The sequence below is a fragment of the Arachis hypogaea genome, chromosome 4 (genome assembly GCF_003086295.3).
Source record: "Arachis hypogaea cultivar Tifrunner chromosome 4, arahy.Tifrunner.gnm2.J5K5, whole genome shotgun sequence".
NCBI lineage: Eukaryota > Viridiplantae > Streptophyta > Magnoliopsida > Fabales > Fabaceae > Arachis > Arachis hypogaea.
In genome coordinates, this window is record NC_092039.1 from 35081487 (window position 1) to 35225665 (window position 144179).

The 144179-nt window shown below is 36.6% G+C and overlaps 2 protein-coding genes, 3 non-coding genes and 1 pseudogene across 5 annotated transcripts; 2 read left to right on the top strand and 4 right to left on the bottom strand.

Moving 5' to 3' along the window:
• Positions 1 to 1912: 1912 nt before the first annotated feature.
• Positions 1913 to 5777, bottom strand: LOC112796660 (uncharacterized). The gene is made up of 4 exons (XM_025839223.2): positions 5290 to 5777; positions 3277 to 3625; positions 2990 to 3178; positions 1913 to 2317 (listed from the first exon to the last, which is right to left on the bottom strand). The coding sequence occupies exons 2-4, from the start codon at positions 3505 to 3507 to the stop codon at positions 2234 to 2236; spliced, it is 504 nt and encodes a 167-aa protein (XP_025695008.1). The 5' UTR covers positions 3508 to 3625; positions 5290 to 5777; the 3' UTR covers positions 1913 to 2233.
• Positions 5778 to 57665: 51888 nt separating this feature from the next.
• On the bottom strand, positions 57666 to 58661 carry LOC112796662 (small ribosomal subunit protein eS17z). The gene has a single exon (XM_025839224.3). The coding sequence runs from the start codon at positions 58560 to 58562 to the stop codon at positions 57939 to 57941; it is 624 nt and encodes a 207-aa protein (XP_025695009.2). The 5' UTR covers positions 58563 to 58661; the 3' UTR covers positions 57666 to 57938.
• Positions 58662 to 60511: 1850 nt separating this feature from the next.
• On the bottom strand, positions 60512 to 103168 carry LOC140184103 (uncharacterized; annotated as a pseudogene).
• Positions 103169 to 114857: 11689 nt separating this feature from the next.
• Positions 114858 to 114961, bottom strand: LOC112798502 (small nucleolar RNA R71). The gene has a single exon (XR_003200112.1). It is a non-coding gene; the product is annotated as a small nucleolar RNA R71 (small nucleolar RNA).
• Positions 114962 to 126346: 11385 nt separating this feature from the next.
• On the top strand, positions 126347 to 126454 carry LOC112799524 (small nucleolar RNA R71). The gene has a single exon (XR_003201099.1). It is a non-coding gene; the product is annotated as a small nucleolar RNA R71 (small nucleolar RNA).
• A 3850-nt stretch (positions 126455 to 130304) lies between these two features.
• On the top strand, positions 130305 to 130412 carry LOC112798753 (small nucleolar RNA R71). Its single transcript, XR_003200350.1, has one exon. It is a non-coding gene; the product is annotated as a small nucleolar RNA R71 (small nucleolar RNA).
• Positions 130413 to 144179: the final 13767 nt, after the last annotated feature.

Sequence of the window (144179 nt, forward strand, 5' to 3'; positions counted from 1 at the left end):
CTTCTGCTTCTTGCTGATTACATTGTTTCATTGTTGTTATTATTGTTGTTGTTCAGCTCGTGCTCCTGCTTCAGCTTGATTACATTGTTTCATTATACAGATTTATTGATCCATTATCCATTTTTTTTAATGTTTATTACATTGTATGATTATTGTTGCTTCTAGTTCTGCTTCTGGTTCTGATTCTGTTTCTGCTTGATTTTGGGGAAGAAGGGGAAGGGCTATTTTGGTCTAAATGACGGTTTTAAAACTAAGTTAAACCTTCAGGATGATTTTGAAGGCAAAAAAAGGCCGGGGACGAAAAAAGTTTTCGGCCTCTAGTTAGGGACCAAAATCGTACTCAACCCTATTTTTTATTTTGTTTTAAAATTTTACTGCTTATCTTTCTAATCTATATTTTCAATTTTTTTCTTCAAATATTTATTACATATAATTTAAAGAGAATACTAATGTTGTGATTAAAAGTTAGTATCAAGATTTAATTTTTTTTAAAATTAATTTTGAGTTAATTTTATAACTATAAGTATATATTTTTTTATGCTAATATCTAATTTTATTTTTATATATATAGAGAAAAAAATATTTTTAAATAGTAAACATAAAAATTAATTATTTTTCTTTGTGTAACAGACTTAACACCTAATCAAATGTAAGAATATACACGTTAAATTCTTTTGAATTTTAGATAACGAATGTTAAAATTAATTATTATTAAAAAATTAAACTTTTTCACATGAAAATAATAGCTAAAAATCTTATTATTTGATTTTTTTTATTTATGGAGACCCTGTCTTCTTAGCTGGTGGGACTTTTGTCCCCTACGACCTTTTTGTAAATATAGTTTAATTCTATAAATCTTTTGTAGGATAATCTATAATGCCAAAACAAAATAGAAGTAATTTTAAAAAATTATATTCCTGTACTGTTATAACAAATAAAAATACTAGTATTTACTAAACATGGGACTGCATATTTCTCAAACTAAGAACATGATTGATTTACTCTTGAAACTGGAATGGATAAATCTTAGTGTAACTACACCAATGTTCTCTTCTTAGAAAATTATTGCACAAAGGTTTAAGTTTTTGGATAAACTTACCTTACCTATATCTATTGCTGGTGGCTTGCAATATGCTAACCTTACACGTCCTGAAATTGCTTATTCAATGAATCGTGTATGTCAATTCATGCAATAGCCGCTACAGCAACATTGGACAACTATAAAGAGCAACTTGTGCTATTTATGTGGGCTGTTCATTTGTCTGATGGTTTACTTTTATCTTCTGTTATTGACTTTAGAATTCTTGCCTTTTCTGACATTGACTAAGCTAATTATTTGGATAATGGAAAATCTACTAGTGGCTTTTGTGTTTTTGTTGGCTCAAATTTGATTTCAGGGTCCAACAAGAAGCAGGATAAAGTAAGCAAATCCTCCATAGAAGCGAAATATGACTGCTTAGCAGATACCAATTCAGAAATCATGAGATCCAGAAGTTGTTTTGTGAATTGCACTTCACACCTTTGGTTGTCCCCATCAATTTTGTGATAATCCGAGTGTTGTCCTGCTGTCTAAAAATCTAGCACTGTATTGCATAGTAGATCCAAACACTTCGAAATTGACTTGACATCTTCTCAAATTGCATATGTGCTTACAAATCCTATTACACAAATAACTTTTGAACGTTTTCAAGAAAAGATTCAGTTAATGCAGTTATGTTAGTTATAGTAGTTACTTGAGTAGGAAAGTCTCCTCTCTATGAGCCCATATATATAAGCATGGTCTCTCTGTAAACAATACAATAATAATAAACTTTCCCTATTAATCATCAATTGGAAAACTCTCTTTCTCAGTTATGTTTACAGTTATAGCAACTTCAGGTTAGTTTCATATTCCATAGTATGAGAACATATGTAGAAGTAGAATAATTATATCTTATTTATATGAAAACATATATAATTACATAGAAACATAAAATCCCCTCAATAATTCATATTTACCAAACAATTCTATGCAATTTTCCTGGGTAAAAAGGAAGATAACTAAAGTAGTTATTATGAATTGCGACAATTTTATGCCATCACAACAGAGCATAAACCACTCTTTATATCAAATGTGTTTGGCATAGGGGGCTGAAATACAGTATAAAATTTAAAGGATCAACTCGGTGTCAGGCTAATGGAGATTGAACAAAAGAAAGGGCAATTAGAAGACAAGCTTAAAACCCAGGAGAAGTTATAAAGAACCGTGTTTCCCACACTCTTCAGCTCTAGTAACACCATCCATGAGAACATCAATTGTCCAATCCTTCAAGTCCTCCTGCACACACCATGTGAGAAAAAATCAGCCATAAACACCGCTGAACACAGAAATAAACAATCCAATGCAGAGTCATAACATTGAGTTAAAATTCAAAACAGTGACTAAATGCTCCCATGTAAAAAGGCAAAATTCCTTTAACACATTATCTAAACCTAAGCTAGGGCAGTAAGTGTTAAATCCCAAATGGGCAGCCTTGCTTTATCATGGGAACTAATGACTAGCAATCTCTCATTGCACATACTTGTTCTTATAATAGGTTCCCTTGTATCATTTGCAAGCATATACTTTACAGGTCAAATATATAGGATATAATGGATCTTGGCACACCAGTAAACATGCATATAACATGTTTGGAGATCCATTGGGAGGCTTAGAATTTATTTTGAGAAGTTTGCAAGTCTCAAAATCAATTCTTGCATGCACTGCCAATAGAATTAATTTGGGGAGAAGTGAGTTTTTTTTTTAACCTCAATCATTTTACATCGAAATCAATTCTAACTAAATCAATTCTACAAAAGCATACACTGGTTTCTCACAGCCACTACTTCAAAGAATATGATTGGCATACTTAGCAAAATGCATTATCCTTCCATCAAATTAAACTCATATGTACTTGTAAGATAGCAGAATCAGAAGTAAAAGGTTTATATAAAAATGTAAGTTGCATACAAGACGCAAGGGTTCTCCAGTTCTGATTCTCGCATTAGGGCGGGCAAGCTTGGACTCAAACGGGGTCCTAGGCCGGAGTTCTCGAACCTTGTCCCACTCCTTGCGGCTCAGCATTCTCACACTTCCCTGACCAGCTGGAGCATGCTTGATCTTCCGCTCCAGCAACTCCTGGGCCCTTGATTCATCATACTACCAAGCGATAATTCACTCAGTAATTTTATCAAACAGGTAATGTGCAAAACCATCTTCAGGCATGATTAGTGCAACGGGGTCATATATATGGTTACCATCATGAGGAGCTTGGCAAAGACTACGATGCCAACGGCGGCGACAACCATGGGCATGGTGGCGGTGTCGAGGTACGACAAGTTTTCGGGAACTTGGACGATGAACTGTTCCTTGCTCTTGGGCTTCCTCGTCTTCCTCTTCTTCTCCAATTCCAATGCCTTCTTCTTCAGTGTTTCTGTTGGGCCATCGTGCCAAAGCGTGTGCATCAATCTCTGCCTAATTATGTTCATTCTTCATCTATTCAATCACAACCACGTACAGCCAATTTTGTGTTTTTGGATGACCAACGACAAAGTCTGACCGAAAGGCAGAGGCTGCAGTGACGATGTGACTGTTGTGATCAAGGCTCTGAAAACCAGATCGGTCATCAAACCGTTTTAGTCACTGGTTCATTGTTTTATTGGTCTAACCGGTCTAATCGTGATTCAACCGGAAAAACCGTTCCATAATAAAATAATAAATAAATTATAAACAAACATCCTAAATATCTTTCAAATTTAAAACCCTACGTAAAATATCACCAACTAAATATAATTAATCATCAAAATATGCAATAACTTGCTGCAAATTTGTTGACAATTAACATAATTATACTTCCATTCAAAAATAGCTGGATTGAATTACAATGCACAAGTTAAAGATAGAGAATATTGTCTTAATGTAGCTAAGTCAAAAAAGTGAAACAAAAAATGATAGTGTTGCACAATAAAGACACAACAGAGCCCGAAACAAACACACAACACAACAGAGGCTGAAACAAAAACACAACAAAGCCTGACACAAAAAGAATCCAACACAGAGGAGGGGTAGCAAGTCGGCGGAGATCAAGAACAGAGACAGTGCAACCAAACAATGAAAACAGAATTTTGTTTATATAACAAAACAATCAAAACATGAATCATACAATCACTAATTGCAAATTTTTTCTTCATAAGAACAGAACAATGAAAACATGAAGCATATAATAAATCAAAAGATCACCAATTGCAAATCTTTTAATAAGAACAGAAGTTAGAACAGTGAAAAGTGAAGAAAGATTAGTAGTTTTCAACCCAATTTTAACAAAGCTCATCACAATGACTAACAACAAAAAAAAGCAATGAAGGAACAGTGAATCAATAACATAGGCAGTGCAAATTCAAGAAACTTTAATAAAATTTAACTACAGAAACAGACAGTAAAGAAGTAATAGAGTTATCAATTTAAAATTTATCATCAAATACATTCAGTGAGCAAAACCAATCAACCAAGTACTGACTGGGCATTCGGAAAAAAAAAAGAATCAAAAGAACATTTAAATCACAGCAAAAACACAACAATAACAGGAACATTTAAAACAAAGCAACCCAAAAAAATCTAAAAATCACCATTGCTGAAAACAATGATTTGATCCGTGTATGCTCAAAGAATTAAAAGCTAAGCTTACAGGAAAGTGAAGAATACCAAAACCAAGGAACCTTCAATCACAGCTTAAATCAAGAACAGAAAATCACAACAAAAACAAAAAAATTAAAAGTAACAGAAGAACAACAGAACAACAACACAAGAACAATTAGCAAATTAACAAATTCACAATAACGGTTAAAATTTAACAGAAGAACACTAATGCAAGTGGAATCATCATGCTAATATGTTTTCTGCAAAGATGCTATTTGTGCAGCTAAAATTTCCTAATTACTAAGATCCAATTATTCTAATTTCACATGCAATCAACTTACTAAGTTTCTAAAAGTTAGAAATTATAAAACCAACCAGAAACATGGTTAAAGCATTTCATAAAAAATGTTGAGTGCGGTGAAATTAAAACAAAATAAGAGAATTCAAAGCTTAATATCAATGTGATAGAGAAGAGAACATAACTATTGTAACTTTAATTCAGTCTATGAAATAACCCAAACCACTACCAAATCAAATAGTTACTTATTGTAATAGAAATCAGAAGTTGCAGAGTTTGAAGCAGAGTATTGGTGTTGTGTGAGTGTATTGTCTGGTGGCGGGTTTAGGGAACTCACGGCGGCGACAAAAGAGAGCAGTTCTACGGCTAGGTGGAGCGCGCGGGTTGGTCGCAGTGTTTGAAGCAGAGCAACGTGGCTTCCAGACGAACACGAATGCGAACTCGAACGGTGAACGGCGAGCGAAAGCGAACAGTGAACGCCGAGCGAACGTGAACGGCCAAGAACGCGAACGAAGACGACAGCTGAACGAAAACGCAAACGTGAACGGCAAACAAACGGCGACGGAAGCGCGGCTGAGCAGACAAAGACGACGGACGCCGAGCTGGAGGAAGCAGCCGCGATTGGTGACAGCGAACAGGGGTTGAAGACTTGGATCACGAGGGAAGCTAGATAGACGGATGGATGGCGAACTTTAACTTTGAGTGCGACGGACGCGGCAGTATGCCACTCCTTGCGGCGGTGGTGTAGGCTTACAGTGCTAGCGATTTTCGGCTGAGGTTGTGATTTTATTTCTTTCTGAATGAAAGAAAGAAAGGGGGAAAGGGAGAAAGAAACGAAGGAGCTTCCATTTTTGTGTAAACCGGGCGGGTTCCGGTTCGATCCAACCGGTGTCCAATTCAACGGTTTTTCACAGATTTTCTAAACGACGGTTTTACGTATCTGACCCAATCGCTAATTGAACCGGTCCGGTCGACCGGTTCGATCTGATTTTTAGAACATTACTTGTGATTAGCAGAACTTATGTTAATGATGATGATTTTTCTAGCCTTTTTAATTTGAAAAAATTTCACTCTTCTCCTCTAAAAGATATTAAAATGACATTTTTTTTCTTTTTTTTGTAAAATATACCTTCTTATTACTTATGATTTTTTTTAAAAAAATAATCTATTTAAATTTTTTGTATTAACTAACACTAATTTAACCCATTTTAAAAAAAAAATAAATTATTTTTTACAAAAATACCTTTTAACAAAAATTTTATTTATCAAAATATCCTTTAATAAATTATTTGTTACCGATTAAGTTGTATTTTTATCAAAATATTATTTTAAAAACTTTTTTAATGATTAAATTATTTCTTTTCTAAGATATCATTCAATAATTTTTTAATTATTAAATTATAATTTTGGCAAAATTTTTGTTAACAATTATTTTTATATTTTACTATTAATTTTTTATTTCAATATTATTATTTTAACGTTAAATAAAAAAATCTTAACACTGTTAATATGTATAACAATTAATATTAATAAATAATTTGTTTTCATAGAACTATTGAAAATTATTAACAACTTTATTAAAACTTAAAAATAAGTCAAGATAGATAAATCTAAAATTTAAAAAATTAATATTTCATTCTTTCACATCTTTACAAAGCAAGTTCTTCAATAATTAAAAAAATTACTAAAGGGTATCTTAGAAAAAAATAATTTAATCATTAAAAAAAATTTTTAAAAAGTATTTTGAAAAAAAATGCAATTTAATCAATAGAAAGATAATTTGTTAAAGCACATTTTCGTAAACAAAATTTTATCACAAAAAAATCAAATTTCTGTTAAAAGATATTTTTGCAAAAATAATTTAATTTTTTTTGAAAAATGGGTAAAGTTAATGGTAGTTAACACAAAAAAATTTTAAATAGATTAAAGAGGGAATTTTTAAAAGTTATAAGGAAGAAGAGTATTACTTTTACAAATAGAGAGGAGGAGAGTGTTATTTTAGCATCTCGATAGTAAAATTTTCTCTTTTAATTTTGATATTGGGATAGGAGTTGTGTATAGTGTGTTTCTTGGAGTGCAGGGTGAATGACGAGGATGTGATGGCTGCATGGAACAAATTGGACAATCCGATTGCACAAATAGAAAGTACACAAATTGAATCATCCTATTTGCGTATTGCAAACCACCCATCATCCATGCAGCGCTTCCCAAGCCCCTGCTTGTATTTCCGTGAACAACCCCAACCATCCCTTTTTACTCTCACTCATGCCTCACTCAACATTCTTCTCCCTCCCGCAACTCCACCTTCTTTTCTCTTCTCTCATTGTTGCGGTAGAAATCCGTATATGAGGAAAAAATTGCCACCATTAAAAACCGTCCTTCAACAATGCCAATGAGACGAAAAATAAAAGATGTTAATCGTCCAGAGCTTTACATTGTTAATTATCTTGATCATCTTAATTATGTAAATTTTTATTATTAAATATTTTGATTTGATAAAAATAATAATGATAATGTTAGGGATTAATATAAATATTGTAGTAATAATTATTAAGATTATAAGTATGATAAAATAATTATTATTAATGATTAAAAATAGTTAGTAAAATAAAATAAATTTAGAAGATATTTAAAAAATTATTGAATTAATTATTATTATTATGAGTATATTATTTATATATTTAATTAAGAATTAATGACTTGTTATTGTGTGTTGTTAGTTAAATAGTTATTTGATATGTTTGTTTAATTTATTGTGTTGTACTAGAAGTGAAAATTTTAAAATTGCTTAAATATAATAATTAATCATTCTTGATTTTTAGTTAGTGAATTAATTAAGATATATTATTATTATTGTTATAGTATCATGAAAAATAAAAACCGAATAAATTTAGTGTAATTTATGTAACACCCTACCATACAGAGTCTTATGCTTAAGTCATAATTCAGAGATGGCAAGGTATTACGACCTCTAAAATAAAAAATTTAGTACGTATAGTAGTATGAATGATTGATTATAAATAGGAGCCTTTGTAGAAAAAGGGGTAAACAAAAAACAAACAAAAAAAAAAACGCAACTCAAAAGCGCAACACTCCGATCGATAACGTAACGAACAAGGATAAACCAACGTGAGATTATATATATACAAAGGAGTGTCAAAAACAGGAATATCAAGACTCAAGATCCGGCTGCGAAGATAACCGGTCCGAGCATAACAATATATACATATGATAAAATAAGGAAAACCCCAAAGGAAACCCAAAGGGACACAAATACATAAAACCTATTCTCCAAAATCTCCCATAGGAGGAGTCATCACAGTCTGTATTATTAAATGGAGATAAAAGTATCTAAACAAAACATATAAACCAAAACATAGCCCCAAGAACAAAGGATCTTCGCAATAACAGAAGTCTCCAGCATGCATCAGCGGGACACCTCACGTCCTGCATCTGAAAACCACAAAATCCGCATGGGTGAGAACCAGAGGTTCCCAGCAGGTAACAGTTTCCACATATATAATACATAATAATAGAGGAAAGCCAAAGGCAATCCTAGAGCTTCCTCCAGATAATATCAAAGCTTATAAACAAGCTAAACCATATAAGGGCATCTGGCTAGAGATTCTTCAGTCTAACTAATACTTCCCTTTCCAATTCCTTCAGACCTCCCAACCACCAGCAGGAGTATAATATAGCAAACACAGTTATATCAAACAAGGAATATACAAATAGGAGCAAGTAAGACATTTAGACAATTAGCAAGTTATATGCAGTCAAATAGGCAATCTCAAACAATTCACATAGTATGCATATGATGAATGCCTGTCCCTAGTGGCTGATGATATCATCTGTCGGTTATAGAGCCAACCCGACAAGTCCTGGTAGCTAACCATCAGACTGTCCCTCTGTCATGCATCCCCAACTCGAGTTATACTCGTCATAAACTTGATCATAATCATGATCTATATCCATCACCCTCACTGGTGAATATATACGGGGGCGAGCTCATCCGGGTCTTTCACAGTGCCCGGCCACACTTATGACATAGGGTCAGAAGAGTACCAAGTCTCAACCTGGAGCACGTGGTGGCTAGTCACTGCTACTACCCAGGGAAACTCGTAACTCCGAGAGTGGAAGTGCAAATCACAAATATCAATAATTCAGCATAAACATGCATGAATTCTCATCCATGGATCAACATCCATATCAGCCATCCGGCTCACGGTTAAATCCATAACCAGCCAATATCCATAGCATACACAGCTATTCCGGCTCACGGTTCAATCCAGAACCAGCCCATTCATAAACAATTACGGCCCTTCGGCCAATGGCATAACAAGCACTTCCACCACCATCCTCCACATCTCACATATTCATCAATGATCCTCAATGATAATTCATTTTACCTTGCTTCACTCGCAAGTTACCACATCCACTAGCTCCTTCTCTCATAGCTAGGCATATCATACTGATTTAAGATATAAGTGGTGAGTTCGGAGGCTTAGAAGTATGAAATTTGGCTTTTAAAACTCAAAAATCAACTTTGAGATGAAAACAGGGCCACGCGTACGTGCACTCCACGCGCATGCGTGGATGGCCTTAAAAACTCATCGACGCGTAAGCGTCATGCACGCTAACGCGTGGATACCAAACTTGCCCATCGGCGCGCACGCGTCAACCACGCGTACGCGCGGGTGTTCTCGTGCCCCAGGCACAACACCGGCACAGTTCTGGCATAACTCTCTGGAAAATGGCTGGGCATTGGGTGCAGCACAATCGGCGCGCCCGCGCACATCACGCGTACGCGTGGATGGCACTTCTCGGAAGATCGGCGCGTACGCGCCAGGTGCGCCCACGCGCAAGGGGTCGTTCTGCTAAAAATTTTCTAAGTTAAAAGCTGCAGAATTTCACAGATTTACACCCCAATCTTCCAACGGACATAACTTCATCATTTCAAATCGTTTTTCACCCGTTCTTCGAACGGCATGGACATCCCGGATCCAATTTCATTTCTAAACAGATTTGGTACAAAACGGAGATCCGTAGTCCAAGTTATGTCCCGTCAAAGTATGCCCAAAAACCATATTTTCATACAAAACCACAATATGCCATTTTCAAAACAAACCATTTTCAACTCTTTCCAAAATCAACCAAAACATGCCAATTTCATCCCTTTTCTTTGAAATCAATTCAAACGTATCAAATTCAACATCAAGCCTCCTCAACTCACACATTGACACATAACCCACAATATACAAAATCACTATATCATCATTTTATCCCACTTCACCCAAGTGGCTCAAACTCAAGCATATTGACATATCATATACTATTCCTCATGCCAATTTTCAACAACACCAATTCCAACAAATCATTATTGTACACAATCAACATCATACTCACCATCAACATGGTTCAACCCACAATTCAACCATAACCAATCATCAAGCATATATCACAACATGCATATTTCTCATACATCATACCACCAAGGCATCAATAATCATCATCACATATATGACTACATCATATATCTCAATCATTTAACAACATCAACCATTCAATGCCTATCTTAGGGCCTCTAGCCTAAGTATTTCCTACCACATTACATATTAGATACGGGAAACCGAAACCATACCTTAGCCGAATTTCCCAAGCTCCACCGGAGCACTTCCAAACCTCTTATCCACAAGCTCTCAAGGCCTCAAAACCTCCAAGAACAGATTTTTCACCACCAAACCCTTTCCAAGCTTTTCAATATCACCAATCAAGCTCCAATATACACATATACACAACCTAAGCCACAACCATCATACCCATACACAACATCTCAAAACCCAAACATCATAAAATCACAAAATACACTAGGGTTGAGAATCTTACCACACCCAAGATCCAAGGAGACAAGATTAACCTTCTCCTTCAAGAGAGTTGGGTCCTATAACATCAAAGAACCCAAAATCTCAACATTTCACCCATAAAACTCGAAAATAGGGGCTGAGATTTCGAACAGCAAGGTGTGGCTTACCTCAAGATTGATTATATGGGTTTTGTAGAGCTCTCCGCGGTGAACGCGTGGCCGCAAACGGGGCGGCAATCGGAGCTCTAGATCAAAAGTTATGGTGGTTTGAAGATCAACCAAGGGAGAGAACTTGAGAGAGTGTTCTTCCTCCCTTTCTTTCTAATTTCAGCTTGTGTGTGTAACAAATGAGGAGAGAGAGTGCTGAAAACTAGGGTTTTGGTTAAGTTATGTTGGGCCAAGGGCCCACTTTGGGTCCAATTGGCCCGGTTTGGCCCGTTCGGTCCAATCTTGGTCCGAATTCTATAAAATTGGTACCAAAATTCTCGTCTCAATCTTCTCTATCATATTTAGCCACAAAAATAACATTTTGGGCTTTCTAGAATAAATTCTCATTTATGGGTTAATTAGCCGTTAATTAACCGGGTTTTACAATTTAGGTAATAAACTATGTTAGTAATACTAAATTTTAAATATGAACTTAATAAATTATTTATGATTATTGATAAATTTGGTGATATATATATATATATAATAATAATAATAATAATAATAATAATAATAATTTAATTGAGGTGTTTAATACTTTTTAAAATTATTCTGGTTATATAAATAGATAATAAAAAATAAGAATTATTATTACAAAATAAATAGATTTTTGACATTAGAAAATATAGTTTTAATGTATCTAATAATAATTAGATTTATATTTTAGTTTCATTTAAGGTTTATTGATTATTATTAGAAGCTAATAAATATAAATGTGAATTTTTTGTAAAATAGATTTAGTATATTTTGAGTAGTTAATAATATAATTGTTAATATGATTATGTTTTATTGGTTAGTGATAATAAAAATTTGATTTTGTTAAACTTAATTTGTTAATTGAATATGGTTATCTATGTTTAATGTGATATATGGCTACGTTTTATAAGGTTTACGGATGTTGCAATGTAACTACTTAAAACTGTTGAATTTGTACAATCAAATCGTGGAGGGGCATTTACGAGAGACTGGTTTTTATCAGGTTTTCTAGATTGGCATAATCCAATTTCAATCGGCATTGGTTAATGTTCTAATCGAGAGATGGTGTCCTGAGACTCACACATTCTATTTTTTGGTTGGTGAGTGTGCTGTGACGTTGGAGGACGTGGCGATAATTCTTGATCTTTCAATGAATGGTCTGCTAACCTTCAGTAGTTATGAGGCCTTAGAGGCCGAATGCTTGCACCAGTTTGGTGTTGCACCTAGGAAGACAGACTATAGAGAAAGCTTTATAAAGTTGACGTAGTTTCAAGGACTGAAAGATTATTTAGTGTTGGTTGATGATATTCACATTCAGAGGTACGTTTAGTGCCACATAATGTTATTATTTAGGACCATTATCTTTGGAGACAAGTCTGGGGCAGCGGTGCACTAGAAGTTTTTGCCGTTGCTTCGTAATTTCGCTGAGATCATACAATTTAGTTGGGGATTGGTATGTCTGGCACACCTGTATAGAGCATCATATAGGGCATCTCGTATTGACTGTAAGGAGATTGATGGTCTATTGACACTTTTTCTTACCTAGGCTTGGATCTGTCTACCATTTCTTGCGTTAATTCTTGGTAATTCTCGACTCTTTCTGATTGCAAACAGGTAAAGTTAATTACTATCTGCTTTGAAAAAGTGTAACACGTTGTATTTTAAATTTGATCAATAAAAGTTAATTAATGGATTCAGGTGGCGTAACTGGGAGCGTGCTGATCAACCTTACAAATTTTATTCTCTTGCTCACTTTAGAAGGTCGTTGGATGATCTGCAAGAAGGACAGATTGTTGTAATAAATAAATATCTGTTTTTGTTTAGCCGTATTATTATTTAGTGTGTAATTCTCTTTTATTTTCAACGTGTATAGTTTGTTTGGGAGGCTTATGCAATTGGTCGCATTGAGACAGACGTGATTCCTGTTGACATCCGTCAACATTCGGTTATATGGAGTGTCACGGTGCCTCTGATATCTTTTGAATGCAATGAGTGGCATGTGGTGGGCGAAATCGTGATTCATTCTTTTCACTTCAACAATCCAAGGTAATGGCTCCAAAGACTTGGTGCACAGAACCATGGTCCAAAATTAACTTCACAGTCTCGCTCAACTAACCAGCAAGTGCACTGGGTCGTCCAAGTAATACCTTACGTGAGTAAGGGTCGATCCCATAGAGATTGTTGGTATGAAGCAAGCTATGGTCACCTTGTAAATCCCAGTCAGGTTAAATAACTAAATTAAGAGATTATAGGATTAAATTAAATAAACTGAAAATAAAGGTAAAGTTACTCATGTAATTCAATGGTGGGAATTTCAGATAGGCGTATGGAGATGCTGTGTTCCTTCTGAATCTCTGCTTTCCTGCTGCTTTCATCCAATTCTTCTTACTCCTTTCCATGGCAAGCTGTATGTAGGGCATCACCGTTGTCAATGGCTACATCCCATCCTCTCAGTGAAAACGTTCCTATGCTCTGTCACAGCACGGCTAATCATCTGTCGGTTCTCAATCAGGTTGGAATAGAATCCCTTGATTCTTTTGCGTTTGTCATCACGCCCAGCCTTCAGGAGTTTGAAGCTCGTCACAGTCATTCAATCCCAGAATCCTACTCGAAATACCACAAACAAGGTTTAGACTTTCTGGATCCTCATGAATACCGCCATCTATCTAGCTTATACCACGAAGATTCTGTTGGGAAATCTAAGAGATATACGCCCGGCCAAGAGTAGAACGGAAGTGGTTGTCAGTCACGCGCGTTCATAGGTGAGAATGATGATGAGTGTCACGGATCATCACATTCATCAAAGTTAAGTGCAACGTATATCTTGGAATAAGAATAAAAGAGAATTGAATAGAAAGTAATAGTAATTGTATTGAAACTTGAGGTACAGCAGAGCTCCACACCCTTAATCTATGGTGTGCAGAAACTCCACCGTTGAAAATACATAAGTGAGAGAGGTTCAGGCATGGCCGAATGGCCAGCCCCCAAATCGTGGTCACTGGATCAAAATACAATCCAGGGAAAAAAAAACCAAGATGATAATATGATAGTAAAGAGTTCTATTTATAATAAACTAGCTACTAGGGTTTACATAAGTAAGTAATTGATGCATAAATCCACTTCCGGGGCCCACTTGGTGTATGTTTGGGCTGAGCTTGATCTATCTACGAGCTGAGGCTTTTCTTGGAGTTGAACTCCAAGTTATAACGTGTTTTGGGCGTTCAACTCCGGATCATGACGTGTTTCTGGCGTTTAACTCTAGATAGCAGCATGTACTTGGCGTTCAACGCCAAGTTACGTCATCAATTTCCGAATAAAGTATGAACTATTATATATTGCTGGAAAGCTCTGGATGTCTACTTTCCAACGCCGTTGAGAGCGCGCCATTTCGAGTTCTGTAGCTCCAGAAAATCCATTTTGAGTGCAGGGAGGTCAGATTCCAACAGCATCAGCAGTCCTTTTGTCAGCCATTTTCAGAGTTTTGCTCAAGTCCCTCAATTTCAGCCAGAAATTACCTGAAATCACAGAAAAACACACAAACTCATAGTAAAGTCCAGAAATGTGAATTTAACATAAAAACTAATGAAAACATCCCTAAAAGTAACTAGATCATACTAAAAACTACCTAAACACAATGCCAAAAAGCGTATAAATTATCCGCTCATCACAACACCAAACTTAAATTGTTGCTTGTCCCCAAGCAACTGAAAATCAAATAGGATAAAAGAAGAGAATATACTATAAATTTTAAAATATCAATGAATATTAATTATAATTAGATGAGCGGGACTTGTAGCTTTTTGCTTCTGAACAGTTTTGGCATCTCACTTTTTCCTTTGAAGTTCTGAATGATTGGCTTTTTTAGGAACTTAGAATTTTGGATAGTGTTATTGACTTTCCTAGTTAAGCATGTTGATTCTTGAACACAGCTACTTATGAGTCTTGGCCGTGGCCCTAAGCACCTTGTTTTCCAGTATTACCACCGGATACACAAATGCCACAGACACATGACTGGGTGAACCTTTTCAGATTGTGACTCAGCTTTGCTAGAGTCCCCAGTTAGAGGTGTCCAGAGCTCTGAAGCACACTCTTTTTGCTTTGGATCACGACTTTAACCACTCAGTCTCAAGCTTTTCGCTTGGACCTTCATGACACAAGCACATGGTTAGGGACAGCTTGATTTAGCCGCTTAGGCCTGGATTTTATTTCCTTGGGCCCTCCTATCCATTGATGCTCAAAGCCTTGGATCCTTTTTTACCCTTGCCTTTTGGTTTTAAGGGCTATTGGCTTTTTCTGCTTGCTTTTTCTCTTTTTTTTTTCAATTATTTTTTATTATTATTATTTTTCGCCATTCACTGCTTTTTCTTGCTTCAAGAATCAAATTCATGATTTTTCAGATTATCAATAACATTTCTCCTTGTTCATCATTCTTTTAAGAGCCAACAATTTTAACATTCATAAACAACAAGATAAAAAATATGCACTGTTCAAGCATTCATTCAGAAAACAAAAAGTATTGTCACCACATCAATATAATTAAATTAAATTCAAGGATAAATTCGAAATTCATGTACTTCTTGTTCTTTTGAATTAAAACATTTTTCTTTTAAGAGAGGTGAAGGATTCATGGAACTATTCATAATCTTTAAGGCATAGTTACTACATACTAATGATCATGAAGTAGAGACACAAAATATAGATAAACATGAAGGATAAAAACTGAAAAAAACAGAGAAAATAAGAACAAGGAATGAGTCCACCTGAGTGAGGGTGGCGCCTTCTTGAAGATCCAATGGTGCTTTTTGAGCTTCTTTATGTCTTTTCCTTGCTTCTGTTGCATGATCCCTAGTGATTTTGGTGTTCTTATCCTTATTTGCTCCCAATAGTTGTGTGGAGGATAATTTATCCCCTGAGGTATCTCAGGGATCTCTTGATTTGCAGTCAAATATTCTACCACTGAGCTATAGACCCTTTAGATGAGTCTTTCTATCTCCCATGACTCGGAGGTGGAAGCTTTTTGTCTTTCCTTTTTCTCTTCTTTTTTTTTCTTCTTTTTTTTTGAGGTTTCTCTGAATTGTTGATTTTTTAGTTTCTCTTGACTTCTTCTTCAGAGTCCTTTCAGATTCATGATCTGTTTTAATAAGAATGTTCTTGTTCTTGCTCCTGCTCATATAGAGAAGAAGAGAACAAGAAAAGAAAGAGGAATCCTCTATGTCACAGTAAAGAGGTTCCTTATTGTTAGTAGAAGAAGAAAGGAATAAAAGTGGAGAATCCAATCACAATGGTGAGGATAGAGGCAGTGATTGGAGATGAAGAGAGATGAAGAGAAGTGTTAGTAAATAAATAAAATAAATAGAAAGAGATGAGGGGGAGAGAAATTCGAAAATAATTTTGAAAAATGGGTTAGTAATTTTCAAAAATTAAAACTAAAATTTGAAACAATTAATTAATTAAAAAGAATTTTTGAAAAAGAGGGAGGTATTTTCGAAAATTAGAGAGGGAAAAGTAGTTAGGTGATTTTGAAAAAGATAAGAAACAAACAAAAAGTTAATTAGTTAGTTGAAAAAAGATATTAAAATCAATTTTGAAAAGATAAGAAGATAAGAAGTTAGAAAAGATATTTTAAAATTTTTTGAAAAAGATAAAATTTTGAAAAAAAATATGATATAAAAGATATGATTTAAAAAGATATGGTTTTGAAAAGATAAGATTGAAATTAGTTTTGAAAAAGATTTAAATTTTAAAATCACAATTAATGACTTGACTCACAAGAAATCACAAGATATGTTTCTAGAACTTAAAATTTGAATCTTTCTTAACAAAAAAGTAACAAACTTGAAATTTTTGAATCAAAACATTAATTTTTGATGCAATTTTCGAAAATATGATGTAAAGATAAGAAAAAGATTTTGAAAAAGATTTTTGAAATTTTCGAAAATGATGAAAAGATGGAAAAGATATGATTTTTGAAAAAGATTTTAAAAAGATAAGATTTAAAAAGATAAGATATTTTTTTGATTTTTGAAATTTTTTTTTTGATGAGAGAGAAAAACACTAAAAATACTCAATGCATGAAAATTTTGGATCAAAACACATGATGCATGCAAGAACACTATGAATGTCAAGATGAACACCAAGAACACTTTGAAGATCATGATGAACATCAAGAACATATTTTTGAAAAATTTTCAATGTAAAGAAAACATGCAAGACACCAAACTTAGAAATTTTTTACGTTTAGACTCTATGAATGCAAGAATGCATATGAAAAACACCATACAACACAAAACAAGAAAATATGAAGATCAAACAAGAAAGTTCATCAAGAACAACTTGAAGATCATGATGAACACTATGAATGCATGAATTTTTTCAAAAATTTTATGCAAGAAAAAGATGAACATGCAATTGACACCAAACTTATGACTTGACACAAGACTCAAACAAGAAACACAAAATATTTTTTATTTTTATGATTTTCTAATTTTTTTGTATTTTATTTGATTTTTTTCGTAAAATATATAGGAAAAATAAAATAAGAAATTCAAAAATTTTTAATATGAATTCCAGGAATCTTCGCAATGTTAGTTTAAAGCTCCAGTCCAGGAATTAGACATGGCTTAATAGCCAGCCAAGCTTTTGTGAAAGCCCCGGTCCAAAACACTACACATGGCCAATGGCCAGCCAAGCTTTAGCATACAGCTAATAATCAAATTAGCTTGCCTCTATGAAGATGGTTTTGAAGCCTCAGTCCAAAAGAATTTAGACATGGCTTTACAGCCAGCCAGGCTTCAACATGCTTCATGAAACTCTAGAATGCATATTAAAAAATTTTTTGAATAATTTTCGAAAATAGGGAGAAGATTTTGAAAAGATTTTCCAAATTTTTTTTAATAAAATAAAAATTACCTAATCTGAGCAACAAGATGAACCGTCAGTTGTCCATACTCGAACAATCCCCGGCAACAGCGCCAAAAACTTGGTGGGCGAAATCGTGATTCATTCTTTTCACTTCAACAATCCAAGGTAATGGCTCCAAAGACTTGGTGCACAGAACCATGGTCCAAAATTAACTTCACAGTCTCGCTCAACTAACCAGCAAGTGCACTGGGTCGTCCAAGTAATACCTTACGTGAGTAAGGGTCGATCCCACAGAGATTGTTGGTATGAAGCAAGCTATGGTCACCTTGTAAATCCCAGTCAGGTTAAATAACTAAATTAAGAGATTATAGGATTAAATTAAATAAACTGAAAATAAAGATAAAGTTACTCATGTAATTCAATGGTGGGAATTTCAAATAGGCGTATGGAGATGCTGTGTTCCTTCTGAATCTCTGCTTTCCTGCTGCTTTCATCCAATTCTTCTTACTCCTTTCCATGGCAAGCTGTATGTAGGGCATCACCGTTGTCAATGGCTACATCCCATCCTCTCAGTGAAAACGTTCCTATGCTCTGTCACAGCACGGCTAATCATCTGTCGGTTCTCAATCAGGTTGGAATAGAATCCCTTGATTCTTTTGCGTTTGTCATCACGCCAAGCCTTCAGGAGTTTGAAGCTCGTCACAGTCATTCAATCCCAGAATCCTACTCGAAATACCACAAACAAGGTTTAGACTTTCTGGATCCTCATGAATACCGCCATCTATCTAGCTTATACCACGAAGATTCTGTTGGGGAATCTAAGAGATATACGCCCGGCCAAGAGTAGAATGGAAGTGGTTGTCAGTCACGCGCGTTCATAGGTGAGAATGATGATAAGTGTCACGGATCATCACATTCATCAAAGTTAAGTGCAACGTATATCTTGGAATAAGAATAAAAGAGAATTGAATAGAAAGTAATAGTAATTGTATTGAAACTTGAGGTACAGCAGAGCTCCACACCCTTAATCTATGGTGTGCAGAAACTCCACCGTTGAAAATACATAAGTGAGAGAGGTTCAGGCATGGCCGAATGGCCAGCCCCCAAATCGTGGTCACTGGATCAAAATACAATCCAGGGAAAAAAAACCAAGATGATAATATGATAGTAAAGAGTTCTATTTATAATAAACTAGCTACTAGGGTTTACATAAGTAAGTAATTGATGCATAAATCCACTTCCGGGGCCCACTTGGTGTATGTTTGGGCTGAGCTTGATCTATCTATGAGCTGAGGCTTTTCTTGGAGTTGAACTCCAAGTTATAACGTGTTTTGGGCGTTCAACTCCGGATCATGACGTGTTTCTGGCGTTTAACTCCAGACAGCAGCATGTACTTGGCGTTCAACGCCAAGTTACGTCGTCAATTTCCGAATAAAGTATGAACTATTATATATTGCTGGAAAGCTCTGGATGTCTACTTTCCAACGCCATTGAGAGCGCGCCATTTGGAGTTCTGTAGCTCCAGAAAATCCATTTTGAGTGCAGGGAGGTCAGATTCCAACAGCATCAGCAGTCCTTTTGTCAGCCATTTTCAGAGTTTTGCTCAAGTCCCTCAATTTCAGCCAGAAATTACCTGAAATCACAGAAAAACACACAAACTCATAGTAAAGTCCAGAAATGTGAATTTAACATAAAAACTAATGAAAACATCCCTAAAAGTAACTAGATCATACTAAACTACCTAAACACAATGCCAAAAAGCGTATAAATTATCCGCTCATCAGCATGCATTCGATAGATTAAGGAGATAATTTGGTTTGACCCAGGGCATTCCTCATCAAGAGTGGGATCTATGTGAAGCACACGACGAAGTACTGATAGGACCCAAGAATCAAGATTGGTCTGGAACCCACTCTTTTTGGATGATGCATTGGACGAATCGGTATAGTAATGTTCTTTCTGAGCCCCTGGTGCCTTCACAACATCCTTTGAAAATTTATATGCATTGGTATCGAGGTACATATGATGTCCACTTGCATTAGTCAGACCTCGTATTGTAAGAGAATCATTAAGCATGTAAAATGTTGTGTTAACAAGTGCAGTGATTGGGAGATTGTGCGTGTAACACCCCACCACACAGAGCTTTACGCTTAAGTCATAAAATAGAAGTGGTGTGGTATTACGACCTCTAAAATAATATATATATACACGTAAAATAATTAAAAGAAAGTGATATACAAAGAGCCTTGAAGCATAAGTAAAGCAAAATCGTAAAATTAAAAATGCAACGCTCAGGAATAAAGTTATTTGTGTACGAAGAAAGCTTAAACTCACATACATACATACATACATGTATACATACATACATACATATATATATATATATATATAGAAAGTGAGAATAAAAGGTCAAGGGTACAAAATAAACAAGCTCATAACTCAGCCTGCGAAGTTAAGGTTGGCCGGAGGGTATTTACGTACATACATATAATCCCAAATCTAAAGTTCTCAAAATAAACCTTAGTTCTCCAACCAAAATCCTCTATGAAACACCAAAGTAGAATACATAAAAGAAGAAATTTAAGCATATATATATATACAAAACATAATAGCCCAAACTCCTATCTTCGCTGCAATAGAACTTTAGACGCCTAGCGAGGTGTATCTCGACCTGCATATGAAAAACAACAATATTGTATGAGATGAGAACTGGGGGTTCTAGCATGGTAAAGGTTCTGCATACATAAGATATAAGGTCCCGAAAAAGCCAGAGGCAATCCTAGAAATCTAACACTCAAATTATAAAACTTAAAGACTTAAAACGAAAACCATAAATAGGGATAGTTCTCTAAGGTTCTTAAACTTAACCAAATTCTAACTAAAACTCTCAATACTCCCCTTCCTCCACAATCCTCCAAAACACCATAGTTAGACATGAAGTATTTATCTATTGAAGATTCACATATTTTTCAGTGCCTGCTGCATTTTTATCTGCTTTAGTAGTACAATATATTATATATCTGCCTTATTGTTTGCGATAATTTTATAAAGTTTGATGTGATTTTGGGAAGCGAGAAAATCAAGGCAATTGCATTTTAATCTTAAATGTTAGCTCCATTATGCAAACATTGTTCAAGGCATTAACAATTTAACATATTGTTGTATGTTGTTAATTTCTGATCTTTTTGTTCCATGCAACAGGCTCCACCTGTAAGGCCCAAGACTTTTGAAAAGTCCTATTTTAAACTAATCTCAAATTATATATTTATTTATAGTTTTAATTTTAAAAATTATTTTTATTAAAAATAATTAAAGACAATTAATTAGATTTGAAATAAATTGAGGTTTTTATCCAAACTTCATATTTATGGATTATTTTCCTATTCATGATTAAAGTTCTATAAATTCGAGAAAATAACGAGGTTTGGCTATTTAAATTAGAATTTTGTCTAATCTCTTTATCTCCAAGTCAAGAAAACCCAATTTTCATAATAACCAAGTAAATAACTTTTCAAACTCATTTCTTATCAACAACCATACACCATTCACGCAATCAAGCACCCCATATTCCAATCCAACAAACCATCACATCCACAAGACAAATATAATCACAGAAGTATATCTTTCTGCGTCAATATATATTTATCACAACTTTGTAATGTAAAATAGATTTTAAGAAAAATTCTACCTAAATAAGTCAAAACTATAGACCAAACACATCACCGGAACTCTTTTCCTCTCGACCCGACATTGGTAACAGCCGCAATCACAGCTCCACGGTGTCCGCACCCACAGCAGTAACTTAAATTCGCCAACGTGCAGCAACCGGATCTCGATCCTAAAGCATTAATGTCACAGAGTCTTAACAACATATAATAGAACAGCGACTAACAGAGTTCGAAATTGAAATAAGGGATAGCTTATCGTACTAAAGAGGAGCGACTAACTGAGCAGCTGCAATGACAACAATACTCGCTACAATCAACGGCTCAAAGCAAAAGCGGCAGTAGTGGAATGGTAGCTCCGATAGCAGCGTACGACAAAGCAACTCGCAATAAATAATCCCTGGCACAAACAACCTCAGCAACAACTCTTATAGTAACCAGGATTTTAACCGATAATAAGAGAGAACCAGAACAGGGCTAGGGTTTACGAAGAAGGTGGGGGCTCCAGCGGCGGTTTCCGGCGACCAGAGGTACGGCGGTTGAAGCTTCATCGACGGTGACTTGGCAGTGGCTTGAACGGCTTCTCCTCTATGTGCGCTCTTCTTGACGGCGACGGAGTCAGAGGCGGCGGCGACGTCACACGCAGCAGCAATTCGTGATGACGACGATGGCGGCGCTGGCTTCATGGCGAGGAGGACGGCGGCGACAGGGACCCGCGGATACAACGACAGACGTGAGGGCAGGGCTTTTCCTTCCTCGCGCTCGTTCTCTGCTCTCAGACGACAGCACGGCGACCCAACAGCGGCGGTGCTACAGTGGCGCGATAACTCCTCTCCCTGCACCGGCGATGATGGTGATTCGGGATAAGGGCGACGACGGCGGCGACAGCAAGACACGAGGCAGTTCTCTCTCTCCTTACACTCGCGGCCTCTCTCTCTCTCTCTCTCTCTCTCTCTCTCTCTCAATGACTCGATGTTGACAGCACCGGCGCCGTCCCCTTCCTTTCCCCCTCATCCTCTCAGCTCTTCCTTCCTCCCGTACCCCCCTTCTTTCTTTCCCTTTCTTTTGTTTCTTCCTTTTGCAGGTTAGATTAGGAAAATTAAAATGAATGTGGTGGCTAGGGTTAGTTTAGGGGAATTAGGGTTAATTTGGTTAAAATTAGGGTTTCATTTGGGAATTAAGGTTTTGTGATAAAATTTGGGGATTTTGGATTAATCTGAAATCTAATTAAATCTCTAAAATTATTCTAAAATATTATTTATTGTATCAAAATACCAAGTGATTTGAAATCAAATACTCTAATTGAGATTATAAGGCAATATAATTAATTTTCTTTATTTATAAAAATATTAATATTAAATGATATAAATTAAATTATCTAAAATCAAATCATATAAAATTCTTATTATTTCATAACTACCAATTTTATAATTTAAATATAAAAAATAATTCAATAATTATAAAATTAGACAAAATTCTAATTTAAATAGCCAAACCTGGTTATTTTCTCGAATTTTTAGAACTTTAATCATGAATAGAAAAATAATCTATAAATATAAAGTTTGGATAAAAACCTCAATTTATTTTAAATCCAATTAATTGTCTTTAATTATTTTTACTAAAAATAATTTTAAAATTAAAACTATAAATAAATATATAATTTGAGATTAGTTCAAAATAGGACTTTTTAAAAGTCTTGGGCCTTACATCCTACCCACTTTATAAAAATTTTCGTCCTCGAAAATTGATACAAATAAAAGAGATTTCATATTACTTCACTCTTGAACTTATTTAAAGAAAAGGTAAAAAGTTCTCAGTGTATATATATATATATATATATATATATATATATATATATATAATTTCAAATACCAAAATTTTCATATGGCATAAAGGTATAAAGGGTATAAGTGTTATCCAAAACAGAAGTTACAAGATAGGCTTGATGTACAAGGCGATATGTTTCAAGCATGTGATATGTTAAAGCAAGGCGGCAAAAGGTTATAAAGCAAGACGGAAATAAAATGATGTGCTTAACATCCGTATACTAATCTCATACCAACTTCAAAGACTCAACTATTCAAACTTCAACGTAACTTATCTCTACCATTCTTAACCGTACTTCATTGAGCAACTTATCTGAAGGTTTTCAACCTCATCAACACTTCATAAATCTTAATGGTCACAAACCCAACATCAACAAAATTCTTTCACATGAAATAAGGTTCCACAACTTCCTGTAACATCATATATTTACAAATTTTCACATTTTTCATTCACCAAACGTGTCCTAAAGAGCTATTGTGTCGTTTACTCAATCCAATAGGCACACAAGATACCAAAACTAATCTCGAGTATACTCAGAAGGATAACAGACCTTAGAGAAGAAAAGCGGCAAAGACCGTATTCGTGAGAATTTGAAAGAATTGTTGAAATTACAAGTAGACAAGGATAAACAAGTAATGAAGAATGTTGGAAAGAGGATCAACTGATAACTCTAAGGGTAACTCTTGAGTCGAAGAGATTCGATAGGATCAATAAGATGAAAAACAACACAGTATTTTGAAACAAATTTAAGCTGAATTAAGGAATATGAGGTATACAGAAGAGGAATATCCAAACCAAAGACAAAGTTTATAGAACTCAAGAGTATGGTTTAAAAATATTTTCGAATGCATTATTCGTAAAGAATGGAAAACTTAAGGGGAAATCATTTCATGTTTTGAAAGAGAAAATGGGTAACAAACATCCTTCAAAATATTAACAAAATCATAGATGTGGCATTATTTCAATATAAATTCAAGTGGAAATAGATTACACAAACTTTGTAAATGGAAAGATTAATTTGGCTAAGAGCTAAATTGTATTTTCTCTTCTTTTTCAAGCATGTATAAAAACTACAATCTTGTTGGAAGAAAACCTGACATAAAGTTTTACTCATAAAAGAAAAGATGATGCATTACAATTGAACAGGTTTAAATCACATACAGAAATTTTTAGAGTATAAGGTAAAGGAGTGTAGGCTGAATTGAAAGCGATTTTATTAAAACTTTAATAGACAGTTATATCACCCCGGAACGAGTTCAAATCACATCAAAAAGAGACACTGCTCAAGTAAAGCAATTCAAAATTAGGGACAACTTTGCATAAGAAGAAATCAAAACTTGTTTAAAAAAGGTTTAAAACAAAACTCTAATAATATACTTGAAGTCACAATTTTATAAGGATGTTCAATAATATTAAGATGCGCTAAAAAGAAAACTAATTCATTTTAAGAAGGGAACTTAAATCAAAGGATTTCGATTAGGATTCATAAAGCATGTCACTCATAGAAACAAAAAGCTTAAAAAAAACATCAGCAACTTATAAGAAATTGATTCAAAACTTAAATTTCTGCAAAAGAACTCAAAACTTCATCGAAATGGTTTTAAAAAAAATTTGAAAGTATACTTGGAATAATCACCTTGCAAAAATCATTTAAGAAAATTGCGATGCGCTTAAAAGGAAATCAGCCCATGGAAGAAAGAATCTTTAAATCAAGGGAATTCGAACAAGAACCCACTAGGCATGGATTATCAAATGAGTTTTCAATTTTGTCGGGTTGGTTGGATAACCGACAGATGAGCCTCATCAGCCATAGGACAGGCATGCATCATATGCATATGTATGCTTTGCTTGGGTTTGAACTTGTTTTGGTTTGCCTAATTGCTAAACTGTTCTTAACTGCTACTTGAACTATTTTCTATAACTGCTACCTACTTGTAGTTTTCTTGTCTGCCTTGCATGTGTTTGTCCTGGAGTGCTACATTTGAGAATGAACTTTGGTGTTGAATTAATGATTATGTTGTTTGATTGCGTGGTTGGATTTCTGAAAGATTAAATATTGTTTCTTTGAAAAGGTTTGAATGATTTCCTATTGTTTTTTTTAAAAGATTCATAAGGCAATGATAATCACTGAGCTTGAAAATAGTTTGCTTATTCAATATCTTTTTATGACAACTTTGAAACTCCATGGTGAGACCGCGTGGTTAGGTTCTCACCCCCCTACAGCTTTACCTTTTCAGGAACTGGATGAAGAAGCATTAAGAAGAATTATACTGCGTTTGGTTTATATGTTGTTATATTAATTAGTTTATTTTCTTTCCTCGTCTTTGTTATTACAAATTTGTAAGAGGGATAGGAATTGTATGTTTTATATGTATATATTATTATGAGTTAGTATGTAAAGAGTCTTGTATATGTATCTATGCCTGCTTATATTTTTCTTAAGATAAGGTATTAATTTCCGGTTTTCAAAGAAATCAGCGATACAGTGTCAAGTCACAGGCTCCTATTTTAGTATTTAGTATGTAAAGTAGTCGTAATACTTCTTGCTATCAAAGTAGCGCAGCCGGAAGCGTGACTTTTGATAGTGAGGGTGTTACACCACCGCTCCAGTACTTTTCCAGGAGATTGGCCATTCATTAAACCCTTCTAATGGCTTAGTATTTTCTTTTCTTTTCCCCTTATAATCTTTTAGTGTGATTGTTTTCATTAGTCTTGAACTAGGTATAATATGAAGTTGATTCCTTCATGAAAATGTGTTTAGTTCTCTTTTTGTCTCTTTTAAATATGTCTTTAATTTTATGTGTTGAAATTTCTCTCGGCGTTAGCTTGTTCTGCCAACTCAAATTCAAAGTTAGCTACTCCTCCATCACTTATTGGAACTTCAATGTCATTAGTTTCGGTTATTTAGCTATCCTAACACTTCTTCCTCATTTTTCCCTCATGTTATTGCATATATGCATGTGTTTTGTATTGTTTACTGTCCCCATTTTGTATTATTTAAAAATATTTATTTGGTGGCTAATATTATTTTTTTGGTGGCTAATATATATATACCCTTACTATTTTTTGGTTTTTCTTGGCATTTCTTCCTATTGTTTTTTACTTCTTGATTTATTCTGTTCTTGCATTTTATGTTCTTGCTATGGTTTGTTCTTCACTGCTATTTATTTTTTGTTCGTGGCTTTTTGCTATTGTTTGTTGTTCTTAATTTTCTGTTCTTAATTTGTTATTCTTCACACTATTGCTAATTTTTTGTTGTTGATTTTTAATTTGTTGTTCTTCACTATTGGTTGCTGCTATTATTATTTTATTTTAAATTTGTTAATTATTATTGATTTTAATTTAATTGTTCTATTATTTTTGTTCTTGATTTAAATTTTTTTTATTTTCACTGCTGTTCTGATGGCTGTTATTTTTTTGCGTTTAATTTGTTGTTAATTAAGTAATATATTGATGTTCTGTTTTTTGGTTTTTAATCACAGTATAAGTGACAACATTGGTAAAACTGAAGGTGAAACTAGTGGACATGTTCTTTGTGTAATTGATATGCCAAGTCTTAGGTGTTGTTTGTAACAGGGTCTTTTTTGTTAGCTAGTTTACTAATTTAGTCATGTTTTTTAGAGCTATTGAATAGATACAATAACATTTGATCAAACCTAAAGGCTTAGTTATTATTAGGTTAAGCTTCAATACCTAATATCTTTAAATATGGTTTGAACTTTTTAAACGTATAATTTTGATAAAATAATTTTAACTGTATGCATTATAATCTTTTAGTTCAATTACTAAAATAAAAAAAATATACTATTTATTTTAGTATAGCGACATACTCATTGTTGATGATGGTGATAAATTAAAGATTCTATTGCGACTGAAATATTTATGAGATACCTATTGATTTGTTACTAGCTTAAAAGGAATTTGCGATGATATTTGCGATAGTATTGCAACTAATTGACTACATATTATTTTTTAGCAAATTAGCGATTACTTCATAACTCTACTTCTCATTTAGAATAGCTTTGGTTTTTAGCGACAAAATTTTTACAAATTCGATTAAGGATTTTCAAAGATTAGCTATAGATTTGCTACAAAATGTGACAGATTTGAGATCATATTAGCGGACAACTTGCAACGAATTAGGTTCGAAAAAATTCCTTGCTAATTAGCGTCAACTAAGCATTCCATTTTGTCTATGAAGTTAGCTTGGATTTAGCGATGATTCTGCTGCAGTAGAGTTTGTCGCTAATTAGCGACTTACTTTATACTCTATTTCTTCTATGGAATTAGCTTTTACTGTAGTGATTGCTTTGCGACTATTTATTCGGTAGCTAAAAAATTTTTCGATGAATTAGCGACTATTGTGTTTGCCTCACTGATTTGCAACTTGTAATTAGTGAGGAAAGAATTAGTTGCTAGGTAGTAGCTAATCCGTCACAAATTATATTTTGTGTCAGATTAGCGATGGTTTTATGACTATTTTTGTGTAGCTAATCGGCCATATTCTTGTAGTGATATGGGTTGGATTTATTGTGTTTTAGAATTTTGAAGGTATTCTTCGATTGTATTCTTATACTTGCCCTTAAAATATTAAATGCTTTAGAACATCAGTTGATTTATTCAAAAAAGTTGTAGAGACGAATTTATTCTTCATGTATTTTGTTTTAGTTCAAGATTGAATTTCTAATCTAAATATATAGAGCATCATATCACATTTTTTGTGATAGTGTAATCCTATTGGTATTTTAATTTTCTTCGTCCTATATTAACAAAATCAAAAATTATCTTCTAAGATATCGTTATGGAGGCAATACATTCACATTTCATGTTTATTTTATGTTTGCTTGATTATTCCATTTCAATTTACGCCAAACTAATGATGATAAAGCTGTAAAATCAGTTGTTGATCACGACTATATTTTTCACTTTTGACGTTTGTTTAAGATTTTGTAGTTTTTTAAATTGAAGTAATTAATTTTTGAAACACATGATTAGGTATATATATGAAATATTAGGTTGGCATAATTATACAAATAGAAAAAGATAATTCAAATCTTGAATTGGTATGGCTATAAAGAGAAATAATCTTAATTAACTTAGTAAAAATTTCAATAGTTAATTTTATTTTTATATTACAATAAATTTATCTATTTTTTAGTTAAAATTTGCCCTAAAAGTAGTCAATTGAAAAAGATAGTAAAAAGAAACAAATTAATGTTAATTAAAATATTATAATTTTATTACTTAAAGACAGGCATTTTTTTTATTACAATCTTACAGGAGAACATATGACATATGAAAATAATCTAAATGCATAATTAATATTTTAGTTTCTTTCTACAACAAAAGTATGCTTCAAGCTAACCATACCTTCGACTTCAAGCCATGCTTCTTTTTAAGAAAATTATTCAAACTATGATATTTTGTAAGTGTCAAATTTTACCGTGTTTTTAGTTGAAAATGATATAATTGAGATATTTTATTTAGTCAATATGTATTATACGTATTTTTTAATAAAATAATAATAGAATTTTTTTTTATGAGTTGAATCAAATAGAGGAATATAACAAACAGAAATCTTCTACTCATGTATGGTACGGATCTTCTACTAGTACATTCTAAAGGATATTGTATCAAAATTTCAATATCTGAAAATTTTAACTCTATAATGCTTTGTTGAATAAATTTAAAGGTACTAAAATCTTAAAATATATTGTTGTATATTTATTTTTATGTAATATACTTATTAACGTATATATATATATATTATAATTTTTTTGTTAATTTTTATTATATTACTTATTTGTATCTAATTTAACCCCATTTTATAAAATTTTTGGTTTCGTCATTGATCCAATTCCCGCAATCCACACAACAAAGACGACTCCAATGCAAGATAATATATGTATTTTAGGGTTAATTTATGTCATGCAATATGTAAAATTCGAAAGATTAGTAAATAATTAATAAATGAATTAGTTTTTGTTTTAACAAATTAAAAAATAAAATTTTATAGTTTAATGTGAAAGAGCTAATCAAAACAAGAATTTTATCACTAATTTTAAATAAATTGACCCAAAATTGGGTCGAACGGACTAAAGCGGACGAACTGGGCCGTATTGGGCCCAAGACCCAAATATAAAAGTAATGAAACTCAACCCTTCCCATTAAAAACACAAAACACACACCAGTAGGGAAGGGGAGCTCATCAAACCCTTTTCCCAATTTGATAAAAGTTTCATTTGATCATAATTTCAAATTTTGAGCTCCGATTGCTGCACTATTTGCTGCCATGTAACCGCAGCGTTGAGCTCTATAAAGCCCAGTACTTAATTAGGTAAAAAAGTCATTTTTTAGTTTCGATTTCTTTCTTCCCTAATTTCGAAAATCCTATGATTTGGGGTGTTGAGATTTTGTTGATTTTGATATTTAGGATCAAGTTAACTTAGTGGATGTGCTGTGTTTTGGCTCAATTCTTCCATTGGCAAGGTGAGGAATATTTAATCCTTGTCAAGTTATCTAATTAGTGAACCCTATGGTGATTTTAGTGTTATTTTATGAAATTGGTTTGGATTGTGTATTTTGGAAATAAATTGGCGGTGTTGGAGACTTGGTATTGGACTCTGGGGAGCTGGAGATCCGTTTGGTTAGACTTTGGAAACTTGGGTATCATGGAACGGTGACAAATTGTGATGTTCTTGGTTTTACGAGGAATCAGTCAAAGTATGATTTTGATTTATCGTATATAATATGTAATGTCTTGTAAAAACTTAGGCTAGATGACCAAGGATAAGTTGGATTGAGAATGTTGATTTTGATTGGTAGTTTAGTTGACAATGTATGTTTGATTTGTTGAGGCATGATAAATTCATTGGTTTTGTGACATGAACATAGTTGATGTGGTAAGGAGGTTGTTAAATGATGACTTTGATGGTAGTAAGTGTAAATGTTAATTATGTATTCTTGGGGTTAAAATTCATGAATTGTGTATTGACGGATCATGGAGTAAATGAGAATTCTTTAGGTATGAGCATGAATAGGTTGGATGAGTATGAGTTAGTATATATAGATATATTGTTGTATAATTATTGATGAGTATTGACCTGAAGTATATTAAATTGAGAATCTTAAATGAGTTGATGAATTGAGAATTGAATAATTTAAATGGTTGAATGATTGATTAAAGGTTGATAAGCATTTGGCATTGAATATGAGTGTTTTGTAAGAGTTTTGGTTGATAGTGGTTTGGTATGAAAATGAAAATTTGGTAAAAATAGAGGTTGGTGTTTTGAGGAAAAATTTGGCTTTTATCCAAACTTCAGCGGGCCATAACTTGGCTTCTGGATTCCCAAATTATTTTAAATTTATTTTATATGAAAAATGGGTCCGTGAAATTTACGACGTTCGAAGAACGGATGAAAAATATTTTAAAACGAGAAAGTTATGCGCATCAAAAATTCGATATGTAAGGCTGAAATTCTGCAGACTTAGTCATTTTTTACTGTTCTGCACTGTATGCGTATGCGAACCTCTCCATACCTGAAGGGTCGCCTCTGTCTGGCATGTATGCGTACGCGGGCATGTGTATGTGTACACATGATGGGCCAAACGCACTCCCACGCGTATGTGTGGCCCCTATTTCAGCAAACATGAATTTTGTGATTTAAAGCTTAATTTCGAACTTCTAAACCTCTATTTTTATTCCCTAATATCCTAAACTTAAATTTAGTTATAGAAAGGGAGTTGAACATTGAGAGGATAATAACTTGTAAGTGAAGAAAGATTGTAAAGGGGTGATGTAAGTTGAAAAGTTTAACGGGGATGTTATTTTGTAAATAAATGTGGTTGTGGCCCCCGGGTAGTAGGCAGTGACAATGTCCACTTGCTCCGGATATGAGATAGGGAAGAAAGGTATGAAGAAATGAATTTAATTATGGAGTAATAAATGAATGTATGTTTGTGATACGTGGGTAATAGCAAGGATGGTGGTTCGTCCCGCTTGCTCCAGGTTAATGTTTGAGATTTGATAACAATGATGCTTGATTTTAAACTGAATGAATGTATGTTTGAGACCATGGGCAATAGCAAGGATGGTGGTTCGTCCCGCTTACTCCAGGTCAGTGATTGTGACGCCTGGGTAGTAGCAGCAGTTATGGTTATTCCACTTGCTCCAGGTTGAGCTTTTAAATACTCACCTGGGTAGTAGCCGCAGTAGTGGTTATTCCACTGGCTCTGGATTAAGCGGATAGTAGTAAGGGGGTTGTAGCTCAGACTCACTTGGTCTGCAATGGGTGTTTCGGTCCATGGTTAGCTACTAGGACGTATCGGGTTGGCTATATAATCGACAGATGATATCATCAGTCGTAGGACAGGCATGCATCATGTGCACATGTTTGATTTGCTTATTTGTGCATTAGTTGGGAGTGCCTATGTAAATTAGTATGCCTACTTGTGATACTTGCTACTTGTATTACTTGTACTCTAATTGTGTTTACCTTTGTTTGTATTGTTTGTCTGTGCACTGGTGAATTTGGAGGGGTGGAGGAGGTAGAAGGTGAATTGTAGAGTTAGAGTTTAATGAGACAGCAAGTAGATTGTGTAAATTGAGGGATTAAGTTAGGATTGAGTTAGAACCTTAAAAATCTTAGATATCTACCCTTACTTATGGTTTCTGTTTTAGTTCCTTAAGTTTTATAATCTAAGTGTCAGCATTCTAGGATTGCCTCTGGCTTTCTTGGGACCTTATTTATTATATATGTGGGCACCGTAACCATACTGAGAAGCTCCGGTTCTCATCCCATACGATAGTGTTATTTTTCAAATGCAGGTCGAGATGCACCTCGATGAGCGTCTGGAGTTCCCTCTGCAAGCGAAGTCGGTTATCTTGGAATTACTGTATTTAGTTTTATGCTTTGTATATATATGTATATAGATTCTCCACCCTTGTATTTTGTATCTTATCCCTCCTAAAGGTTAACTTGGAGAAACAGGTGTTTTGTCGTATATTTGAGGTTACTCTTTTGGGTTATATATATGTATATGTATATATTTGCTTTGGCCCGTTCTAGCTTTGTGAGTCAAGTCAGAAGCCTTGCTATATGTATCTTTAGAATTCTTCTCTCATAGTTATCACTTACGCGAGTGATTCGATTTTCTGTTTAACGCTTTGCTTAACTCTTCTTCACAGGCTTCTAATTAAAATTCCTTTCAACTATTATTATATATATATTTTTATTTTTAGAGGTTGTAATATCTTGTTACCTCAATTTTATGACTTAAGTATAAAACTCTGTGTAGTAAAATATTACATAATATATGACTATAGTAATTATATAAGTATTGTTAAAATCAAAGTTATATTTTTTTATATTTTAATATATTTTTTAAATTAAAAAACGTGTTAAATAATAAAAAAAATATTGCATTCTTTTTAATACATGGTAGCCATCATAACATAGGTTTCTTAGCTTATATTATAATTTCAACCATATTAGGTATACACTAAAATGAGCTATTAAAATTAGTCATAAATATAAAATATATATAAAAATATAAAAAATACACATTAAAAATGAATTAAATTATACATATATTTATATATAAATATATAATTATTAATTTTAATAATTTATTTTAATGTATAAATAATAGTTTTGCTACCATATATATGAATAAATAATATCTATATAATTAAAAAGGGAAGTAGACGAATATAGAGATTGTATACTTGAATTTTCAGATTATTAGTTTAGGGGTGGATTAGAAGAATCCACATAATTCTTTCTTTATTTTTGAATATGACAACAAGAAAAAAAAATTCTTTTGGAACTAATTACTAATTGTTTCAGTCAATTAAAATGCGCATATGGAGGGATTTTTAATGTTTAAAATTAATTATATCAGTTAAAATCAATTTTTTTTATTAAAAATAGAGAGATTTAAATTTGTAACTTCTTAGACGAGAGTATAAAAATATTATATTATTTGAGTTATAATTCATTAGTAGTTAAAACCAAAATTTATACTTTAGTTAATTAAAATTACGGAAAAGAATGGCTTGTATGCTTTACAAGTTCATTAAACAATAAAATCAAAATACGCGCTGCTCCACGTACATTGATTACACGCGCTATATAACATCCCGCGTATATCTAACTACCAAATTTAAAATATTTGTTTCCTTCTTCGTTTTCGATATTTTGAGATTTGGTTGTTCTTCTTCTCGCGCATCTTCCCTCCTTCTTCTCCATCGTTCTTTTCCTCTCCTTTTCTCACTGGTATGTTCTTCGTTTACGTTACCTTTTTCTCTCTCTGCAACTCGAGCTTTGTTTTCTATTTTGATTTGTTGTTTTCTGAAATCAAAGTTTGAACTCGTTTTGAAGATAATAGATCATTCAAATGAAGATTGTCAACTGAATCCAGGCGAAGTGGATTATGAATTTGAATCTAACGAAGTTCTTGAGGTTTGATTTACATAGGATTAGTATGAATTTTCTTTCAGTAATTTGTATAGCATTGTGTAGTTGAAAAATTGCTGAACATTGATTGTGAAAGTAACACGTTAACATGAATCTGTCGATTCAATGTATTAGTTGTGATTAATTACCTGGAATTTATAGCAGAAGCTCGGGTGTAGATCAATTCTTCTTTGGGTGTATTTTAGCTAGAAGTGTGGGTGTATCTACATTTTACTGGTTTTTTGTTATTTTAATTGAGTTGTTGTTGTTCAGGTGTATTATATCAGACAAGATTTGGTGTGTTTTTAGTTTTTGACATGGTGTATTCTGCAGCCTGTGTATTTACAGTTTATGGCTTTAAAGGTCATTCTGTAGTTGAGTTGTTGCGGTTCGGGTGTATCATATTAGACATGATTGGGTGTATTTGAATCATATCTATGGGTGTATTCATAGTTCTGACACGGTGTATTGTGCAGCCTCTCTCGGTTGTTGATGACGAGCTTGTTCCGAAGGTCGAAATAACCTTTATCACCCTTGAAGATGCTGGAAAATTTTACAGGAACTACGCCAAGGCTGCAGGTTTCTCTACAAGAGTTCGGTGCATAAATAGGAAGGGAAACGAGATTAAGAATCAACTGATTACATGTAGCAGAGAGGAAAAATAGAAATCTAAAATATTTCCGATCGAGAAGACCAATCTGACAGCCGGTTTAAACTGTCCTGCAAGAATTTATATACACACATTGAAGGATGTCGGTGCTTGGATCATTTCAAAGGTTGTGCTGGATCATTCACACCCCTGCTGTCCAAGCAAAGCAGAGATGCTCAAACAGCACAGGGAACTAAGTATGTCCATTCGTCGTATGATAGAGAATAATGATGAGGCCGGTATCAGACCAAGCAAAACCTACCAATCATTTGTTGCAGCTGCCGAGGGTCACCACGAGTTAAATTTTATCGAAAAGGACGTGAGGAATTACATTACCAGGGAAGTGCGGAATGTTTCCGAACAAGAAGATGCAAAGGAATTCAGAAAATATTTCTTAAGAATGAAAGAGAAGAATTCGAATTTCTTTTTTGAGCTCGAACTCGAGGAGGATCAATCGATTAAGCTGGCTTTTTGGGCCGATGCAAGAAGCAGAGCCGCCTTTGAGTATTTCGGAGACGTCATTTCATTCGACACCACCTACAATACAAACAGGTAACAAACTGTCCCTGTTTATGATGCTAAATTAATTTATTTTTACGAACCGCAATAGAGGTGTATATTGGCTGTTTCATTGGGTGTATTCTAAGCATTTGTTGCGGTGTACCTAATGATTTTGCATTCTGGACCATGGTAATTTGTTTCAGGTATAATTTGGTCTGTAGTTCTTTTGTCGGGGTGAATCACCACGGTTAGTCAACACTTCTCGGATGCTCTTTGATGAAGAACGAAGAAATTGAATCATTCAAATGGTTATTTCAATGCTGGCTTCGTTGCATGGGAGGAAACGCTCCGAAAGGGTTTCTCACCGATCAGTGCGCATCAATGAAAAGGGCTTTAGAGGCCTGTATGCTAACAACAGTTCACCGCTGGTGTATTTGGCACATCATGAAGAAGATTCCAAGCAAATTAAACGGGTACAAGGGACATGCCGATATTGAACAAGAAATGAGCCATGTTGTTTGGAACTCTCATAGCAAAGACTCATTCGATAGGAATTGGAACGATTTTCTGCTGAATTTTGGTCTTGCGGACAACAAGTGGCTTTCAGGTAATGTGTTTTTAAAATCTGCAGCAGAGGTGTATATTGTATGTTCTCTTGGGTGTATTTTACAGTCTGTGTTTGGGTGTATTATGCAGATCTGTACAAAGACCATCACATATGGGTTCCTATCTATCTAGATCACCACTTCTGGGCAGGGATGAGAAGCACACAAAGGAGCGAGAGCATGCATTCATTTTTTAACAAGTACATCACCCAGAACAGCTCGCTTATTCAGTTCGTCAAACAATACGATAATTGCCTCGAAAGTAGGGAGCAAGCAGAGAGAGAATCAGATGCTGCAGATTTTCATACGGTCATACCGTGTGCAACCAAATCCTCCATTGAAGCTCAGTTTCAAGATGCGTACACTCACGGAAAGTTTAGGGAAGTCCAAGCGCAATTCAGAGGAAAGGCAAATTGCATCACCAGATTAAAGAATTCCGCTCTAGGCTATTCAATATACGAAGTCGGAGAACAAGTTTCCAGCTCAATATTCAACAAGTTCGCGGTTACCTACGACTCAGTTGCAGCCGAGGTAAAATGCCAATGTTTATTATTCGAGTCGAGAGGGATACTGTGCCGTCACGCACTAAGCGTGTTAAGCTTTGAACAAGTAAGCCAAGTGTCCCCTAGATATATACTGGAACAATGGAGCAAGAAGGTAAAGAGGCGACACACACACATCAAGAGCAGCCACGACGAGCCACTAATTGAGCCAAGAAGCAAGAGGTTCGACCAATTGGTTTTTCATTCGCAAAATATTTGCGAATTTGCCTCCGAATCGAAGGAGCTGACTGCAATTCTGCACCGTGCGTACGATAACGTCATGGCTGAGATGGAAGCATTAAAAGCCAAAAGGAAGGAGACATCTTCTTTATCCCACGAAGACGCCAACTTGGAATCCGTTAACGAGCTTCAAATCCCGCCAAGGATTTGAACAAGAGGACGTCCAAAAAATAGGCTAGGTTCAAAGCTGGAGAAACAGATTGCAAATGCCACAAAGAAGAAGAAGACGAAAGTTTTAAGCGAGGTAAAAGTAATGTTCTTTAAATTTGTGGTGATTGAGTTTATTTTTCTCATTAATAGTTTAGCTAATGTGTGAGTGTTATATTCAGATAAACCTGTTTGATGCTGCATCAGCGGCGCATTCAAATTCCAGCCAATATCAAGGACACGTTATGAATTATCAGTTCAGGGTACCAGCAGCAAGAGATAACTCTTTGGGTGTATAGTTTTATAGAATATGGGTGTAAAAGCACTGTTCTTTTGGGTGTATTTTTGTTAATTCACAATTTACATATAGACACATATATAGATACATATAGAACAAAAGCTATAAAAATTCGCAGGTTATGGGTGTATATTTCATTTGATGTTTTTCTTCATATTTTAGTACATGTAATTCATACATTTTGAATACAGCACAGACAGTTGGGTGTATATTTTATGCAATCTTGGGTGTATTATTAGACTTGCGTTAGGTGTAACAGTTTATGATTTGCGTTTATATATGCCTTGATTTTTTGCTTCATATTTTACCACCTGTAATACAGCTTTTGAATACATCACAGACAGTTTACCAGCACAGATAGTTTAACTATGGAAAAAAATATACATGGAATAGAAGTTGTTGATAAATGGCAAATATTTACATCATTTGTTCAATTTACAAACTACCCAGCAGTTGGATTACCCAGTTTCTATATCAGCAGAATTAATCTGACAAAACGGACTCAATAATACAGAGGATGGTTTCGACAGCCTTATAGCACTACTCTCTCTAATTGCCCGATCTCTCTGTTTATTCATCTCACTGAATAGTATCCGGGAAGCATACTCCACTCTATAGTGGTCCACCTCCTCCTACAATTAAAAAGTATATTCTGTTTAAACAGCAATATTAATTCAGTAAAGTAATACAGAGTTATATAGTTCTAAAGACAGTTACCTGTGGCCAATTATCCCATTCATGCTTTCCCTTTTTGATGTTTTCCGGCTCAATTAACTCAAGCCACTTCATAACGTAGATAGCGCAGTCATAGCTGAAAACGAAGAAAATAAATTACAAATCTCATTTAGGAAAGTTTAATGTTCAGAGTCACAAATTTATACCTTGTTTTTTGGCCTGATATTTTAACATATGATGCTTTAATTTTCTTCTTGTTCTCCCCTTTCTCCAGAGGTTCCCCGCCGTCATATGTTATCAATCTTGAAAATACAAATCCCTTAAATACCAAAACAAATTAGTAATATACCCGAATGAATGGACAAGATACACCCAACTGAATGGACAATATACACCCAACACAACTAACGAAATAGACCTATCTATTAAAGTAAAAAAGACAGAGACAAATTACAGTGAATTTATTAATGTCCTTTCTCTCATCGCTTGGAGCTTTTTTGTGTAGCGGGTCAAGTATTTGACATTTCCGCTTTGTTGTATTTATCAGTCATAACCACCAATGCCCCGAGTGGCAAACAGGAGCAAAAATCTGAAGGATTGCCACATTTCAACAGTGTGTTATTTTATTTGGCATATAAGTAAATAAGCGTACTAACAAATTTAGCAAACGAAAACTTACATATGGATGCGAAGTTAATTTTTTTCTATCTATGAAGGGAATGAAACTCGGGTAGGCTTCCACCGTGAATTCCTTTTTCGTTTTCGGTGATATGAATTCCCCCTTTGGGTGATCCGAAAGTGCCATGCTCTGCAAGAATTACGAAACAAATGAAATACTGAAAATACACAACTTACACCCAATCAAACCTAAAAAATACACCCAAATCAATACAGAAAATACACCAAAGTTCGTAGAAGTAACACTTACCACAATATCGGGGGGGAGACAGTATATTTGTTCCTGAAACCTCTTTTCATTTTTCTGGTTGAGGATGAGGCAGATGGCAGATACAATCTAGAAATATATGCCGAAATCAATTTTACATTAATAAACATTGCAGTTGACTTTGGTGTAAAAACATTAATGTTATTCTAATATTACCTGAGATTCTATATCACTTTTTGCCTGGAGGGATGCAAGGTGCATTCTGATCAAAATGTATTCTCCTTGGCCAATCAGAGTGCATATCTCCTCATACTCGTTAGTATTGCCATCTGCGTCTTCCTTCAGTCTCGTCCCCCAGATGTAGCACTTTTGTTTCATAACATCTGGAATTTGATTTATTCCCCCAGGAGTTTCAAACTTTGCAGAACTTTCTCCCCCAGTCTCCCTCTGAATTTGTGGACTTTCGTTTTTCCCCTTCGCCACACTGCTTGCTAATTTTTGGACCAAATTGTCTAATTGTTCTAGCAAATTTGCAATTTCTGGAGATTTTTTCCTTTCTGTCTCCTGCGTTGACGCCCCCTCCTGGCTTGAATCAGTCAATCCAAGGCTGAATGATGGCATCCCTAGATCTGTTTTTAGGAACATAGGTTGCTGTCCATGCCATCATCAACAGGGCAGCAGCGTCTTCTACGGCTGGATGACTGCGTCATGATGTATAAGAATAAGAGTAAGAATAAGAATATTCGGCTGATAAGCAAAGATTGATTTTAGTCTGATGAACTTACATTTTAGTTGGAGCTGGGGGAAGCGTGGGTGTGGTTTCTTGAAGTTGTTTGGGGGGTTCAGGAGTGCTGCACAGTTACACAAAATTAATCATGGCGTAAAAAAAATTGATCAGGAACAATATACACCCAAACTGTTAGCAAATATACACCCAAACTCTAAACAAATATACACCCAATACTATTTCTTACGTTTCTGTAGTCCCTTCAATCCGTAGCATAGGGGTTGGTTCAAAATCTGTCTCAGTGGTTGTTTGGGATGCCGGCACAAAAACCTGGATCGGGACTCTAAACAAGAAGAAAAATGAAAGGTTAACAACGTATTTGAAAATAATAAGGTTATAAAGTTGAAATATTCTTGGAAAACTCACACTGCAAGCGCTTCCAACGGTGTTTGTTCCCTCACAACCATCATATTCGAATAAGTCAAAATCAACCTAAAATACACCCAAAGAAGGTCAAAAAATACACCCGAATAATTCAAAAAGAAGACAGGCTTTGTTTTTTGAGAACTTACATACTTGCAGTTTTTGCTTTTTTTTGCTGCCTTTTTTTTCTTGAATAAAATAATAAAGAGCTTTTTTTTCTAAAAAAAATATATACAGAATTAGAAGTAGAAGGTAATAGAAGAACAAAAGTAACGGTTATTTGAAAGAGAAATTACATGCTCTGTGACGGCTGGTTTACACTACTCTGTTCTGTGCGTCCTTGAGAGGAAGGATCATCACTTCCCAAGTTCACAGCCGGTAGTTGATGAGCGGATAATTTATACGCTTTTTGGCATTGTTTTTATATAGTTTTTAGTAAGTTTGAGCTACTTTTAGGGATGTTTTCATTAGTTTTTATGTTAAATTCACATTTCTGGACTTTACTATGAGTTTGTGTGTTTTTCTGTGATTTCAGGTAAATTCTGGCTGAAATTGAGGGATTTGAGCAAAACTCTGAAGAAGGCTGACAAAAGGACTGCTGATGCTGTTGGAATCTGACCTCCCTGCACTCGAAATGGATTTTCTGGAGCTACAGAACTCCAAATGGCGCGCTCTCAACGGCGTTGGAAAGTAGACATCCAGAGCTTTCCAGCAATATATAATAGTCCATACTTTATTCTGAGATTGACGACGTAACTTGGCGTTGAACGCCAAGTACATGCTGCTGTCTGGAGTTAAACGCCAGAAAAACGTCATGATCCGGAGTTGAACGCCCAAAACACGTCATAACTCGGAGTTCAACTCCAAGAGAAGCCTCAACTCGTGGATTAATCAAGCTCAGCCCAAGCATACACCAAGTGGGCCCCGGAAGTGGATTTATGCATCAATTACTTACTCATGTAAACCCTAGGAGCTAGTTTATTATAAATAGAACATTTATCTATTGTATTAAATATCTTTTTTGACCACTTTAAGTCCTTTATCATTCGGTCACTTGATCAGGGAGAGGGCTGGCCATTCGGCCATTCCTGAACCCTTTGCTTATGTATTTTCAACGGTGGAGTTTCTGCACACCATAGATTAAGGGTGTGGAGCTCTGCTGTACCTCAAGTATTAATGAAATTCTATTATCTTTTATTCAAATCTCTCTTATTCTTATTCCAAGATATTCATTCGTACCCAAGAACATGATGAATGTAATGAGTTAGATTACCCTCATTATCATTCTCACTTATGAACGCGTGTGATTGACAACCACTTCCGTTCTACATGAAACAAAGCTTGAACGTGTATCTCTTAGATTCCCCAACAGAATCTTCGTGGTATAAGCTAGATAGATGGCGGCATTTATGAGGATCCGGAAAGTCTCACCTTGTCTGTGGTATTCCGAGTAGGATCCTGGGAATCCGAAAAGTCTCACCTTGTCTGTGGTATTCCGAGTAGGATTCCGGTAATGGATGACTGTGATGTGCTTCAAACTTGCAAGTGTTGGGCGTTAGTGACAGACGCAAAAGAATCAATGGATTCTATTCCAGTAGGAGCGGGAACCAACCGGTGATTAGCCGTACTGTGACAGAGTGCGTGAGCATTAGTTTTCACTGCGAGGATGGGATGTAGCCATCAACCATGGGTGATGCCTCCAGACGATTAGCCGTGCGACTGACAACCGCATAGGATCATTTTCCCGAGAGGATTGAAAGTAGCCACAGCTGATGGTGAACCCCTATACAAAGCTTGCCATGGAAAGGAGTAAGAAGGATTGAGTAGAAGCAGTAGGAGGGCAGGCGTCCTTGAGCCATACAGCATCTCCATTCGCTTATCTGAAATTCTCACCAATGAATCTGCATAAGTCTTCTATCCCTTTTTTACATATAATCTATTTTCTTTTTATTATTAATTATTCAAAAAACCCATAAACCATTTTAATCTACCTGACTGAGATTTGCAAGGTGACCATAGCTTGCTTCATACCAACAATCTCTGTGGGATCGACCCTTACTCACGTAAGGTTTATTACTTGGACGACCCAGTACACTTGCTGGTTAGTTGAACGGAGTTGTGAAATCAACCAGTGCCATAATAATGATTTCATACAAAGACAAACAACTTAAAGAGAATTGATCACAATTTCGTCCACCAAGTTTTTGGCGCCGTTGCCGGGGATTGTTCGAGTATGGACAACTGACGGTTCATCTTGTTGCTCAGATTAGGTAATTTTCTTTTCAAAAATCTTTTTCAAAATTTTTCTTTTATTTTTCGTTTTCCTAAAATATTTTCGAAAAAAAATAATAAAAATACAAAAAAAATTAGAAAATCATAAAAATCAAAAATATTTTGTGTTCTTGTTTGAGTCTTGTGTTAATTTTTAAGTTTGGTGTCAATTGCATGCTTTTAAAAATTTTCTTGCTATTTTCGAAAATCTCATGCATTCATAGTGTTCTTCATGATCTTCAAGTTGTTCTTGACAAGTCTTCTTGTTTGATCTTGATGATTTCTTGTTTTGTGTCTTTAGTTGTTTTTCATGTGCATCTTTGCATTCATATTTTCCATGCATTAAAAATTTCTTAAGTTTGGTGTCTTGCATGTTTTCTTTGCATTAAAAATTTTTTCAAAAATATGTTCTTGATGTTCATCATGATCTTCAAAGTGTTCTTGGTGTTCATCTTGACATTCATAGCATTCTTGCATGCATCTTGTGTCTTGATCCAAAATTTTCATGTTTTGGGTCATTTTTGTGTTTTTCATTAAAATTTCAAAAAATCAAAAAAATATCTTTTCCTTATTTTCCTCCAAACTTTTGAAATTTTGGGTTGACTTGGTCAAAAATTTTCAAAATTAGTTGTTTCTTACAAGTCAAGTCAAAATTTCAATTTTAAAAATCTTATCTTTTCAAAATCTTTTTCAAAAATCATATCTTTTTCATTTTTTTATCATTTTCGAAAATTTCAAAATTATTTTTCAAAATATTTTCAAAAATCTTTTTCTTATCTTTATATCAAATTTTCGAAAATTAACTAACAAGTAATGTGATTGGTTCAAAATTTTGAAGTTTGTTACTTTCTTGTTAAGAAAGGTTCAATCTTTAAGTTCTAGAATCTTATCTTGTAGTTTCTTGTTAGTTAAGTAATTTTAAAAATTAAATCTTTTTCAAAATATCTTTTTCTTAAAAATCTTTTTATCTTTTTATCTTATCTTTTTCAAAAACTTTATCTTTTTCAAAATTTGATTTCAAAATATCTTATCTAACTTCTTATCTTCTTATCCTTTTTCAAATTTGATTTCAAATCTTTTTCAATCAACTAACTAACTTTTTGTTTGTTTCTTATCTTTTTCAAAACCACCTAACTACTTTTCCCTCTCTAATTTTTGAAAATACCTCTCTCTTTTTCAAAAATTCTTTTTAATTAACTAATTGTTTCAATTTTTAATTTTAATTTTAATTCATCTTTAATTTTCGAAATTACTAACCTCTTTTTCAAAATTTATTTTCGAAATTTCTCTTCTCTTCTCTTATTCTATTTAATTAATTATTTACTAACACTTCTCTTCACCTCTCTTCATCCAAAAATTCGAATCCATCCCTTTTCTTTCTTATACCCCTATCTTTTTCTACTAACATAAGGGAATCTCTATACTGTGACATAGAGGATTCCTCTTTTTTTCTTGTTTTCTTCTCTTTCATATGAGCAGGAACAGGGAAAAAGGCACTCTTGTTGAAGTTGATCTAGAACCTGAAAGGACTCTGAAGAGAAAATTAAGAGAAGCTAAATTACAACAATCCAGAAACAACCTTTCAGAAATTTTCGAACAAGAGAAGGAGATGGCAGCCGAAAATAATAATAATAATAATGCAAGGAGAATGCTGGGTGACTTCACAAAGCCAACATCCAAGTTTGATGGAAGAAGCATCTCCATTCCTGCCATTGGAGCCAATAACTTTGAGCTTAAGCCTCAACTAGTTGCATTAATGCAACAAAACTGCAAGTTTTATGGACTTCCATCTGAAGATCCTTATCAGTTCTTAACTGAGTTCTTGCATATCTGTGAGACTGTAAAGACGAATGGAGTTGATCCTGAAGTCTACAGACTCATGCTTTTCCCTTTTGCTGTAAGAGACAGAGCTAGAATATGGTTGGATTCACAACCTAAGGATAGCCTGGACTCCTGGGATAAGCTGGTCACTGCCTTCTTGGATAAATTCTTTCCTCCTCAAAAGCTGAGCAAGCTGAGAGTGGATGTTCAAACCTTCAAACAAAAAGATGGTGAATCCCTCTATGAAGCTTGGGAAAGATACAAGCAGCTGACCAAAAGATGTCCATCTGACATGTTTTCAGAATGGACCCTATTAGATATATTCTATTATGGTCTCTCTGAATTTTCGAAAATGTCATTGGACCATTCTGCAGGTGGATCTATTCACCTGAAGAAAACGCCTGAAGAGGCTCAAGAACTCATTGATATGGTTGCAAACAACCAGTTCATGTATACCTCTGAGAGGAATTCCGTGAATAATGGGATACCTCAGAAGAAAGGAGTTCTTGAAATTGATGCCCTGAATGCCATATTGGCTCAGAACAAAATGTTGACTCAACAGGTCAACATAATCTCTCAAAATCTGAATGGATTGCAACATGCATCCAACAGTACTAGAGAGGTAGCTTCTAAAGAAGCTTATGATCCTGAGAACCCTGCCATGGCAGAGGTTAATTATATGGGTGAACCTTATGGAAACACCTATAACCCATCATGGAGAAATCACCCAAATTTCTCCTGGAAGGATCAACAAAAGCCTCAACAAGGCTTTAACAATGGTGGACGCAATAGGCTGAACAATAGTAAGCCATATCCATCATCTTCTCAGCAACAGACAGAGAATTCAGAACAAACCACTTCTAATTTAGCCAATATTGTCTCTGATCTGTCAAATGCCACTTTCAATTTTATGAATGAAACAAGATCCTCCATTAGAAATTTGGAGGCACAAGTGGGCCAGCTGAGTAAGAAAGTTATTGAAACTCCTCCCAGTATTCTCCCAAGCAACACAGAAGAGAATCCAAAAGGAGAGTGCAAGGCTATTGATTTAATCAAAGTGGCCGAATGCACTAGGGAGGAGGAGGACGAAAATCCTAGTGAGGAAGGCCTCCTGGGACGTCCTTCAAGCAAGAAGGAGTTTCCTATTAAGGATCCAGAGGAATCTGAGGCTCATCTAGAGACCATAGAGATTCCATTAAATCTCCTTCTGCCATTCATGAGCTCTGAAGACTATTCTTCCTCTGAAGAGGATGAAGATGTGACTGGAGAGCAAGTTGCTCAATATTTAGGAGCTATCATGAAGCTGAATGCCAAGCTGTTTGGTAATGAGACTTGGGAAAGTAAACCTCCCTTGCTCATTAGTGAACTAGATACTTGGATTCAGAAAACTCTACCTCAAAAGAAACAAGATCCTGGCAAGTTCTTAATACCTTGTACCATTGGCACCATGAGCTTTGAAAAAGCTCTATGTGATCTGGGGTCAGGGATAAATCTTATGCCACTCTCTGTAATGGAGAAGCTGGGGATCATTGAGGTACAACCTGCCTTGTTCTCATTGCAATTGGCAGATAAGTCATTGAGACAAGCTTATGGAATAGTAGAGGACGTGCTAGTAAAGGTTGAAGGCCTTTACATCCCTGCTGATTTCATAATCCTAGACACTAGGAAGGAAGATGATGAATGCATCATCCTAGGAAGACCTTTCCTAGCCACAGCAGGAGCTGTGATAGATGTCAACAGAGGAGAATTAGTCCTTCAATTGAATGGGGACTACCTTGTGTTTAAGGCACATGGCCATCCCTCTGCGACAAAAGAGAGTAAGCATGAAGAGCTTCTCTCAGTTCAGAGTCAAGAAGAGCCCACACAGTCAAACTCTAAGTTTGGTGTTGTGAGGCCACAACCAAACTCTAAGTTTGGTGTTAAGACCCCATATCCAAACTCTAAGTTTGGTGTTGGGACTACACACTAAAATTGACCTGATCATCTTGTGGCTCCATGAGAGCCACTGTCAAGCTATTGACATTAAAGAAGCGCTTGTTGGGAGGCAACCCAATTTTATTTATCTAATTTTATTTTATTTTGTTTCTTTGTTATTTTTGTGTTTAATTAGGTACATGATCATAAGGAGTCACGAAAAAATCAAAAAAATTAAAAACAGAGTCAAAAACAGAAGAAAAAAATTTTTCACCCTGGAGGACGCACGGGCTGGCGTTCAACGCCAGTAAGGTGCATCTGGCCGGCGTTCAACGCCAGAACAGAGCACCATTCTGGCGCTGAACGCCCAAAACAAGCAACAACCTGGCGTTAAACGCCAGGATGGTGCACAGAGAGGACAAACTGGCGCTGAACGCCAGGAACAAGCATGAAACTGGCGTTCAACGCCAGAAACATGCATTACATGGGCGTTGAACGCCCAGAACGTGCATCAATGGGCGTTTGAACGCCAGAATGATGCACGAAGGCATTTTACATGCCTATATGGTGAAGGAATGGTATTTCTTTTCACCTCAGGATCTGTGGACCCCACAGGATCCCCACCTACCTCGCCCTCTCTCTTTCCATTCATGGTCATCCCTTCTATTTTTCATTCACCACCTACATCTATCCACTCTTCCCCATACACCCCACCTACCTTTACAATTCAACTTCTCTTTCCCACCCAATCCCACCCATATAGCCGAATCCATCTCCCCTTACTCACCTCCATTCTCTTCTTCTTCTTCTTCTTCTCTTCTTTTCTTTCTTGCTCGAGGGCGAGCAATATTTTAAGTTTGGTGTGGTAAAAGCATAGCTTTTTTTTGCTTTTCCATTACCATTAATGGCACCTAAGGCCAGAGAAACCTCAAAGGGAAGACAAAAGCTTCCACCTCTGAGTCTTGGGAGATGAAAAAAAAATATATAAGCCGTCATAGCTCAGTGGTAGAACATGTGGCTGCAAATCAAGAGATCCCTGAGATACCTCAGGGAATAAGTTATCCTCCACACAAATATTGGAAGCAACTAAGGGTAGAAACACCAAAATTACTAGGAATCATTCAACAGAAGCAAGGAAGAGACATAGAGGAGCTCAAAAAGCACCATTGGACCTTCAAGAAGGCGCCACCCTCACTCAGGTGGATTCATTCCTTGTTCTTTATTTCTTTCTGTTTTCGGTTTTTAATGTTGTGTTTATCTATGTTTTGTGTCTCTACTTCATGATCATTAGTATGTAACCATGCCTTAAAGCTATGAATAAAATCCATTAATCCTTCACCTCTCTTAAATGAAAAATGTTTTAATTCAAAAGAACAAGAAGTACATGAATTTCGAATTTATCCTTGAATTTAATTTAATTATATTGATGTGGTGGCAATACTTTTTGTTTTCTGGATGAATGCTTGAACAGTGCATATTTTTGATCTTGTTGTTTATAAGTGTTAAAATTGTTGGCTCTTGAAAGAATGATGAACAAAGAGAAATGTTATTGATGATCTGAAAAATCATGAAATTGATTCTTGAAGCAAGAAAAAGCAGTGAAAAAGGAAGCTTGCGAAAAAAAAAAGTGGCGAAAAAAAATAGAAAGAAAAAGAAGGAGCAGTAGAAAAAGCCAATAGCCCTTAAAACCAAAAGGCAAGGGTAAAAAGGATCCAAGGCTTTGAGCATCAATGGATAGGAGGGCCCAAGGAAATTAAATCCAGGCCTAAGCGGCTAAATCAAGCTGTCCCTATTCATGTGCTTGTGTCATGAAGGTCCAAGTGAAAAGCTTGAGACTGAGTGGTTAAAGTCGTGATCCAAAGCAAAAGAGTGTGCTTAAGAGCTCTGGACACCACTAACTGGGGACTCTAGCAAAGCTGAGTCACAATCTGAAAAGGTTCACCCAGTCATGTGTCTGTGGCATTTGTGTATCCGGTGGTAATACTGGAAGACAAAGTGCTTAGGGCCACGGCCAAGACTCATAAGTAGCTGTGTTCAAGAATCAACATGCTTAACTAGGAAAGTCAATAACACTATCCGAAATTCTAAGTTCCTAGAGACGCCAATCACTCTGAACTTCAAAGGAAAAAGTGAGATGCCAAAACTATTCAGAAGCAAAAAGCTACAAGTCCCGCTCATCTAATTAAATTAATATTCATTGATATTCTGGGATTTATAGTATATTCTCTTCTTTTATCCTATTTGATTTTCAGTTGCTTGGGGACAAGCAACAATTTAAGTTTGGTGTTGTGATGAGCGGATAATTTATACGCTTTTTGGCATTGTTTTTATATAGTTTTTAGTAAGTTTGAGCTACTTTTAGGGATGTTTTCATTAGTTTTTATGTTAAATTCACATTTCTGGACTTTACTATGAGTTTGTGTGTTTTTCTGTGATTTCAGGTAAATTCTGGCTGAAATTGAGGGATTTGAGCAAAACTCTGAAGAAGGCTGACAAAAGGACTGCTGATGCTGTTGGAATCTGACCTCTCTGCACTCGAAATGGATTTTCTGGAGCTACAGAACTCCAAATGGCGCGCTCTCAACGGCGTTGGAAATTAGACATCCAGAGCTTTCCAGAAATATATAATAGTCCATACTTTATTCTGAGATTGACGACGTAACTTGGCGTTGAACGCCAAGTACATGCTGCTATCTGGAGTTAAACGCCAGAAAAACGTCATGATCCGGAGTTGAACGCCCAAAACACGTCATAACTCGGAGTTCAACTCCAAGAGAAGCCTCAACTCGTGGATTAATCAAGCTCAGCCCAAGCATACACCAAGTGGGCCCCGGAAGTGGATTTATGCATCAATTACTTACTCATGTAAACCCTAGGAGCTAGTTTATTATAAATAGAACATTTATCTATTGTATTAGATATCTTTTTTGACCACTTTAAGTCCTTTATCATTCGGTCACTTGATCAGGGAGAGGGCTGGCCATTCGGCCATGCCTGAACCCTTTGCTTATGTATTTTCAACGGTGGAGTTTCTGCACACCATAGATTAAGGGTGTGGAGCTCTGCTGTACCTCAAGTATTAATGAAATTCTATTATCTTTTATTCAAATCTCTCTTATTCTTATTCCAAGATATTCATTCGTACCCAAGAACATGATGAATGTAATGAGTTAGATTACCCTCATTATCATTCTCACTTATGAACGCGTGTGATTGACAACCACTTCCGTTCTACATGAAACAAAGCTTGAACGTGTATCTCTTAGATTCCCCAACAGAATCTTCGTGGTATAAGCTAGATAGATGGCGGCATTTATGAGGATCCGGAAAGTCTCACCTTGTCTGTGGTATTCCGAGTAGGATCCTGGGAATCCGGAAAGTCTCACCTTGTCTGTGGTATTCCGAGTAGGATTCCGGTAATGGATGACTGTGACGTGCTTCAAACTTGCAAGTGCTGGGCGTTAGTGACAGACGCAAAAGAATCAATGGATTCTATTCCAGTAGGAGCGGGAACCAACCGGTGATTAGCCGTACTGTGACAGAGTGCGTGAGCATTAGTTTTCACTGCGAGGATGGGATGTAGCCATCAACCATGGGTGATGCCTCCAGACGATTAGCCGTGCGACTGACAACCGCATAGGATCATTTTCCCGAGAGGATTGAAAGTAGCCACAGCTGATGGTGAACCCCTATACAAAGCTTGCCATGGAAAGGAGTAAGAAGGATTGAGTAGAAGCAGTAGGAGGGCAGGCGTCCTTGAGCCATACAGTATCTCCATTCGCTTATCTGAAATTCTCACCAATGAATCTGCATAAGTCTTCTATCCCTTTTTTACATATAATCTATTTTCTTTTTATTATTAATTATTCGAAAAACCCATAAACCATTTTAATCTGCCTGACTGAGATTTGCAAGGTGACCATAGCTTGCTTCATACCAACAATCTCTGTGGGATCGACCCTTACTCACGTAAGGTTTATTACTTGGACAACCCAGTACACTTGCTGGTTAGTTGAACGGAGTTGTGAAATCAACCAGTGCCATAATAATGATTTCATACAAAGACAAACAACTTAAAGAGAATTGATCACAATTTCGTCCACCAGTAGTCTAAACAGATTCAATGTTATTCAGACAAAATAAGATACATGTATAAAATATACCCAAATAAATGCACAAGATACAACCAACCGAATGGACAATATACACCCAACAAAACAAAACGAAATATCCAAACTTAGTAAACAACATACACCCAACTTGATCCACAAAATACATCCAAATCATGATAACAAGATTTTATTAAATAATAAAGCTTCTTACGTTTTAGAGGACACATAGCGACCTTCTGTCGATCGTAGGTCAGCTTGGTTCTCCCTACGAAACAAGATACAATTATTACCAAACAAAACACACCAAAATCTCAAATACACAGCCCAGCAAGACATATCCCTCTGCAGCAGATTTATCAACGTTTTCCCTTAGCCATTCATCGAGTTCGTCACTTAATATTTCATATCTCTCACTACATTCATAAAATAAGATGTTAACAAAAAAATTACGATGATAGACCGTAATATAGCTTATGAGGTACTGTACCCGTCAAAGTATTGATCTTCTTCAGGAGGTGAATCCTCCACAACAACTTTTTTCTTTTTTTGTTGTGTTTTGGGTGGAAAAAAAGAGTACCAATCAGAAATAAAAAATTAATTTTATCACAGAATATTATCCAAAGAAGTGCTTACTTTTTTGGTGTTGTTTTTGTTTTTTTCTTTTTCTTCTCCTTCTCCGCAGGTGATGATTCTTCGCTCCTATAAGTTAATAATAGACACTTCAGTTAATACAGAAATCTTTATAATGAAGCCAAAAGAAAGGAGTAATAATTTCAGGACATTACTCATCACTTGGTTCAGATTCAGATTCTGAATCAGAATCTGACTCCTCTTGCCTCTGCTTTCTTTTTCTGGAGTCCAATCTGGAAGACAAACAATCATCATTTAGAACATACTAAAAATACACCCAAATGAATTCACGAGATACACCCAACTGGATATACAATATACACCCAACGCAGCAAACGAAACACACCCTGCTTAATAAACTACATACACCCAACGTTATCAAACAAAATACACCCAACTTGAAAAAGAAATTACACCCAAGTATGGTACTTACTTTTTCCCCTTTTTGCTGGGGTGTTTTCTTCCTGAATCCTCTGAGTCTTCTTGAGCCTCAGACTCAGAGGTAGAAGTGTCACTGTCAGTAGTTTCTGTCTCCGAAGACGATGTTGGACTCGCCTTCCTTTTTTTGTTTTTTTTATTTCTTGTTTTTTTTCTTTTTTTTTTTCATTTTTTCTCTTGTCTCTGCCATCTTCACAATCCCCTGAAACATGAGATATTTTAGTTAGCAGCATTCAGGTAAATAAAATACACCCAACTTATTATGTTTACTTACCAAAATTTCCTCTTTTTCTGCAGTTATTCTTTCCACCAACTGCTCCTTAGTCCAGTTGACAATCCAGAGCTTTGGTGGTCTTTCAGCCCTGTTCTTGCCTTTATTTTTTGAAAGATGAAAGTAGATTATCATCAGCGCGAAGAGGCAGCCATTAATTGCCTTCTTCTTCTTCTCCTGGTAGTCTGTGATGCCCTTGACCATGAAGGTCAAAACATGCCCCCCAGTTTCTCTCCGATATGCCGTCCATCTTAAAAATTGGGGCCAGGTGCACGGGTGATATTTTATTTATCGTCGTTGGCAAAAGGAACGCCATCTGTATGTAGAGGATGAATATCCTCTTGAACATCAGGCATTCCTCTTCGTTGCCAACGCCGATTTCCATCATTTCATCGGTAAGACTTTTGAGGGTCTTACCCTGGAATCTTCTATAAATTATTTTGTCATCATCAGAAAGTTTCTTATACTCAACTTTCTCAGGAAATAGATCTCCTACAAAAAGGAAGACAACAAAGTATCCAAGTCGGTTCAAATACACCCAAGCATCAACTTAAATACACCCAAGCAACAACTTAATATACACCTATAATTTTAAGCTAGTTACCTGTTGCATTGATGCCAAGCGCATGACCTATTTTTTTTGGTGTTATTTGGAAAGAACCATATCCTGTCTTCAGTCTGTTCTCCCCAAGTTTGAAGTTGTTTGCCAGCTCCCTTAAGAGTTGGTGATCCACCCTTAGTGGTGGGATGTGCATCAACCCACCGAATCCGAGATCCCTCACAATCGCCTTCTTCTCCTCAGTCATGTTTCTGAACTTATCACTTAGGAGATGTGTGGCACACTTAAGGTCTTTTGTTTGGTTTCTTGCTGCCATTTTCTCTGAAACGAAAAATACACCCAAATATATCAGTAAGATATACCTATATATATGAGTCAGATACACCCATTAATAACAATAAGATACACCCATTGATAACAGTAAGATACACCCATATATATGAGTCAGATACACCCAAAGATATCAGCAAGATACACCCATTGATAACAGTGAGATACACCCATAGATATTATTCAGATACATCCATATAGATATTAGTCAGATATCACTCAACCATGCTTCAATATCAAGCCACATTACAAGGTTAAGCAGTATACACCCCCAATCTACGGAATAAACCCCCAAAAATCAACAACAATAGCAGGAGAACTTAGAACAACAATGTAGAACGACGTAGAACTTAGAAGAACGATGTAGAACTTAGAACAGTGTAACAAAAAAGCAAGAATAATAGTAAACCCTAGAAGAACGACGTAGAAGAAAAGTAAAATATACAGGAATCTTAATGAACTTACGTTGAGTATTGTTGCTTTGTTTTCTCTTCAGATTCTTCACGGAGAGTTTGATGGTGTTTTGATGGAGGTTTCGAACAACGATTTGTATATTTTGAACTTTGATTTTCGCTCGAAAATGGGAGGGCTTCCTTGTTTTCAAAGCGCTTTAAGAAGTGGAAGAAGTGGAAGAGTCTGCCATACGTAACCGTTTGAGTGTTGAGCGCGTGATTTTGACGCGCCATGTTATCTCTCTTCATGCGCGTGAGTTCTATTTGGGCTGGGTCTTGTATGTATAGCAGGCCCGTTAAAATTATTATAAAATTTTATGCTATAGACATGTTTTAAGAACATGATGTTTTTATTTTATTTTATTTTATTTTGTCAAAATTATACTTTTTTATTCTTAAAAAAAAGGTTACACGTGGAACACTTTACATAAAAAGAAAGAAAATTTTTCAAATAAGATGTTAAAAAAAGAAAATATTATCAGATGGATAAAAAAAAGAAAAAGACATCTAAAAAGAGAAGTTTGCATAAGACTAGTTGCTGCCGTTTATCAAAGAATAATAACATACATCTAAATTTTTTTGTTAATAAAAAATAATTAAATTAATTTAACATAACAAAAATTAATTATAATTATTATTATTTTAAATTTTATTATTTAATTTGATTAAATTTAATTCATAACGAAATTTAGATATGTAACTCAAAAAAGAAGACTAAAAAGATGGTGTTGCCGTACTCCTCCAGTTGCATAGCCCGGAACAGAATTTCCCCAGCTTCCCGCGTTGAAGAACATGATGTTTAGGTAATAAATAGAAGAAATTTAGTATATAAGCAAAAAACCATAAGAGAAACATGTTAATTACGTTTTTGGCAATTAAAATTAATTTTAAAAGCGGTATTATTTTGTTTTTATTATAGGTAAATTGAAAAACGAGCTATACTTTTTCGGATCACATAATCTTTGGATTCTTTTATAAATAAATATTTTAAATATTTTATTTATTGATATATAAGTAATTTAAACACAATTTACGTATTTATTCTATTATTTATTTCGTTTACAATAAATATATAAATTGTGTTCAAATTACCTATATTAATAAATAAAATATTTAAATATTTATTTTAAAAAATTTCATAATCTTTACATAGTAAATAAGGGTATTTAAAACTAATCTGGATCGATCTAAACCCATCGACCAAACTAAAAAACTGAAAATTAAACAAATCGAAAATCGAAAAATTCGAAAAAAATATTTTATTGTTTTTATTGCGATTCGATTCGATTCGATTTTTAGTTCTGACAACGAAAACTCCAACAAAACTGAATCCGTACATTAAAAAATCCTAAAAGCCAACCCCCTCTCCCCACCCCACCCCCTTGTAGCGTTGTGGAAGCCTTCTTCCCAGCCAGCACCACCCTCGCAGAGTCGTGGTCATCGATGCACACGGGCGCCACCCCAGCACCAAGCAACCCAACACAGCATCACCTACACTCAGCGGTATTTCTGGCCACCCACAACATAGCATAGCACAGCATCGGCCACCGAACCACCAATTTAAGTCAGACATGAAGCCCGAACTTCCTAGTCAAGTATCTAATTAAGTAATTTGACTAATTTCTGTTCAATAATCACTGATTTATTGTTGCTTGTTGTTGTTAACTTGTTATTGTTTTATTTGTTTTTCATTGTTTAGAGAAATTTATTGTTTTATTTGTTTTATTGTTTTACTTGTTATGGATTTATTGATTTCATTGTTGCTAGTTGTTATTTTATTACTAGTTCAGTGTTTATTGTTTTATTTGTTGTTCATTCTTTAAGAAAATTGCTTCTCAGTGCTGGTTCATTAATCATTGTTTAATTTATTTGTTATTGTATTTCTGCTCTTAATTTTTTAAATTATTTGTAAATTTATTTTGTTATCCAATGTATTTTTCTTCTTTTATTTTATGATACTTTATTCTCTTTCAATAAAATATCTTTTGTCTACATATTTGTTTATAGTTGTGGTTTTTTTTTCTTGCCATGACAAATAACAAAGGAATGAGACTATTCTAAAATTTTTCTTGTGCTGAAATGAAAGAATTTTTTCCAATAATTAATATAAAATATATAATCAAGTTTTTCCCATGAAAGCTAAGCACCAAGCTTTTATGTTGTAGTGATTTCTTTGAGCTCCTCCTTGAATGAATTGTTACATCATTACACTCAAATGATCATTCTAGTGAGTTTTAATGTTGATGTGCGGGATTTATTTTCCCCTTGAAAAAGTTATTAACACAAAATGTGTCTTTAAATTTGTTATTCCATTTAGTTAAAGTATTAACTATACTAAGTCATGATGTCTATAGATAAAGTCTGTCTGCTATTTTGAGGATGGTTAACTTGTGCTCAACCCAGAGAACATAACCTACATTTGTTTGAAAAAATCGAACAAATCATTTGATTTGGTTTGATTCAAATGGTTTGGATAAAAAAAAATCAAATAGAACCGTAATTTAATATTCATTTTATTTTTATTATTTATTTTATTTACCGTAAATACATAAATTGTGTCCAAATTATTTATATCAATAAATAAAATATTTAAATATTTATTTAAAAAAAATCTATAATCTTTACATAGCAAGATTAAAGACTAGAATAATAAATTATTTATTTTTAAAAAATATAGCAAACCAAAGGAGGAGGATGTATTGCTGGGGGATTTTTTTTAAATAAATAATTTAATTATTTTAATTTCCAAAACAAATAATTTGTAGAGTATTTACCAATTTACAATATATTTATTTATCTCGTTTATCGTGTAAATGAGATATGTGTATTCTTTCAATTTTCATACATCTCGTTTACATTGTAAACAAAATATATGTATTTATAAATAATTAAATATAATTTTTAAAAATAATAAAAATATTAATAATTTAAATTAGACCAAACTCTTAAAAATAGAATGTTTTAAATAATAGAAAAGATGGACGATTTGAAATAATAGAAAAGATAAGCCGTCAATTTTAAACAATAAAAAAGATGGAGTACCTATTTAAAATAAGCACATCAATACGTTTACTTTTTTTTAACCATGAAAATAAGTGAAACTGCTTTTTTAGTAGGATTTATATAAAAATATGAAATTTCTTTTGTTGTATGGAAGTACATCAAAATTTGATTTGTTACATGTGAGTACATCAAAATTTGATTGATTGATTTTTATTAATGAATAAGACTCAATGGAAATGGATTAATTGGTTAGATGATTTCCATTAATGAATAAGAGTCAATTCCTAATCGATCGAATCAATTCTGGCTATCTCGCGGAGTACACTTATATACCCGATTTCATATTCTATAACAATAGAGTCGTAACATCTATTAAGTGAGTCATCAAATAAATCACGTATATTTAAATTATATTTTAAATTTTTATGTACTCTTATGCAACAAACAAAATTTAAAATTTATATAATTTAAATTTAAAATTTAATACTCAACAGAATACATAAAAATTTAAAAATTTTGTCCATTAAAATTTATAGATAAAAGTGACCAAGTGAAAGAAGCAATAGTATTAATAATAGATAGTTAGAAAAAAATAACCGAGTTAATAGTGGACGATTTAACGGTACAAAATTATCTCATTTACGGTATAAACGAAATAAATAGATATAGTGTAAATTAGTAAATATGTTACAAATTATTTAATTTTGTAATTAAAATAATTAAATTATTTATTTTGATAATTAAAATAATTAAATTATTTATTTTAAAAAATCCTATTGGTAGGTGGCATGTACAATGAAATGAGTCAAACTAATGTATACTTGTAAACAGAAGCTTTTTTTTTGTAGCTGTATAAAGATTGATGGAAAAAAATATCCCTTATAGTAAGGTCCATTATCATCTTACTAGATTGAATCCTAATCAGCACAGAAAAACAAGGCCCCCTGTGCCTCACTTGTCAAACTGTCTCTCTACTCATCCAACAATATAGGTGTAGAAGCTCTCCCCCTTCTAAACCAAAGAACTCACCTTGTTCATAATGATGAATTATTGGGTGTAAGTCATCTCGTTTGATTGACAAAACATTATTACTTTTTCTTCGAAATCGAAATCGTGTTAGACTTTTTTAAGTAACGCAACAATGGAGGATTAGTTCGAATTTCGAACCATGCAGCTGCTTGACCAGTCATTTACGAACGAATTAAATACTAAACCACAATAAATGGTATAACTCACCCTACTACGATCTAAGGGTGTTCGCGGTGCAGTTTAATCATCCAATCTGAACGCTTAATTTATGTGCGATGTGATTTGAATTGGATAAAATTTTTTTGGAAATCCAATCCGACGATTACAAGCAATTTGGATCGGTTTAAATTTGTGGTTTTTTAAATAAAAAAAATAAAAAAAATTAAAGAAAAGTCTAGGAAGCCAACAGTTTTATTGAATTTTAGCCAGCATATAACCAACAGAAGAAGGTGAACCATTAAATGAAATTTTACACTAATCTTACACCATCAAATCATTATTGATGGCTAGTTGATGACTAACAATCACCAAAATTGCTGGCCCCTAACATCGCTCAAAAATTAAATACTTATAACAAATCTCAACATCAAATTTTAAATAATCAGACATAACAAATCTTAACAATATCTTAAAAAGCCAACGATACCATAACAATAAAAATAAAATTATAAATTAGTTAAAATAAATAAATAAATAACATTTTGAACATAAAATATTTATTAAAAAATATTAATACATAAATAATAAAAAAATATATAACAAATTGGATATATTATAAATATAATTATAAATATAATAATAAAATAATAATATTATTGCATATTGTACGGATTGGATTGATTATGAAAAGTAAATTCTAAATCCGATCCGATCCAATCCAACAGAATGAAAAAAATAGAATCCAATCAAATCCGAATTAGTGCGGTTTTAGTTTGGATCGGACTGGATGAGTGATTTAATCCGGATCGGATTGGATTTAAATACCCTACTACGATCCCACTCTTTAAGTTTCCAGCAAAACATCACAAAGAATAACGCTCTCTCGGTTTGAACAAAATTATACTTTGAAGAAAACACCTTTAAGATCTCAACGTCATTCAATTAAAAGTTTTAAGCATAACACACCCCACATTCCCCTTTCACCAATTTCATAGTTTCAAGGTAATAATCAAGAGTTCAACTAAACTCGTAGAGCTTACACAAACTTAGGTAATTCTCAAGAGTTTAGTTGCAAAATCTAATCGTACATATTTCAGTTTCTTCACCAATTCATCAACATATATGGACTCAATTAAAGTTCATAACAAATCTTAATTAAAACCAAGGCGCACAAGTTTATCCTCAAAAACCTAATTAGGCAGAGATTCATCGCCACGCGTAAATATATTCGGCCTCTCGAATCAAAGACCACATAACAAAATCATAATAATCCAATATAAAAATACATCGCAGAATTTAACTAACAAGTCACCAGAGTATCAATTTCAAAAGACAATAATTAGAAACAAGAAAAACAAAACTGTTCAAGCAAAACATAATCCTTTTTCCCCAAATTAAAAACCCTAATATCGATAACAAGATTCCAACACATTGAAAATTTCTTTTTCTCAGTACCTCCTCTGAGCACCGCCGAATCCAGCGCCAGGGCGGCCAAACGGGATCTGCTGAACAGGAACAGGATCGACCTGAGTGATTCCAGGGACGTCAGACATACCTAGAGACTGAAGCATGTCGATTGTCTCCTTATCGACCTCGATGTGTTGAATGTCAATGGCGGACACATCAGGAACGAAGTCCATGCGACGCTCCCTCTCCTCTTCTTGAAGCTTGAGGGAGATGCCTCTGACCGGTCCCTTCTGAATCCGCTTCATGAGGTGAGTGGAGAAGCCTGCGATCTTGTTGCGGAGCCTCTTGGAAGGAATGAGTGCGACTTCTTCTAGAACCTTCTTGTTGGTATGGAAGTCAAGGGTCATGCGAGAGTAGTACCTCTCGATAACCTGGCGAGAAGATTTTTTCACCGTCTTGGTTCTCACGCGCCCCATTCTTTCTCTGTTTTTTCTTTCTTCTTCGGAGAGGTAGACTCTGAGAACAACACGAGAAGGAAGAGTGGGGGTGGCAGGGTATACATGAGCTATTAGGGTTTTGTGCTCTGTGATGCTGGGCCGGGTTTGCTTTCTTTTTTGACACGGCCCTAATGGAAAACTGGATCGACCAATAGAAATAAAATTCATGACAAAGAAATGATGTCATATTAAATGAATACATATTATAAAATATTAATTATCAAAATTAAAAACATAAATTATAAAATGTGAAAACAAATAATTAACTAAAATTTTAATATAAAAAATAAACATGATGTAATATGTAATAAGAATGAGGAAACTGAAAAAAAAAATTATGGAGAAAACTAGAAATGTTAGTAATAATATACAAGCAAACTGTAATTAGTATGCAGTTAGAAAATTAGTTACAATTAGAACTTTCTAGAAGACTCTAGAAATAGTTAGTTAGCTTTCAGTTAACTAAATCGGTTACATTATCAACTATATATACAGTTGTAGCACCTGTAAAATCAATTGAGGCAAATTCATTTTCTCATATAATTCAAATCCGATTCTTCTTTTCTCTGTATTTTTTTACTCTTCACTTCTAGTTTGATGCCTCATATGGTATCAAAGCTCTAGATCCATGGAGCACATACCTCAGTTCACCACCAGTGCGCCTGTGAGTGCACCGAATCAAAATGCGTTCGCTGCCTTAGCTGCAATCAAACTCAGCAAAAACAATTACAAGGCGTGGAAAAAGCAAGCTCTTGCGTGCATCAAGATCAACAAACTGTAAAGTCATCTCAATCCTTCGAAGATTCCAATAAGATTCAGCTCAGAATCAGATCGAGAAATCAAAACTGAAAGTCATGAATATGAAGAATGGAAAGTTCAAGATCAATGGCTAGTAGCTTGGCTAATTGCATCCATGGAACCGAGCTTTATAAACTGAGTAATCGAATGCGAGTATGCATACCAGATTTGGATCACACTGGAAGAGTACTTTGCGGCAAGAGTGAAAACAAGAATCAAACAGCTGAAAACTCAGCTAAGAACACTCAAGAAGCATGGCTCGACGGTAACAGAGTATATGTCAAAGATTAATCAGGTGGCAGATTGCTGAAAGCGCTCGGAGCACCACTCTTAAGGGAAGAATACATTGAAGTAGTCTTGGCAGGACTTGGTGAAGAATACAACACATTTGTCACTGTTGCAACAGCAAGAATAGATCACACCACTGAAAGTAAACTGGAAACACAACTCTTAACCTAAGAAGAGCTAATTGAAAGGTTCAGAAAGACACAACTAGGATCAATGCAAGTAAATATCACTCAAAGCAATGAAGAAATTCAAGAAAATTCTCGAAGAAGAAGCTACAACAACTACAACAGCAGAGGCGGCTTTCGAGACTCCAGAGGCAGAGGACAGTACAGAGGTGGAGGCGGCCGTTCCTCTTGGTGGCAAGGTAGTAGACTGCAATGCCAACTCTGTGGCAAGATTGGTCACATGGTTGTCCAATGCTATCATTGCTTCGACCAAGACTTTATGAATCCCCATCTTTAACCTCTAAACACAGCTCAACCTCCATCTTTTGCCTTCTACAACGATTCCAACCCAAGAACCATTCAGCAGCACCAACAATCACAAAATGCACCACAACCTACTTCCCCAAATCCCCAAGCACTCCTCACCCTCCCCTCATCAATACCAGACACAGCATGGTACCCTATTTCGGGAGCTTCTCACCACATCACTCATGATTCACGAAACCTAGCCACAGGAACCAATTATGATGGCACATAATAGGTCTTTGGAGGTAATGGTCAAGGTATGAAAATTAGGCATATTGGAAGTACATTAATGCATGCATCATTATCAAACAAACCCTTTCAGTTACAAAATCTACTCCATGCCCCTACCATCTCTAAAAACCTAATAAGTGTAGCTAAATTTGCATTAGACAACTGTGTCTACTTTGAATTCTGGCCTTACTTGTGTAATGTGAAATGCCAGATAACCAAGAAAGTCCTTCTTCAAGGACTGCTTAAGGATGGACTATACAAATTTGAGGGAGTTCAAATTGTTCCAAGAACTCCTAGTTTCAGTAATCACAGTATAACCAATTCAACCTGCTACAACACAAGCACTAACCTTAATTCACCCTCATACCTCACCCCACAACCCATACCAGCACAGCCCATATCAGCACATATCAAACCACATAAAGTCCCCATTGCAATTACAAATAAAGCCAAAGCCCTCCCTGCCACCAACCTTTCCATAACACAGCCCCCCATTTCCACCCTTAACACACCTTCACTACTCACTTCAAAAACCACGTCAGCACCTAACACTGCAGAAAACCAAAATACAGCCCCATCAGCACACACCAAACCACACAAAGTCCCTACTGCCATTACAAATAAAGCCAAAGCCTTCCCTGCCACCAACCTTTCCATAACACAGCCCCGTGCTTTCACCCTTAGCTTACCCTCATAACTCACCTCAAAAACTACATCAGCACCTAATACTGCAGAAAATCAAGATCCAGCCCTCACTACCAACACAATACCTCAGCCAAAATCACAACAGCAGCACTCACACAACAAGCAATCAAGTACTTACAATACATTCCAGCAGTCACAAAAGCAAGTCAAGTATGCTAGTGTCTTACTATCCAATAGTGCAGTGACAAATAAGCCAGATAGAGATGTAAATGTGTCAAGTGCAAATACACTAATAGCCTGTAAAAATATAAGTCTTACTGCACAAATGTGGCATAGAAAATTGGTTCACCCATCTAAAAAAGTCACTTCTATTGTAATGAAATAGTGCAATGTAATTGACAATGATTCAATCAATAAAAAGAGTCTTGAACCCTCATTGTCTCATGCTTGTTGTATCAGCAAAATACATCAACTACCTCACCTTGACTCACACACCAGCTATGCACCCTTAGATATGATTTTCTCTGACCTCTAGGGACCTGTTCCTGTGTACAGTAGAAATGGTTGCAGGTACTACATATGCTTCATTAATGCTAGTACAAGATACTCCAACATCTACCTGCAGCAAACAAAAGGACAAGCCTTTATTGCCTTTCAAAAGTTCAAAGCAGCAATTGAACTCAAAACTGGGTTGAAAATAAAAGTATTACAAACCGACAATGGAAAAGAATATCTATCTGCAGCATTTACCCAATTTCTTGAAACCAGTGGCATACAACACAAACTTACCCGCCCCTACTCTCACCAACAAAATAGAAAAGTAGAAAGAAAGCACAGACACATAACAGAAGCCACCTTAACCCTCTTAGCCCAAGCAACCCTTCCCTTAACCTTTTGGGGAGAAGCAGCCCTCTCAGCAACCTACCTAATTAATCTACTCCTAAATTCCAAACTAAATAATATCTCACCTCATGACGCCCTTACCAACACCAAGCCTGATTACTCCTTCCTCAAACTTGTTGGCTGTACCTGTTATCTCTTCCTCAGACCATACAACCAAACCAAGTTCAGCCACCACTCACAGAAATGCATTTTCATTGGCTTTGTTGCAAATCACAAGGGATATATTTGTCTTTCTTCAAATGGAAAAGAATTCACATCCAGAGATGTCATTTTCAATGAATTTGAGTTTCCCTACAATGAACTATTCCCTCCCCAAGCTACTACCACCCCCTATCCCAAACCTCCCCTCTCCTCTACCTACCCTTAGCCAATACCTCAGCTATTATCCCTCCCATAACTCATCCCCCACCACAACCATCCCCACCCATTCTGCCCCCCACAACCCACCCAATCCCCACTTCCCAGCCCCCAACTACCCTTGCATTCATTACATGATACTTCCAATATAGCTAATTCAGTACCTGATTCATTATCTACCTTACCTGTTTCTGAAACTCATGATTCTATTTTTATAATTACTAATGCCCCTGTCAGTGTTTCCCCACTTACCACAAGTACTCTCTAGCCAGGTTGCATTGAAGTTATCTTGCCGCTTCCTCCACCAGCCCCAGTCAATCATCACCCTATGCAGACTCGCAGCAAGACAGGGAACCTTAAGCCCAGAACCTATCCTGCAGTCCTCACCACCCCTGCCTCTAACCTCACTGAATCCCTACTTTCTTCTATTCAACAGGCGCTGGCCAGCCACCACTAGAGACAAGCCTTGTAGGAGGAGTTTGATGCCCTGATGCGCAATAAAACTTGGCAGCTGGTACCCAAACCCCCCACCACACACTGACCCAATAATTGGCTCCAAATGGGTATTTCACATTAAAAGGCACCCAGATGGCACCATTCAAAAGTACAAAGCTCGCCTTGTCACCAAGGGGTTTCACCAACGAGAAGGGGTCAACTATGACCAAGTCTTTAGCCCTGTCGTCCGTTCGCCCACAGTCCGCATAATGCTTAGCCTAGCACTCTCCAAGGGATGGTCCATTCGGTAGTTTGACTTCAACAATGCCTTCCTTAATAGGGATCTATATGAGATCGTTTTCATGTCTCAACCAGAAGGGTTCACCTCTCCCACTCAACCCCACCGTGTCTGCAAGCTCCAACGGTCCTTATATGGCTTGAAGCAAGCTCCCAGTGCATGGTTTACAAAGCTCAAAGATACCGTCAATTAATTTGGCTTCACAAACACCAAATCTGATACATCCCTCTTTACCAGGTTCTCTCATTCTTCTGCCATCTACATTCTAGCTTATGTGGATGATATACTGGTTACTAGGAGCTCCCAAGCTGAAATTTCCACCCTAATTGCTCAGTTGAATGATGTGTTTACACTCAAGAATTTGGGGAATATGAGTTATTTCTTGGGCATTGAAACTATGAAACTCAATGAAATTGACATGCTCCTGTGTCAAACAAAGTACATTCAAGACCTGTTAGCTAGGGCGGGAATACGTGATGCTAAAGCAGTACCAACACCTATGATATCAAGTCTCAAGCTATCAGCTAATGGTAAGGATATCCACCACAACCCATCCCTGTACAGATCTATAGTTGGGGGCCTCCAATATGCTACAATCACCAGACCTGAAATCACCTATGCTGTGAACAAAGTCTCTCAATTCATGCATACCCCTCTAGAAAGCCACTGGAAAGCAGTCAAACGGATCTTACGATACCTTGCCGGGACATCAAACTGTGGGATGAGATTCCAAAGAACAAATAAATATTGAATTTATGGCTTCAGTGACTCTGATTGGGGCAGTGACATTGATGACAAGAAATCAATCAGTCGGTTCTGTGTATTCCTAGGACCAAACCTAGTCTCATGGTTGAGTAGAAAACAGAATGCAGTCTCAAGAAGCTCCATAGAGGTAGAGTATCGAGGGTTAGCTGCTGGCCTAACTGAGATCCTCTGGATCCAAAACCTGATGAGTGAAATAAAAATCCCATGCTCCATCACACCCAATCGCTACTGTGACAGTCAAAGTACAGTCTTAATGGCTGCAAACCCAGTCCTTCACAACAAAAGCAAATACTTTGAACTTGATCTTTACTTTGTAAGAGACCATGTTGCATAGAAGAAAGTCAATATCCTGCACATTCCCTCTCAAGACCAAATAGCGGACATATTCACAAAACCTATTTCCAGCCTCAACTTCCACAGATTCAGATCCAAGCTCAGAATTACAGAACGAATCCAAGCCAACAGTTCCAACAAAAGCATCACTACAAAAGGAAACTCCAACAAACAAAACAGTAGGGTTGATGTTAGCAGTAATACACAAGCAAGCTGTAATTAGTATGCAGTTAGAAAATTAGTTACAACCAGAACTTTCTTGAAGACTCCAGAAACAATTAGTTAGCTTTCAGTTAACTAAATTAGTTACATTATCAATTATATATACAGTTGTAGCACCTGTAAAATCAATTAAGGCAAATTCATTTTCTCACACAACTCAAATCTGATTCTTCTTCTCTCTGCACTTCTTTACTCTTCACTTCTAGCTTGATACCTCACAGGAAATATGTAATAGGAACGAGTTATAGTTCAAATGGCATAATCACTTTATTTTTACTTAGACGTATCGGATTTAGTCATAAAAAAAATCTCGAATTCGAGTCTTACTCCTAATTAAAAAAAAAAGAAAACTGAATATTTATATCTCAAAAATAGTGTATTTTTTTTTGAAATTTGAAAATTAGAGTGAATAAATTGATATCTTTATGAATAAGTCAACTATAAATATAATAAAAATTGAATCATATGATTTAGTTCAACATTTACATGAACTTCTTAATATTATCTTTGCAAATAATAAGTTTTAGAATAAAAAATAAAATATGGAATAAAACATGTTATAAGCAGAAAAAAAAAACAATTAAAATATAAAAAAATATATATGTATATGTGATATAATAATATATTATGATTATTGAAAAGCTGAATTAAAATATAGTGATATATGATGTGGTCATTATATAAATTAGATGGTAAAAGATATATGCTTTTATTATTCAATATAACAAAAACAATCTACTGATCGATAGTATAATCAGCAAAAAGATTAGAAAAATGATGGTCGTCTCTAGTTAAGTGGTGTCGAAAATAATAAGAAAAAAAAGTGCTAAGTGACAGGATATGATATATTTAAAAATATAGAACAGTAAAATTATATATGTTCAGTAAAAACACAACATATGCATAGTTGCACATATAAGATTTAAAAAGAAAGCAAAATTATAATAGACAAATACGAGGGAAAAAAAAAAATACTTCTGGTCATCCTCTAGCAAATGCTAAAGTAATAAAGGGTCAGTTCTTTAAAATCTAAGGATACATTAGACTTCTGAAAATAATAAAAAGAAATTAATGATTAAATAAATTCTATCCAAAATGAACGGTACAAAGACAATAACTAAAGTACTAAACATACACATTATCTGAATTTTTAAGGTATTTAATTCATCAACAAGGCAACTAACAATTTTCTCAACTTTTTCATTGATAACTGAGCCATAAGCTTCCCACTATCATTAGCAATTTTTGTATCTAAAAGAGTACAAACTAAATTTTAACTATATTGTAAAATTATAAACTTTTCAAATTAAAAAATTCAAAATTTAAATTTTCTTAAACTGTATTACTTGTCATTTTTCTGGCAACCTTCACACCAATATCCAGCACAAATGTTTTTATCGCTCATTTTTGTTGCAAGTTTGGCAAGCACAATACTATATTGTTTGTCTGAATTTATGAAGTTTATATATCCTCTAAGACTGAAAAGTTAAGGTTGTTTCAGAATAACAAATTAAAAAATTTATTCAAATTTGCAGAACTTCAATACTTTAAATGTTCAGATAAAAATATACACATATTAAAACTATTTAAAATATCATAACATTATAGAAAGTTAGAACTCAATGAATACATAATTCAATTCTAGCCTTAGTTAATCATTAAGAAATTTTGAAATTCTATGACACTTATACCTAAACACCATGTATTTAAAGGGAATGTAAAACTGATTGCAGACGGATTTTCATTAGTCAAATTGGGCAAAGGATTTAAGAATAGGAAAAGTCTAGGGGCAACAATTTTATCAAATTCTGTCTAGTATGTAACCAGAAAAAAAAAGAGTCATTGAATGAAATTTCACACCAATCTCACACCATTAAAAACTTCATTAATAGCTATTTAATGGCTATAAATTCCAAAAGTTCCTGCCCCTAACATTCTTCTTAAATTTACACAAAATGTTTTAGAGAAAGATCAAAGGAAAATATCATATTCTTAAATTACTTTCTTATACCTATACCGTAACCTCATATATCACCATTTGTTTTGTTGAAAATTTTTATATTGCTTTTCAAGATTAAATAGTTACATTCTAAATATTAAGAAAAATGTATGTATTTCTTCTTTTATATTTGCAGGACTGATGCCTTCCTTGACCTACCTTCGATCATATAAAATTATAAATCAATAGATATGGCTAACATCCAAAAGAATCTAAAGAACCTACCTTTAACTCCAAAAGTTATATTTTTACTGAAGGGAATAGACTTTAATTTATAACGAATAACGGATGAGAGATTACCAAAATAATTTTTCTAAAGCTGAAAATCATCAATAACTTCTTGTGATAATCAAAATTACATGAGTAGGTGGTAAGAGACAATAAAAAAGCAAGACTATATCATAAGAAGTTATCGAGGGTTTAGGGAGTTTAATAAATTCGAAGCATTAAAATTTCAACGGAAAGATTGGAAGGTAAAAAGAAAAAAATGACACAAAAAGACATATCCCCTAAAGACACAGTGAAAACATAAAAAGATAGATAAAAAGTTTTTTTACTATACCTTTAAAAAACCTATTTTTAGCAACTAAGGTTATCGGAAGGGATTCTTTACTAGACCATAAAAGAACCTGTCCTTGACAACCTAGATCAGAGGGATAAAAATTGAAAGAGACTAGCACACAAAATTACCTTAGTGTTGGATCCTTCAATCTTCTTCATGCAATAAGTGAAGCAAATCACTTACTTCACATAATCACACTAATAAAAATGCATAAAGCAATTGGAAATTTTATACATCAAAAGTTGTATAAATGGTCTCACCAAAGGTGAAAATAGGTCCCTAAAAAACTAACTAAAAGATAAGATAAGATAACTTAATTTAAATCTTTTAAAGATAAGATAACTGATGAGTGGATATTTTATACGCTTTTTGGCATCATTTTCATATAGTTTTTGTTATATTTTGTTTAAGTTTTATTATATTTTCATAGGTTTTAGTACAAAATTCATATTTTTGGATTCTACTTTGAGTTGTTGTGTTTATGATGATTTTAGGTATTTTCTGGCTGAAATTGAGGAGTTTTGGCAAAGTCTGATTCAGAGACAGAGAAAGGACTGCAGATGCTGTCAGATTCTGACCTCCATGCACTCGAAAGAGCACTTCTGGAGCTACAGAAGTCCAAATGGCGCTCTTTCAACGGCTATGGAACGGTAACATCCAGGGCTTTCCAGAAATATATAATAGTTTATACTCTGCTTTGGAAATGAAGAACCAAAACTGGCATTCAACGCCAGCCAGCAATCCTATTCCTGGCGTCCAATGCCCATTCAGGAGTACAAAGCTGGCGTCCAACGCCGCAGAGGGAGTACCAACTCGTGGCTTCACTCAAGCTCAGCCCAAATACTCACCAAGTGGGCCCGAAAAGTGAATTTTTGCACTACAAGACTAGTTTATCTTATTTTTGTAATCCTTAGTTACTATATTAGTATATATAGGAGGAGATCACCCTTGTTTAGGATCTTCTTCCCCCACTTTATGCCATATTTTTGAATACATTACTATTTTTTGTAAGTTATGAGTCACTAACCTCCTAGGTTAAGGTTAGGAGCTCTGCTGATTCTTATGGATTAATAATATCACTATTCTATTTCAATCTATGCTTGATTCCATTCTAAGATGTATCTTCGTTCTTCATCCTAATGAATTGGGAGTGTAATTTGACCGTCATCTCTATTTTACATGGGTTCTTGCGAGTCCTTGACGGAATAGTACTGAACCACAAGCTTGATTATACATCTCTTAGACGTCTAATTTGGAGACATCAGTGCAGCCAAAGTATGGGGCAATTAGGGCCTTTGTGGTATAGGCTAGAACCAGGATGCAACATTCTCTGATTCGGAAGATCCGACCTTGTCTGTGACTCTTTGAGTAGGATCACAAAGGGAATGGACTGTAAGAGCTTCACCCCGTTCAGATTGGATGACCGCTGACCCAGCGTTTGATCTGAAGTAGAGGAGGCTAATGACCACTGACCTAGTGTTAGTCATTTACAGCCTGCCATGGAATGAATCATCAGAAGTTGGAGTAGATGGTGAGAAAAGTTGATCCAGAAGGAAGAAGCATCTTCGAAGCCTCAACCGTTCTCTCATTACTGATTTCACATCTATCTAGTAATATTTTATTTATTTATCTATTTTATGTGTTTTTCACAACAACTATCATCTTTTCAAATCTCTTGACTAAGATCTACAAGGTAACGATTGCTTGCTCAAACCAACAATCTCTGTGGGATCGACCCTCACTCACCTGAGGTATTACTTGGATGACCCGGTGCCTTGCCGGTCTATCTGTGTGAATATTGCGGAGTCAATTTCATGCACCAAGTTTTTGGCGCCGTTGCCGGGGATTGTTCGAGTTTGACAAACTACCAGATTATCTTGTTGCTTATATTAGGTACTTTTAATTATGTCTTTTGTTTTCTTTTTCAAAGACTTTTTCAAAATCCATCTCTTCTTTGTCTTTTGTTAAAAGTTTCGAACTTTCTTGGTTTCTTTTACCAAAATTTTTCAAAAATTGTGTCTTTTATTTGAGTCTAGTGTTAGTTCTTAAGTTTGGTGTCCCTTATGTTTTTATCTTTCCTGAAAATTTTTCGAATTTGTTCTTGAGTGTTCTTCTTAGTATTCAAGTTGTTCTTGTTTCTTTTCTTGTTTTGATCTTAAAAATTTTTAAGTTTGGTGTCTTTTGGTATTTTTCTTTTTAATTTTCGAAAATTAGTATCCTTTGATCTAAACATTTTAAGTTTGATGTCTTTTGGTTATTTTTCTCTTTCCTCATTAATTCGAATATATATATATATATATATATATATATATATATATATATATATATATATATATATATATATATCTTTTAAATTTAAACTTTACTAACAAGAAAAGTCCAAAAAAGTTTTAAATTTTGATTTTAAATCTTATCTTTTTAAATCTTTTCAAATCTTTTCTTTTAATTTGATTCTTTCCTATTCTTATCTTTCTTTTGAATTTTAAAATTCAAGACTTTTCAAATTTTTATCTTATCTTTGATTTATCTCTCTTTAAATTTCAAATCATTATCCTATCTTATCTTAATTTCAATTTTCAAAATCAAATTATGTTTTCAAACTTATTTTCAATTCTTTATCTTATCTTGTTTCAATTCAAAATTCAAAATCAATTCTTTTTCAAATCTTTTCAATTCTTATCTTATCTTGTTGACTTTTCCTTTCCAATTTTAAATTTAAAATTTTTTTCAAATCTTTTTCAAATCTCCTATCTTATCTTAATTTCAAATCTTTCTTAATTAGTTACTTGTTTATCTTATTTTAATTTTAAAAGTTTTGTATCTCTTTAATACTCTCCTTTCTCTTTCGCCTTTTTTAAAACTTTCTAACTAATTCCTCTCTTTTCTATTTTCGAAAACTTCTTACCTCTCTCTGTTTCTTCTTTTTTGAAAACCACCTTTTAATTTTCAAATCTTTTTAGTTAATTAGCTTTTAATTTCCTTCTTGCTTTTCAAATTTAATAAATAAATAAAATAAAAAACAAAAATATTTTTCAATTTCCCTTTCTATTCTTAATTTTCGAATTCTTCTACACCCTTTATTCAAATTCTTTTTCTCATTCTTCTTTCTTCGTCATATCTCACAGGGAATTCTCTATACTTTGACATAGAAACTCCCATTCTCTTTTTTTCCTATTTTCTTTTTCTTATTTATGAGCAGGAATAGAGATAAAAAACCTCTCTTTGATCGTGATCCTGAATCTGAGAGGACCATAAGGAGGCGTTTACAACAAGTTAAAGCACAATACTCCAGAAGAGACCTCACAGAACTTTTCGAACAAGAAACTAAAAATACAAACATGGCAGTCAATCAAAATAATGGAGGAGATGCAAGGAAGGTTCTTGGTGACTTTACTGCACCCACTTCTGACTTCTATGGAAGAAGTATCTCCATACTTACCATTAGAGCAAATAACTTTGAGCTTAAGCCTCAATTAGTCTCTCTAATGCAGTAGAATTACAAATTCCTTGGACTTCTTCTAGAAGATCCACATCAATTCCTATATGAATTCTGCAGATCTATGATACTGTTAAGACCAATGGGGTAGATCTTGAGCTCTACAGACTTATGCTTTTCCCTTTTGCTGTTAGAGACAGAGCTAGGATGTGGTTGGATTCTCAACTCAAAGAAAGCATAGATACTTGGGAAAAGTTGGTCAATGCTTTCATGGCCAAGTTCTTTCCACCTCAGAAAATGAGCAAACTCAGGGTGGAAGTTCAAACTTTCAGACAAAAAGAGGGTGAATCCCTCTACGAAGCTTGGGAAAGACACATGGTGCAAGAACCCCCACACTTCGTAGAACTGTACCAGCAAGTACACTGGGTCATCCAAGTAATACCCGAGCAAGTCAGGGTCGATCCCACAAGGATTGTGGTTTGAAGCAAGCTATGGTTATCTTGCAGGTCTTAGTCAGGCAGATAGAAGAGTTGGTTTGAATTATGAGATCTGAACTGGGTTGATATGTTTACAATGATAATCTTAAATCTTAGATGGTTAAGGCTTGGAGTTGCTTTGTCCTACTGGATTAACTCTGGTCTTACTGTCTTCTTCAATTGTGAATGATTTCTTCTATGGCAGGCTATATATGATCAACGTCGTACGGCCGTGGTCGCCAATCTACTCTGCTTCAAATCAAATGCTGGGTCAGTGGTTATCCAATCTAAATGGGGGTAAAGCTCCTGCAGTTCATTCTCTTTGGTGATCCTATTCAAAATGCCACAGACAAGGTCGAATCTTCTGGACTAGAGGATACTACGCATTGGTTCTAGCCTCTACCACAAAGACCTTAATCTCCCCATACCTCGCCTGAACTGGTGTCTCGAGAAGTCCTCAATGAAGTCATGGATTAGCTGTCTAAGAGATGTATAATCAAGCTGGCGGTTCGATGCTTTCTAGTTACGCATTCACATGAACCCAAGAAGACACGGGTGGTTGTCAGGCACACGATCTTAGTATGAAGGACAAAGATGATTGTCATGGGTCATCCTGTTCATCATGTTGAAGAACGAATATACATCTTAGAATTAAATCACACACGGATTGAAGAGAAACAATAATACTTTTATTAATTCATAGAACTCAGCAGGGCTTCTCCCCTTAACCTAGGAGGTTGAGAAACTCATACTGATAGGAAACACAATAAAAAATGAAAATATGGTATAAAGGTCTGTATGATTATGTAAAATATCTCTTAAATACTAAACTAATGACTAAGGATTACATAAGAAAGGGTAAAACAGTCTTTTAGTGCTAAAATCCACTTCTGGGGCCCACTTGGTGAGTGTTTGGGCTGAGCTTTGATGAGATCCACGTGCTAGGAGGCCTCTAGGGCATTGAACACTGGCTAGGGGTCCTCTTTGGGTGTTTGGACACTGGTCTCCTCCTTTGGGCGTTGGACGCCTGGAATGGGGTAGGAGGCTGACGTTGGACACCAGTTTTGGGCCGTCTAATCTGAAGCAAAGTATGGACTATTATATATTGATGGAAAGCTCTAGAAGTCTGCTTTCCATATCTATTAAGAAAGCTCCATTTGGATGTCTGTAGCTCCAGAAAATCTCTTTTGAGTGCAAGGAGGTCAGATCCGGACAACATTTGCAGTGCTTTCTCTGTCTCTGAATCAGACTTTTGTTCCAGCTCCTCAATTTCAGCCATAAATTACCTGAAATTGAATAAAAACATACAAACTCAAAGTAGAATCCAAAAATATAAATTTTACACTAAAACCTATGAAAACTTAATAAAAATTAAATAAAACACGCTAAAGACTATATGAAAATGATGCCAAAAAGCGTATCAAATATCTGCTCATAAAAACACCAAACTTAAACTGTTGCTTGTTGATGCGTGAGCATCTTTTCTACCTTTTCCTAGTGAATTTGCATTTAATTTTTAGAGTTTAATCAAGAATTAATTATCTTTTAGCCACTATGGATGCTACTTTGGGTCATGGACAATTTTGTTTATTTTAGGTAGCATTTGAATGGATTTGATGGAGTTTCCACAGAAAAAGAGAAGAAGGCGAATGATGCTGTCAACCCTGACCTCTCTGCACTCAAACCTGAATAACTCGAGTTACAGAGGTCTAATTGACGTGATTCTAGTGGCATTGAAAAGCTAACTTTTAGAGCTTTCCAACGATGTATAATAGTCTATACTTCTTCTCCATCAATTCTGCCAAGGCTGCGCCTAACTTGAGGTTTCTCAAGTTAGGCGTGGATTATTAAGGAAAGAAGTGGTCCCGCATCCAAATTTATGATGCCAGCGAAGATATTATTTATATTTTGGTCAAATATTTTATTTTAATTACAAATAGGAAAAGATATTATTTAGTTTTAGGAAATATATTTTACATTAATTAGGATTAGATATAAAAGAGAAAAGAATCTCTTCTCTTCTCTTACCTCATTCGGCACTTTACAGTTTTTCAGAATCCTTATTTTTCTCTCTGAACCATGAGCAACTAAACATCCACTGTTAATGTTAGAAGCTCTGTCCATTGTATGGATTGATATTATTATTTTTCTATTTTAATTCATGTACTGATTTATAATTCAAGAATTGTTTTCATTCTTTATCTTATGATTTTGGGTGGAACGGAAGTATGACCCTTTTTCTAATTGGAATTAAGTGACCAAGGAATTGGCGGTTGATGATTTTTAGAGGAGACTAAAAAGGTCTAAGAAATTAGGGTTTAGTCACATATAGTTTGCCATGAATTAAATCTTGCATGATTAAAATAGTTAGTAAGATAACTCTGAAGCCTTAACTGTTTTCTCCATATATTATTCACTACTTGTTTACTGCTTACTTTATGATATTCAGAATTTACTGTTTAATGCAATTGAAACCCAAACACCATTTTCTGCTTGTCTAACTAAGTAAATTAATCAACCATTGTTGCTTAGTCCATCAATTCTCGTGGGATCGACCCTCATTCACTTGAGGTACTACTTGGTACGACCCGGTGCACTTGCTGGTTAATCTCAGAGTTTTCAATGAAGCTCAGTTTCAATTAGATGAGCGGGACTTAATAGCTTTTTACTTCTGAATAGTTTTGGCATCTCACTATCCATTAAAACTCAGAAATGTTGATCTCTTTAAGAACTTAGAATCCAGGTGATATTATTGACTCTCCTAGTTCAGTTCTTTTTTATTCTTGAACACAGCTTTCAGAGTCTTGTTCGTGGCCCTAAGCACTTTGTTTTCCAGTATCACCACCGGATACATAAATGCCACAGACACTTTAACTGGGTGAACCCTTTCGGATTGTGATTCAGCTTTGCTAGAATCCCCAGATAGAGGTGTCCAGAGTTCTTAAGCACACTCTTTTTGTTTTGGACCACGACTTTAACTGCTCAGTCTCAAGCTTTTCACTTTACACCTTCACACCACAAGCATATGGTTAGGGACAGCTTTGTTGAGCCGCTTAGGCCAGGATTTTATTCCTTATAGGCCCTGTTAACCATTGATGCTCAAAGCCTTGGATCCTTTTACCCTTGCCTTTTGGTTTAAAGGATTATTGGCTTTTTGCTCTTGCCTTTTGGTTAAAGAGCTATTGGCTTTTTTTGCTTTTTATTTCTTTTATGCTTTTTTTTGCATGCAAAATTAAGTTTGGTGTTCTCATAGTAATTTTTCTTTTAAAAATATTTTTTAAAATACTAGTGTTTTTCTTTGTTTAATTTTTAAATTTTTAGTTCACCTCTTTTCATTTATTTTTGAATTTTTCTATTATTTTTATTATTCTTTATTTTATTTCTTTTCAAAAAAAAAAGAAAAATTTTTTTGTTATTTCTTCTTTGCTTTCCTGTTTACCACATGGTACGTTTAATTTTGTTTGGTGCTTTGTGCTAAGGAAAAATAATAGAGAGAGATCACATGGGTTACTACTCACACCCAAGTAGTGATTCATATTATTCTGGATGGAGGAACTATCCAAATTTTGATTGGCAAAGTCAAAACCAAAGAAACTTCAGTGTTCCATGTTCCAACTATCAAGAGCCACCACCTCCCTATTCATATCAAGAACCACCATCTTCATATACATACCAAGAATCGTCCTCTTTCTACCCATATCAAGAGCCACCATCTCCCTATTCATACCAAGAACCATCCTCTTTTTACTCTTATCAAGAATCATCATCTCCTTCTTATTCATATCAAGAGCCACCATCTCTTTATTTATATCAAGAACCATCAAATCCTGAGCTTCTCATGAAAGAATTCATACATGATATAAAGACGAGTGTCAAAAATATAGAGAAATATGTGCAGTTGATTATCAAGTCCTAGGAAGAGGAACAAGCAAATTCCTTCCCAAGAGATATAATGCAAGATCCTATAGAAGAAAGTGAGAAAATCAATCAAAGGAGTTCATATTCCAGTGAATTAGAGAACTTTTCACCCTCACACATGGAAGAAGAGGAAGATGCAAACTCAAAGGAGGAAGATGCACCAACAAAGAAGGAAGATGCACAAACAAAGGAGGTTGTAAGGGATGAAAACAATTATGGGAATCTACCAACAGAGAGTGGCATAGAGGGTGAGTTTATTGAACCACCAATTCAAGAAGTTCTTTATGAAGGGTACACTCTAACTATCACACAACACCCAAATTTTGAAATCAAAGAAGTGAAGGCAACCAAGGAAAGCACAGAAAAGGGGATTGTGACCAAGAAACAGAAGAAAATATCCATGAAAAAGAGAAGGTCAACAAAAAATAATCCAACCTCTACCCCAACAAGCAAGGTGAATCAAGCTAACCACAATAAAAGAAAGCTTGTTATGAGGAATTTATATCTGGGGGCACTAATTTTCACCTCTTTTCCCTTGGAGACATTTCTTTTAACCAACTGGAAGAAGAGGAAAAAAATTCAACAATCAAGTGTCAAGCTAGTGACATTAAAGAAGCGCTTGTGGGAGGCAACCCAACTACTAGTATCCTTGGTTTTGCAGTTGCTTTGGTTTTAATTTTTTAGTTATTTTTATTTTAGCATTATAGATTTTTTAGTTCTGGTTTTAAATTACTTTATCTCAATCTTTTCTTTGAATTTTTCTTGTTTTACATGTGTTTTGGTCATGCAGAGTGATTAGAACAGGAATAGGAGCAATTAAAAGGGATTTTTGACACCCTGGAGTTTTTCTTTGCTTGGGGACAAGCAAAGTTTTAAGTTTGGTGTTGGAAGAGCACAGCCGGAGGAATGAGATGGCCACTAGCATAACTAAGGTGGTTGAGTTCCATTCATTCTATTTTCCCTTACGTTTTTATTTTATTGTCTTCTATTTTCTGTTGTTTTGATTGCCTGCATGATCTTTAGTAGTTTCAGTTCTTAGATTTAGTTTCACTCTGTTATTTACTTTTAATAAAAAAATTAAATATCTCATGTACCACTCACTGAGCTTGAATCTAAAAAGAAAAAAAAGAAGTGATGTATTGCATGAGAAATTGAGTTTATATTTAAGATTAGTCTTGTTTACTTAAATGTGGGGGTATTATTTGTGATTTTGAATGCATGATATGAACAGTGCATATTTGAATTTGAATAAAAAGATGTTGATGTATGAGGAACATAAATTTAGAGAACTATTATGAATTCTCTTAAATTAGCAAAAACTTAATCCTTGAAGCAAAAGAAACAAAAAAAAAAAAAGAAAAGCAAGGTCCAAGGCTCTGAGCATCAATGTCTAAGAAGGTCAAATATGATTAAAAGCTCAAAGAGTTGTTTTCCTAGCCATATGCTTGTGGTGTAATTGTGTCAAGTAATCCTTGAGACAAAGCACTAAGAGTCGAGATCAAGTGCACTTAACAGAGTATGCCAAAGGCTTTGAGCACCACTATCTGAGAGTAACTGAAAGAAAAATCATAACTTAAAGAGAGTTCCCTAGTTAACTGCTTGTGGGTTTTTGTGTCAAGTGAAGCTTGAGACAAAACATTTAAAGTCACGGCTAGACTCAAGGTGCAAAGCACCAAAGAAAAGAGAATTAAAGGTAATTTGCTGTGTTCAAGGATTAAACTGAAGTATAAAGATTAGAAAATTCATAATATAATCCGGATACTAATTCCGAATGACAGTGACATTCCTCTGATTCAAAGGAGAGTGAGATGCCAAAACTGTTAAGAATTACAATGAATAAACCCCACTTTAAGAATAGACATGAGCATAATTGAACTCTCACCTCTCATGCAAATTCACATCTTAATCATGTACTAATTTTGGTTGCTTGAGGACAAGCAACAATTCAAGTTTGGTGTTGTGATGCGTGAGCATCTTTCCTACCTTTTACTAGTGAATTTGCAATTAAATTGTAGAGTTTAATTAAGAATTAATTATATTTTAGCCACTATAGATGCAACTTTGAGTTGTGTGCAATTCTGTTTATTTTAGATAGCATTCGAATGGATTTGATGGAGTTTCCGTAGAAAAAGAGAAGAAGGCGAATGATGCTGTCAACCCTGACCTCGCTGCACTCAAACCTGAATAACTCGAGTTACAGAGGTTTAATTGATGTGATTTTAGTGGCGTTGAAAAGCTAACTTTCAGAGATTTCCAATGATGTATAATAGTCCATATTTCTTCTCCATCAATTCTGCCATGGCTGCGCCTAACTTGAGGTTTCTCAAGTTAGGCGTGGATTATTAAGGAAAGAAGTGGTCCCGCGTCCAAATTTATGATGGCAGTAAAGATATTATTTATTTTTGGATAAAATCTTTTATTTCAATTACAAATAGGAAAAGATATTATTTAGTTTTTGGAAATATATTTTACATTAATTAGGATTAGATATAAAAGGGAAAATAATCTCTTCTCTTCTCTTACCTCATTCGGCACTTTACAGTTTTTCAGAATCCTTATTTTTCTCTCTGTACTATGAGCAACTAAATATCCACTATTAAGGTTAGAAGCTCTGTCCATTGTATGGATTGATACTATTATTTTTCTATTTTAATTCATGTATTGATTTATAATTCAAGAATTGTTTTCGCTCTTTATCTTATGAATTTGGGTGGAACGGAAGTATGACCATTTTTCTAATTGAGTTCTTGTATAACTTGGAAAATTTCTTTACTTGAAAAACAGCTTGAAAATATATTCTCCTAAATTTCTAATTATCTGGACTTAACAGGATATGTGACATATAATCCTCTTATATTTGGGTAATTAGGATTTCTGTGGCATATAAACTAGAATTGAACTTCACCCTCTAATTGGAATTAAGTGACCAAGGAATTGGTGGTTGATGAATTTTAGAGGAGACTAAAAGGGTCTAAGGAATTAGGGTTTAGTCACATATAGTTTGCCATGAATTAAATCTTGTATGATTAAAATAGTTAGTAAGAAAAGTCAATCCGGAAAATAGATAACTTTGAAGCCTTAACTGTTTTCTCCATATATTATTCACTACTTGTTTACTGCTTGCTTTTTGATATTCAGAATTTACTGTTTAATGCAATTGAAACCCAAACACCATTTTCTGCTTGTCTAACTAAGTAAATTAATCAACCATTGATGCTTAGTCCATCAATCCTCGTAGGATCGACCCTCATTCACTTGAGGTACTACTTGGTACGACCCGGTGCACTTGCTGGTTAGTTTGTGGGTTATAAATTCCGCACCACTTATCCCCAAGCAACTAAAAACACAGTAGGATAAAAAGAAAAGTAAGATACAATAAATCTCAAAGTTTCCAATGAAGCTCAATTTCAATTAGATGAGCGGGACTTAGTAGCTTTTTGCTTCTGAATAGTTTTGGCATCTCACTATCCATTGAAACTCAGAAATGTTGATCTCTTTAAGAACTTAGAATCCAGATGATATTATTGACTCTCCTAGTTCAGTTCTTTTTTATTCTTGAACATAGCTTTCAGAGTCTTGTCCGTGGCCCTAAGCACTTTGTTTTCCAATATCACCACCGGATACATAAATGCCACAGACACTTTAACTGGGTGAACCCTTTCGAATTGTGATTCAGCTTTGCTAGAACCCCAGATAGAGGTGTCCAGAGTTCTTAAGCACACTCTTTTTGCTTTGGACCACGACTTTAACTGCTCAGTCTCAAACTTTTCACTTGACACCTTCACACCACAAGCATATGGTTAGGGATAGGTTAGTTGAGCCGCTTAGGCCAGGATTTTATTCCTTATAGGCCCTGTTAACCATTGATGCTCAAAGCCTTGAATCCTTTTACCCTTACCTTTTGGTTTAAAGGATTATTGGCTTTTTGCTCTTGCCTTTTGGCTTAAAGAGCTATTGGCTTTTTCTGCTTTTTATTTCTTTTTTGCATTTTTTTTCACATGCAAAATGAAGTTTGGTGTTCTCGTAGTAATTTTTCTTTTAAAAATATTTTTTTAAAATACTAGTATTTTTCTTTGTTTAATTTTTAAATTTTTAGTTCACCTCTTTTCATTTATTTTCGAATTTTTCTTTTATTTTTATTATTCTTTATTTTATTTCTTTTCAAAAAAAAAGAAAAAAAATTCTGTTATTTCTTCTTTGCTTTCCTGTTTACCGCATGGTGCATTTAATTTTGTTTGGTACTTTGTGCTAAGAAAAAATAATGGAGAGAGATCACATGTGTTACTACTCACACCCAAGTAGTGATTCATATTATTGTGGATGGAGGAACTATCCAAATTTTGGTTGGCAAAGTCAAAACCAAAGAAACTTTAGTGCTCGATGTTCCAACCTCTACCCCAACAAGCAAGGTGAATCAAGCTAACCACAATAAAAGAAAGCTTGTTAGGAAGAATTTATATATGGGGGCACTAATATTCACCTCTTCCCCCTTGGAGACATTTCTTTTAACCAACTGGAAGAAGAGAAATAAAATTCAACAATCAAATGTCAAGCTAGTGACATTAAAGAAGCGCTTATGGGAGGCAACCTAACTACTAGTATCCTTGATTTTGCAGTTTCTTTGGTTTTAATTTTTTAGTTATTTTTATTTTAGCATTATAGATTTTTTAGTTATGGTTTTAAATTACTTTATCTCATTTTTTTTTGAATTTTTCTTGTTTTACATGTGTTTTGGTCATGCAGAGTGATTAGAATAGGAATAGGAGCAATTAAAAGGAATTTTTGACACCCTGGAGTTTTTCTTTGCTTGGAGACAAGCAAAGTTTTAAGTTTGGTGTTGGAGGAGGACAGCCGAATAAATGAGATGGCCACTAGCATAACTGAGGTGGTTGAGTTCCTCTCATTCTATTTTCCCTTAGGTTCTTATTTTATTGTCTTCTATTTTCTGTTGCTTTGATTGCCTGCATGATCTTAAGTACTTTCAGTTCTTAGATTTAGTTTCACTCTGTTATTTACTTTTAAAAAAAAATTAAATGTCTCATGTACCACTCACTAAGCTTGAATCTACAAAGAAAAGAAAAAGAAGTGATGTATTGCATGAGAAACTGAGTTTATATTTAAGATTAGTCTTGTTTACTTAAATGTGGTGGTATTATTTGTGATTTTGAATGCATGATATAAATAGTGCATATTTGAATTTGAATCAAAAGATGTTGATGTATGAGGAACATAAATTTAGAGAACTATTATGAATTCTCTTAAATTAGTAAAAACTTAATCCTTGAAGCAAAAGAAAAAAAAAGAAAAGCAAGGTCCAAGGCTCTGAGCATCAATGTCTAGGAAGGTCAAATATGATTAAAAGCTCAAAGAGTTGTTTTCCTAGCCATATGCTTGTGGTGTAATTGTGTCAAGTAATCCTTGAGACAGAGCACTAAGAGTCGAGATCAAGTGCATTTAACAGAGTATGCCAAAGGCTTTGAGCACCACTGTCTGGGAGTAACCGAAAGAAAAATCATAACTTAAAGAGAGTTCCCCAGTTAACTGCTTGTGGTGTTTTTGTGTCAAGTGAAGCTTGAGACAAAACATTTAAAGTCACGGCTAGATTCAAGGTGCAAAGCACCAAAGAAAAGAGAATTAAAGGTAATTTGCTGTGTTCAAGGATTAAACTGAAGTATAAAGATCAGAGAATTCATAATATAATCTGGATTCTAATTCCGAATGACAGTGACATTCCTCTGATTCAAAGGAGAGTGAGATGCCAAAACTGTTAAGAATTACAATGAATAAACCCCACTTTAAGAATAGACATGAGCATAACTGAACTCTCACCTCTCATCCAAATTCACATATTAATCATGTACTAATTTTTGTTGCTTGAGGACAAGCAACAATCCAAGTTTGGTGTTGTGATGCGTGAGCATCTTTCCTACCTTTTATTAGTGAATTTGCATTTAAATTGTAGAGTTTAATCAATAATTAATTATCTTTTAGCCACTATAGATGCTACTTTGAGTCGTGTGCAATTTTGCTTATTTTAGGTAGCATTTGAATGGATTTGATGAAGTTTCCGCAGAAAAAGAGAAGAAGGCGAATGATGTTGTCTACCCTAACCTCTTTGCACTCAAACCTGAATAACTCGAGTTACTCAGGTCCAATTGACGTGATTCTAGTGGCGTTAGAAAGCTAACTTTCAGATATTTCCAACGATATATAATAGTGCATACTTCTTGTCCATCAATTCTGCCAAGGCTGCGCCTAACTTGAGGTTTCTCAAGTTAGGCGTGGATTATTAAGGAAAGAAGTGGTCCCGCGTCCAAATTAATGATGGCAGCGAAGATAATATTTATTTTTTGATCAACTATTTTATTTTAATTACAAATAGAAAAATATATTATTTAGTTTTATGAAATATATTTTACATTAATTAGGATTAGATATAAAAGGGAAAAGAATCTCTTCTCTTCTCTTACCTCAATCGACACTTTACAGTTTTTCAGAATTCTTATTTTTCTCTCTGAACCATGATAAACTAAACCTCCACTATTAGGTTAGAAGCTCTGTCCATTGTATGGATTGTTACTATTATTTTTCTATTTTAATTCATGTACTGATTTATAATTCAAGAATTATTTTCGTTCTTTATCTTATGAATTTGAGTGGAACGGAAGTATGACCATTTTTCTAATTGAGTTCTTGTATAACTTGGAAAATTTCTTTACTTGAACAACAGCTTGAAAATATATTCTCCTAAATTTCTAATTATCTGGACTTAATGGGATACGTGACATATAATCCTCTTATATTTGGGTAATTAGGATTTCTGTGGAATATAAACTAGAATTGAACTTCACCCTCTAATTGGAATTAAGTGACCAAGGAATTAGTGGTTGATGAATTTTAGAGGAGACTAAAAAGGTCTAAGAAATTAGGGTTTAGTCACATATACCTTGCCATGAATTAAATCTTGCATGATTAAAATAGTTAGTAAGAAAAGTCAATCTGGAAAATAGATAACTTTGAAGCCTTAACTGTTTTCTCCATATATTATTCACTACTTGTTTACTGCTTGCTTTCTAATATTCAGAATTTACTGTTTAATGTAATTGAAACCCAAACACCATTTTCTGCTTGTCTAACTAAGTAAATTAATCAACCATTGTTGCTTAGTCCATCAATCCTCGTGGGATCGACCCTCATTCACTTGAGGTACTACTTAGTACGACTCGGTGCACTTTCCGGTTAGTTTGTGGGTTATAAATTCCGCACCACTTGTCCCCAAGCAACTAAAAACATAGTAGGATAAAAAGAAAAGTAAGATACAATAAATCTCAAAGTTTCCAATGAAGCTCAGTTTCAATTAGATGAGCGGGACTTTGTAGCTTTTTTCTTCTGAATAGTTTTGGCATCTCACTATCCATTGAAACTTAGAAATGTTGATCTCTTTAAGAATGAATCCAGATGATATTATTGACTCTCTGAGTTCAGTTCTTTTTTATTCTTGAACACAGCTTTCAGAGTCTTGTCCGTGGCCCTAAGCACTTTGTTTTCCAATATCACCACCGGATACATAAATGCCACAGACACTTTAACTGGGTGAACCCTTTCGGATTGTGATTCAGCTTTGCTAGAATCCCCAGATAGAGGTGTCCAGAGTTTTTAAGCACACTCTTTTTGCTTTGAACCACGAATTTAACTGCTCAGTCTCAAGCTTTTCACTTGACACCTTCACACCACAAGCATATGGTTAGTGACAGCTTTGTTGAGCCGCTTAGGCCAAGATTTTATTCCTTATAGGCCCTGTTAACCATTGATGCTCAAAGCCTTGGATCCTTTTACCCTTGCCTTTTGGTTTAAAGGATTATTGGCTTTTTGCTCTTGCCTTTCGGTTTAAAGAGCTATTGGCTTTTTCTGCTTTTTATTTCTTTTTTGCTTTTTTTTCGCATGTAAAATTTTTTCTTTTTCTTGTATCTTGCTTTTTGCTGCTTTTTCTTGCTTCAAGAATCAATTTTTAGATTTTTTAGATTACTAATAATATTTCTCCTTTTTCATCATTCTTTCAAGAGCCTACATTCTTAATTTCAATTTCAAATATGCACTGTTTATTCATACATTTAGGAAACAAAAAACAATGCCACCACATCAAAATAATTGACTAATCTTATTATATAACTCAAATTTTTTGTATCTCTCAATTCTTTAATATAATATTTTCTTTTAAGTAAGGTGAGAGATATATGGAATATTTTATAGCCTTAAGACATAGATAGAAACTATCATGCAATAAGAACTTGAGAACAGACAATAAAACATAACAGAAAACAGAAAAATAACATAAGAAAAGGGAATTAAGAGAACGAATCCACCTTAGTGATGGCGGCTACTACTCCTCCTTGAGGATCCAATGTAGTGCTTGATCTCTTTAATGTCACGCCCTTGTCTTTGTTGTTCTTTCCTTATAGCCCTTTAGGAGTGGTAGAAGTAAAAAAGCAAAGCTTTTGCAACACTAAACTTAAGAGTTTTGCTCGTCCTCGAGCAAATATGAACAATGGGGAAGAATAACATAGAAAAGGTGGAGTAGGTGGAGATTCTGTGGGACCTACTAGTCCTAAGAGGCTAGGGAATTCAAATTCCCTGCTCTCCTTATGGGCGTTTAAACGCCCAGGGCTATGCCTATAGCTGGCGTTCAACGCCAGCTTTGCTACCATGTGGGGCGTTGAACACCCAGCCAGTGCTCCCTGGCTGGCGTTCAACGCTGGCAACACTCCATCCAAAGTGTTCTATTTTCACTGCTAAACCTTTCTGTTTCTGTTCTGACTACTGCACATGATCACAAACATTAAAAAGCAAGGAAAAACTCTAAAAATAAACTAAAATAAACTCAAAAGAAAGTAAACAAAAGAAATAAGAACAGAAATACTCTGCTCATGGTTGGGTTGCCTCCCAACAAGCGCTTTTTTAATGTCATTAGCTTGACGGACATCTCCTTTCATGGAGGAAGCTTGTCATAGAGGAATAAATCCTTACTCCTTATTGGGAGCTTCCTTCCTGTGCTCTCATAGATTAGCTTAATATGCTCAAGAGACAAGATCTTGTTCACTGTGTAAGGTAGTGTTTGGCTTGCAGTAATATGCTGGTGTCCCTTAGTGCCATTTCCCTCTTCCATGGTGGTGCGGAATTTATAACCACAAACTAACCGACAAGTGTACCGGGTCGTACCAAGTAGTACCTCAAGTGAATGAGGGTCGATCCCACGAGGATTGATGGACTAAGAAACAATGGTTAAGTGATTTACTTAGTTAGACAAACAGAAAAGAGTGTTGAGAGTTCAAATGCATCAAACAGTAAATTCAGAGAATCAGAAAGCAAGCATTAAATTTGTGTGAATAATATATGAAAAAAATAGTTAAGGTTTCAGAGATATCTATCTTCCGGATTGACTTTTCTTACTAACTATTTTAATCATGCAAGATTTAATTCATGGCAAACTATATGTGACTAAACCCTAATTCCTTAGACCTTTTTAGTCTCCTCTAACCTTCATCAACCGCCAATTCCTTGGTCACTTGATTCTAATTAGAGGGTTAAGTTCAAATCTAGTTTATGTGCCACAGAAACCCTAATTACCCAAATATAAGAGGATTATATGTCACGTATCTCGTTAAGTCCAGATAATTTAAAATTTAGGAGAAATTATTTTCAAGCTATTGTTCAAGTAAAGAGCTTTTCCAAGTTATACAAGAACTCAATTAGAACAAGGGTCATACATTCGTTCCACCCAAATTCATAAGATAAAGAATGAAAATAATTCTTGAAATAGAAATCAATACATGAATTAAAATAGAAAAGTAATAGTATCAAACCATACAATAGACAGAGCTTCTAACCTTAACAGTGGAGGTTTAGTTGCTCATGGTTCAGAGAGAAAACCAAGATTCAGAAAAATTATAATTTGCGGAATGAGGTCGAAGAGAAGAGAAGAGCCTGAAGGGCTGATTCTTTTTCCTTTTATATCCAATCCTAATTAATGTAAAATATATTTTCTAGAACTAAATAATATCTTTCTGTTAGTAAATAAAATAAAATTTAAATCAAAATTAATTAAATACATCTCGTGCTGCTCCTTGGACAATTGTGGACCACCAATTTCACTAAGGGTGGCGCCAAACTTGGGCTGGGGAAAGTGGCACCACCATGCCTGAATGTATCTTCAATATTATGCACCCTTGGTGCCAAACTTGAGAAATCTTAAGTTTGGCTTTGGTTCGACGCCAAGCATTCCTAGAGGTAGGTGAGTGTGGCGCCAAACTTGGAGAATCCCAAGTTTGGCGCCATTGAGGCCGAACAAAATGGAGAAAAAGGGTATTATATTTTATGTTATTAGAAAGCTCTAAAAGTTAGCTTTCTAGTGCCACTAAAATAATGTCAATTGGATCTCTGTAGCTCGAGTTATTCATGTTAGAGTGCAGGGAGGTCAGGGTTGACAGCATTATTCGCTTTCTTTTCTTTTTCTTCAGAAACTCCATCAAATCCATATGAATGCTACATGAAATAAACAGAATTGCACATGACTCAAAGTATCATCCATAGTGGCTAAAAGATAATTAATTCTTGATTAAACTCAACAATTTGAATGCAAATTCACTAGGAAAAGATAGAGAAGATGCTCACGCATCACAACACCAAACTTGAATTGTTGCTTGTCCTCAAGCAACCAAAACTAACATAGGCTTAGGATTTGAATTTTCATGAGAAGTGAGTGTTCAATTAAGATCATGTCTCTTCTTAAAGTGGGGTTTACACACAGCAATCCTAAATAGTTTTGTCAACTCACTCTCCTTTGAATAAGAGGAATGTCACTGTCATTTGGAATTAAAATCTGGATAATATTATGAATTCTTTAATCTTCTACACTTCAGTTTAATCCTTGAATACAGAAAATTTCCTTTAATTCTCTTTTATTTGGTGTTTTGCACCATGAGCCTAGCCGTGACTTTAAATGCTTTGTCTCAAGCTTTACTTGACACAAAAACACCACAAGCACTTAATGTAAAACCCGGTTAATTAACGGCTAATTAACCCATAAATGAGAATTTATTCTAGAAAGCCTAAAATGTGATTTTTATGGCTAAATGTGATAGAGGAGATTGAGACGAGAATTTCGGTACCAATTTTATAGAAATCGGACCAAGATTGGACCAAACGGGCCAAACCGGGCCAACCGGACCCAAAGTGGGCCCTTGGCCCAACATAACTAGACCAAAACCCTAGTTTTCAGCATTCTCTCTCCTCACTAAACACACTCACATGCTGAAAATGGAGGCCATGGAGGGAAGAACTCTCTCTCAAGTTCTTTCTCTCACTTGATCTTCAAACCACCATAACTTTTGATCTAGAGCTCCGATTGCCGCTCCGTTTGCGGCCACGCGTTCACCGCGGAGAGCTCTACAAAAGCCATACAACCAATCTTGAGGTAAGCCACGTGTTGCTGTTCGAAATCTCAGCCCTTATTTTCGAGTTTCATGGGTGAAATGTTGAGATTTTGGGTTCTTTGATGTTATAGGACCCAACTCTCTTGAAGGAGAAGGTTAATCTTGTCTCCTTGGACCTTGGGTGTGGTAAGATTCTCAACCCTAGTGTAATTTGTGATTTTATGATGTTTGGGTTTTGAGATGTTGTGTATGGGTATGATGGTTGTGGCTTAGGTTGTGTGTGTGTGGATATTGGAGCTTGATTGGTGATTTTGAAAAGCTTGGAAAGGGTTTGGTGGTGAAAAATCTGTTCTTGGAGGTGTTGAGGCCTTGAGAGCTTGTGGATAAGTGGTTTGGAAGTGCTCCGGTGGAGCTTGGGAAAATCGGCTAAGGTATGGTTTCGGTTTCCCGTATCTAATATGTAATGTAGTAGGAAATACTTAGGCTAGAGGCCCTAAGATAGGCATTGAATGGTTGATGTTGATTAATGATTGAGATATATGATGTGGTCATATATGTGATGATGGTTAATGATGCCTTGATGATATGATGTATGAGAAATATGCATGTTGTGATATATGCTTGATGATTGGTTATGGTTGAATTGTGGGTTGAACCATGTTTATGGTGAGTATGATGTTGATTGTGTACAATAATGAATTATTGGGATTGGTGTTATTGGATTTGGCATGAGGAAGAGTATATGATATGTCAATATGTTTGAGTTTGAGCCACTTGGGTGAAGTGGGTTAAAATGATGAGATAGTGATTTTGTATATTGTGGTAAAGTGTCAATGTGTGAGTTGAGGAGGCTTGATGTTGAAATTGATGTATTTTGATTGATTTCAAAGGAAAGGGATGAAAATGGCATGTTTTGATTGATTTTGAAAAGAGTTGAAAATGGCTTGTTTTGAAAATGGCACTTTGTGGTTTTTATGAAAAACATGGTTTTTGGGCATACTTTGGTGGAACATAACTTGGACTACGGATCTCTGTTTTGTGCCAAATCTATTTAGAAATGAAATTGGATCCGGGATGTCCATGCCGTTCGAAGAACGGGTGAAAAACGATTTAAAATGAGAAAGTTATGTCCATTGGAAGATTGGGGTTCAAATTGGTAAATTCTGCAGCTTTTAACTTAGAAAATTTTTAGCAGAATGACCCCTTGCGCGTGGGCGCACTTGGCGCGTGCGCGCCGTTCTTCTCGAAAATGCCATACACGCGTACGCGTGATGTGCGCAGGCGCGCCGATGGTGCTGCACCCAATGCCCAGCCATTTTCCAGAGAGTTATGCCAGAAATGTGCTAGTGTTGTGCCTGGGGCACGAGAACACCCACGCGTACGCGTGGTTGACGCGTACGCGTCGATTGGCAAATTTTTATTCCACGCGTTAGCGTGCTTGACGCTTGCGCGTCGATGAAGTTTTTGAGGCCATCCGCGCGTGCGCGTGGAGTGCGCGTACGCGTGGCCCTGTCTTCATCCCAAAGTTGATTTTTGAGTTTTAAAAGTCAAATCTCATACTTCTAAGCCTCCGATCTCACCACTTATATCTTAAATCATTATGATATGCCTAGCTATGAGAGAAGGAGCTAGTGGATGTGGTAACTTGCGAGTGAAGCAAGGGAAAATGAATAATCAATGAGGATCATTGATGATTATGTGAGATGTGGAGGATGGTGGTGGAAGTGCTTGTTATGCCATTGGCCGAAGGGCCGTAATTGTTTATGAATTGGCTGGTTATGGATTTAACCGTGAGCCGGAATGGCTGTGCATGATATGAATATTGGCTGGTTCTGGACTGAACCGTGAGCCAGATGGCTGATATGGATGTTGATCCATGGATGAGAATTCATGCATGTTTATGCTGAATTATTGATAATTGTGATTTGCACTTCCACTATGCAGAATTCATAACCACAAACTAATCGGCAAGTGCACCGGGTCGTACCAAGTAGTACCTCAAGTGAATGAGGTTCGATCCCACGAGGATTGATAGACTAAGCAACAATGGTTAAGTTATTTACTTAGTTAGACAAATAGAAAAGAGTGTTGAGAGTTCAAATGCATCAAATAGTAAACTCAGAGAATCAGAAAGCAAGCAGTAAATTTGTGTGAATAATATATGGAAAAAAACAGTTACGGTTTCAGAGATATCTATCTTCTGGATTGACTTTTCTTACTAACTATTTTAATCATGCAAGATTCAATTCATGGCAAACTATATGTGACTAAACCCTAATTTCTTAGACCTTTTTAGTCTCCTCTAACCTTCATTAACCGCAAATTCCTTGGTCACTTGATTCCAATTAGAGGGTTAAGTTCAAATCTAGTTTATGTGCCACAGAAACCCTAATTACCCAAATATAAGAGGATTATATGTCACGTATCCCGTTAAGTCCAGATAATTAGAAATTTAGGAAAAATTATTTTCAAGCTGTTGTTCAAGTAAAGAGCTTTTCCAAGTTATATAAGAACTCAATTAGAACAAGGGTCATACTTTCGTTCCACCCAAATTCATAAGATAAAGAACGAAAACAATTCTTGAAATAGAAATCAGTACATGAATTAAAATAGAAAAGTAATAGTATCAATCATACAATAGACAGAGCTCCTAACCTTAACTGTGGAGGTTTAGTTGCTCATGGTTCAGAGAGAAAACCAGGATTCAAAAAATTGTAAATTGCGGAATAAGATCGAAGAGAAGAGAAGAGCCCGAAAGGCTGATTCTTTTCCCTTTTATATCTAATCCTATTTAATGTAAAATATATTTTCTAAAACTAAATAATATCTTTTCCTGTTTGTAAATAAAATAAAATTTAAATCAAAATTAATTAAATACATCTCGTGCTGCTCCTTGGACAATTGTGGACCACCAATTTCACTAAGGGTGGCGCCAAACTTGGGCTGGGCCAATTGGCACCCCATGCCTGAATGTATCTTCAATATTATGCATCCTTGGTGCCAAACTTGAGAAATCTCAAGTTTGGAATTTGGTTCGACGCCAAGCATTCCTGGAGGTAGGTGAGTGTGGCGACAAACTTGGAGAATCCCAAGTTTGGTGCCATTGAAGCCGAACGAAATGGAGGAAAATGGTATTATATTTTATATTGTTGGAAAGCTCTAGAAGTTAGTGGTGCGGTATTTGTTAACCCATAAACTAACCGGCAAGTGCACTGGGTCGTACCAAGTAATACCTGAGGTGAGTAAGGGTCGATCCCACGAGGATTGATTGACTAAGCAACAATGGTTAAATGATTTACTTAGTGAGGCAAGCAGAAAATGATTTTGAGATGTTCAAAAGGTTTAAAAAGTGACTTCCAAATATCAGAAGGCAGGCAGTAAAGAAGTTGTGAAATATATATGGAGAAAACAGATAAGGCTTCAGAGTTATCTATTTTCCTGATTGACTTTTCTTATTAACTATTTTAATCATGCAAGATTTAATTCATGGCAAACTATTTATGACTAGACCCTAATTCCTTATACCTTCCTAGTCTCCTCTAAAATTCATCAACTACCAATTCCTTGGTCAATTAATTCCAATTAGAGGGTGATGATCAAATTCCAGTTTATATGCCACAAAAATCCTAATTATCCAAAAATAAGGGGATTATATGTCATATATCCCGTTAAATACAAAGAATTAGAAATTCAGGATAATATGTTTTCAAGCTGTTGTTCAAGTAAAGAGCTTTTCCAAGTTATACAAGAACTCAATTAGAACATGGGTCATACTTCCGTTCCACCCAAATTCATAAAGTAAAGAACGAAAACAATTATTGAAATATAAATCAAAACATGAACTAAAATAGAAAAATAATAGTATCAATCCATATAATAGACAGAGCTCCTAACCTTAACAGTGGAGGTTTAGTTGCTCATGGAATGCAGAATGTAAATTGGTATAGAATTCCCTAATGGGATTCCCTTTTTTTATAACTAATCCTAATTAATTTTAGAAAAATCTATTTTCTAAAATTAAGTAATATCTTTTCCTAATTTAAAAATCAAATTTGAATTTAAATCAGAATTAATTATAACAATCATCAAGTCTTCAATTGATGGATGAGGACCACTTGATTCCTTCACTCTGCAACCTCTGATCTATTCTTTTTGGGCTAAAAACTAGGTCAAAAGCAGCCCAGAAATCTCTCCTAGCATTTTCTGCACGTGGCGCATGTCACGCGTACGCGTTAGTCACGCATACGCGTCAATGCTCTATTTTGCATGTCATGCGTACGTGTTAGGCACGCGCACGCGTCACTGTGCAAATCTTCAAATCATGCGTACGCGTCACCCACATGCATGCATCGCCATGGAAAGCTCCAAATCGTCCGCACGCGTCAGGTATGCGTACGCGTCGCTCCTCGTTGGTTTTCTCCTTTAATTCTTGTGCTGCAGAAACTCCATCAAATTCAGCTGAATGCTACCTAAGATAAATAGAAATGCATAAGACTCAAAGTAGCATCCATAGTGGCTAAAAGATAATTAATTCTTGATTAAACTCAACAATTTAAGTGTAAATTCACTAGGAAAAGATAAGAAAGATGCTAACGCATCACAACACCAAACTTAAACTGTTGCTTGTCCTCAAGCAACCAAAACTAATATAGGCTTAGGATGTGAATTTGCATGAGAATGAGAGTTCGATTAAGCTCATGTCTCTTCTTATAGTGGGGTTTGTAACTGCAATCCTGAATAGGTTTGGCATCTCACTCTCCTTTGAATCAGAAGGATGTCATTGTCATTCGGAATTAGAATCCGGATAATATTATGAATTCTCTGATCTTTATATTTCAGTTTAATCCTTGAACACAGCAAAATTTACTTTAATTAATTTTTCTTTGGTGCTTTGCACCTTGAGCCTAGCCATGACTTTAAATGTTTTGTCTCAAGGGTTACTTGACACAGAAACACCACAAGCACTTAACTGGGGAACTCTCTTTGAGTTCTGATTCTTTTTCTTTTAGTTACTTGGTGCACGAAATTGTGATCTCAATGGAGCCAACAACTTGGTACGCACAATTGTAATATCACTCTTTTTCACAACTTCGCACAACTAACCAGCAAGTGCACTGGGTCGTCCAAGTAATAAACCTTACGTGATTAAGGGTCGATCCCACAGAGATTGTCGGCTTGAAGCAAGCTATAGTCACCTTGTAAATCTCAATCAGGCGGATTAAAATGGTTATAGAGTTTTGATAATTAAAATATAAATAAAACGTAAAATAAAGATAAAGGTACTTATGTAAATCATTGGTGGGAATTTCAGATAAGTGTATGGAGATGCTTTATCCCTCTTGAATCTCTGCTTTCCTACTGCATTCATCCAATCCTTCATACTCCTTTCTATAGCAAGCTGTATGTAGGGCGTCACCGTTGTCAATGGCTACTTCCCATTCTCTCAGTGAAAAAGGTCCTCTATGGTTTCCCGCATGGCTAATCAGCTGTTGGTTCTCGATCGTGTAGGAATAGGATGTACTATTGTTTTGCGTCTGTTACCACGCCCTACAATCGCGAGTTTGAAGCTCGTCACAGTCATCCTATCCCAGATCCTACTCGGAATACCACAAGAATGTTGCCAATGGATTCTAGCTTATACCACGAAGACTCTGATCTCACAGAATGGAAGGCTCTGTTGTCAGGAGAGGCAACCATGCGTCGTGGACCAGGAATCCAAGAGATACACACTCTAGCTTTTGCAGGTAGAACGGAAGTGTTTGTCAGGCATGCGTTCATAAGTGAGAATGGTGATGAGTGTGACAGATCATCACATTCATCAGGTTGAAGTGCGAATGAATATCTTAGAATAAGAATAAGCATGAATTGAATAGAAAACAGTAGTAATTGCATTAATACTCGAGGAACAGCAGAGCTCCACACCCTTAATCTATGGTGTGTAGAAACTCCACTGTTGAAAATACATAACTGATGAAGGTCCAGGCATGGCCGAGAGGCCAGCCTCCAAAACGTGATCAAAGGATCAAAAGATAATCCAAAGATGTCTAATACAATAGCAAAAAGTTCTATTAATACTAAACTAGTTACTAGGGTTACAGAAATGAGTAAACGATGCAGAAATCCACTTCCGGGCCCACTTGGTATGTGCTTGGGCTGAGCATTGAAGCTTTCACATGTAGAGGTCTTCCTTGGAGTTGAACGCCAGTTTGTAACGTGTTTCTGACGTTTAACTCTGCTTTGCAACTTGTTTCTGGCGTTTAACGGCTAGAATAGGGCAGAAAGCTGGCGTTAAACGCCAGTTTGCGTTATATAAACTCGGACAAAGTATGGACTATTATATATTGATAGAAAGCTCTAGATGTCTACTTTCCAACGCAATTGAGAGAGAGCCATTTGGATTCCTGAAGCTCAAAAAATTCTATTTTGAGTGCAGGGAGGTCAGAATCCAACAACATCAGCAGTCATTTGTCAGCCTCTGAATTAGATTTTTGCTCAGGTCCCTCAATTTCAGCCAGAAAATATCTGAAATAACAGAAAAACATACAAACTCATAGTAAAGTCCAGAAATGTGAATTTTTCTTAAAAACTAATAAAAATATACTAAAAACTATTTAAATCATACTAAAAACTATATAAAAACAATGCCAAAAAGCGTATAAATTATCCGCTCAACACAACACCAAACTTAAATTGTTGCTTGTCCCCAAGCAACTGAAAATCAAATAGGATAAAAAGAAGAGAATATACAATGAATCCCACAATATCAATGAAACTTAGTCCCAATTAGATGAGCGGGGCTAGTAGCTTTTTGCTTCTGAACAGTTTTGGCATCTCACTTTATCCTTTGAAATTTAGAATGATTGTCATCTATAGGAACTCAGAATTTTGGATAGTGTTATTGATTCTCCTAGTTCAGTGTGTTGATTCTTGAACACAGTTACTTTATGAGTCTTGGCCATGGCCCTAAGCACTTTGTTTTCCAATATTACCACCAGATACATAAATGCCACAAACACATAACTAGGTGAACCTTTTCAGATTGTGACTCAGCTTTGCTAAAGTCCCCAATTAGAGGTGTCCAGAGCTCTTAAGCACAGTCTTTTTGCTTTGGATCACAACTTTAACCACTCAGTCTCAAGATTTTCACTTGGACCTTCATGACACAAGCACATGGTTAGGGATAGCTTGATTTAGCCGCTTAGCCCTGGATTTTATTTCCTTGGGCCCTCCTATCCATTAATGCTCAAAGCCTTGGATCCTTTTTACCCTTGCCTTTTGGTTTAAAGGGCTATTGGCTTTTTCTACTTGCTTTTTCTTTTTCTTTTTTTTTTCTTTTTTTTTGCCAAATTTTTTTCACTACTTTTTCTTGCTTCAAGAATCAATTTCATGATTTTTCAGATTATCAATAACATTTCTCTTTGTTCATCATTCTTTCAAGAGCCAACAATTTTAACATTCATAAACAACAAGATAAAAAATATGCACTGTTCAAGCATTCATTCAGAAAACAAAAAGTATTGCCACCACATCAAAACAATTAAACTAATTTCAAGATAAAATTTGAAATCCAAGTACTTCTTGTTCTTTTGTAATTAAGCACATTTTTCATTTCAGAGAGGTGAAGGATTTATGGAATTATTCATAGCTTTAAGACATAGACACTTGACACTAATGATCATGTAATGAAGACACAAAACATAAACAAACATGAAGCTCAAAAAACCAAAAACAAAAAAATAAATAGACAAGGAGATTAAGGAATGAGTCCACCTTAGTGAGGGTGGCGTCTTCCTCTTGAAGAACCAATGGTGCTTTTGAGCTCCTCTATGTTTCTTCCTTGCCTCTGTTGCTTCATCTCTAGTGATTTTGGTGCTCCTATCCTTAGTTGCTCCCAATAGTTGTGTGGAGGAAAATGTATCCTGATACGTAAAAATGAGAATTCACGTACAACCGGCAAGTATACCAGATCGTATCAAGTAGTAAGACTCACAAAGAGTGAGGTCGATCCCACGAGGATTGGAAGATTGAGCAACTTTAGTTAAATGGTAAGTTTAGTCAAGCGAACATGATTTTGATTTTATGAGCAATATGACTTTTGAACATAATTACAGGAATTTAAATGGCAATTAAGAACAAGAATATAGAAATAAAATGGAAGTAAATAACTGAAACTTAAATTGCAAGAAACTTAAATAACATCAAAGGTAAATGGCAAGGGATTAAAGGGTGCAGAAATTTAAAGAACATAAGAATAAATGGCAAGAATTGAAAGAACAAAATGTAGATGACAAGAATAATAAATTGACAGAATGTAAAAGGGAATTGGGTTATGGGTAATCAAACAACTAGGAGTAAAAGAAATAAGAATTGATGATGGAGAAGATCATTAGGGATCAGAGATGTTAGTTTTCATGAATTGATGTTAGTCAAACCTTCCTCAATCATGGGTATAGATCCATGGCAAATGGGTGATTGAATCCCAATCTCTTGGTGATTCAATCTCTCTCAACATAGCCAATTGCCACTCTCGTGATCTAATTGTTCATGAGAAGAGATAAAGATCAATTCTAATCCAGCCACACAATTTCCAAAATCTCAACCAAGGAGAGTTACATCTCACATACTAACCAAGGTATATTGATTGAGGAAATCATGAAAGGATGAACTCTAAACTGAATTATGTGGCTCATTCATCAAATTTACCACATAATTCATATAGATTAACCCCTCTCTCGATGGTGGTTGAATCTTTGAAGAACAAGAGTTCCCTCTTTAGATCAACCACTAAAATTGAGAAAGAGAAGATGGGTTCACCAATTCATTCCAACCAACAGAGCTCCTCCCCCTAATGAAAGTGGGGTTTAGTGAATCATAGCTCCAATCTCAACAACAATTGTCATCAACCAAAATTAAACTAAGTGCAAAGAAAGATGAAGAAGAATAGTGAAATGCTTAAAGATTAAGAAAATGAAGAAGAGATGTTCCAAGATGAACCAAGATTAGCTCTCTGGGTCTCCTCCCGGAAGTACCAAAAGAGTTCTCAAATACAAGTGCTAAAAAGTGTAAAAATGTCTAAGTGTCTAAAATCAAGTAAAAAAATCCCCTCAAGTACAAACTCAATCTCTATTTATACTAGTCCTAAAACTCTTTCAAAGATCTTCAAGTGGGCTAGCAATGTGGGCTTTCTCATTGTTGCATTCTTGGTTCCATTGAAGAAGTTTTGGCCTTTGTGATGAATAGGGGAAGTAGAGCAAGTTGGCATCAATTCTGGCCCATTGAGGGGCGTTGTTGGCAATAACTCCAGGCATAATGCACGTTGGCAACGTGCATGGCATTTTCCTGGGAGTGAGCTTTGAGACTTGCGCGTTGCTAGCCCAAGTTATTGCAAACAACGTGCTACTCCTCTTCTTGGCTCTATTTTCATGCTAAATGTAGCCCAGAATTTGAGTGTCAATCCTCTGCTTCCATATGGACTATCATACATCATTGGAAAGCCCTTGATGTCTTCTTTCCAATGCCACTGAAATCACCTCATTTGGACTTTCCTAGCTCAAGTTATGCTTCCTCAAAGAAGGTAAGGTCAATCTGCCAAGTTGTTGCCAAAAACGCACCTTCAATCCCAAGTTGGCAACGTGCTCGTGCCTAGCCTCCCAAGGCAGGGGCTTGGGGCTGGCGTTGTTGCAAAACACGCCCCCTTAATGCACGTTGGCAACGTGCTCGTGCCCCCCCCTCCAGGGCTCATCTCTAGCTCCCTTGAATTTCACTTCATGTTCTTGTTTTTAGGGTCTAAAGATGACTCTGGTTTGGCTTCAATTTTGTGCTCCACCATAGACTATTATATATGGTTGGAAAGCTCTGAATGTCAGCTTTCCAACACAACTGGAAGCACTCAATTTGGATCTCTGTAGCTCAAGATATCTTCCATTGAAGTGGACATGGTCAGGCTGCCTTGTTGGAGTTGTTGTGAACAACGCCCCATATATTCCAAGTTAGCAACGTGCATTGCAATTTCCTGGCGTTGTTGATGAACACTCCTCCTCTTTAGCACGTTGGCAACGTGCTCGAGCCTTTCTCAAGGCTCCAAGTTTGCTTCCTGGCGTTGGCAACGTGCATGGCAAGGCCATTGGGCGTTGGCAACGTGCATGGTGCCTTTCCTGGCGTTAGCAACGTGAATGGTGAGGCTTGGCGTTGGCAACTTGATTCTGGCGTTGGCAACTTGGCTGGCAGCACCATTTGGCGTTAGCAACCTGGCTGGCAGCACCATTTGGCGTTGGCAACCTGGCTGGCAGCACCATTTGGCATTGGCAACTTGGTTGGCACCAAGACTTGGTGCCTAGCCAAGCAACCATTCTTGGCGTTGTTGCCAAACACGCCAATGCTTCCTAGCTCAAACAACGTGCTCGAGCTCCCCTTTGGTGCCAAAATTGCTTGTGTGTGTGGCGTTGGCAACGCCCTCCTCAAGTTGGCAACGTGCTTCTTTTCTTCCAGGGCCAAGCTTGATTGTGTGGCGTTGTTAGCCTGCGTTGTCCTCAAACACGCCCTTCATCTCTAGGCTGGCAACGTGCTCGAGGCTCCAAATTAGCTCCCCAAGATTGCTTGGGTGGGCGTTGGCAACGCCCATCTAGAGTTGGCAACGCCAGCTCTTCCTCCAGGGCCAAGTTCCTTGCTTGTGTGGGCGTTGGCAACGTGGTTCTAGAGTTGGCAACGCCAGCTCCTCCTCCAGGGCCAAGTTCCTTGCTTGTGTGGGCATTGGCAACGTGGTTCTAGAGTTGGCAACGCCAGCTCTTCCTCCAGGGCCAAGTTCCTTGCTTGTGTGGGCGTTGCCTTCAACAACTCAGCCTATTCTTCAAGTTGGCAACGCCAACTTTGCTTCCAAGGCTGCCTGGCGTTATCCTCAACAACGCCCTCTATTCTCAAGTTGGCAACGCCAACTTTGGTTCTTGGTTGCCTGGCGTTGCCTTCAATAACGCAGCCCTCTTCCAAGTTGGCAACGCCAACTCCTTCTTGCCCAGCTTGCATCCTTCTTGCTTCCATGCTTCCTTGTTTCATCACCTATCATCAACAAAAGAAATAGCTTCAAAGTCTTACCAATTCATGCACAAATTCCATGAGATTCATTCATACTCATTCATGTATATATTCTTTAAATCATTTGCATGAATTTGGATAGAATCAACATGTTCCTTAGTATTCTCATGCATGAAAACAAACTCATAAAAGGACTTGTTTATTTAGAGAAAATGAGTGAAATCAAGCTAAAATCAACTAAACTAACTAGCTAATATAACAAATATGCAATTGCATCACAACACCAAACTTAAAGTGTTGCTTGTCCTCAAGCAAAATATACAAACTTTGTCACAAGAATCTAAGATGTAAGACTTGAATGCTCTACCAGAGAGTAATTTTTCATTGAGCATGTCATCCTCACTTGTGTGATCATCAATTTATTGTAATTGAACACGGCTACTCAACTTTCTCAAATGCAATGCTTGCTTCAATACTAAATTGGTTAACTTCACTAGACCTTTTCTATTATCACAGCACATGATCCTTGAACCATTCTTTGCTTGATGCTTTTCTTTCTTCTCTTTTTTTTTATATTCCTTCTTATTTCAAACAAGCTCGAAATCTTGTCTTAAGGCGGCTCTTTAGCATAAGTTTTCAATCAACAATCCCAAACCAGTTGGTTCAAGTTGTTAAGTGTTGAGACACTCTTAAAGATTTACTAACTCAAGCCTCTCTCCTTAACACATTCAATCACAGGCATATAACATTGAAATTTTATTTGGATAGTGGTGTCCAGCACCTCTTTGGGTTGCTAAATGTTCTGTTATAGAGCTACTCTTGATTGTGAGTTTTCAATCGATAATCCCGAGTTAGTTAACTCAAGTTATCGGGTGATGAAGCACCCCTCGGATTTACTAGCCCAAGTATGTCTCTTAACATCAATCACCACAGACACATATCCAAATTTGTCATTGATGCCTAGCCTTTCATTCTTTGTTTTCTGTTTTCTTTATTGTCAAGGTTATTTGTGCTTTTACTTATAAGGTCTTTGTGATCCTCAACCAAACTAGTCTTGTATAAACAAGCATTCTTTTGAATTTCTTGAGCCTTGCTTCTTTCACAATAAATATACTAGCACTTTTCTTATGGGTCAACATGATCCTTTTTAAGCTAGATTTCTCTCTGTTCTTGCTCAAACTACATCTTTTATTCCATTGACAAGTAGAAGTACTTAAGACAAGCAACCATTCCAAACTTGTGAGTAGTGATGCATGGAATGGGCAACATAAAAGATAATGCTTCAAAGAAAAAAAAATGCATCTTAGAAGGTATACCATATTTCAGACATACATCTTCTTTATTCAATAAAACATAAAGAAAAACAAAGGAACTTCACCACCTTTAGTCTTCATGTCCCTTTTCCCTTGCTTGATTCTCCTTGCTTTCCTTTGCCCTTTGGATCTTCTTTCTTTTTCTTTCTCAACTCTCCTTGTTGCTTTGTTGTTGCATCTCCTTTTGGATCTTCTTTCTTTTTGCTTCTCCGTTATCCTTGTTGTTGTGTTGTTGCATCCCTCTCTTCTCTTTGCCACACTCCTTGGCTTATCATTGTCTCATTTAGCCTTTGTTGATTAAATCTCACCCTTGCGAGTTCCTGCTCTTCAAATATCTTGCGAGCTTCATTAAAGGTTTTGATTTGTGGGTTGAGTAATGGGGGTGTGGAGCAGAGGTAACTGAGCTTTTCTTGGGTGCATATGTCATAGTCAAGTCTGTCCTTGTGCCTGGCTTCCCTGAACATTCTGCTTTCATTGAAATCTTTGTGAAATGCATTATGTCTAGCATCCAATCTATGGAGAAGTTCTCTTTGCTGAGCTTGCTCTATCCTTAGTTGAGCTTGTTCTTGTATTACTTTCTCCATGGCTCTTTCATGTTCCATAGTTGAATTGTTGATGGCTTCCTGCATCTTGGCATATTGTTCTTGTTGTAACTCCATCATGTGTGCTTGGTACTCATTTTGTTGGTTCATCCATTGAACTTGAACCCCTCTTTGTTGGTCCATCAATTGCCAAAGGTCCCTTTGTTGTTGAGCTTGTTCCTCTTGGCTTCTTTGAATTTGTGAATATTTCCCAGAAATCCCTTCCAAGGCGGCTTGGAGTTGGTTCATGTTTAAGGCATGAGGTTCTTCCATTTCTTGAGGCTCCTCCTCTTGTCTTGCTTCTTTCCTTTTCTTCCTTCTTGCTAAAGGTTGCCTTTCCAATTGGGTTGTGGTGATGAATTCCAACCTTTCTCGAGTAAGAGGTTTTCCAACAGAGACCAAATCAGTTTCTCCAAATTCTTCCAGAGGCACTCCAGCTTCTTCACATAGGCGCAGAATGGTACTAGGATATCCTAGCCAGCTGTCCTGTTTGACTTTTTGAGCTATGTCAATGATGTTCTTGGCTATAATGTCTCCAACATTGATTTCTCCTCCTTTCATTATACAATGGATCATTATTGCTCTATTCACCGTTACCTCAGAATTGTTTGAAGTGGACATCAATGATCTCCTCACTATGTCATGCCATCCTTTTGCTTGAGGTATGAGATCACCTCTCCGAAGTTTGAGTGGTTGTCCATGTGAATCCAGCACCCAATCCGTGCCTACCCTGCATAAGTCGCTCACCACATCCATGTATTTTGGGTTATTTTCAACCCTTTCTTCATAGCTAGCTCGTTTGAACTGTTTGTGCTTGACCTTTAGCACCCTGTTGATGGTGTCCGGGCTAAAATCAACAGTCACACCTCTTACATAACTCATGTATGGTTCTTCATCATCATATTCTCTTATCACATTAGTGTAGAACTCATGGATGAGAAGCATGCTCACTTCTTGAGGTTGGTCACAGAGAAGCTCCCATCCCCTTTTTCTGATTATTTTTTGTATCTCAGGGTATTCATCTTTCTTTAGCTTGAAAGGTAACTCCGGAACAATATCTTTGCTTGACATCCAACTAAATATGCGCTCATTATGCTTGGATTTAAATCTTCTTTCATCAAAGGTGTCTTGTCCTTCATCTCCTCTCCTATCCCTTGATGATGAGGCCATTGAAATTCACTTGCAAGGGTTGAATCTTCCACACCAAACTTAGATGAATGCTTGTCCTCAAGCACAAGGAAAATGGTTGTGAATGGGAGAGATGTATGGCCACAACGTGACTTGGGTAGGCTAGAAAATGATGGTGAGGGGAGGTGGAGTGTTTCGGTTATGTGAGGGGGTGTAGTGCTTCATGAGTTTTGTTGGGTAAAGATGAGGTTCAAGGCTAAAATTTGTGAAACATGGAATGGGTTGGAGGTTGAGTATGAGTTCGGGTAGTGAAATGAGGTTATGGGGGTAGAAGAATGAGTGATGAAGAATGAGGTTTGATGAATATGGTTGAAGTATTTAAAGTGAAAGTTGGTGGGAAGGCATTTAAGGCTCGGTCATGGCATGCTTCCTTGTGCCCAATGCATGTTGATTTGTTTTTCCCCATGCACAAAGTTCAAAACTCATGTGACTTCCCTTCCTTGTGTATCCGTGACCTCACTCACCAAGATTCCCCATCATTTCTTTCTTTCTTTCATTATATGTTTCCAAGATTCCCCATCATTTCTTTCTTTCTTTCCTGCAACAAAATGCCAAAGGCTTGAGATTCTTAAAGTGACATTAATGGCTAAAAGCTTATGATGATGTTCCTATGCAAAATTGATTAAATTAGATTCCCTAATCATATTTTTTTAGCATTAATAATGCAAGTAAAGACACCAAACTTAGTTTGTGACTAAATGTTCTATGGAATTAATTCCAAAGATAGCCACCTCAAACTTAGTAATTTACCTACATTAGATGCTATTTCACGTTTTTTTTTATTTTATTTTATAACTAAAGTAGATGACAATACTTTCATAGCCTAGCATTTTCGTGTATGTATGGACACCAAACTTAGTTTGTGGCTAAGTGTTGTAGAACACACATTTGCCATTACTTCAAGATTGGCCACACCAAACTTAGTGCCTTGCATACACCATGTACTAGTCTATTTGATCATTATTGGTTACTAAAATATGAAAATAAAAGACTCCCTGTGCATGGGTTGCCTCCCATGAAGCGCTTTGTTTATTGTCCTTAGCTCGACATTGCAGCTTCTTTGCTCATGTTAAGAGTTGCACACTCTCTTCCTTGCTCCAAGGGCCACCAAAATAGTGCTTCACCCTATGTCCATTAGCTGTGAAGGTTTGCTTTGAGGCTTCATCAAGTAATTCAACATAGCCATGAGGTGATACTTTGGTGATGGTGTATGGACCAGTCCATCTAGACCTCAGCTTCCCAGGGAAGATCTTCAATCTTGAATTGAATAACAACACCTTTTGGCCCGGTTCAAATGTTCTTTGAGAGATCCTCTTATCATGCCATCTCTTTGCTCTCTCTTTGTATATTTTGGCATTGTCATATGCCTCCAATCTGAACTCCTCAAGTTCATTGAGTTGTAACAACCTCTTCTCCCCTGCTGCTTGAGCATCTAAATTCAGAAGTTTGGTGGCCCAAAAGGCCTTATGTTCAAGCTCCACAGGGAGGTGGCATGCCTTTCCATACACCAGCTGAAATGGAGATCTTCCTATGGGTGTCTTGAAGGCTGTCCTATATGCCCAAAGTGCATCATCCAGCTTCCTAACCCAATCCTTTCTTGTTGTTCCCACAGTTTTCTCCAAGATCCTTTTTAGCTCTCTGTTGGCAAGTTCAGCTTGCCCATTGGTTTGAGGGTGATATGGTGTGGCCACTTTGTGAGTAACACCATATTTGTGGAGCAAAGAATTGAGTTGCTTGTTGCAAAAGTGGCTTCCCCCCATCACTTATAAGTCCTTTGGGCACTCCAAATCTAGTGAAGATGTTCTTCTTGAGGAATTGCAAGACCACGTTGGTATCACATGTGGTGGTGGCTATTGCTTCTACCCATTTGGAGACATACTCTACTGCTACCAAGATGTATTTGAATGTGTAGGATGGAGGAAAAGGTCCCATGAAATCTATACCCCACAAATCAAAGAGTTCCACTTCCAAAATGAACTTTTGAGGCATCTCATTTTTCTTTGACAAACCCCCTGTTCTTTGACATTCATTGCATTGGCTCACAAACTCCCTAGCATCCTTGAAGATTGAAGGCCAATAGAAACCACTTTGAAGGACCTTTGCAGCAGTTCTTTCAGCCCCAAAATGACCACCATAGCTAGAGTTGTGACAATGCCATAGTATGTCCTTCATCTCACCTTCTGGCACACATCTTCTTATCATTCCATCTGGGCATCTTTTGAACAAGAATGGTTCATCCCAGAAGAAAAACTTAGCCTCATGTAGCATCTTCTTGACTTGTTGTTTTGTGTACTCTTGTGGAATGATTCTCCCCGCCTTGTAGTTGGCCATGTCTGCAAACCAAGGGACATGTTGAATGTGCAAGAGATGTTCATCTGGAAATTCTTCATTTATTGATGGAAGGTTGTCTTGGCATGCATCTTGTGGTACCCTTGATAAGTGATCAGCAACTTGATTTTCATTGCCCTTTCTATCTTTGATCTCTATGTCAAACTCTTGTAGGAGTAGCACCCATCTGATTAGCCTTGGTTTGGCATCCTGTTTTGACATAAGATACTTAATAGCAGCATGGTCAGTATACACTAAGACTTTAGATCCAATCAAATATTGTCTAAACTTATCAAAAGCATATACCACGGCTAGTAACTCTTTCTCTGTTGTGGTGTAGTTTCTTTGAGTTTCATTCAATACCTTACTTGCATAGTAGATAACATGAAGCTTCTTTTCCTTCCTTTGCCCCAACACAGCACCAATTGCAAGGTTACTTGCATCACACATGAGTTCAAAAGGTAGTCCCCAACTTGGGGGTGTGATGATTGGTGCTGTGGTGAGCTTAGCCTTTAGAGTTTTAAAAGCATGTTTGCATTCATCATCAAAGATAAAAGGATTGTCTACCACCAACAAATTGCTTAGTGGCTTTGCTATTTTGGAAAAATCTTTGATGAATCTCCTATAGAAACCAGCATGCCCTAAGAAACTTCTAACGGCTTTCACACTAGTTGGCAAAGGAAGTTTTTCTATAATTTCTACTTTTGCCTTGTCAACTTCTATACCTTTTCTTGAAATTTTATGACCAAGAACAATGCCTTCGGGTACCATGAAATGGCATTTCTCCCAATTCAAAACTAAGTTTGTTTCTTGGCATCTTTTCAAGACTAAGGTAAGATGGTGCAAGCAAGTATTGAAAGAATCACCAAAAACAGAGAAATCATCCATAAAGACTTCAATAAATTTTTCTACCATGTCTGAGAAGATTGATAGCATGCACCTTTGAAAGGTAGCTGGGGCATTACACAGTCCAAATGGCATTCTCCTATATGCAAAGACTCCAAAGGGACAAGTAAAGGAAGTCTTCTCTTGATCCATGGGGTCAACCACAATCTGATTATACCCAGAATATCCATCAAGAAAACAGTAATAGGCATGGCCAGCCAACCTTTCAAGCATCTGATCAATGAAAGGTAGAGGGAAGTGATCTTTCCGTGTGGCATCATTCAGCCTCCTATAGTCTATGCACATCCTCCACCCTGTTACTGTTCGTGTTGGAATAAGCTCATTCTTCTCATTAACAATGACAGTCATGCCTCCTTTCTTAGGTACTACTTGCACTGGACTAACCCATGGGCTGTCAGATATAGGGTAGATGATCCCAGCCTTGCACAACTTCAGAACTTCCTTTTGAACAACCTCCTTCATTGTGGGATTCAATCTTCTTTGAGGTTGTACCACCGGTTTGGAACCCTCCTCTAAGAGTATCTTGTGCATGCATACAGCAGGGCTTATGCCTTTCAAGTCATCAATGGTCCACCCCAACGCCTCTTTGTGAGCTTTCAAAACCACAAGGGGCTTTTCTTCTTCCTCTGCATTCAATGTGGAATTGATGATCACTGGGAAGCTATCCTTCTCTCCAAGGAATGCATATTTAAGGTGAGGGGGTAGTGGTTTCAACTCTTGTTGTGGTGCCTCTTCTTTGGTAGCTTCACTTGGTTCCTTTGATGCTTCCAATTTGTTCTCCTCTTGTTCCTTGATGTTATGGACTTCCTCTTGTTTTATTTGATGGTTTGTGTCAAGCACTTCTTCAACCAAAGAATCTACTACATCAATCCTCATGCAATTTTCTTTCTCAACAGGGTGTTGCATTGCTTTGAAGACATTTATGGTCATTTGCTCATCATGCACTCTGAAAATCATCTCTCCTTTTTCCACATCAATGATTGTTCTAGCTGTAGCCAAAAAGGGTCTACCAAGAATGACTGAGTTGTTTCCCTCTTCATCCATGTCTAGGACCACAAAATCAGCTGGGAATATGAAATTTCCCACTTTCACCAAGAGGTTCTCAACTACTCCATTTGGTACTTTGATGGATCTGTCAGCAAGTTGGAGTGACATCCTTGTGGGTTTAAGCTCTTCAATCATCATTTTCTTCATCATGGTAAGGGGCATTAGGTTAATGCTTGCTCCCAGGTCACAAAGTGATTTGTCAACGGCCATGCTCCCAATCGTGCAAGGTATGAGGAAGCTGCCAGGGTCTTTGAGTTTTGGAGGTAGCCCTTGTTGAATGATGGCACTACACTCTTGATTGAGAATCACCGTTTCTTTTTCTTGCCAACTTCTCTTCTTGGTGATCAATTCCTTAAGAAACTTTGCATATAATGGCATCTGTTCCAGAGCTTCTGCTAATGGGATGTTGATTTCAAGTTTCATGAAGATTTCTAAGAACCTTGGGAATTGTTGGTCTTTTGCTCCTTTGTGTATCCTAGTTGGGTATGGAAGCTTGGGTACATAAGCTTTCACTCCTTCATTTTTGTTTTCTTTTTGTGGATTCATACTCTCCTTGCCATCACGGTTGCATCCTTGACTTGGTGGATTGCCTTGTGGCTTGATAACCTCCTTGCCTTTGTTAGATGTTAAAGCCTTTTCTTCATCTTGCCTCTCCACTGTGTCTTGCTCTTTGGGTTTTGTTGCTTCTTTATTTGAACTTTCACCAACTACCTTGCCACTCCTTAACTGCAGAGCCTTACATTCTTCTCTTGGGTTGGGTATTGTGTCACTTGGAAGGACATTGGTTGGTCGCTCGGCTTGTTTGGCTAACTGTCCCACTTGTCTCTCAATGTTCTTCATGATGACCTCATGTTCCTTGTGTCCCTTAGCTAAGGCTTGAGTGGTTTGAGCAAGTGCTTGCAAGGTTGCTTCAAGACTTGAGATTCTAGTTTCATGATGGTCAATTGGGGTTATGATGGGGGTTGATTGTTGTTGGAAGTTGTTGGGTGGATTAGTGTGGTAATTTTGTGAGTTGGATGATGGTGCAGAGAAGTTATTTTGGTGGGTTTGTGAGTTATGATGGGGTGGTTGATATGTGTTTTGTGTTTTTCTATATTGGTTAGTGTTGTTGGCATGGTGATTTTGGTTGCTTGTGTGACGGTTTTGATTGTGGTTGCTATTCTTTTGCCACTGGTTTTCACCCCACTTAAGATTGGGATGATTTTTCCAAGATGGGTTGTATGTATCACCATGAAATTCATCCTGAGAATTTGAAGTGTTCTGCATGTATTGAACTTGTTCTTGTGGTTGTTCAACATTGGTCCCTTCACCTTGGTTCCATTCAAGCAATGGTTGATTTGTTGTGTTCACAGCTGCAAGTTGCAAACCATCCATTCTCTTTGTTATCATCTCCATTTGTTGTTGGATTTGTTGGTGCATTAACTTGTTTTGTGCCAAGATAGCATCAACACCTTCAAGCTCCATTACACCTTTCTTTGGGGTCGGATTGTGCTGCCTCTCTGATGAGTAATAATATTGATTGTTTGCCACAATCTCAATGAGGTCTTGGGCCTCCTCGGCAGTTTTCATCATGTTGAGTGATCCTCCTGATGAGTAATCTAGTCCCTTCCTTGCTTCGAAGCTTAAGCCTTCATAGAAGTTTTGGAGCTTAACCCAATCACTAAACATGTCAGGGGGACATCTTCTCATTAGTGCTTTATACCTTTCCCAGGCTTCATACAATGACTCCCCTTCCAATTGCCTAAAAGTCTGAACCTCTGTCTTCAACTTGATGATCTTTTGAGGTGGGTAGAACTTTGCTAGAAATTTGCCCATCACTTCATTCCAATCATTGAGGCTTTCCTTGGGGAATGATTCTAGCCATTGAGTGGCTTTATCCCTCAAAGAGAATGGAAATAGCAACAACTTGTAAACATCTGGATGCACTCCATTTGTCTTCACTGTGTTGCATATTCTCAGAAAAACAGAGAGATGTTGATTTGGGTCTTCAAGAGGTCCCCCTCCATAAGAGCAATTGTTCTGTACCAAAGTGATGAGCTGAGGTTTTAACTCAAAGTTATTGGCCTGAACATTTGGTGTAGCAATACTGCTCCCACAATGTCTTGGATCAGGGATAGTGTATGAGGATAACACCCTTCTAGCTTGTCCACCATTATTGTTGACCCCTCCAGGAGGGTTTTGCATCTCATCCTCCATGGTTTGGTCTTCTTCCTCTGACTCTTCTGACCCTTCTTCACCAACTATGAACTTTCCTCTTTCAGCTCTCCTTATCCTTCGGCGGGTTCTCTCGTCCTCAATATTATGTCTATTAGCTCCTGACATACACAAACAAAACCAAAGTCACAAGTGCAATATTCTAGAACTAGAGTGAAATTGGGGTTAGTGAAACAAAGTATCAAACAGTTAGTGGGCTTAACAAAAAAAACACAAAGAAAATGCTTAATCTAAACCACCTTTCACTTAATCATTGTCAATCTTTCCAATCCCCGGCAACGGCGCCAAAAACTTGATACGTAAAAATGAGAATTCACGTACAACCGGCAAGTATACCGGATCGTATCAAGTAGTAAGACTCACAAAGAGTGAGGTCGATCCCACGAGGATTGGAAGATTGAGCAACTTTAGTTAAATGGTAAGTTTAGTCAAGCGAACATGATTTTGATTTTATGAGCAATATGACTTTTGAACATAATTACAGGAATTTAAATGGCAATTAAGAACAAGAATATAGAAATAAAATGGAAGTAAATAACTGAAACTTAAATTGCAAGAAACTTAAATAACATCAAAGGTAAATGGCAAGGGATTAAAGGGTGCAGAAATTTAAAGAACATAAGAATAAATGGCAAGAATTGAAAGAACAAAATGTAGATGACAAGAATAATAAATTGACAGAATGTAAAAGGGAATTGGGTTATGGGTAATCAAACAACTAGGAGTAAAAGAAATAAGAATTGATGATGGAGAAGATCATTAGGGATCAGAGATGTTAGTTTTCATGAATTGATGTTAGTCAAACCTTCCTCAATCATGGGTATAGATCCATGGCAAATGGGTGATTGAATCCCAATCTCTTGGTGATTCAATCTCTCTCAACATAGCCAATTGCCACTCTCGTGATCTAATTGTTCATGAGAAGAGATGAAGATCAATTCTAATCCAGCCACACAATTTCCAAAATCTCAACCAAGGAGAGTTACATCTCACATACTAACCAAGGTATATTGATTGAGGAAATCATGAAAGGATGAACTCTAAACTGAATTATGTGGCTCATTCATCAAATTTACCACATAATTCATATAGATTAACCCCTCTCTCGATGGTGGTTGAATCTTTGAAGAACAAGAGTTCCCTCTTTAGATCAACCACTAAAATTGAGAAAGAGAAGATGGGTTCACCAATTCATTCCAACCAACAGAGCTCCTCCCCCTAATGAAAGTGGGGTTTAGTGAATCATAGCTCCAATCTCAACAACAATTGTCATCAACCAAAATTAAACTAAGTGCAAAGAAAGATGAAGAAGAATAGTGAAATGCTTAAAGATTAAGAAAATGAAGAAGAGAAGTTCCAAGATGAACCAAGATTAGCTCTCTGGGTCTCCTCCCGGAAGTACCAAAAGAGTTCTCAAATACAAGTGCTAAAAAGTGTAAAAATGTCTAAGTGTCTAAAATCAAGTAAAAAAAAATCCCCTCAAGTACAAACTCAATCTCTATTTATACTAGTCCTAAAACTCTTTCAAAGATCTTCAAGTGGGCTAGCAATGTGGGCTTTCTCATTGTTGCATTCTTGGTTCCATTGAAGAAGTTTTGGCCTTTGTGATGAATAGGGGAAGTAGAGCAAGTTGGCATCAATTCTGGCCCATTGAGGGGCGTTGTTGGCAATAACTCCAGGCATAATGCACGTTGGCAACGTGCATAGCATTTTCCTGGGAGTGAGCTTTGAGACTTGGGCGTTGCTAGCCCAAGTTATTGCAAACAACGTGCTACTCCTCTTCTTGGCTCTATTTTCATGCTAAATGTAGCCCAGAATTTGAGTGTCAATCCTCTGCTTCCATATGGACTATCATACATCATTGGAAAGCCCTTGATGTCTTCTTTCCAATGCCACTGAAATCACCTCATTTGGACTTTCCTAGCTCAAGTTATGCTTCCTCAAAGAAGGTAAGGTCAATCTGCCAAGTTGTTGCCAAAAACGCACCTTCAATCCCAAGTTGGCAACGTGCTCGTGCCTAGCCTCCCAAGGCAGGGGCTTGGGGCTGGCGTTGTTGCAAAACACGCCCCCTTAATGCACGTTGGCAACGTGCTCGTGCCCCCCCCTCCAGGGCTCATCTCTAGCTCCCTTGAATTTCACTTCATGTTCTTGTTTTTAGGGTCTAAAGATGACTCTGGTTTGGCTTCAATTTTGTGCTCCACCATATACTATTATATATGGTTGGAAAGCTCTGAATGTCAGCTTTCCAACGCAACTGGAAGCACTCAATTTGGATCTCTGTAGCTCAAGATATCTTCCATTGAAGTGGACATGGTCAGGCTGCCTTGTTGGAGTTGTTGTGAACAACGCCCCATATATTCCAAGTTAGCAACGTGCATTGCAATTTCCTGGCATTGTTGATGAACACTCCTCCTCTTTAGCACGTTGGCAACGTGCTCGAGCCTTTCTCAAGGCTCCAAGTTTGCTTCCTGGCGTTGGCAACGTGCATGGCAAGGCCATTGGGCGTTGGCAACGTGCATGGTGCCTTTCCTGGCGTTAGCAACGTGAATGGTGAGGCTTGGCGTTGGCAACTTGATTCTGGCGTTGGCAACTTGGCTGGCAGCACCATTTGGCGTTAGCAACCTGGCTGGCAGCACCATTTGGCGTTGGCAACCTGGCTGGCAGCACCATTTGGCATTGGCAACTTGGTTGGCACCAAGACTTGGTGCCTAGCCAAGCAACCATTCTTGGCGTTGTTGCCAAACACGCCAATGCTTCCTAGCTCAAACAACGTGCTCGAGCTCCCCTTTGGTGCCAAAATTGCTTGTGTGTGTGGCGTTGGCAACGCCCTCCTCAAGTTGGCAACGTGCTTCTTTTCTTCCAGGGCCAAGCTTGATTGTGTGGCGTTGTTAGCCTGCGTTGTCCTCAAACACGCCCTTCATCTCTAGGCTGGCAACGTGCTCGAGGCTCCAAATTAGCTCCCCAAGATTGCTTGGGTGGGCGTTGGCAACGCCCATCTAGAGTTGGCAACGCCAGCTCTTCCTCCAGGGCCAAGTTCCTTGCTTGTGTGGGCGTTGGCAACGTGGTTCTAGAGTTGGCAACGCCAGCTCCTCCTCCAGGGCCAAGTTCCTTGCTTGTGTGGGCGTTGGCAACGTGGTTCTAGAGTTGGCAACGCCAGCTCTTCCTCCAGGGCCAAGTTCCTTGCTTGTGTGGGCGTTGCCTTCAACAACTCAGCCTATTCTTCAAGTTGGCAACGCCAACTTTGCTTCCAAGGCTGCCTGGCGTTATCCTCAACAACGCCCTCTATTCTCAAGTTGGCAACGCCAACTTTGGTTCTTGGTTGCCTGGCGTTGCCTTCAATAACGCAGCCCTCTTCCAAGTTGGCAACGCCAACTCCTTCTTGCCCAGCTTGCATCCTTCTTGCTTCCATGCTTCCTTGTTTCATCACCTATCATCAACAAAAGAAATAGCTTCAAAGTCTTACCAATTCATGCACAAATTCCATGAGATTCATTCATACTCATTCATGTATATATTCTTTAAATCATTTGCATGAATTTGGCTAGAATCAACATGTTCCTTAGTATTCTCATGCATGAAAACAAACTCATAAAAGGACTTGTTTATTTAGAGAAAATGAGTGAAATCAAGCTAAAATCAACTAAACTAACTAGCTAATATAACAAATATGCAATTGCATCATATCCCCTGAGGTATCTCAGGGATTTCTTGATGAGGGAATTTCTCATGCTCTTGTTGAGGTCTATGACTGGGCTCTCTTCATGTGCAGTCAAATGCTATACTACTGAGCTATGAACCCTTGAGATGAATCTCTCCATCTCCCATGACTCAGAGGTGGAAGCTTTTGCCTTTCCTTTCCTCTTTCTAGAGGTTTCTCTGGCCTTAGGTGCCATAAATGGTTATGGAAAAACAAAAAGCAATGCTTTTACCACACCAAACTTAAAAGGTTTGCTCGTCCTCGAGCAAAAGAAAAGTGGGGATCCTGTGGGATCCACAGATCCTGAGGGGTCAAGGATGTATCATCTCTGCTCCTATTAGGCATACAAAATGCCCTTGCTGTGCAATCCTGGCGTTTAACACCAGATTGCTGCTTGTTTCTGGCGTTAAATGCCAGCTTTAATTCCTTTCCTGGCGTTAAACGCCAGGTTGCAACCTGTTTCTGGCGTTTAACGCTAGATTATAGCCTGTTTCTGGCATTTAACGCCAGTCTGGTGCTTGTTTCTGGCATTTAACGCCCAGAATGGTGCCAGATTGGGCGTTAAACACCCATTCTGCCACCCAATGGCCTTTAAATGCTAGTAAGTGTCTCCTCCAGGGTGTGCTATTTTTAATGCTATTTTTTATTTTTTCTTTAATTTTTGCAAATGTTTTTGTGACTCCACATGATCATCAACCTAAAAAAAAGGAAAATAACATGAAATAAATAAAATTGGGTTGCCTCCCAATAAGTGCTTCTTTAATGTCAATAGCTTGACAGTGAGCTCTCATGGAGCCTCACAGATATTCAGAGCATTGTTGGGACCTCCCAACACCAAACATAGAGTTTGAGTGTGGGGGTTCAACACTAAACTTAGAGTTTGGTTGTGCCCTCTGATGAGCGGATAATTTATACGCTTTTTGGCATTGTTTTTAGTATGTTTTTAGTATGTTTTAGTTAGTTTTTATTACATTTTTATTAGTTTTTAGTTAAAATTCACTTTTCTGGACTTTACTACGAGTTTGTGTATTTTTCTGTGATTTCAGGTATTTTTTGGCTGAAATTGAGGGACCTGAGCAAAAATCTGATTCAGAGGCTGAAAAGGAATGCAGATGCTGTTGGATTTTGACCTCCCTGCACTCGAAGTGGATTTTCTGGAGCTACAGAAGCTTAATTGGCGCGATTTCAATTGCGTTGCAAAGTAGACATCCTGGGCTTTCCAGCAATGTATAATAGTCTATACTTTGCCCGAGATTTGATGGCCCAAACAGGCGTTCCAAGTCAGCTCAAGAATTCTGGCGTAAAACGCCGGAACTGGCACAAGAATGGGAGTTAAACGCCCAAACTGGCACAAAAGCTGGCGTTTAACTCCAAGAAGAGTCTCTACACGAAAATGCTTCAATGCTCAGCCCAAGCACACACCAAGTGGGCCCGGAAGTTGATTTTTATGTCATTTACTCATTTCTGTAAACCCTAGCTACTAGTTCTCTACAAATAGGACCTTTTGCTATTGTATTAGACATCTTGGAAGCTATCTTGAGTAGTCTTATGCTATCTTAGATCATGGGGGCTGGCCTCTCGGCCATGCCTAGACCTTGTTCTTATGTATTTTCAACGGTGGAGTTTCTACACACCATAGATTAAGGTGTGGAGCTCTGCTGTACCTCGAGTATTAATGCAATTACTATTGTTCTTCTATTCAATTCAACTTATTCTTGTTCTAAGATATCACTTGTTCCTCAACTTGATGAATGTGATGATCTGTGACACTCATCACCATTCTCACCTATGAACGTGTGCCTGACAACCACCTCCGTTCTACCTTAGATTGAGTGAATATCTCTTGGATTCCTTAATCAGAATCTTCGTGGTATAAGCTAGAATTGATGGCGGCATTCAAGAGAATCCGGAAGGTCTAAACCTTGTCTGTGGTATTCTGAGTAGGATTCAAGGATTTATAGACTGTGACGAGCTTCAAACTCGCGATTGTGGGGCGTTAGTGACAGACGCAAAAGAATCACTGGATTCTATTCCGACATGATCGAGAACCGACAGCTGAATAGCCGTGCTGTGACAGAGCGCGTTGAACATTTTCACTGAGAGGACGGGACTGTAGCCATTGACAACGGTGATGCCCAACATACAGCTTGCCATGGAAAGGAGTAAGAAGGATTGGATGAAGACAGTAGGAAAGCAGAGAGACAGAAGGGACAAAGCATCTCCATACGCTTATCTGAAATTCTCACCAATGAATTACATAAGTATCTCTATCTTTATCTTCATGTTTTTTTCATAAATCATCCATAACCATTTGAGTCTGCCTGACTGAGATTTACAAGATGACCATAGCTTACTTCATACCAACAATCTCCGTGGGATCGACCCTTACTCGCGTAAGGTTTATTACTTGGACGACCCAGTACACTTGCTGGTTAGTTGTGCGAAGTTGTGATAAAGAGTTGAGATTGCAATTGAGCGTACCATGTTGATGGCGCCATTGATGATCACAATTTCGTGCACCAAGTTTTTGGCACGTTGCCGGGGATTGTTCGAGTTCGGACAACTGACGGTTCATCTTGTTGCTTAGATTAAGTATTTTTCAGAATTTTTAAGAATGAATTCTAGTGTTTCAAAATGATGTTCTTATCATCACCAAAGCTGATTGATCTTCATCAATTTAGCTCTTGAATGCAATGTCCTGCTGAAGCTTGGCTAGCCATGTCTAATTCCTTTAGACTAAAGCTTTAGACTAACATTGCATGATTCCTGGAATTCTTATTAAAAATTTTGAATCTCTTTATTTTCTTCTCCATATAATTTTCGAAAAATCCAAAAAAATTTACAAAATCATAAAAACCAAAAATATTTCTTGTTTGAGTCTAGTGTCTCATTTAAGTTTGGTGTCAATTGCATGTTTCTGTTCTTCTTGCATTTATCATGTGTCTTCATTGATCTTCAAGTTGTTCTTGATGATTTACTTGCTCTGATATTTAAATTCTCTTGTTTTGTGTGTTTTGTTGTTTCTCATATGCATTCTCAATTTGTTAGTGTCAGTAGTATACAAACTTCTAAGTTTGGTGTCTTGCATGCATTATTTATTTGATTTTAGTTGCATTTTGATTTTTTCTCATCATTAAAAATCCAAAAAATTTTTAATTTGTGTCTTTTCAAGTCAATAATACAGAGAATTGAAGATTCAGAACATACAGCAGAGGAATTACACAGAAAAAGCTGGGCATTCAAAACGCCCAGTGAAGAAGGAAAACTGGCATTTAAACGCCACCCATGGCACCTGGCTGGGCGTTTAATGCCCAAAAGGGTAGCGTTTTGGGCGTTAAACGCCAGAATGTATACCATTCTGGGCGTTTAACACCAGGATGGCACAAGAGGGAAGATTTTGTTTTCAATTCAAATTTTTTTCAAGTTTTCTTAATTTTTCAAAATCAAATCTTTTTCAAATCATATCTTTTTAATCATATATTTTTAAAATCAATTTCTTTCCATTTTCAAAAATACTTGCTAACAATCAATGATTTGATTCAACATTTCAAGTATGCTGCCTTTTCTGTTGAGAAAGGTTTAATGTTTGAATCATATCTTTTCTTGTTAGCCAAGTCATTGATTTTAAAAATCAAATCTTTTTAAATTGTTTTTCAATCATATCTTCTCAATCATATCTTTTTAAAACTATATATTTTCAATCATATCTTTTTAATCACATCTTTTTCAAAATAAGTTTTCAATCATATCTTTTTTATTTCTAATCTCCAAATCTTTTTCAAAAATCACTTTCTCTCTTTCCCAATCATATTTTTCGAAAATCATTCTTCAATTTTTTAAAATGTTTTAAAATCCTTTTAAATTTATTTTCGAAAATCTCTTCCCCTCTTCTCACATCCTTCTATTTATGGACTAACATGTACAATTCGAACTCTATCTTTCTAAGTTTAAATTCTTCTACCTCTTCCTTTTATTTTTCTATTCCTCTGACATCTCAAGGAATCTCTATACTGTGACATAGATGATTCCATATTTTCTTGTTCTCTTCTCTTTCATATGAGCAGGAGCAAAGACAAAAGCATTCTTGTTGAGGCTGACCCTGAACCTGAAAGGACCTTGAAGCGAAAGCTAAGAGAAGCTAAGGCACAACTCTCTGTAGAGGACCTAGCAGAATTCTTCAAAGAAGAAGACATGGCAGCCGAAAACAACAACAATGCCAACAATACAAGGAAGGTGCTGGGTGACTTTACTGCACCTACTCCCGACTTCTAAAGGAGAAGCATCTCTATCCCTGCCATTGGAGCAAACAACTTTGAGCTTAAGCCTCAATTAGTTTCTCTGATGCAACAGAATTGCAAGTTCCATGGACTTCCACTGGAAGATCCTCATCAATTTTTAGCTGAGTTCTTACAAATCTGTGACACTGTCAAGACCAACGGGGTTAACCCTGAGGTCTACAGACTTATGCTATTCCCTTTTGCTGTAAGAGACAGAGCTAGGATATGGTTGGACTCACAACCTAAAAAAAACCTGAACTCTTGGGAAAAGCTAGTCAATGCCTTCTTGGCAAAGTTATTTCCACCTCAAAAATTGAGTAAGCTTAGAGTGGAAGTCCAAACCTTCAGACAGAAGGAAGGTGAATCCCTCTATGAAGCTTGGGAAAGATACAAACAATTGATCAGAAAGTGTCCGTCTGGCATGCTTTCTGAATGGAGCATCATAGGTATCTTCTATGATGGTCTGTCTGAATTGTCCAAGATGTCATTGGACAGCTCTGCTGGAGGATCTCTTCATCTGAAGAAGACGCCTGCAGAAGCTCAAGAACTCATTGAACTAGTTGCAAATAACCAATTCATGTACACTTCTGAAAGGAATCCTGTGAACAATGGGACAAATCAGAAGAAAGGAGTTCTTGAGATTGATACTCTGAATGCCATATTGGCTCAGAACAAAATATTGACTCAGCAAGTCAATATGATTTCTCAAAGTCTGTCTGGAATGTAAGCTGCACCAGGTAGTACTAAGGATGCTTCATCTGAAGAAGAAGCTTATGATCCTGAGAACCCTTCAATGGAAGAGGTGAATTACATGGGAGAACCCTATGGAAACACCTATAATCCTTCATGGAGAAATCACCCAAATCTCTCATGGAAGGATCAACAGAGACCTCAACAAGGTTTCAACAACAATAATGGTGGAAGAAACAAGTTTAGCAATGGCAAGCCTTTTCCATCATCTTCTCAGCAACAGACAGAGAATTCTAAGCAGAGCCACTCTGACTTAGCAACCATGGTCTCTGATCTGATCAAAACCACTCAAAGTTTCATGACTGAAACAAGGTCCTCCATTAGAAACTTGGAGGCACAAGTGGGTCAGCTGAGTAAGAAAGTTACTGAACTCCCTCCTAGTACTCTTCCAAGAAATATAGAAGGGAATCCAAAAGGAGAGTGAAAGGCCATCAACATGGCCGAATTTGGAGAGGAGGAAGAGGCAGTGAACGCCACTGAGGAAGACCTCAACGGACGTCCACTGGCCTCCAATGAGTTCCCTAATGAGGAACCATAGGAATCTGAGGCTCACACTGAGACCATAGAGATTCCATTGGATTTACTTCTTCCATTCATGAGCTCTGATGAGTATTCTTCCTCTGAAGAGGATGAAGATGTCACTGAAGAGCAAGTTGCCAAGTACCTTGGAGCAATCATGAAGCTAAATGACAAGTTATTTGGTAATGAGACTTGGGAGGCTGAACCCCTTTGCTCACCAAAGAACTGGATGACTTGTCTAGGCAGGAATTACCTCAAAAGAGACAGGACCCTGGGAAGTTCTCAATACCTTGTACAGTAGGCACCATGACCTTCAAGAAGGCTCTGTGTGACCTAGGGTCAAGCATAAACCTCATGCCTCTCTCTGTAATGGAGAAGCTAGGGATCTTTGAGGTACAAGCTGCAAGAATCTCACTAGAGATGGCAGACAATTCAAGAAAACAAGCTTATGGACTTGTAGAGGATGTTCTGGTAAAGATTGAAGACCATTACATCCCTGCTGATTTCATAGTCCTAGAGACTGAGAAGTGCATGGATGAATCCATCTTCCTTGGCAGACCCTTCCTAGCCACAGCAAAGGCTGTGATTGATGTTGACAGAGGAGAATTGATCATTCAAGTGAATGAAGAATCCTTTGTGTTTAAGGCTCAAGGATATCCCTCTGTAACCACGGAGAGGAAGCATGAAGAGCTTCTCTCAAAACAGAGCCAAACAGAGCCCCCATAGTCAAACTCTAAGTTTGGTATTGGGAGGGCTCAACCAACTTCTAAGTTTGGTGTTGAACCCCGACATTCAAACTCTAAGTTTGGTGTTGGGAGGTTCCAACATTGCTCTTAGTATCTGTGAGGCTCCATGAGAGCCCACTGTCAAGCTACTGACATTAAAGAAGCGCTTGTTGGGAGGCAACCCAATGTTATATTTATCTATTTTCCTTTGTTATTTTAGATTTTCTATAGGTTGATGATCATGGAAAGTCACAAAATCAATTGAAAAAGCAAAAACAGAATGAAAAATAGAAAGAAAGACAACACACCCTGGAGTAAAACCTTGCTGGCGTTTAAACGCCAGTAAGGGCAGCAAATGGGCATTTAACACCCAGTCTGGCACCATTCTGGGCGTTTAACGCCAAAAAGGGGCACCAGACTGGCGTTAAACGCCAGGAAGGGGCAAGAAGTTGGCGTTAAACGCCAGAAATGGGCACCAGCCCGGTGTTTAACGCCAGAATTGGCATCAAGAGCATTTTTGCTCGCCACTTGGTGCAGGGATGAATTTTCCTTGACACCTCAGGATCTGTGGACCCCACAGGATCCCCACCTACCCCACCACTCTCTCTCTTCTTCACCCATTCACCAATCACCTCAATACCTCTCCCCCAAAAACCCCTCACCTATTAAATCCCATTATTCTCTTCACCACTTACATCCATCCTTCATAAAACCCCATCTACCTCACCATTCAAATTCAAACCACTTTCCCACCCAAACCCACCCTCACATGACCGAACCATACACCCCCTCTCCACTCCTATATAAACCCATCTTCATTCCTTTATTTTCACACAACCTAAACACTACTTCTTCCCCTTGGCCGAACCACAAAGCCACCTCCATCTCCTCTATTTCTTCTTCTTCTACTCTCTTCTTTCTTCTTTTGCTCAAGGACGAGCAAACCTTCTAAGTTTGGTGTGGTAAAAGCATTGCTTTTTGTTTTTCCATAACCATTTATGGCATCTAAGGCTGGAGAAACCTCTAGAAAGAGGAAAGGGAAGGCAAAAGCTTCCACCTCCGAGTCATGGGAGATGGAGAGATTCATCTCAAGGGTGCATCAAGACCACTTCTATGAAGTTGTGGCCATGAAGAAGGTGATCCCCGAGGTCCCTTTCAAACTCAAAAAGAGTGAATATCCGGAGATCCGACATGAGATCCGAAGAAGAGGTTGGGAAGTTCTTACCAACCCCATTCAACAAGTCGGAATCTTAATGGTTCAAGAGTTATATGCCAATGCATGGATCACCAAGAACCATGATCAAAGTGTGAACCCGGACCCAAAGAATTGGCTCACAATGGTTCGGGGGAAATGCTTAGACCCGGACCCAAAGAATTGGCTCACAATGGTTCGGGGGAAATGCTTAGATTTTAGTCTGGAAAATGTAAGGTTGGCATTCAACTTGCCCATGATGCAAGGAGATGAACACCCTTACACTAGAAGGGTCAACTTTGATCAAAGGTTGGACCAAGTCCTCATAGACATTTGTGAAAAGGGCGCTCAATGGAAGAGAGATTCAAGAGGAAAGCCGGTTCAACTGAGAAGGCATGACCTCAAGCCCGTGGCTAGAGGATGGTTGGAGTTTATCTAACGCTCAATCATTCCCACTAGCAACCGGTCCGAAGTTACTATAGACCGGGCTATCATGATTCATAGCATCATGATTGGAGAGGAAGTAGAAGTTCATGAGGTTATATCCCAAGAACTTTATAAGGTGCAGACAAGTCCTCTACCTTGGCAAGGTTAGCTTTCCCTCATATCATTTGTCACCTCTGTTATTCAGTTGGAATTGACATAGAGGGAGACACCCTCATTGATGAGGACAAGCCCATCACTAAGAAAAGGATAGAGCAAACAAGAGACCCCACTCATCATGAAATCCTTGAGATGCCTCAAGGGATGCACTTTCCTCCTCAAAATTATTGGGAGCAAATCAACACCTCTGTAGGAGAATTGAGTTCTAACATGGGACAACTAAGGGTGGAGCACCAAGAACATTCCATTCTCCTCCATGAAATTAGAGAAGATCAAAGAGTCATGAGAGAGGAGCAACAAAGGCAAGGAAGAGACATTGAGGAGCTCAAGCACTCCATAAGATCTTCAAGAGGAAGAACAAGCCGCCATCACTAAGGTGGACCTATTCTTTAATTTCCTTGTTCTTTATTTTTCTGTTTTTCGAATTTTTCATGCTTATGTTTATCTATGTTTGTGTCTTATGATCATTAGTGTCTTAGTGTCTATGCTTTAAAGTTATGAATGTTCTATGAATCCATCACCTTTCTTAAATGAAAAATGTTCTTAATTGAAAAAGAGAAGAATTGCATGAATTTCAGATTTTATAACAGATTAATTATTTTGATGTGGTGGCAATACTTTTGACTTCTGAATGTATGCTTGAACAGTGCATATGTCTTTTGAATTTGTTGTTCATGAATGTTAGCTCTTGAAAGAATGATGAAAAAGGAGACATGTTACTGAGGATCTGAAAAATCATAAAAAAATAATTCTTGAAGCAAGAAAAAGCATTGAATACAAAAAAAAAATTCGAAAAAAAATTCAAAAAAAAGAAAGAGAGGAAAAAGAAATAATAAAATTGTGATCCAAGGCAAAAAGAGTGTGCTTAAGAACCCTGGACACCTCTAATTGGGGACTCTAGCAAAGCTGAGTCACAATCTGAAAAGGTTCACCCAATTATGTGTCTGTGGCATGTATGTATCCGGTGGTAATACTGGAAGACAGAGTGCCTTGGGCCACGGCCAAGACTCATAAAGTAGCTATGTTCAAGAATCATCATACTTAACTAGGAGAATCAATAACACTATCTGGATTCTGAGTTCCTAGAGAAGCCAATCATTTTGAATTTCAAAAGATAAAGTGAGATGCCAAAACTGTTCAGAGGCAAAAAGCTAAAAGCCCCGCTCATCTAATTAATACTGATCTTCATAGATGTTTTTGGAATTCATTGCATATTCTCTTCTTTTTATCTTATTTGATTTTCAGTTGCTTGAGGACAAGCAACAATTTAAGTTTGGTGTTGTGATGAGCGGATAATTTATACGCTTTTTGGCATTGTTTTTAGTATGTTTTTAGTATGTTTTAGTTAGTTTTTATTACATTTTTATTAGTTTTTAGTTAAAATTCACTTTTTTGGACTTTACTAGGAGTTTGTGTGTTTTTCTATGATTTCAGGTATTTTCTGGCTGAAATTGAGGGACCTGAGCAAAAATCTGATTCAGAGGCTGAAAAGGACTGCATATGGTGTTGAATTCTGACCTCCCTGCACTCGAAGTGAATTTTATGGAGCTACAGAAGTTCAATTGGCGCGCTCTCAATTGCGTTGGAAAGTAGACATCCTGGGCTTTCCAGCAATGTATAATAGTCTATACTTTGCTCGAGATTTGATGGGCCAAACAGGCGTTCCAAGTCAGCTCAAGAATTCTGGCGTAAAACGCCAGAACTGGCACAAGAATGGGAGTTAAACGCCCAAACTAGCACAAAAGCTGGTGTTTAACTCCAAGAAGAGTCTCTACATGAAAATGCTTCAATGCTCAGCCCAAGCACACACCAAGTGGGCCCGAAAGTGGATTTTTATGTCATTTACTTATTTCTGTAAACCTTAGCTACTAGTTCTCTACAAATAGGACCTTTTGCTATTGTATTAGACATCTTGGTAGCTATCTTTGAGTAGTCTTATGCTATCTTAGATCATGGGGGCTGGCCTCTCGGCCATGCCTAGACCTTGTTCTTATGTATTTTCAACGGTGGAGTTTCTACACACCATAGATTAAGGTGTGGAGCTCTGCTGTACCTCGAGTATTAATGCAATTACTATTGTTCTTCTATTCAATTCAGCTTATTCTTGTTCTAAGATATCACTTGTTCCTCAACTTGATGAATGTGATGATCCGTGACACTCATCACCATTCTCACCTATGAACGTGTGCCTGACAACCACCTCCGTTCTACCTTAGATTGAGTGAATATCTCTTGGATTCCTTAATCAGAATCTTCGTGGTATAAGCTAGAATTGATGGCGGCATTCAAGAGAATCCGGAAGGTCTAAACCTTGTATATGGTATTCTGAGTAGGATTCAAGGATTGAATGACTGTGACGAGCTTCAAACTCGCGATTGTGGGGCGTTAGTGACAGACGCAAAAGAATCACTGGATTCTATTCCGACATGATCGAGAACTGACAGCTGAATAGCCATGCTGTGACAGAGCGTGTTGAACATTTTCACTGAGAGGACGGGACTATAGCCATTGACAACGGTGATGCCCAACATACAGCTTGCCATGGAAATGAGTAAGAAGGATTGGATGAAGACAGTAGGAAAGCAGAGAGACGGAAGGGACAAAGCATCTCCATACGCTTATATGAAATTCTCACCAATGAATTACATAAGTATCTCTATCTTTATCTTCATGTTTTATTCATAAATCATCCATAACCATTTGAGTCTGCCTGACTGAGATTTACAAGATGACCATAGCTTGCTTCATACCAATAATCTCCGTGGGATCGACCCTTACTCGCATAAGGTTTATTACCTAGATGACCCAGTACACTTGCTGGTTGGTTGTGCGAAGTTGTGATAAAGAGCTGAGATTGCAATTGAGCGTACCATGTTGATGGCGCCATTGATGATCACAATTTCGTGCACCACCCTCCCAACACCAAACTTAGAGTTTGATTGTGGGTGCTCTGGTTGACTCTGCAGTGAGAGAAGTTTTTCTTGCTTCATCTCCATGGTTACAGAGGGAGATCCTTGAGTTTTAAACACAAGGTAGTCCTTATTCAGTAGAAAGACTAACTCTCCTCTGTCCATATCAATCACAGCTTTTGCTGTGGCTAGGAAGGGTCTTCTAAGGATGATAGATTCATTCTCATCCCTCCCAGTGTCTAGGATTATAAAATCAGCAGGGATGTAAAGGCCTTTGACCTTTACTAGCATGTCCTCTACCTGTCTATAAGCCTTTTTCATGGATTTGTCTGCCATCTCTAATGAAAAATTGGCAGCCTGTACCTCAAAGATTCCCAGTTTCTCTATTACAGAGAGTGGCATTAAGTTTATGCCTGACACCAGGTCACACAAAGCCTTCTCAAAGGTCATGGTGCCTATGGTACAGGGAATTAAGAATTTACCAGGATCCTGTTTCTTTTGAGGTAAAGTGTGCTGAACCCAGGTATTCAGTTCATTAATGAGCAATGGAGGCTCATCCTCCCAATTCTCATTACCAAATAGCTTGGCATTCAGCTTCATGATTGCTCATAAACACTGGACAACTTGCCCTTCAACAATGTCTTTATCTTCTTTAGAAGATGAATAGTCATCAGAGCTCATGAATGGTAAAAAGATGTTCAATAGAATCTCTATGGTCTCTAGGTGAGCCTCAGATTCCTTAGGTTCATCAATTGGAAACTTCTTTTTGTCCAGAGGATGTCCCATAAGGTCTTCCTCACTGGGATTCACGTCCTCCTCCTCCTTTGTGTATTCGGCCACACCAAGTAAGGTTGGCCTTGCACTCTCTTTTTGGGTTCTCTTCTGTATTGCTTGGGAGAGTACTAGGAGGAGTTTCAGTGACTCTTTTACTCAGCTAGCCCACTTGTGCCTCCAAATTTCTAATGGAGGACCTTATTTCATTCATGAAACTTAGAGTGGCCTTAGATAGATCAGAGACTATGTTTGCTAAGCTAGAGGGGCTCTGCTCAAAATTCTCTTTCTGTTGCTGAGAGGATGATGGAAAAGGCTTGCTATTGCCAAACCTATTTCTTCCACCATTATTAAAGCCTTGTTGAGGCTTTTGTTGATCCTTCCTTGAGAAATTTGGATGATTTCTCCATGAGGGATCATAGGTGTTTCCATAGGCTTCACCCATGTAATTCACCTCTGCCATTGCAGGGTTCTCAGGATCATAAGCTTCTTCTTCAGAAGATGCTTCTTTAGTACTGTTGGATACATTTTGCAATCCATTCAGACTTTGAGAAATCATATTGACTTGTTGAGTCAACATTTTATTCTGAGCCAATATGGCATTCAGAGCATCAATTTCAAGAACTCTCTTCTTCTGAGGCGTTCCCAATAGTTGTTTGGAGGAAAGTGCATCCTTTGAGTTGTTCCCAATAGTTGTTTGGAGGAAAGTGCATCCCTTGAAGCATTTCAGGGATTTCGTGATGATGAGCTTCCTCATGCGTCTTTTGAGATCCATGGATGGCCTCTCTTGTTTGCTCCATCCTCTTCTTAGTGATGGGCTTGTCCTTTTCAATGAGAATGTCTCCTTCTATGAAAACTCCAGCTGAGTAGCATAGATGGCAAATGAGATGAGGAAAAGCTAGCCTTGCCTAGGTGGAGGGCTTTTTGGCTACTTTGTAGAGTTCTAGAGAGATGACTTCATGAACTTCTCCTTCCTCTCCAATCATGATGCTATGGATCATGATGGCCCGATCCACAGTTACTTCGGATCGGTTGCTAGTGGGGATGATGGAGCATTGGATGAATTCCAACCATCCTCTAGCCACAGGCTTAAGGTTCAGTCTTCTCAATTGAACCGGCTTGCCTTTTGAGTCTCTTTTCCACTGAGCTCCTTCCACACATATGTCCATAAGGACTTGGTCCAACCTTTGATCAAAGTTGACCCTTCTAGTGTAGGGGCATGCATCTTTTTGCATCATAGGCAAGTTGAACGCCAACCTTACATTTTTCGGACTGAAATCTAAGTATTTTCCCCAAACCATTGTAAGATAATTCTTTGGATTCGGTTTCATACGTTGATCATGGTTCCTAGTGATCCATGCATTGGCATAGAACTCTTGAACAATTAAGATTCTGACTTGTTGAATAGGGTTGGTAAGAACTTCCCAACCTCTTCTTTGGATCTCATGTCGGATCTCCGGATACTCATTTTTCTTGAGCATGAAGGGGACCTCAGGGATCACCTTCTTCTTGGTCACAACTTCATGGAAGTGGTCTTGGTGGACCTTTGAGATGAATCTCTCCATCTCCCATGACTCGGAGGTGGAAGCTTTTGTCTTCTCTTTCCTCTTTCTAGAGGTTTCTCTGACCTTAGGTGCGATAGATGGTTATGGAAAAACAAAAAATCTATGCTTTTACCACACCAAACATAGAATGTTGCTCGCCCTTGAGCAAAGAAAAGAAAGAATGGAAGAAAAAGAAGAAGATATGAAGGAAAGAGAGATGGGCGTGTATTCGGCCAAGGGGGAGAGGAGAGGGTTGTGATGTGTGAAAATGAAGAAGGATAGAGGGGTTTATATAGTGGAGGGAGAGGGTAGTAGGTTCGGTCATTAGGGTGGGTTTGGGTGGGAAAAGTGATTTTGAATTTGAAGGTAGGTGGGGTTTATGGGGAAGAGTGGATGGATGTGAGTGGTGAAGAGGTGATGGAGAAGAGAGATTGAGGTGATTGGTGAAGGGTTTTTGGGGAAGAGTGTTATTGGATTGTGTGAAGAAGAGAGAAGGTGAGTTGAGGTAGGTAGGGATCCTGTGGGGTCCACAGATCCTGAGATAATCCTGTGGGGTCCACAGATCCTGAGGTGTCAAGGATTTATCATCCCTGCACCAATTAGGTGTGTAAAATGCCATTTGCATGCAATGCTGGCATTCAACACCAGATTGATGCTTGTTTCTAGTGTTCAACGCTAGCTCTATGCTTGTTTTGGGCGTTCAACGCTAATCTGCAGCATGTTTCTGGCGTGAAACGCCAGTTCCATGCTTGTTTCTGGCGTTTAATGCCAGCTCTCCTCAGGGTGTAATCCTGGCATTTAAACACCAGACTGCTGCTTGTTTCTGGCGTTCAATGCCAGATTCATGCTCTGTTCTAGCGTTGAATGCCAGCCAGATGCTCTTTACTGGCGTTTAAACGCCAGTAATCTCTTCCTACAGGGTGTGCTGTTTCTTCTGCTGTTTTTGATTCTATTTTTAATTTTAGTAATTGTTTTGTGACTCCACATGATCATGAACCTAATAAAACATAAAAGAACAATAAAAATATAGATAAATAAAAATTGGGTTGCCTCCCAATAAGCGCTTCTTTAATATCAATAGCTTGACAGTGAGCTCTCATGGAGCTCACAGATCATCAGAGCATTGTTGGGACCTCCCAACACCAAACTTAGAGTTTGAATGTGGGGGTTCAACACCAAACTTAGAGTTTGGTTGTGGCCTCCCAACACCAAAATTAGAGTTTGATTGTGGGGGCTCTGTTTGACTCTGTATTGAGAGAAACTTTTCATGCTTCCTCTCTATGGTTGCAGAGGAAGATCCTTGAGCTTTAAACACCAAGTAGTCCCTATTCAATTGAAGGACTAGCTCTCTTCTGTCAACATCAATCACAGCTCCTGCTGTGGCTAGGAAGGGTCTTCCAAGGATGATGGATTCATCCTTATCCTTCCTAGTGTCTAAGATTATGAAATCAGCAGGGATGTACAGGCCTTTAACCTTCACTAACACGTCCTCTACCAATCCATAAGCTTGTCTTATTGACTTGTCTATCATCTCTAATGAGAATGTGGCAGCCTGTACCTCAAAGATCTCTAGTTTCTCCATTACAGAGAGTGGCATAAGATTTATGCCTGACCTCAGGTCACACAGAGCCTTCTCAAAGGTCATGGTGCCTATGGTGTAGGGTGTTAAGAATTTACCAGGATCTTGTTTCTTTTGAGGTAAAGTTTGCTGAACCCATGTATATAGTTCACTAATAAGCAAGGGAGGTGCATCTTCCCAAGTCTCATTACCAAATAACTTGGCATTCAGCTTCATGATAGCTCCTAAATATTGAGCAACTTGCTCTCCAGTTACATCTTCATCCTCTTCAGAGGAAGAATAGTTTTCAGAGCTCATGAATGGCAGAAAGAGGTTTAAAAGAATCTCTATGGTCTCTATATGAGCCTCAGATTCCTTTAGGTCCTCAATAGGGAACTCCTTCTTCTTTGGGAGACGTCCCATGAGGTCTTCCTTAGTGGGATTCACATCCTTCCCTTCCTCTCTAAGTTCAGCCATTTTGATTGCCAATGGCCTTGCACTCTCTTTTTGGATTCTCTTCAGTATTGCTTGGGAGAGTACTAGGAGGAGTTTCAGTGATTTTCTTACTCAGCTGACCCACTTGTGCCTCCAGATTTCTGATGGATGACCTTGTTTCACTCATGAAACTTAAAGTGGCTTTAGATAGATCAGAGACTACGTTTACTAAGCTAGAGGAGCTCTGCTCAGAATGCTCTTTCTGTTGCTGAGAAGATGATGGAAAAGGCTTGTTATTGCTAAGCTTGTTTCTTCCGCCATTATTAAAGCCTTGTTGGGGCTTTTGTTGATCCTTCCATGAGAAGTTTGGATGATTTCTCCATGGAAAATTATAGGTGTTCCCATAGGGTTCACCCATGTAATTTACCTCTGCCATTGCATGGTTCTCAGGATCATAAGCTTCTTCTTCAGAAGATGCCTCTTTAATACTGTTGGACGCATTTTGCCATCAATTCAGACTTTGAGAAATCATGTTGACTTGTTGAGTCAACATTTTGTTCTGAGCCAATATGGCATTCAGAGCATCAATTTCAAGAACTCCCTTCCTCTGAGGCATCCCATTACTCACAGAATTCCTCTCAGAAGTGTACATGAATTGGTTATTTGCAACCATGTCAATGAGTTCTTGAGCTTTTGCAGGCATTTTCTTTAGGTGAATGGATCCACCTGCAGAATGGTCCAGTGATATCTTGGAGAACTCAGATAGACCATAATAGAATATATCTAAAATAGTCCACTCTGAAAGCATGTCAGAAGGACACCTTTTGGTCATCTGCTTGTATCTTTCCCAAGCTTCATAGAGGGATTCACCATCTTTTTGTTTGAAGGTCTGAACATCCACTCTAAGCTTGCTCAGCTTTTGAGGAGGAAAGAACTTAGCCAAGAAGGCCATGACTAGCTTATCCCAAGAGTCCAGGCTATTTTTAGGTTGTGAGTCCAACCATATTCTAGCTCTGTGTCTTACAACAAAAGGGAAAAGTATGAGCCTGTAGACTTCAGGATCTACTCCATTAGTCTTAACAGTCTCACAGATCTGCAAGAACTCAGTTAAAAACTTATAGGGATCTTCTGATGGAAGTCCATGAAACTTGCAGTTCTGTTGCATTAGAGCAACTAGGTGAGGCTTCAGCTCAAAATTGTTTGCTCCAATGGCAGGGATTGAGATGCTTCTTCCATCAAATTTGAAAGTAGGTGTAGTATAATCACCAAGCATCCTCCTTGCATTATTATTTTTGACTGCCATCTCCTCTTCCTTTTTGAAAATTTCTGTAAGGTTGTCTCTGGATTGTTGTAATTTAGCTTCTCTTAGTTTCCTTTTCAGAGTCCTTTCAGGTTCAGGATCTGCTTCAACAAGATTGTCCTTGTCCTTACTCCTGCTCATATGAAAAAGAAGGGAATAGAAAATAATAATAGGGATCCTCTTTACTACAGTAGAGAGATTCCTTTATGTTAGTAGAAGAAGAAAAGAATATAAGAAGGAAAAAAGGAAAATCGAACTCAGAGAGGAAGAAGGGGTTCGAATTTTAAGATGAAGAGAAGTGTTAGTAAATGAATAAATAAATAGAAAGAGATGAGAGAGAAGAGTTTTTGAAAATTAACTAACATAAAAGAAAAATATTAAAGTTAAAATTCAAAAATTAAGAAAAGGAATAAAATAAAAATTAAAATTTGAAACAATTAGTTAAAAAAAGAATTTTGAAAAAGAGGGAGGTAATTTTCGAAAATTAGAGAGAGGAAAGTAGTTAAGTGGTTTTGAAAAAGATAAGAAACAAATAAAAAGTCAATTAGTTAGTTGAAAAAAGATTTTGAAAATCAATTTTGAGAAGATAAGAAGTTAGAAAAGATTTTTGAAATTAATTTTGAAAAATATATGATTGAAAAAGATATTTTGAAAAAGATTTGATTTTTACAATTAAAATTGATTACTTGACCAACAAGAAACTAAAAGATATGACTCTAGAATTTAAAGATTGAACATTTCTTAACAAGAAAGTAACAAACTTCAAATTTTTGAATCAATCACATTAATTGTTAGTAAAGTTTTTGAAATTTTGAAATAAAGATAAGAAAAGATTTTGAAAAATATTTTCAAAATTTCGAAAATCATAAAAGAAAAATGAAAAAGATTTTGAAAAGATAAGATTTTTAAATTTGAAAATTTGACTTGACTTATAAGAAATAGCTAAGTTTTAAAATTTTTTGACTAAGTCAACTCAAATTTTCGAAATTTATGAGAGAAATAAGAAAAAGATATTTTTTTTGATTTTTTTTGAATTTTTAATGATGAGAGAGAAAAACACAAAAATGACTCACAACATGAAAATTATGAATCAAAACACATGATGCATGCAAGAACACTATGAATGTCAAGATGAACACCAAGAACACTTTGAAGATCAAGATGAACATCAAGATTTATTTTTGAAAAATTTCAAGAAAAGAAAAACATGCAAGATACCAAACTTAGAAATTTTTAATGCTTAGACACTATGAATGCAATAATGCATATGAAAAACAACAAAAAACACAAAACAAGAAAATTTAAAGATCAAACAAGAAGACTTGTCAAGAACAACTTGAAGATCATGAAGAACACATGCATGAATTTTTGAAAAATGCAAAAGTTTTTAAAACATGCAATTGACACCAAACTTAAAAATTGACACTAGACTCAAACAAGAAACACAAAAATATTTTTGGTTTTTTATGATTTTATTAATTTTTTTGGATTTTTCGAAAAATAATTTTTTTGAAAAACAAAAAAAAAGATTTTTGAAAGATTTTTGAAAACTTTTTGAAAAGAGAATTACCTAATCTGAGCAACAAGATGAACCGTCAGTTGTCTAAACATGAACAATCCCCGGCAACGGCGCCAAAAACTTGATAGGCAAAATTGTGATTTACACTTTTTATAACTCGAACAATTCTTAGTAATGGCTCCAAAGACTTGGTGCACACTACTATGGTTCACTCACATTCTTCACAACTTCGCACAACTAACCAGCAAGTGCACTGGGTCGTCCAAGTAATAAACATTACGTGAGTAAGGGTCAATCCCACAGAGATTGTTGGTTTGAAGCAAGCTATGGTCATCCTGTAAATCTCAGTTAGGCGAATTCAAATGGTTGTAATGGTTTTCAAAAATAATAATAAATAAAGCATAAAATAAAGATAGAGATACTTATGTAAATCATTGGTAGGAATTTCAGATAAGTGTCTGGAGATGCTGTGTTCTTTCTGAATCTCTGCTTTCCTACTGCTTTCATCCAATCCTTCTTATTCCTTTCCATGGCAAGCTGTATGTAGGGCATCACCGTTGTCAATGGCTACTTCCCATCCTCTCAGTGAAAATGGTCCAAATACTCTTGTCACAGCACAGCTAATCATCTGTCGGTTCTCGATCATGTCGGAATAGAATCCATTGATTCTTTTGCGTCTGTCACTACGCACAACAATCGCGAGTTTGAAGCTCGTCACAGTCATTCAATCCCTGAATCCTACTCGAAATACCACAGACAAGGTTTAGACTTTCCAGATTCTCAAGAATGGCTGCCAATAATTCTAGCTTATACCGCGAAGACTCTGATTAATGAATCCAAGAGATACACGCTCGATCTAAGGTAGAACGGAAATGGTTGTCAAGCACGTGTTCATAAGGATGGATGATGATGAGTGTCACAGATCATCACATCCATCAGGTTGAAGTGCAACGAATATCTTAGAACAAGAATAAGCTGAATTGAATAGAAAATAGTAGTAATTGCATTAAAACTCGAGGTACAGCAGAGCTCCACACCCTTAATCTATGATGTGTAGAAACTCCACCGTTGAAAATACATAAGTGATGGTCCAGGCATGGCTGAATGGCCAGCCCCCTAGAATGATCAAAAGACCGAATGGTCAAAAGACTCGACCTCCAGTACAATAGTAAAAAGTTCTATTTATACTAAACTAGATACTAGGGTTTACAGAAATTATGCTAAGTGCAGAAATCCACTTCCGGGGCCCACTTTGGTGTGTGCTTGGGCTAATCTTGAGCTTTACACGTGCAAAGGCTTCTTTTGGAGTTAAACGCCAAGTTGTAACGTGTTTTTGGCGTTTAACTCTGGTTTGTGACGTGTTTTTGGCGTTTTACTCCAGAATGCAGCATGGAACTGGCGTTGAACGCCAGTTCGCATCATCTAAACTCTAACAAAGTATGGACTATTATATATTGCTGGAAAGCTCTGGATGTCCACTTTCCAACGCCATTGAGAGCGCGCCATTTAGAGTTATGTAGCTCCAAAAAATCCATTTCGAGTGCAGGAAGGTCAGAATCCAACAGCATTAGCAGTCCTTTTTCAGCCTGAATCATATTTTTGCTCAGGTCTCTCAATTTCAGCCAGAAAATATCTGAAATCATAGAAAAACAATAAACTCATAGTAAAGTCCAGAAATGTGATTTTTGCATAAAAACTAATGAAAACATCCCTAAAAGTAGCTAGATCCTACTAGAAACTACCTAAAAATAATGCCAAAAAGCGTATAAATTATCCGTTCATCATGTACATGAACTGGTTATTTGCAACCATGCCAATGAGTTCCTGATCTTCTGCAGGTGTTTTCTTTAGGTGAATAGATCCACCTGCAGAATGGTCCACTGACATCTTAGACATTTCAGACAGACCATCATAGAATATATCCAGGATGGTCCATTCTGAAAGCATGTCAAAAGGACACTTTTTGGTCAGTTGCTTGTATCTCTCCCAAGCTTTATAGAGGGATTCACCTTCTTTCTGTCTGAAGGTTTGAACATCCACTCTAAGTTTGCTCAGCTTTTGAGGAGGAAAGAACTTGGCTAAGAAAGCCATGACCAGCTTATCCCAATAGTTCAGGCTATCTTTAGGTTGAGAGTCCAACCATACTTTAGCTCTGTCTCTTACAGCAAAAGGGAAAAGAATAAGCTTGTAGACTTCAGGATCAACTCCATTGGTCTTAACAGTATTACAGATCTGCAAGAATTCAGTTAAGAACTGAAAAGAATCTTCTGATGAAAGTCCATGAAACTTGCAATTCTGTTGCATCAGAGAAACTAATTGAAGCTTTAGCTCAAAATTGTTTGCTCCAATGGCAGGGATTGAGATGCTTCTTCTATGGAAATTGGAATCCTTGCATTGTTGTTTGGTTTGGTCATAATTGTTTCTTTTGCTGCTTCCTTTTCGAAAATTTTAGTGAGGTCCTCTTCAGAGTTTTGTGCTTTAGCTGCTCTTAGCTTCCTCTTCAGAGTCCTTTCAGGTTCAGGATCAGCTTCAACAAGTATGTCTTTATCTTTGTTCCTGCTCATATGAAAGAGAAGAAAACAAAGAAAATATGGAATCCTCTATGTCACAGTATAGAGATTCCTTGAGGTGTCAGAGGAAAACAAGAATGGAAGGATAAGGTAGGTAACGAAGAATTCGAACACACAAAGAGAGATGGAGTTTGAATTGACAATGCACAAGGAATCTTAGTATTTAAATAGAAAAAGATGAGAGAGGGGAAGAAATTTTCAAAAATTAAAATTTAAAATAATTAGTTAATTAAAAGGGATTAAAAAAAAAGGATAATATATTTTTTTTCGAAAATTAAGAGTGAAAAGGTGGTTTTGAAAAAGATAAGAAATAAATTTGAAAACGATAAGAAGTAAGAAAAAGATTTTGAAATTGATTTTGAAAAAGATATGATTTGAAAAAAAGATATGATTGAAAAGATATGATTAAAATTTATTTTTAAAAAGATTTGAAAAAGAAATTAAAAAGATTTGCTTTTTAAAATTAAAATTGATTAGTTGACTAACAAGAAACTAAAAGATATGATTCTAAATTTCAAATATTGAATCTCTCTAAAGTAACAAACTTGAAATTTTTGAATCAAGATTTTTGAAAATATGAGGAAAAGATTTTATTTTTGAAAAAGATATGTTTGGAAAGATATGATTGAAAAAGATATGATTGAAAATATTTGATTTGAAAAAAGATTTGATTTTGGGCGTTAAATGCCCAGGAGCTGCATGTTTTGGGCGTTTAACGCCCAATTGTTGCATGGTTTGGGCGTTTAAACGCCCAACCAGGTACCCTGGTTGGTGTTTAAATGCCAGTTTTCCTTCTTCACTGGACGTTTTGAACACCCAGCTTTTTCTCTGTATTCCTCTGCTTTATGTTCTTGGATCTTTATTTTGCTAAATCCTTTATTCAAGAAGATATGTTTTCAATTTTGAAAACAACAAAATGAGTCGAAACATATAATTCTTGGATCAAAACACAAGATATATGCAAGAACATTATGAACGTCAAGATGAACACAAAGAACAATCTTTAAGATCAAGATGAACATCAAGAACTCAGTTTTCTTAATGAAAGAAAACATGGAGGACACCAAACTTAGAACTTTCTCATGTTTGGGCCATATGAATGCAAGAATGCATATGTAGAACATCATGCAGTGCAAATCAATAAATCATGAAGATCAAACAAGGCAATTCATCAAGAACGACTTGAAGATCATCAAGAACACAATGCATGTGTTTCGAAAATTTCAAGACAATTAAAATCATGCAATTGACACCAAACTTAAAATTTGGCTCTAGATTCAAACAAGAACCATGAAATATTTTTGAGTTTTTATGATTTTATGAATTTTTTTGGATTTTTTTTCGAAAATATCTTTTTGGAAAAAAAAAAACAAATAAAAAACTTTTGAAAGATTTTTGAAAACTTTTTGAAAAGAAAATAAAAATTACCTAATCTGAGCAACAAGATGAACCGTCAGTTGTCCAAATTCGAACAATCCCCGGCAATGGTGCCAAAAACTTGGTGCACAAAATTGTGATCTCAATGGCGCTAACAACTCGGTACGCACAATTGTAATATCACTTTTTTTCACAACTTCGCGCAACTAACCAGCAAGTGTACTTGGTCGTCCAAGTAATAAACCTTACGTGAGTAAGGGTCGATCCCACGGAGATTGTCGGCTTGAAGCAAGCTATGGTCACCTTGTAAATCTTAGTCAGGCGGATTAAAATGGTTATGGAGTTTTGATAATTAAAATATAAATAAAACGTAAAATAAAGATAGAGGTACTTATGTAAATCATTGGTGGGAATTTCAGATAAGTGTATGGAGATGCTTTATCCCTCTTGAATCTCTGCTTTCCTACTGCCTTTGTCCAATCCTTCATACTCCTTTCTATGGCAAGCTGTATGTAGGGCGTCACCGTTGTCAATGGCTACTTCCCATCCTCTCAGTGAAAAAGGTCCTCTACGGTTTCTCGCATGGCTAATCAGCTGTTGGTTCTCGAATCGTGTAGGAATTGGATTTACTATCCTTTTGCATTTGTCACCATGCCCTACAGTCGCGAGTTTGAAGCTCGTCACAGTCATCCCATTCCAAATCCTACTCGGAATACCACAGACAAGGTTTAGACTTTCTGGATCTCAAGAATGCTGCCAATGGATTCTAGCTTATACCACGAAGACTCTGTTATCACGGAATGGAAAGCTCTATTGTCAGGAGAGGCAACCATGCGTCGTGGACCAGGAATCCAAGAGATACAGACTCTAGCTTTCGCAGGTAGAATGGAAATGTTTGTCAGGCACGCGTTCATAAGTGAGAATGGTGATGAGTGTCACTGATAATCACATTCATCAGGTTGAAGTGTGAATGAATATCTTAGAATAAGAATAAGCATGAATTGAATAGAAAACAGTAGTAATTGCGTTAATACTCAAGGAACAGCAGAGCTCTACACCCTTAATCTATGGTGTGTAGAAACTCCACCGTTAAAAATACATAAGTGATGAAGGTCCAGGAATGGCTGAGAGGCCAGCCTCCAAAATGTGATCAAAGGATCAAAAGATAATCCAAAGATGTATAATACAATAATAAAAAGTTCTATTTATACTAAACTAGTTACTAGGGTTACAGAAATGAGTAAATGATGCAGAAATCCACTTCTGGGCCCACTTGGTGTGTGCTTGGGCTGAGCATTGAAGCTTTCACGTGTAGAGGTCTTCTTTGGAGTTGAACGCCAGTTTGTAACGTGTTTCTGGTGTTTAACTTTGCTTTGCAACTTGTTTCTGGCGTTTAACGCTAGAATAAGGCAGAAAGCTGGCGTTAAATGCCAGTTTGCGTCATATAAACTCGGGCAAAGTATGGACTATTGTATATTGCTGGAAAGCCGTGGATGTCTACTTTCCAACACAATTGAGAAAGCGCCATTCGAACTTTTGTAGCTCCAAAAATTCTATTTCGAGTGCAGGGAGGCCAGAATCCAACAGCATCCGCAGTCCTTTGTCAGCCTCTGATCAGATTTTTGCTCAGGTCCCTCAATTTCAGCCAGAAAATACCTGAAATCACAGAAAAACACACACTCATAGTAAAGTTCAGAAATGTGAATTTTGCTTAAAAACTAATAAAAATATACTAAAAACTAATTAAATCATACTAAAAATTATATAAAAATAATACCAAAAAGCGTATAATTATCCGCTCATCATTACTCCCAGACAGTGGTGCTCAAAGCCTTTGGCATACTCTGTTAAACGCACTTGGTCTCGACTCTAAGTGTTCTATCTCAAGGATTACTTGACACAATCACACCACAAGCATATGACTAGGGAAACAACTCTTTGAGCTTTTAATCATATCTGACCTCCCTAGTTATTAATGCTCAGAGCCTTGGACCTTGCTTTTATAGTTTCTTTTTCTTTTGCTGTTTCTTTTGCTTCAAGGATTAATTTTTTTTGTTTGTTTCAGAGAAGTCATAATAATTCTCTAAATTCCTGTTCCTTGTACATCAACATTCCTTGATTCAAATTCAAATATGCACTGTTCATGTCATGCATTCAGAATCACAAAAAATACCACCATATTTAAGTAAATAATACTACTCTTAAATATAACTCAATTTCTCATGCAATACATCACTTCTTTTTCTTTTGAATTCAAGCTTTATTGAGTAATACATGAGACAATCGTTTTTAGGTTAAAAGTACTAAAGATCATGCAAGCAATCAAAGCAACAGAAAACAGAAAATAACACAATAAGAACGGAGGAGAAATAGAATTAAAGGAACTCAACCACCTCAATTATGCTGGTGGTCATCTCATTCCTTCATAAAGAACATTCTTCTCCCTTTGGTGTTAGACAGAAAAGCCATAAGCGAAGCGTCAACACCAAACTTAAAGGTTTGCTTGTCCTCAAGCAAAGAAAAACTACAGGTAGAGAGAAACATAAAAGCAATTTATATGATAAAAGAAGAATAAAAAGATAAAAGAACAAGAGAGAATTAGGATTTGGGAGGTGGATGATTTGAATCAGGCGCTGAGGTGTCCAATTGGGCGTCGCATGCGACGCGTTTGCGTGAGGCACGCGTATGCGTGGATCGCGCGAAATTCAAGTGACGCGTACGTGTCGAAGACGCGCACGCATGGACGGCCAGGATAGGAAAATGACGCGAACGCGTCAAGGACGCGTCTGCGTGGTGGGGTTTGTGCGTCTAGCATAGTTCCAGCCCCACACCAGAATAACTCTCTGGTTAAACACCTTTTACGCCGATTTTACTCATCCACGCGTGCGCGTGCTTGATGCGTACGTGTAGAGTGCCAAAATTGTAATTGATGCACACGCGTCATAGACGCGTACGCGTGATCCAATTTGTGCACAAGGCACACTTCCTTCGCTACTCTCACGTAACTCTCTGTTCACTTTTATTTTCAGGCACACACATATGACGCGTACGCGTTAGCGACGCTTTCGCGTCGTGTGCTCTTTTTTTTGAAGTGTTCGGTTCTTGTTCAAAAATAGCTGCATGATCAGAAAAATAGTGAAAACTCGATAAAAATCAAATAAGTAAGAAAACTACTACTAAGAAAAACAACTAAGAATGAAAAGGAGCGATCATACCACGGTGGGTTGTCTCCCACCAAGCACTTTTTGTTAAAGTCCTTAAGTTGGACATGTGTTGAGCTCCTTGTCATGGTGGCTTGTGCTTGTACTGATCCAGGAATCTCCACCAATGTTTGTAATTCCAATGGCCACCGGAATTCCGAGCTAGGCACATAACACCTTCGAGCAAGTTGAAGCAAGTGACAAGGCCCCAAGAGTGTTGACCGTGGGAATAAATTCCAGGGTCCCAAACCTTGCTTTTACACCCGTCTTCTTGTGGATCACCATTGTTCCCACCGGGTTGCAAGCAATCTGAATTCTCATAGAGACATCCAAAAAACCTTCTAGACCCATTCAACTGAACTCTACACCAATCCTTGCACTTCAATTTGGAGTATGCAACCATATTGAACCTTGCTTGACAACTCTTACCACTAACCATCTTCCTCTTACTCTTAATGCCACAAAGAGCTCTAAGTTGACCATCCGTCTCTAGTAGCCCATATTCAAGTTGGAAAGTAAGGGTTAAGGATAGGAATTTTACCCACTTGAATGTTGTATTGGATGGTAATGGCTTTTGGAGAGGTCTTGCAAGCTCCATTCCCTTGTGTTCTTCTTTGAATTCTTCCACCTCTTTGCAAGCTTCCTCAATTTCAACCTCTTCCTCTTGGTAGCTTTCTTCTAATTCAGTCTCTTCTTCATTGCTTACCAAGGGCATGGGAGGTTGTGCATCTTTCTCTTCTTCTATATGCGAGGGTGGAAAGTTCTCTAATTCACTGGAGTGTAAACTCCTTTGATTGGTTTCCTCACTTTCTTCCATAGGATCTTGCATTGTATCTCTTGGAAAGGAATTTGCTTGTTCCTCTTCCTGGTTCTTGATCATCGTCTGCACATATTTCTCTACATTTTTGACACTTGTCTTTATATCATGTAGGAATTCTTTCATGAGAAGCTCAAGATCTGATGGTATTTGAGATGAATAAGGAGATGGTGGCTCTTGGTATGGGTAAAAAGATGACGGTTCTTGATATGGATAGAAAGATGATGGTTCTTGATATGAATATGGAGATGGTGGTTGTTGGTATGAATAAGGAGGTGGTGGCTCTTGATAGTTAGAACATGGAGCATTAAAGTTTCTTTGGTTTTGACTTTGCCAACCAAAATTTGGATAGTTCCTCCATCCACCATAATATGAATCACTACTCGGGTGTGAGTAGTAACCCATGTGATCTCTTTCCATTATTTTTCCTTAGCACAAAACACCAAACAGAATTAAACGTACCATGTGGTAAACAGGAAAGCAAAGAAGACAGAACAGAAATTTTTTTTCGAAAATTTTTTAAATAAAATTTAAATTAAATTAAAACTAAAACGCCTAATCTAAGTAATCAAACAACCGATAGTTGTTAATCACAGTCAATCCCCGGCAATGATGCCAAAAACTTGGTGCGGTATTTATTAACCCACAAACTAACCGCAAGTGCACCGGGTCGTACCAAGTAATACCTCAGGTTAGTGAGGATCGATCCCACAAGGATTAATGGACTAAGCAACACTGGTTAAATGATTTACTTAGTTAGGCAAGCAGAAAATGGTTTTGAGATGTTCAAAAGGTTTAAAAAGTGACTTCCAAATATCAGAAGGCATGCAGTAAAGAAGTTTTGAAATATATATGGAGAAAATAGTTAAGGCTTCAGAGTTATCTATTTTCCTGATTGACTTTTCTTATTAACTGTTTTAATCATGCAAGATTTAATTCATGGCAAACTATTTATGACTAGACCCTAATTCCTTAGACCTTCCTAGTCTCCTCTAAAATTCATCAACTGCCAATTCCTTGGTCAATTAATTCCAATTAGAGGGTGATGATCAAATTCCAGTTTATATGCCACAAGAATCCTAATTATCCAAAAATAAGGGGATTATATGTCACGTATCCCGTTAAATACAAACAATTAGAAATTAAGGATAATATGTTTTCAAGCTGTTGTTCAAGTAAAGAGCTTTTCCAAGTTATACAAGATCTCAAATAGAGCATGGGTCATACTTCCGTTCCATCAAATTTCATAAAATAAAGAACGAAAATAATTATTGAAATATAAATCAAAACATGAACTAAAATAGAAAAATAATAGTATCAATCCATACAATAGACAGAGCTCCTAACCTTAACAGTGGAGGTTTAGTTTCTCATGGAATGAGGAATGTAAATTGGTATAGAATTCCCTAATGGAATCCCCCTTTTTATAACTAATCCTAATTAATTTTAGAAAAATCTATTTTCTAAAATTAAGTAATATCTTTTCCTAATTTAAAAATCAAATTTAAATTTAAATCAGAATTAATTATAACAATCATTAAGTTTTCAATTGATGGATGGGGACCACTTGATTCCTTCACTCTGTAGCCTCTGATCTGTGCTTTTCGGGCTGAAAACTGGGTCAAAAGTAGCCCAAAAATCGCCCCCAGCATTTTCTGCACATGGCGCATGTCACGCGTACGTGTCGATGGTCTATTCTGCATGTCACGCGTACGCGTCAGGCACGCGCACGTGTCGCTGTGCAAATCTTCAAATCACGCGTACGCGTCATCCACGTGCACGCATCGCCATGGAAAGCTCCAAATCACGTGCACGCGTCAGGTACGCGTACGCGTCGCTCCTCGCTGGTTTTCTCCTTTAATTCTTGTGCTGCAGAAACTCCATCAAATCCAGCTGAATGCTACCTAAAATAAACAAAAAGATGCTAAAAGATAATTAATTCTTGATTAAACTCAACAATTTAAGTGCAAATTCACTAGGAAAAGATAAGAAAGATGCTCACGCATCAGTTAGCTTTCCAATGCCACTAAAATAACGTCAATTGGATATCTCTAACTCGATTTATTCATGTTAGAGTGTAGGAAGGTCAGGGTTGACAGCATCATTCGTTTTCTTTTCTTTTTCTATAGAAACTCCATCAATTCCATCCGAATGCTGCTTGAAATAAACAGAATTGCATACGACTCAAAGTAGCATCCATAGTGGCTAAAAGATAATTAATTCTTGATTGAACTCAACAATTTGAATGCAAATTCACTAGGAAAAGATAGAGAAGATACTTACGCATCACATAGTGAATACCATGATGAGATAAGTGAACATTACCATCTTCCTTTTGGGGCCTTCCTCCTTTGTGGATAGTGTACATCCAACACCAAACTTGCGTTTGGTCTTAGGAGGGATTGAATTGGTTTCATCTAAGGGAGGAGGCTTGAATGCTGAATCTTTCATGCATGTGCCTCCCTTGGGGTAATGGAGGGTCAAGAACCTTGAACACCATCCAGTCCTTCTGCAAGGTAATCCTTAATTCTTGTGCCTCTTAGATTTCTAGCTTCTTCATCATAGATGAAAGTATCAGATTTAAACTCAAGCCAAGATCATACTGGGCTTTGTCAAAAGTGAGCTTTCCAGTAGTCCATAGGATCTGAAAGCTCCATAGATCTGGCATCTTCCTTGGCAGCTCATTCTGAATTAGGATACTGTACTTCTCAATAAGTACCTCTATTTTATCTCCCCTTAGGTCCTTCTTTTCAAAGGGAATGTCTTTTAGACATGCCGTATAGGGGGTCTTTTTTCCCAATACCTTTGCAACAGAGATATTGACTTGCAGCTCCTTAAGGGTTGTTGGAAAATGAGCCAACTGCTCATCTGCCGATTCTTTCTGCACGCTTAAAAAAGGTAGCTCTTGAGGGTCTTTCACCTCTGTAAGGGCGAGCTCTATGGTAATCACAGGCTCCTCTTGCATGCCCCAAGAAGAATCAACTTGAAGTTCCTTATCTTTTGTAGGGTCGTGCTTAATGGCAGTCTCAGGATCCTTCTGGTCCGTGATTGCCTTTAGTCCCTCAGTAGCAGACTCCTAAGGTTTGGCCTCTTTGGTGAAGGCTACTGTCTCACCTTCTTTTAAGGTCTCCTTCCCAGAGAGCATCAGGCTTTTTGTGAGGGCCCTATAGGGGTGTACTTCCTCAAACAACTTAGTAAGAGGAATATTAACCTTCTCAGGTGTCCACCAGTCATGGGTGAGATTGTCTCCTTGAGGGTTGTCACCACTCATAGCACTAGGAGCACTATAAACCTCAGCAGAGTGTGCGGCTACGTTTAACATGCCACCATTCATTTGCTTGATCATTCAGAGCAAATGGAAAGAGTTTTAGTCTGGGGACTTCAGGGTCCACTCCATTGGCCTCTACAGTGTCACAAAACTACAGGAAGTTAGAGATGAACTTACTGGGATCTTTCTGTGAGTGTCCATGAAACTGGCACTTTTGCCATAATTGCAGCATCTGGTCTAGGTTGACCTTAAAGTCATCTGAGTCAATAGGGGTGTCAAATGAATAAGAACCCAGAGGTCTCCTAATTCGTATATTCCCCTTTAGATCAATAGTGACTTCAGTGTTCTTGCATACATAAACAAGAAAATGAAAACAAGGAAGAAGAATGAGAGCTTTATGTCAAAGAATAGAGAACTCCCTGTGAGTTGTGAAGAAAAAAGAAGAATGAGGATACAGAGAAGAGAAGAAGAATTCGAATATTAGAAGTAGAGAGATAAACATGAATAAAAATATTTTTGGTTTTGTTTTATTTATTTATGTAATTCAAAAATAAAGGTTAATTAATTAAAAAGAATTGAAAATTTAATTATGAATTTCGAAAATAGAAGAGAGAGAAGAAGAAGAGAATTTTCAAAAATTAGAAGAGAGAAGAATTAGTTAGGAAGTTTTGCAAAAGAAGAAAGAGAAGATAAGTAACTAATTAAGAAAAGATTTGAAAACAAGATAAGATAGAAGATTAGAAAAGATTTGAATTTAAAATTTGAAATATGAAAAAGTCAACAAGATAAGATAAAGGTTTGAAAAAGATTTGATTTTTGAAAAGGTTTGATTTTTAAAATTTGAAATTTGAAATTTAAATTTTGAATTAAGATAAGATAATATTTTTTCGAATTTTGAATTTTAAATTTTTGAATTTTAAAGAAAGATAAAAACATAAGATAAGATTTTGAAAAAGATGTGATTTTTGAAAAGATTTGAATTTGCAAAGATTTGAATTTTGAAATTTGAAAACTAAGATAAGATAAGATAAAAATTTAAGATTAAAATTGAATTTTTATTTAAAATCTCGAAAATTTAAAATAAAATAAAGATAGAAAGGATATTTTTTTATTTTTTTGAATTTAATGAAGAAAGAGAAAAACAAGTAAAAGACACAAAACTTAAAAATTTTAGATCTAGGACCCTAAGTTTTCGAAAATTTGAATACTGATAGCTACGATTTTAGGAAATTGCACGATCGGCAAAAATTCCTTCCGGCAAGTGCACCGGTTATCGTCAAGTAAAAACTCACAATAGAGTGAGGTCGAATCCCACAAGGATTGGTTGATTGAGCAATTCGGATTAGAAGTGTGTTCTAGTTGAGCGGAATCAAGATTTAGATGAGAATTGCGGAATGTAAAATTGCATGAATTAAAGAGCGAGAAGCTAAATTGCTGAAATTAAAAAGGGATCGGGGTGATTGCATGAATTTAATTGCAGAATGTAAAGAGAAAGTGGTAGATCAGAAATGGGGAATTCATTGGGTTTCAGGAGATATTGAGATCTCCGAATCAAAACATTTTTATCCCTTCCTCAACCAATGCATTCATTGAATTTTGCTTGGCAATCTTATATGATTGGATCCCAATTCCTTGGCTCACCAATTCTCTCTAAAAACAAACAAATTCCCAATCCCTTGGTTTAAATGCTCATAAGAAGAGATGATGCTTGATCACTGATTATACCACACAGTTTCATGAACCACAATTTGGTAAGATTACATGTCACAATATCCATCCAAACCCCAATCCAATTCACTGTGAGAAAGCTTCTCTAGCATGAATCCTCCATTCCTTTCCCAAGGTTCCGAAGGATTCCAATTATGGATAGTCTCTTTTCCAAGACAACTAACCAATGGAATTAGATCGAGAAGCTTTCTAACAAAATTCAAGAGAAAAGATTGAAGAAGAAGATAAAAACTATTATTGATTCATTGAATTACAATAGAGCTCCCTATTAGATATTTCGGCTTGCCCACTTGTCTGTGGATGGTATGGTGTGGCTACCTTGTGTTTGACTCCATATTTTAGAAGCAATGCCTCTAATGGTTTGTTGCAGAAATGGCTTCCTCCATCACTGATGATTGCTCTTGGAACCCCAAAACGGCAAAAAATGTGTTTTCTGAGGAAGTTCATGACTACCTTATTATCATTGGTTGGAGTTGCTATTGCTTCAACCCATTTGGAGACATAGTCTACTGCCACAAGAATGTAATTATTTGAGTATGAAGTGGGAAAGGGTCCCATGAAATCTATCCCCCATACATCAAACAATTCAAGTTCCAGAATGAATTGTTGTGGCATTTCATTTCTTCTTGGTAGGTTCCCCGCTTTCTGACATTCATGGCAGTGCTTCACTAGTTCCTTTGCATCTTTGAAGATAGTGGGCCAATAAAAACCACACTGCAACACCTTAGCTGCTGTTCTTTCTCCTGCAAAATGTCCTCCATAAGTGGAGCCATGGCAGTCCCATAAGACTTCCCTTCCTTCTTCCTCTGATATGCATCTTCTAAGTATGCCATCCGAACATTTTTTGAACAAGTATGGTTCGTCCCAGATGAAGTATTTGGCATCATTTACCAATTTCTTCCTTTGATGCTTGTTAAATTCCAACGGCAAACTCCCAGTGGCCTTGAAGTTTGCTATGTCTGCAAACCAGGGTGCTTTGTGAATTACCATGAGTTGTTCATCAGGAAAGCACTCATTTATATGTGTGCTTTGTGTGCTTCCTTCTTCACATGGTATCCTTGATAAATGGTCTGCCACCTTGTTCTCTACACCCTTCTTGTCTTTGATTTCAATGTCAAATTCCTGCAACAAAAGAACCCATCTAATAAGTCTTGGTTTGGATTCTTGTTTAGCAAGTAAGTATTTTAAAGCTGAATGATCAGTGAAGACAATGACTTTAGATCCAATGAGATAGGATCTAAATTTGTCAAATGCAAAGACTATTGCCAAGAGTTCTTTTTCAGTGGTTGTGTAATTCCTTTGGTTATCATTCAAGACTTTACTGGCATAATAAATCACATGTACCAAATTGTCTTTCCTTTGTCCTAACACTGCCCCAATAGCAAGGTCTGATGCATCACACATCAGTTCGAAAGGTAAGTTCCAATCAGGTGGGGCAATGATAGGTGCCGAGGAAAGTTTTTGCTTCAAAAGTTCATAGGCTAGCATGCAATTTTTATCAAATACAAAGGGTGTATCAGAGACAAGCAAGTTACTCAAAGGTTTGGCTATTTTAGAAAAGTCTCTAATAAACCTTCTGTAAAAGCCAGCGTGTCCCAAAAAACTCCTAACTGCCTTGACATTACTTGGTGGAGGTAGTTTTTCAATGAGTTCCACCTTAGCTCTGTCCACCTCAATGCCTCTATTAGAGATTTTGTGGCCAAGGACTATTCCTTCTGTGACCATGAAATGACACTTTTCCCAGTTTAATACTAGGTTGGTCTCTTGGCATCTCTTAAGCACCAAGGTAAGGTGGTGTAGGCAGCTAGGAAAGGAATCTCCAAACACAGAAAAATCATCCATGAAAACCTCAATAAATTTTTCAATCATGTCCGAAAAGATGGACAGCATGCATCTTTGGAAAGTGGCGGGTGCATTGCACAATCCAAAGGGCATGCGTCTATAAGCAAAAACTCCATATGGACAAACAAATGATGTTTTCTCTTGATCTCTTGGATCAACTACTATCTGATTATAGCCTGAGTATCCATCCAGAAAGCAATAGTAAGCATGTCCTGCAAGCCTTTCAAGCATCTGATCCATGAATGGGAGTGGGAAATGATCTTTTCTGGTGGCTTCATTGAGCTTCCTGTAGTCTATGCACATCCTCCACCCAGTGACAGTTCTTGTGGGAATGAGTTCGTTCCTCTCATTTGGCACCACAGTTATGCCACCTTTCTTGGGAACTACATGGATGGGACTAACCCATGGGCTATTAGAAATGGGGTAGATTACCCCTGCCTGCCATAACTTCATGACCTCCTTTTGTACCACTTCTTTCATGACGGGATTCAATCTTCTCTGAGCTTGAATGGAGGGTCTAGCATCCTCTTCTAACAAGATTTTATGCATGCATATGGATGAACTTATCCCCTTCAAATCAGCTAGGGTCCATCCAATGGCATCTTGATGAGTTTGTAGCACCTTGATCAATTCTTCTTCCTGTTCTTGGCTCAGGGCAGAGCTAATGATAACAGGATGGCTCTCATCACTATCCAAGTATGCATACTTGAGATTAGGGGGCAATGCTTTGAGCTCAGGTTTTGGTGCTTCCTTCTCTTCTTTCACTCTCTCAGGCATGCTTGGCATGGTTGTTTCAGCAGCCTTGATGTCACTAACTTCAATATCCTTGGTGAACTCCTCCTCTGCCACTTCCTTTGTTGTTTCCTCAAAGGTTTCTTGTACTGCAATGTCCACTACATCCACCCTCATGCATTCCTTTAGTGATTCTGATGGATAGCTCATTGCCTTGAATACGTTAAACACCAATTGCTCATCATGTAGTCTAAGAGTGAGTTCACCCTTTTGGACATCTAT

Bases quoted from the DNA above. Each gene is read 5' to 3' on its own strand.
- LOC112796660 (XM_025839223.2), bottom strand. From the start codon at position 3,507: ATGAACATAATTAGGCAGAGATTGATGCACACGCTTTGGCACGATGGC. The intron at 3,179-3,276 runs GTAACCATATAT...ATCGCTTGGTAG, and splicing joins TTGCCAAGCTCCTCATGATG to TATGATGAATCAAGGGCCCA. The intron at 2,318-2,989 runs GTATGCAACTTA...TGGTGTGTGCAG, and splicing joins CTGGAGAACCCTTGCGTCTT to GAGGACTTGAAGGATTGGAC.
- LOC112796662 (XM_025839224.3), bottom strand. From the start codon at position 58,562: ATGAATTTTATTTCTATTGGTCGATCCAGTTTTCCATTAGGGCCGTGT.